Genomic DNA, 108,181 nt, shown 5'->3' with positions numbered 1-108,181 from the left:
ACAGGTGCAAGTTGTCTCACGAGAGGGGTATTTGGAGGGCATCACCCCACGACCCTGGAGATGGAGATCTACATTCCCCACTTTGTTTTACCGTTACAACCTTCATTGCACAGGACTCAAAGTCACTCTCATACGGTTGTTAAGTTTCATAAATAATGCGAAAACTATACGCAACAGATACATCGTATTTCCAAAAAAATTATAAGAAAAGTTACATCAAATTAAAAAGTAGCTTCATGAATGAAGATACTGCTCTAAGTGCACTTTCCCTGCAAGTGCAGCCAGTGCCTCAGCGCTGGATATGAAGGAAAAAAATCCAGAAAAAAAAAAAAAAAAAAACAACAAAAAAATCAGATTTAAAAACTTAAGTCCGGTTTCAACCAGTCAAAACCGGGCCAAGCAGAAACCAAGTGTGCTCTCGGCACTGTCCCATGAGGGAGTCCCTATGATGCTTCGTTATCCAGATAAGGTTTGTATGTCCTTGTTGAGACTGTAAACAATCCTTCTTTCCTGAACTGTCCTCTTTATTGGCAAAACAAAGTAAAATATTTTATTTTTTTGTTTGTTTGTTTGTTTAAAATAGAACATTAAAATTAACCCAGAAGAAAAGAAACGAAACACAGTGAGCTTGTTGGAGTCCATAGGATCTGGTCTGGAAGAGCTCGGAAAACGTGTTCAGTGTTTTCTCCTGTTTTCAGCCGGAACTGTACCAGAGATTCGGGTTACTTGGGGAAGAGGGGAACAGAACGAGAAAACAAAGGATGTGGAATAAGAGAACGTGGCCATCTCATGTGTTGACTTCGTTTGCTAGGTCCTCTATCAATACCTTCGTGTCAGAAGCCTTGGACCTGGAAAAAACAAATGGAAAACTCTCACTGGGGAGAAGAAATCCCCTGTTACGACACACAGACAGTAAACTTGCAGTGCACTTGGGGGAAAAATGGGAAAAAAAAAAAAGTCTTTCTTACGCAGAGAGGGAATAAACAAGCTACTGGAACTGTTTCACACCCTCCCACTCCCACTGGGAATAGCGGAGCCTTATAAAGACACCCCAGCTGTCCCTCAGCATTCTCCTCCTGTGGCACTGCCCACGCCTCACCACGCCGGCCACCCTGTGCCCATGGCCAGTGTCACCTGCCAGGCTGTGACATCCAATGGCCAGGGACACCGTGGCACTGCTGGGTGTGGAACATCCATCCAGCCCTCCCCCCAAAACTCCACCAAACCCCTGCAGCAGAGATCCTGCTTGATCTGCCACTGGGCTGCACAAAGGAGCAGCAAGTTCTTTTGGGATACGTCACTCACATCTCCATTTGCTGTGTGTCAGAGGGGTAAACGGGAATGGTTGTAGGGAATCTGACCAGGCTTTGGCCCACATCCCTTCTGCATAAAGCTTTTCAATCTCTAGCAAGCTGTTGGTGTTGGTCCCATCTGTGTACTTTAAGCCAACACAGACATGAGCCAAGCACAGCCCGAGGGTTGTGGCTCAGGCCAGAGCACACCCTTCTCCTGACAGCCACAGCCTCCTCCTCCCACCCCTCCCATGCAGAGCTGCAGGGATTGCACAACACTCCTGACCCGCTGTGCTTCAGCATTCCCAGGAGTCCCAGCTTGTTCCCTGGCCAAAGGGCAGGGCTCTGCAGCTGTGCAGCTGGGGCAGGAGGGACACCAGGACTCGGAGCACCCTCTGATGCTCAGAGCACAGACACTGCAGGGAAGACAGGCAGCCAAGACAGTTCAGGGGCTGCGGTGGGGAAGCATTTGGGGCGTAGGAATGACGGGTGGGAAGAAAAAAATGCAGAGGTTTAGGTTTGAGAGAGGAAGGAGCCTGAAATCTCACATGTGAATGTTAACCGAAGGATAACTGGAATCTTATAGGATTGTAGAACGGTTTGGGTGGAAACAGACCTTCAAGATCATCTCCCTCCAACCCCCCTGCCACGGGCAGAGATGTCACTCACTAGATCCAGTTGCTCAGGCTCCATCCAACCTGGCCTTGGACACTTCCAGGGATGGGGCAGCCACAGCTTCTCTGGGCAACCTGTGGCAGGACCTCACCACCCTCACAGGGAAGAATTTCTTCTTAATATCTAATCTAAATCTGCTCTCAGTCTGTTTAAAACCATTGCCCCTTGTCCTGTCACTATCTGCCTGTATAAAAATTCCCTCTCCCTCCTTTTTTATAAGCCCCTAAAACGGTCAGCCAAGAAGAAGAGAGAACCTCTCTTCCAGCTTTGCATTTGTAATCTCTGGCAACTCCTACAGGCTATTTTTGCCGGAGGGGAATCTTGGAAAAAGGGAACTCCTTTTCCAAGTGCTTTACCAGAACCCCAAGATATGTAAAGGACGGATCAATTCCCTGGCAGAGGCACATCTGTTTACTCATTGGACCTTTTTTGTTTTGGCTGAGATCTCTGCCTGATTCCCAGTCCGTAAGTGGCCCCCAGGCATTAAGAGCAACGCCTGGAGGTGATTTTGCTGCACTAGAGAGGCAGGACGTACTGTGAAGCCAGACGAGGCCTGCGCAAGGACACGCTCAGGCTGCGCTTCCACTGCTTGTTCTTGCGGCGGTTCCGAACTCCGTCCTCCTGGTCCATCATCTGATCCAAGAGCGTCAGGTCGTCGGCGTTGAGCGGCGCCACGGAGATGTCCCTCACGGCACGGAACTCACCACAGTTGTTCAGGTGCTCGTTTTCCAGACGGAAGAAGTTCCACACAAACCGCCTGGATGGAGAAGAAGAGGAAATTGTCGAACGAGTTCCACTTTTACAGGCATTTCCTGTGTTTGGCAAAGCACTTGGATACCACTGACTCTTCTCATGGATCAAAGTGCCTCTGGGAATAGGCTGGGAGCAGGGAGAAACAGCCAGTGACTAACAGCAGCACCTGCAAGACATCTTCCCATCATTCATTGTCCTAACGATGACAGCCCTAATCTGGACAGCATGGAAAGCTAAAGACAACCTCCAGCATCTACCTGAGTCAGGGCCAGCTTCAAGTTCTTCTCAGGAAGATGTGGGGTTGGGTTTCCAGCTAGAGCACAAGTGTGTAAAGAGCCCTGGGGACCCTGCAGGATCCAAATCAATGACACAGAACCCAAATTAGCGTTTGGAAAAGCAGCAGAGATCAGAAAATTGGAAACTTGGGAATCGAGTCAAATTCCAACTGGAAATTTCAACTGGAAATTTTGAGGAGAAATTTGGTAAAAACTAACCTCTCAAGATTATGTCAAGGTTCAGAACAAACTGCAAGCACAGCGTGAAGGACACAGCCCCACACTGTGGCAGAGCCCTCTACACCTTTCTTCACTCAGCACCCTGCGTGGATTAAATATTCCTGTTAGACCCAGTTTTCCATTTCAAGGACTGTGCAGTCCACACCCAAGGATCAAGGCACTTTTTCCCCTCATGCTCATGTTACACAGTAAAAATGCAAAGGAGAAAGGAAGAGTTGAGTCCAGCAGCCTTACCGGAACACCTCAAGTGGGGCAAATACAGTAGAAATGATGTCCCCAGCGTAGGGAAAGATTTGCATGGAAGTGAGGGAGATCTGGATGGTCCACGCAAAACGCAGGATGACATCTTCTACAATGGCACAATAGTAGTATGCCTGAGGAAAACACAGGAACAGGACAGCTCATCAGACACGTCCTGCACAGAAGAGACCTCTTTGGGAAGCTACAGAATGTGCTGCTCGACCTTTAGCAAAGTGAACAGAAATGACCCGTTTGAAACAAATCAACTCTACTGCTGGAAAATCCCAGCCTGTAGCATGCAGTGGCCAACTGCAACATTCTCTAAACTCAGCAAGTTTGGCTAAAATATTAAAAGCCTTTCCTAGTGTCAGAGCAGGCTGCATACGCACTTTCTGTGGGTAGACAATCCCTTCTCGGAGAAAGGTGTTTTCACCAGCATTTTTGTCAAAGAGACCCCAGTCCATCTTCAGGTCCCAAATGAGTGTATAGCACGAGCTGATGAAACAGAAGATAATCCACAGGTAGAAGAACACTTGGGTGTCACTGTGGTTTTTAGCTGGAAAAGAGAAGAACAACACACTTCTGTAGAACTGAAAGCAGATTGCTTCTTATACCAGCTACTAACTGAGCAGTGGAAATCACACCCCTTTTATCCAAGTTCTGGGAAAACCCAACTAGCTAATCTGAACCAAAGTAAAAGCCTTACCAGGACCTGCTTTATATTGTTATTTAAATTCCACTTTCATCTCGTTCAGCATTTTGCACTTGGGATTGAAATTTACAGTAATGTTTGGAACGGGCTCCCCAGGGCAGTGGTCACAGCCCCAAGGTTCCCAGAGCTCAGGGAGTGTCTGGACAACGCTCTCAGGCACATGGTGGGATTTCTGGGGTGTCCTGTGCAGGGCCAGGAGTTGGACGCGATGATCCTTGAGGGTCTCTTCCACCTCAGGATATTCCATGATTTTGGACTTGTGGCAGAGCTGCCATTCTGGCTCTGAACAGCAGGTGGAAGCTGAGGGCCACATTTCACAAAGGACACGGGCTTGTACAAGGGATACAGCAATGAGGCAATGCTCAGTCAGGAGGGTTTGGTAAAAAAATATTTGAGTTTGTATAAACATGAACAACTGTGAATTAGTGCATTAAATGCCTAGAAGAGCATGGGCAGTACAGGAATTACCATTAGCCATTTCGGAGGTTGTGGTGGTGAGGGAAAATAAGCAAGGAGGCAGAAACACATTAACAAGTATGTATAAATCCTGAGGCGGCTCTGACTTTTAAATACCCATATAGGGTTCCTCTTTGGAAACGAGGGGACCGTGAGCCCACCATCTGCTCATCTCGGATATGTTTTTCCAACCAAGTTGTTTCCCATTCCCCTCTTAAAAGGTTACACTGCTCTCAATTCAGCTGCATTTCCCTACATCAGTTGGCTGGGGGAAAACAAAACAGATCTGATAATTCTGTTTGCTTTTGAAAAGATGGCTCATAAAATTCATACAAATAAAACACATTATGATGCTTTGGAAGGCTGAGGCACTTTGCATCTCACTGCTAGCAGGAATCTCCTCCTTTGGCAATTGCCCATTCACTGATTCCCTCTAACAAAGCAAATAACACTTACAGCACATAAAAGGCATAATGTTTTCAGTCCAAACCCGATGCCACACAGCACTGTTTTCCATACATGTGTCTTTAAAACAACAGAATCCCCGACGCTGATCACCGAGGGAGCAACAGGGCAATCTGCCCTCCCCTTCCCTTTGTGTTTCTAACAATTACAATCCAAATGTAACGCAGCAATCCGATAAAATTAATGGAGGTGAAAATGAGAGGCATCGTGTGAGAGCACGTTCCTCCCATTACGCCTTTCAGGCTTCCTGGACATGATGTGCAGGATATAGGTCAAATACACACACTCCTCCACTCAAAACACACCCCCTAAAGCAAACCTATTAACGGCGCTTATGCAGCAAAGCCTGTTCTGCACCGAAGCTTCTCCATCGGCGGAGGGAAAGGACATGGGATCGCTGCAGGTCTCAGGTTTGACCAGCTACCCTGCTTCTGGGCAAGGCTGGGAGCCTTTGGGCAGTGCCCCACATCCTCGCCTGTGCCCAGGGACTGGTCCAGCGCCGCATCTCTCCCGCTGCAGAGCCATGACGTCACCGGGAGCAGCGCACAAGTCCTGCGGAACACGGGCTCGGATGCCCAGGTACGTTAACGCTGCTGCCTGGAAAACATCTCCCCCAGCTATTTTTAAAGTGCAGCTGCCCACAGAAGGGGACACAGGTGAGGTTTTTGGAGCTTAGCAATGAGGGCTCTGCTGCGAGGTTTCGTTCTCGCCCATCAGCTCCTCCAAAGCCTCCACTACATTATTTCAGGAAGAAAAGGCAGATGCTGACATTCGGTGACTCAGAGACACTAAGCCTGTTCTTTCCAGCATTATTTTTAGCTCATTAGATCTCCATGTTTAGTTCCCACTACCAGATCCTAAAGGATAATTCAGAGGCAGTTGATGGCTTGTATGTGCTTTCTTAACACCTAAAATTCCCAAAAGCATCTTGAGAGGCTGCAATGCTTCCTATTATCTGAGTCTTGAAGGTTAGTTACATGATGCTGTTTTGCATTTGGTTTGTTTTTTTTTTTCCTTAATTCAAATAAACTGAGTCTTACTCCACACCCACGGAGCAGCCATGGAGAAGGCAGTGCAGCCAGTCCCATCCATCACCACGCCTTCAGCCACATCCCTGGCACGAGCCATGCCCTGCAGGTGCAGGGAGAAGAGCAGGGAAGTGGCACTGCTGGGTGCTCCTTTGGAGTTCTGCAGTCTGGCCCCTGACTATCATCTCAAACTACGTAAGGGGCTAACAAAACTGTATCCTAAGCTGGCAATTACATAGCAAGAGGGGATTTCAAAGGATCTTGCTGCTTAAACCTAAATCATGGAATGGGTCAGGTTGGAAGGGACCACACTGGGTCACCTGGTCCAAACTCCCTCCTCAAGCAGGTTCGTCCCAGGGCATGTGGCACAGGTTCTTGCATGCAATTACAGGAAGGTGAACTGGGAAGCAAAAGGCCCAATTGAGAAATTTTACGGCATTAACCTCGCCAATCTCAAAAGGATGTGCATGCTTTCAGTTAGGTTACCCCAGTCTCAGCTCCCTCTCCCTGCTTCTATCTCTGCACCAGCCTTTTCAGTGGCACCTGCTGTCACGCTGCTGGCCCCTTGCTCCTGCTTGCTCTCTCACCAACCCACTCTGCAATGCATTCAGCTCCTGAAAAAAAATTCATTAAAACCCCAAATCACTCCCTGGTAAAATGCTCTAATCAGAACCAGCCTATTGTCTTCAGCCCTGGACTCCAAGTCCCTTACTTTAATCACTTATTCTTTTCCTCCTGCCTGCAGTTCTGTTTGATACCTTCCTTCCTTCTGTCCTCATTGGTATTCAGCTGGTGTACAGAAATATGTTACTGCTCCAGGCAAGCAATTATAGCTCGGTCTCTGCTGGCTGGTCCTAGCAGCCCTCTTCACTGCTGCTCAGGGGAGAGAAAATCAAGGCATTCATATTCTGCCCAGAGGCTCCATCAACTCCTGGCCTGCCAGTTTTCCAGAAGCAATACAGAGCTCTGCATATGTATGATGATGTCAGGGTCTGTTTAAGCAGGAACTGTTTCATCCTGTGTTTCTTCTTTGTTTAATGATGTGCTAGAAAACACCAAAAACCACGAGAGAGGGAAACTCTCAGGATGAGAGAAGCGCTCTGGACACCTGGCAGATCTCTACCTTTCCAAGAAGGAAAAAAGAATAAGTTTTCAACATCCTATGGACTGCAGCAACCTTTTGGCAGCACCACTGCCAGTCCACCCAAGAGGGGCACAAAGGACCTTCCTACTTGATGCTCCAAAGGGCATCACCACGGAGCAACTTCCTGAGCTACAGTTACTCAAAGCAGCACGTGCAGGACAAAACACCACCAGCACAAAACCTCAGTGCATGAGGCTGCAGGTGCAGCTCTAACCCTGAGGATGGGCTGATCTCAGTGTTCACACTACCACGCTTGCAACTGGTGTTCAGTTATGTCAGAGGCTGTTTGAGTCCACAGTGCCCTGCTGTCTCCACTTGCCACAAAGCCGTTGGGAAGCAGAGAACCACGGGAGCTGTTTGCAGCCTTCACCACAAAATTTCCATTAGCATCCTCAGTTTACCCTATAAAAGGCTATTCCAGCAGACACTCTGCACAAATACACCTGCAAATTGCTCCAGAAGGTCAACTAGATAAATAATGGATGGCTTCCACCTTTGAACTGAAGCTGTGAATGGCCACAGTCCCAGAAAACAGCCAAAGGCACTTGCAGCAGCAGAATTTACTGCCTGCAAAAACTGCTGACAGACAGTATCTTGGATTCCCAAACCAGCCCCAGGGGCCACAGTATCTGACTGGCATTCTGAGGTAATACTGCTCTGTAGGAGTTATGGCCCCTTCGAAACACAGGCAAGAGAAAAGGTTGCTTTCCATCAAAGGGAGACTGCAAATGTTATCCCGAACGCTCTTAATATTGACTTTACTTCCAAAGAATACTATCTGTTTACCCTGCTGAATTATTCCTGAGAATGTAAACACTATATAATATTCAACACAGCAAAAATCAATGCCATGTATTATTGAAGGGCTGGATAAGAGCACAATGGCCCTCGATAAGCATTCCTGGTGTGTCAGCTGTCGTGGCTGGCTGTGGTCTGTGCTGATGGGGAAGGCTGGGATAAAAGCTGTAGGAAGCAGGAGGTTATCAGGGAACACAGCCAGGTAAGCCCTGATACATATCAGCCAACACCGACCCAGCCACGGCAGCTCTGCCAGCTAAAAACCTCTTGGTCCAGGCAAGCCAAATTCAGCCTCAACTGCAGATTTAAGCAGGAGCAAAGCACAAACAGATACATTTACAGTGTGCGAGGCAAGACACCGGAGCACTGAGCAGGCCTGGGGATGATGTGTGCCCATTAACTCCATCCCAGCACACCACAGGAGCGAGGTGACAGCCCGAAGTGACTTATCTACATAAGACCTGCCATCAGAGTGACACCCCAAAGCATTTGTCTAACACCTCACTGCTCCCAGTGCAGCATTACAGCTCCCTCAGTAATTAGATGTCTTAATGAGGGGTGAGCAGCAGCGCTGCCTTCCTGCCCAGCCAGCGTGTCCCACCGTTTAACACTGATCAATGGCAGAGCCAGGACATGACAGTGGACTTAATGCAGTAAAAAGGCAAATTATCCATAGGAGCACGTGGAGGACTTGCCACCTTGTGCTGACGGGCTTTGCCAAGTCCTATTTCGCAGGAAGAACCTCCTGTTGGATTGTGCAAACCTCTGCGATTGCCTCCAGGCACAATTTAAAGCAAAGCAGCAAAACACAGCACAGTGAAGAACTGTCAGGAGGCAACATCTCATTTCTTCTTGATTTGTAGAGCAGGGAAATCCCCAAATCGTGTTTGGACAAAAATCCTCTGCAGGTTTGCACTGGGTTTGTAGGACAATACAACCGTGTCTAATTTCAAGGCATGGCAGCAAACTCATGGCTTTTACCTCACAGACAAGTGTGACTTAATTGCAAACAGGAGGAAGCATTATCAGTCATGGCTGAGATTTGAGCTGATTCTTCTCCTGGAGGCTTGTCTAGCATTTGAGAGGTGTTCGTAGGGGATGTTTAATCACTACCTTGAGAAGGATGTGGTTTCCAATATAAGCGTTTGCCAGCAGTCTCACTAATAAGATGTTTGGATTCACAACCAGAAATAAATAGCTTCGTAATCAGGACCTTCAGTGGACAATTTAGGGATTGGGACACAATGTCATCTGCTACCTCTATAGTGCTTTGAGGTCCAACAGCAGATTCTTTCAAAATATAATAGCAACCAAAAAACCACTAAAACAAAATAAATTGTTGAAAGATTGCATATCATGCATTTCTGCAACACCACAGAACTCCAAATCCTGTCCAGATCTGACAGGAAGATCGCTTGTAATGCAGTCAGTTGCTTTTCTTAAAATGTTCCATTAAAAAAAAAGGTCAGGCTTCCCCTCTTAAGTGCCTGTGAAATGAAGTATCAGTAGGTCACTCTTTTTACTTACACCTCATTCATTAGCGTTCCCATTTCCCCAGCCACCTTTAACACCAAAGTGTAATAAGTGATACAATGATATGCTTAGTGCACTTTCCAAATCCCAGCTCTTAAAGCCCAACTCCTCTCAGCTGCAATCCTAAGAAGCAAACCCAGGGATCACGCAGCCATGGGGTGCCCAGGTCACCTCTCCCCCATGGAGTGTCCCCCAGTGTCCTGCTTGACATCTGCAGACCTACAAAGCACAGCAAGATTTCCCAGTGGGGTTTTATGCCTCATTTGTGCAGGGTGTGGTGGCAGTTCCCGAAATCACTCTAACCCCCCCTTCCCAGGCTGCCCATGGAGCAGAGGTTGCTGTCTCCTCTCTCCTTCCCCGCTCACTTACCGCAGGCTCACCGGCACCTCCGCCCCGGCCAGGGTGGTCCTGCCACAGACTTCCTGGAGTGCTCCTCACTCTTACCAGCTCCAACCCAAAGCAACATCACTGGGATGGGTGTTTAAGCAACCAGAGGAGCTAACAAGCTGGCCTGGAGAAACCAGGGTGCCACAGAGCCCCACGTCAAATCCGGGAGGAGGTCAGAGGCCGGGATGGAAATGTTTGCCCACGGCAATGCCTCCCAAATCCTCACTAATGACACCGCTGCTGCTCTGATGGAAAGGATCAGAAAGACTGGCTAATGAACACAACTCATTACCGAAGGCCTCCTGGGCACAGGATGACAGGGTTTCAGACACAAATTCATCCTAGCTCACAGCAATGTGACAGACGTTGCATGTTTTGGCTCCAAATAATCATCCTGACGGAGTTGCCAGTGTGCTGTGCTAAGGGAAGCCGTGCGAAAGCGGGGAGCATTAAGAAAGAAGCCAGTTAATCCCATTACAAAGTTTGTTTTACTTGAAGAGGTCAATCCAAGCACTCTGTAAGGCTCTCATGACACCTAAATCAAACTCTGACAGCTCTTTCAGCACTGAGAAGGAGGGGGAGAGATGGGAGGTCTTGTACTGACGCAGAACTGAGGGAACAGGATCTCACAAATGCTACTTGCTTCATTCCTTTGTGATTTCTTTTTTTAGAATTTTTGTACTTCTTTAAAAAGGAAATTCTGCTTGTCCACTTATTTTGCCTTGCCCCACTCCCTAGAAATGAAATTATCTCAGTTGAGGCACTATACACTGTTGCACCAATGTCTGATTCCTGTAAAAGCAATTTTAGCCCCAGTTCTCACATCACCTCGTTCCCTCCTGCTGTAACCATGTAGGATCACAGTGAATTATTGTCCCACCTACCAGCAAACTCACTCCACGGGGTCGCAACCTGCAGGTTCTAACAGGGTATTGACAAGGGCTGAGTGACACAACCACCACCCAGAGCTCCAGCAGCAGAGCCGAGGTGCAGCCAGGTACCTCCTGCAGCTCCCAGCGCCACAGCTGGATGTCACCCCAGCCTCTCCCTGTTCCTGCTGTGCACCACCATCCTTCCCCTGAAGTCCCAGCCTTCCCCAGGGCTCTGCATGGGGACAGACCGTGGGAGAACCAGCGATGCATCCCAGCGTGACATCGGCTATGCCAGCCGGTGTCACCGCTGGTAACGGCTGAAGCCACCGTGATTAATGAGGACTGGGAGCAGTTACCAGAACTAGGCATCTTCCACTGCATTTTCCAAAAAAGCAGCACATTTCCCGTTCTTCCTCTGGTCAGACCTGGTCGAACCTCTCTGTTAGTAAGGGACGGTCCAACACCTTCCTGCAAAAGCCCATTAATCACAGGGTGGCTCTTGCCTTGACACTTCGTGTCTCTATTCCTTGGAAAAGCAAGGAATTCCACCATTTTCTCTTAGGCTGGCTTTAAAAAAAAAAAATTAGATATTACTCCAGAGAAACCTGTTTCTGAAGTGATGGTGAGAGCACAGACAGAACCACTACTCTTCAGAGACAGCCCTATTTAGTTAACTTCAGTATTTTTAATTACTGCCAATTTCCTGGGCTGTTTAATGAGAAAGTGCGTGGCAGTTCCATTATCTTAGACCGACCTAAGGCTCTCCAGGGCACCCCCAAGCCAATGACAGCTAGTGTTCAGCAGGCTCATTTGGAGTGCCTGGAAAAGGCGTGGGAGCAGGATGGAAGAAGAGACACTTACTCAAGTTTCCAGGTCACACAGATTAACTTTGGAATAATTTGGAGGTTAATAAATAGCAGGATACTGCTCAGATCACAAGGATTTCATCGAATAAGCTGTGTAAATCAAACTGACAATGTCCATAAACCATTCTACCTTCCAGCTGGAGGATAAAATCCCACATAGCCAATTTTAACCCAATACCATGGTAAAGAACAAATGGTCAGGTTGAACCAGCAAATCCCACAAAACAAGAAAATGATGGAAGAGAACAAAGCACTAAAGAAGTTCAGTTCTTCAAGTACAGAAGTCAAATCTATATTCTATGTGAGCCAGGTATTTCCAATGACATCATGGGAGCAAAAGCCATCAAGGTAAGAGAAAACTGACAGCAGAAAAAACATGATGTGTCTCATTTTACAAAGAATAAAGCTGGAGCATAAAAACATGCCTAAAGCTTAAGAAATGACCAGCACTCCTAGAAGTAGTACAACACAACTCCAGCTGCACTGTTTCTCAGAAGAGCTGCCACCTAAACAAAACAATTTTGTCTTATACAGCCTGAGCCAGGTCCAAGTGAGCAGTGAAAACAAGGCTTGTTATTCCAGGTATGTCAGTGTACCTTATTTAATGCAAGCACACTTTATACAAGAGGGATCCCTATTGATTTCCATCTCTGGAGCCCTCAAGATATAAGAAGGACATGGACCTGTTGGAGCAAGTCCAGATGAGGCCACTAAGATGCTGTAAGAGCTGGAGCACCTCTGCTATGGAGACAGGCTGAGAGAATAGGGATTGTTCAGCCCGGAGAGGAGAAGGCTCCAGGGAGACCTCAGAGTCCCTTCCAGTGCCTAAATAGGCTCCAAGAGAGCTGGAGAGGGACTATGGACAAGGACCCGGAGTGATAGAAAAAGGGGGAATGGTTTCCCACTGACAGAGGGCAGGGTTAGATGGGATATTGGGAAGAAATTCTTCCCTGTGAGGGTGGTGAGGCCCTGGTACAGGTTGCCCAGAGAAGCTGTGGCTGCCCCATCCCTGGAAGTGTTCAAGGTCAGGTTGGATGGGGCTCTGAACAACCTGATCTAGTGGAAGGGTCCCTGCCCATGGCAGGAGGTTGGAACAAGATGTTCTTTAAGGTCCCCTCCAACCCATAACACTCTATGACTCTAGGAATGCTGTGATAAGCTGGACTCCAGTGGGAGTTGCTTTACTGGTGCATTTGTCATGCAAAGCACATCTGCTTTTGGCAGAGTGAAAACACTGCAAAAAGTAGTTGTGTGTCAAAACAACACTGCACTCGGGGTAAATATTCTGCTGCAGGCTTGGGCTTAATCATTTCTTTCCCCAGCACCACGTAGGTTTCTGTAGACATTAAGTAAGGCAATATAATACCCTGTTAGCTGGCTCTGGGGAAAGATACTCAGCACTGCCAGGGAACTTAATGCCAGCACCGAACTCCTTAGTGCAAAGAAAGGGTGGGAAAGAGGTGGGGACAGACAGAGGCTTCTGGAGCGGCCAGGGACTGGGTCCCCCAGTTGCCAGGTAGCTTAGAGTTACAGCTATGCCTCATTTGCCTGAGCAAACATACCCCGCAGGACTATATTTACAGAGCACGGCCTTTGCTTCCCATTCCTTTGGGTGGTATAAAAATACTGAGAATTCTTCCTTTGGGAGAGCTCAGCAACAGTTGTCCTTGTGTTGTTGCTGTCGTCCCTGAAATGTGGTTGTGTTTGTGAGCCGTGACAAAATCAGCACTTGTCTACGCAACCACCGCCTGCTCCAGGCTTATGTTCTGGGGTAGCTACTTCCACTTCACTAATCCCAGTGATATCTGAATATCAAAATGATAGCTTGGAGTTACCCCTGTAAAACTAGCCTAGTCCCAGGACAACAGGATTGCAATTTTTGAGAGGGAAAACCTAACGGAATTTGCTTTGGTATCTTAGCGGTCTGACATCCCAGCTGCAATTAGAAGAGAAAATTGCATCCTGCATCTAAATCCAAGGGAAGAAAAGTAAAGAAAGGGCTTCTCTGAGGGAAGAAAGAATCGGAATTATGCACTGCCTGAGCAACATGAATTATTAAACAGGGATATTCTGGGGAAACAGATACTTGTCAAGAGCCCACAGTACATGGTGTTACTGGGGGGGAATCCTTCTCCACAGGAGGTTTGGAGAAGGGAGTACCACGTGTGATTAGAAGCTGCATAAACATTACTTAAACACAATAAAGTGGCATTTGTACATTTGTTTAGCTCAAGTTGTTTTCCAGCAGCAAGCACAGGAAAACACAGCACAAGCATGCTGTCAGTGCACTCTGTATGAATTAGGTGGCTTTCCATGCCAACAAACCCTCCCAGCCACACAGTCCATCTTCTCCACCGCTGGCAGGCACAAGCTACAGCAGCTACAAATTATCCAGTGCTCAAATGAAGGGGGGAAGATGAGACTTCTCAGAGGGCTGTGAGGTCCCCAGGCCTCCCAAGTGGAGAACAGGCACTGGTGTACATTACCTGACCTCCCAAGGAAAGGCCACTGATTACCCTCTTGTCCTGGCAGCCAAAAGCTGTCATGCCAGAGGTATAAGTCATACGCTTGCAAGCACAGGCATGGAAGACCGTTTCAAAATAAAACTCTTGATAGCACAGCAATGAACAGGTTCATTACATACTGCTCTTTAGAGCAGGTCTAAGGAGCAAGAATCTTTACCAATCTGTCACGCTTGTTTTGGGCAGTGCTTTCTTAACAGCACATAGCTCCCCCCAGCAGATGTTTTGTAGGTAAGAGATGGGTGTTTGCTATCTTTGGGCAGACACAGAGAAGGTGTGGGCAAGCAGCAAATCTATTTTCAACAGTAGCATCATAACAACTTGATGATAGACCATCTGATTCCAAGTTCAAGAAGAACTGGGAATCTATGTAAAGCACATAGATAAAATTGGATTCTTAACAGGTACAGCATATTAGAAAGTGCATTTATGGCAGGATGGGAAGGGGCCTACAGGGCTGAGAGGACGTGGCGAGGTCTTTAGGCAGCCCTCTGAAAGCCCAGGCACAGTGGCATTTATAAATCAGTGCTAACATGCAATTTCCAAAGGCCACAAAGCTTGCAAATTTTTTTTGTATGATACCAGCAACTACATGCTATTGACTCCCACTAACAAACTGGACAGACAAAGGCTGGGAGTCATGGACATCTCACAGCAATTGGAACAAGTCCCGTGCCTGGCTCGTAAACACCTCATTACAGCCCACTCCCTGCCAGGCTGGGAGAGGGGACACCAGTTGTGTATAGCAACCAGAACAGCAGCACTGGCACAGATGCAAACCTCGAGGGCAGTAGAAAGAGGTAAAACTCTTCAACAGGATATTTTGACAGATGCTGGTTTTCCTCTTGGTTCCAAACCTACCCCAACGTTCCCACTGAAGGCTCTGCCAGAGAGTGTGCCCCCGGGAAGGAGAAGCATTAGTCAGCCTCCCCAAAGCTGCACTGTATATAAAAAATACAAGCAGTGACTACACAGCCAGGCAATCTGTACGTGTCTCATCCCAGGGTTTGGCAGTGGTGACTAACTGGACTGCAGGGCTGCAGAATGTCAGTGAGCAAACAAGTTAAAGCAGGAATAAGCTCCAGGGACATGGCAGCGGTGAGGGGATGCACAGAAGATGCTCCCACACCAGATACAGAGCACCCAACTCCCAGCCTTCAGCCAGCCTGAGCCACTGCACTTCTCTGCCATTAAAATGCAATGCCTGACAAACATCATCAGTGTGACTTCAGGCCCGGCTACGTCAAAACAGACACTTCTTGGCCACGGGAAGGTTTCTCATAACCCTGCCACCCCTCCAAAAAACCAGCATGTTAACTAGAATTATGCCTTGAACACTTCTGCCTGCCTCACCACAATAATATTCCAGGGGAGGTAATTGCTCACGACTGTGTGTGGTTGCTAATTTCTGGAGATACAGAAGGCATATAATCTCAAGTGAAAGAATACAGCTTTTAGGACTTCAGAACAATGAAAGGCAGGGCGACTGCCTGAAGTGCAGAAACTAAAAGCTTTTTCCTTCAGAACAAGAAGAGAGTCGAGTAATTGTCGTTTCCAGGGAGATGAGGAACTTCAGGGATCAGAGCTCAATCTGCAGTTAAATGGATTGGAAACAACTCCTTACCAGCTGCAGAAAAAACATGGACAGAGTCACACAGGAAAATCCAGGGAGAGCATTTTCCTGGCACTGTGCACATGCCTCCACATTTAGGAATGGATGGATCGATTATTTAGATGGTCCAGGTTGTTCATGAATACTAAGGGAGAAGTATTTCCCGTGTTATCCCTTTCCTCATATATATCCCTCCCATTCACCTCCCTTCACAGCAAAACCTGACAGGTATTTCAGTTTTCCCCTTTACGGAGAGAGAAACCTGAAAATTCTCTCCCACGCTCCATAAGCGCAATTCTAAGCAGACCAGGGATGTGAAAAACACCTAAAATAAGATCTTAAAACACTCTTTACAAGCAAGGCAGGTCTCTGCCTCTCCACAGAGATGTTTCACAGGTGCGAAAACACACACACAAAAAACTGCCAGATTCTGAGCTTCTCTCAGGTAAAAAAGCAAATCCCACGAGTCGCGAAGGATTTTCAGACATCCCTGATACCTTTGTGAGTGCTGTAGAGGGCTGCAAATGTCACCACGAAGAAGGTGGTGGAATATTTTCCAGCGTTAACCAGATGAAAGGCCCGTTTGTTATCACGGTAACGGCGCAGGCACTGGATGAATCGCAACCAAGCAGGGATGCACTGGACGACTGCTCTCACTCCGTAGGAGTAGCTGTTACAAATCTGATTATCTGCAAGAAAAGAAAAAGAGTTAAAACTCTTAAAACGGAAAGTTAATAAAAAGTTTAAGAACTACTGTTTTCTTCCTTTCTGCAATACCCCTTGATGTGACAGCAATCCTCTATCGACGCTTTGTACTCAGGCACACGCACACCCCAAACAGCAAGAAGCCCATCCCCAGAAAGTATCCCAGAGCTCTATATTCTATCTCTGAGGTATTCAGGTGACACAACATCAATAACACATCCAGACAGATCATCACCTAACTCTCTCACTGCTGCTAATTATAACTAACATGCAAGAATTTTAGGAATAATCTATTTTTAAACGTTGTTTCATGCTGTTGGCAGTACTGTGAATAATCAAATTAAGGATGGAATTACAAAAGGCCTTCGACACTGGATTTTTGTGCATAAATGGGAGAGCACTTAGAAACTCTGCAGGACAGCTCTAAAAGGCTACTTTGCCCAAGATGTCCTTGACCCATTTTCCTTGTACACTGTAATAGGAAACAACATATTTCAGTATGGGATTGAGTTTGGGGTTTTGTGCTTTGCTTTTTAAAAAGCAAACCCAGACCTGGCCTCAAAACAGGGATGGGAAGCAACTACACACCATGTCATTTTGTCATCCCCGTGATGTTTGAAAGCCTTTTTTTGGTTGAGGAGGTGACCAGGAAACTCCCAGCTCTGCCTGGAACCCCCCAAGGAGTCCATATTCTTCTGCTGTCTCACTCAGCACATAAACCAAACACCCCCCCAAACTAGCAATCATTTGTTTCTTATTCACACAAACAGAGACAAGTTATCAGTTGATATTTATCTCCAAGCATTGTGCCATCACTCCACTGCTTGGATTGGAAGAGGACAAACTGCTAGGCACTCAGTTGCTTCATGTATTTCATTTTTATTTTTAATAAGTAAATATTTAGCTACTTGCAACGCTGTCTTATAGGGAAGGGAAAGATGAGACAGATTGGAAGAACAAAGTGAACACTGATGCTTATTGAAGCACACAGCAAATTTTCAGCAAGTGTCAAAACCATCAGACAACACAAATTGCCAGCAGTCACTGCTGAAAATGGAAAGACAACAGCCCAATCCCCAAGAAGACAGGTAGTGTTTTGCCGCTGGGAAAGCCAAAGTCAAAATTCATATTCCAGCTCTGTGGCCCTTCTGGCTAGAAAGAAGGGAAGGCAGAGCATGGACAACACTGACATCACAACATCAACTCAAATTGGATAAGGGGTGGCACTAAAGAGATTTTTTCCATCCTCTCTTGCTTCAGGGAAGTGCAATGGAGCCTGTAAGGCTACAGCACAGAAAATTGTGGTTAACAGGCTCAGGCAACTTGTTTTCACACTGAGCAATAGGAACAGGCTAAAGGTAAACACATGGTCAAACTACAATGAAATAAAACAACAATGCCAGGAAAATGATTTCTCTTTCCAATCAGTAGTGCTGTGTCTAAATTCTTTGATGAATATACACGTCGGGCCAAATGACTGGATTAGGAAATGAACACTCATGTGAAATTCCATTTCTCCGGATGGAAGTAAGAAAGGGGAGAATGCCTCTAATGCCGTGTTTACAAGAAACGCCTATTAATTTAATTTCCTATATCATTTGTAGCCCTCTTCAAAACAGATAATTATGAAGCTGCCTTGCTCAGTGTTTTTCGGGTCATTTTGACCGTGTTCACATGGGCCATCAGCATTACTCTACCTGTATCTGCCAGAAGTCCAGCATTGTCCTCCCACTGAACCTCAAAGCTGTAGAAGCAGATCATGTATTCCAAGTCCATGAGAATCACAACCAGGCTGTTGAGCTGATCAGCCAGCCAGAAATCTGCGAAGCCTACCTTGTGGAAGGGAGCGGTGAACACTCGAAACTGTCAGGAAAAAAAAAAAGCAGGAATAATTCATGGCTGTGTCAAAGGCATCTAAATGCAGTGGCAGGACATCACAGCACTGAACAAATATGGAAATAACAGAAATGCTTGAAGATTTATTGCTGACCTTTTGCTTCAGCTGACAAAAAAGGATAACTACCTCCTCACTTTTAGCACAAAGAACATTCCTGCTTTCGTCCTCCTGAATGCAGATATTCTGTGTCCCTCACCCTTTTGTTTTTTACTGGCAGAACAGCCCAGTCTCCTCCAACCAAGCCCTTTCCCAGAAACTCCCAGTCTCCATGTAAGAGCTCTATACAGCTCCGTTTCTCCCGTCACTCCTCATTTTGACCAGCTCTTTCTTTCAGGCACTTACACCGTGTCTATTGACATCTTCTACACTTACCTTCTCCCTCACACTTAATGTCAGTTGGATTTAGACCCTCAGCATGGCCACTAGTCTGATCATGCCTCGGTTTAGTAAACTCACCAGTTGCTCTTTCGTGTTAGAAGCTGTAATAGTGAGGATTGTTACTGGATCTGCCAATGCCTCCAGCAGGGAAAGAGTTAAAGAAAGGGCAGAGGAAAACCTATTAACTGGCAGTTGGACTCCCCCTCAATACCAGGCCACTTTCCCTCTAAGCCTTAACAGCAGTTTTGCTCCTTCCAAACCAGACAGTTTTCATGCTCCATTACCTTTGATTACAACTCTCCCTACCCGGTTAGTTATAGTTACTAATGGCCAATTTCTCACAGAGACGGCACCAGCACCATCCGGTCATTCCGAGATTTATGAACCTTTAAATTAATGAAAGCACAGGCTAACACTGATCTTTTATGTTGCTCGCCTTATTAATCTAAAGGGTGCACAGCTCTAGAAACCCAGGAAAGGACTGACACGTTCCCATCAGCCTGTAATGCAAATTTAAGGCTCTGCTCCTAAATTTCAAAAGCCAAATGGGAGACTAAGAGGTAGTGGCATAAAGCAGATATGGATCTTGACCCAGAAAGCACAGTGCTCGTGTTGGACAGCACCTATTCCCAAGGCTCAAACAGGGCCAGCCATCAGGGAGGACTGTCTTCAGAGGTGCCCAGCTGCAGAACAGCTTCTGCAGAGGTCAGAGACCTCACCAGCCTTCCTTTGCAAAAGGCCCTTCCTCCCTTTTCCCATCACTCCCTGATACTCTCTTTATCTGCTTCATCATAGACCTTTTTTTACCCATGAATAAAGACAAGCTAAAAAAAAGGAAATGTGAAAACAGCTTTACAGACAGATCTCTGTGGGGGGAAAAAAAAAAAGGAGAAGAAATAATAAAATCCTTATTGCTATTTAATTTAGAGAGAGGCACTTCAGCACTGCCAGAAAACAGTGTAAAACTTTTAAGAGAGTAGAAGCCTTCCACCTAAAGGTTATGGCAGAGCAGGAGTCAACAGATATGTCCATGACACATCTGGCACTGGCATCTTGGGTTAACTATCCTTCTGAGCTGCCATTTGAACCCTCCTAATGCCATGTACCAGGCACTGTGGCTTCTGGCTGCTGTCCAGGCACAGTTGGAGCTGCAGCCTGACTTCCAGAGGGTGCTGGCAGTGCAGGTACCACAGGCACCTCCACACTTCCCAGCTCAGAAACCTCTGCAACATCCTCCAGAGAAGAATCATGTTATGAAACACCAAAACAGAGCTGAACCTTGGTTTCAACAATCAACTGCAATTCTATATCAACAGTTCCACAACCTGAGCACAGACTTCCCGGTGCTGATCACTGCACTTTTAATCAGTGCTGAGATGGCAGATATTTGAGCTGGAGCTGAACACTTCCTAGATTTTCACCTCTCTCAGAGAGGCCCCTGCACTTGTGTCACCATTGAGCTCCCTGCAGAGAGCGTGGGCATGTGGACACTGGGCCATTCCCTGTGCTCGGATCCGATTCCTCCTGGCGAGCTGCTCTCCTCAGCCCACACAACTGCGCTCATGGGCTTCTCACCCAGCAGCAAAGAGACAAAGAGCGCTCACCTAAGCGTGCAGAGCCTGGGATGGGAGTTAGACTCACTATGGGCTAAATAACTTTTTTCACTCAGAGGAGGATCAATTCCAACGTAACTCACCATCCCTCAGGGACTAACACAAGAGCTCCCACCTGGGAGCAACAGCAGCCTCCTAGATCCACCAGGAAATGCTACAACACACTTAAGTATGTCCCTGACTCGGCTCTAGAAAAATTGAAGGTGTCAGTAATGCTCTGCCACACCTGATATATCAGACTTCATTTTGGCTGGAAATGAAACATACGAAGCATGTGAAGAAAAACGCTCACTAAACGAAAATTTGCGTGAGCAGCACAGTTCTAACACTTGCACTATTTAAACCTCCTTTCACCCAGAGAGCTGCTGGCAACTGGGTGGAGAAATAAAATACACTCAGCAGCCAAGTACATACAATAAGAGCTGCTCTTTATGTGCTTTGTCTGGCCTCTTTTTTCCCCCCTTCCTCCTTCCATATAACACACAGAAGTACTGTGTCATTTCCCACCATTAAGGTGATCTTGCATTTTGATGAAGCTTTTTTTCCCCCAGGAGACCTTGGGATGAATTGGCCTCTGCATGCTCAAAGGTACTCAATGAACCTTACAGGTTCCCTTCCAACTCGAGATATTCTATGATTCTGAGAGAATCTATTTACAGATATATCTGTATCAATCTGAGACGCCAGTTACAATGATATGAACTGACAGAACAAGGGAGAACGGCTTCAAATGGAAACAGAGTAGGTTTTAGGTTAGCTATTAGGAAGAAATTCTTCCCTGTGAGGGTGGGGAGGCCCTGGCACAGGTTGCCCAGAAGGGTTGTGGATGCCCCATCCCTGCAGCTGCTTAACACCAGGTTGGACAGGGCTTAGAGCAACCTGGTCTAGTGGAAGGTGTCCCTGCCCATGGCAGGGGGGTTGAAACAAGATGATCTTTAAGGTTCCTTCCAGCCCAGGCCGTTGTATGATTCTACATCTCTATCACAGACTGCTTCATTGTCTGGAGATCGCTGGGACAGAGCAGGTGCTGCAAACTGCCTACACAGCTCTGTGAACACTGAGAATCTCACCCTGGTAAGGTATTAAGGTAAATTAGCACAGATATTAGTCATGTGGTTAAAGCACTTCCAGTGCTTCCCCTCACACCAGGGGACAGCAGTCAGACTAATGAGGCTTGGGACTACAGGTACATCCATGAGGGATGACTGAATGCTGGAAGGCAAAAAAAGGAAAAGCTAAAACAGTAGTAAGCCAGCAAATCAAATAACAGAGGTTAATTCACTGCGTGTGTACCTGCACGCACAGCCTCAAAGCACGATTCTACATTTCATCTTTGCCGTGTTCCAGATGAAGTTAATTGTTTTAACTGGCATTAAAACAATTCTATGAAGAACAGCAGCCAGCCAAACCCTCTTCCGCCCAAAGCTCTCAGAGCAGCTCCAGCAAGAATAAGGTATCAGGGGAACCAACTTGATTAAAATCAATTCAAAAGGACGTACAGGGTGGGGATGAACATCTGAAACTGCCATCTGGGAAGAAACTGATGAGTCATCCAACAAGTTTGAAAACTGTTCTTTCAGAGCTCCCACTTGTAACTGGAACACTGAAGCAGCACATGTATTTACACTCAATTTACCAGACTTATCTTACCTGGAAAATAAGACCTGGGTCTAAAATAAAGATCTGCTGAAAAAAACCCCACCCATGAACATAATTTTACAAGCAGTAGCCTTGAGGTTCCCTCTCCATCAGTGAACCCTCTCTGCCAGTTGGGGCTGAGGAGCACCCATGCAGCCTTGCCTTAGAGCACTGGAGCCCTAATCAAACTGTTTCACTGCATTAGGGAACAAACAAGTAAAGAATGTCTCTAAATGTGCAGAAGTCTGTATACAGCTCTTTATAGGAAGATTAACACATGGAGACTGGTACAGAAAGCAGAAGATGCTTCTGTAAATCCATCCTCAAAAACTATTTGCAGTCAATACTTGACCAGGTCTGCTCTATAAAAACACAGTGGTATAAGCATCCCAGCATCCCTCTTCACTGAAGATTAGTGACACTTGTATATACTTCACAGCTACTGCTCAGCCACAGCAATTTTTTTAAAAAATATTTATTTAAAGAAGGTTTAGAGACTTACCAAAAGTTTGAGCAGCCAAAATCGAGACTTGTAATATAAGGTTTTGGTGGGGTTGATGAGGAAAAGCAACATGAAGCCGTACAAGATGAGTGGATTCACCTGCATAGGGATGTAGGTGAATTTACCATATATACATGCCAGCAGGCTCAGGCACCACAAAACGCCCAGGAAACCAGCAATCTACAGGGGAAAAAAAACAACCACACAGATACCTTATGAAAATACAGTTCTGAAACCCACAATGAAGTCTCATTATAAGAAAAGGGAGAGCAGTGCTCAATCCTGTAATCTAATCAGACTTCAGCAACTTCCTCTTCTAATTGTATTAGAGCTCCTTGCCAGGAAACGGCGCAGGGTTTATCCTCCTGATATGCTGCACAGCTCAGCCACTCCTACGATCCCTCTGTTTACCTCAAAGAGATGTTGATGGGACAAGTTGCTGCGGGGATTGAGTTCGAAGATGAGGACATGATTGACTCCAGCCTGTCTCCAGCCATACGTGTTGATACCCAGGAGAAAGAGGAATTCTATCAGGAGAAAGCCACCTCGATAGATTCTCACCAGTGGCCACACATTTGGTCCATCTATAAAAGCCACACCTGGCAAAACACAAAGAAAGGAAGGACCTTAGGGGACAGCTGAAGTCACGTCACATTGTGCTCCATGGCTTTGTACTGGTTCTCAGATGAGAGAAAACAGGGTACACTCATACAAAACTGCATATTCCAGCAAGTGGAGGACTTTTTGCCCAGCCTGTCAGAGAATTTAGGAGCATCCTGGGGAAAGTTCCCTCTCCAGCTGGTGTAATCGAGTCATTAGCAGCATCCCTGCCTCCCACTACAGCCACAAGCGACAGCACCAGCATAAATCTGACTTTATGCACTTAAATATTCTGGTTTAATAGAGATGAAATCCCAACAGACAGATACACAAAACACTTCAGCTCCCCACAAAACCAAGAAGCACCATTTACAGCATTTAAAACAATGCTAATCTGTGCCTAATCACCGAACTCAGTACAACTGCAATGCAATATATATTCATAGCCAGCCATACAACACCCAGCCGCACCCAAACAGCAATCCCAGCCTCAGGCAGCGCTGCTGGAAAGCCTGTTGCTTCCTTTGTTCAGTCTTCAGGGGTTTGGAAGTGAATTTGCTTAGATTCAAACAACAAACTGCCTTATACAGCAGCAACTTTCTCCAGCACAAGCCTCTTTGCAAAGTACTGTCCCCAAGTTGCCTGACACAGGTTTTATGAGAAAAGCACAACTAAATACAGTTATTCGAATCCTCAGTCTTTGTTTCAGTGAGTTTCTCAGCCACGTGTTTTTTTAAGAGGGCCAAAAAGAAGAACATGCACTTTTACAGAATTGAGGCTGAGAATTTTTTCCCCACAAATCTGCCTGTCTAAATTATAGCCCTGAGTTCTACAAACTGTTTTTCAGAGACAGCAAGCATATCCATAAGGGATTTCACATGTTCAGCATTGATACTTTATACTACATAAATTATGGAGAAAAAATTGTGAAAGGAACAAAGACTCAAGAACTGTTGCTTTAAATTTGAAACTTATAGAGACTATTGGATTCAGACAAAACAGAATCAAATTTTGGACAGAAATGACATGCCCCCAAAGAAGTTGAAAGAAGTGAGTCTTAAATGCGGAATTGTAAAAGCAGCTTTCCAAATCTGAATCTGGAAACCAAGGGAGATCACAGAATCATAGAATGGGTAAGGTTGGAAAGGACCAGAGTGGGCCATCTGGTCAAAACTCCAAAGAGGACAGAGGTGCTCAAAAAATCCTGACTAAGAAGTGACCAGACAGAACAGGATAGACATGCTGTGTGCTATTCCAGACAGAACACCCAGACAAAGGTTTATCCTGAGGTGAACAGGGGTATGACACTACAGCATATGACTTCCATAGCTAATGCCCACTAATCTTATTTCTGGCCTCCCAGGGTGGTAGAGGACCATAACTACAGTGTGGAACAGCAGCTGGAGCTGGAGAAAAAGCAGACACTGAGGAGTACAAGCTGCTGAAGTTTAGAGTAGTTCTGTATATTCTCTCCTGTGATACTAAGACATTGTCTGGTTCAGTTTCCAGAGAGTAAAGGCTCGATTTGATTCCCTTTTCACTTTTCCAAACTGAACCCTTTTCTTCCCAACAGCTGAGCAGTTTGGCTGGAGACCCTCAAGGACCCCACTTGCAGGGAAGTGCCCAAAGGTGTCCAAGGTCTCCAACTGTGGTGATCCAGCCCAGGGCTCTGCACTGTAGCCCCAAGGCAAAGAGATTGTCCATTCCTATACTCTTTCCACTTAAATGCAACACAAGCGAAGTCACCTCCTACAGTTGGCAGGGATGTGACACTCAACCAGCTCATCCCTTCAGCCAGCACAGGCTCTGCACAAGGTGCTCAGAGAGGAAAATATCCCTGGCGACAAGTTCAACAGCACCACAGCCTAATTCTCTAGCAAGAGCAGGGCACTGCTGCAGCAAGGACTTGAGAGTTTGCGTGAAACCTTACAGGTTTCTGTTTAATAAAACAAATGCTCATTTCCATGAACCTAAATTACACACTAGTTTGGCAGCTAGGAGAGCCCATACAGAAAGAGCGAGGCCTCAAAATTTGTGCTCTTTAGGGTGACTCCCTCCTGGGATCCACCTGCAGCATTTGCAGCCTTTAACAGACCCCAAGTTATGAATTCATCACTGTAAAATACTGCAGCTTGAGTTTTCAAACCAGGCAATACAGCAGTGGGTCACTAACAGAAGCCATGTTCTGATGCTGTTTCACAGAATCTACACATAGAACACTAAAATCCTATCTTAGCTGATCAAATCATAAAAATAATTTGGCAAAAGTGGCTGAGAGGTTAACAAAGTGTTAGCCAATTAAAAGCAAACACTTTGCAGTCAGAATCCAGGTTTTGCCCTGTATCTGCAGTAACGCAGAGCTATCAGATCATGCCTGCTGATACAACACACCTATTATCCACACTAGGTTAGTAACACCTGCTTTACAGATATAATCATTTTTACGAATTCCTTCTCACAACTGTGCACCTTTTCATTCTTAACACCGAGAGAGAAAGCAAACACAACTGGCTTCAATCATATTTGCATCTCACACAGAGATCAAACATTTAAGTAACAGAAACGATGAATAAAGAACAGCTTCTACACATTAAACAGCCCCTTCGTGTAGATGGGTCAACTTTCTGCCTCTACCATTGGAAGACCAAATGGGAAGCACTGCAAACAGCTCCTCAAACAGAGGCATCTTATCCCAAGAGATGGCTGGATCCAATTACAGAAACATCCGATTAAAAATTCTTTTAAGTCAAAAACACAGACATGGGCTTTCCCTAATGCAAGAGCTCGTAAGTTGATTTGTTAAGCCTTTTCCTTTGTACTGCTTAAGCAAGTTACAACACTACAGAAATCACACACACAATTAGTAAAGCCGCTTGTGATTAAGCACTGTGTCTGGATCTACAGTACTAACGTGGCTCCTACTCTAATCAGAGGCCAAGCTCAGAAGGCACAAAGCAGAATAAAGCCAAGACCTGAGATACGCAACAATTTATTGTAGCTTTTAAACAATCTTGCCAGCATCTGCCAACAAGGAAAATTCAATTAATTCCATTAACAGGCACGAGGCATTGAAATCCTAGGAATTTCCAGATGAAAATGTCCCGAGTGCCATGTGCTCACATGGCTCTGTGTCTGGTCTTGTTCTCTGCAGGGAGTCAGTGCCATGCAAAATTAAAGTTCTACAAGCACCTGTCTCAAGGTGGGTGAGGGCCGTGTGTTCACGGTAGGGAACAGAAATCTGTCTTCACACACAGATGTTGCACCCTCAGAATATCCCTCAAAGAATAAGGAGAACACACATAATGTGTTCAAAATCCACACGTATAACATGAGATAAGCCACGACCCACTACTGAGCAGAACTAATGAATTCACACCAGTGTGATCCAGCTCTGATTTAACCCAGAACATCCTGAACTGCCCAGTTCAGGTCCAGGCCCTCACTGAGTGATGAGAATACATCCAAACCAAGGTATGGCAGGATACCCACCTGAAAGTATGACGGTGACGTTCAGTGCAATGAACAACCCACAGAACAATCCAACCCTGAATGTAGTCCAGGCTGGTACAGGCTGTGAACAAAGCAGTGGCAGAATTAACACGGGGTAAGCAGGTTATCAGCAAACTCAGATTAGTTTGCAGAGTAAGTTTAAAATCAGAAATACAATGCCCTGATCCCTGATTGCCCCGTTGCTCTTGAAGTGAGGTTTTTTTAAACTGAAAACGCCATATAATATTCTTGTGTGTAGAAACGGAGCTTGGGCATCTCAATGCCCTTTGAAAAATATTCCAGACCACACAAACACTAAGCATATGTTATTATTAGCACAAATTTCCTTTCACTGTTTCTCATCCCTTCATTACCTTGTCTGCATGCATTAGGAATAGTAACCTATTTCCAAACCTTCCGGAGCTAAAGCAGATTACGTGACCATGCCGCCCTCACTGGGTGCATGAGCACGCTCACATCAATTACTTTCACTACTTTGTTGAGATGTTGAATCTAATTTGGCACCTTGACAAGTTGGAGAAGCAGCTCTGCTCCACAGCCCGATCTCTCACCTGAGCTGCTCCTAAGGGTGGAACACGCAAACGTTTCATTGCCTTCTGTCTGTCTCCATCTTCCAACTCATTGGTCACCACTTCCTAAGGAGATAAAGACACACACCACTGAAGTTCATTTGAATGATGAGCACGTGGTAATGCACTAAAACAAAAAATAATGGTTGGTTTCCATGTTACATGTGAGCCCTGGCCCTGTACTCCTTTAATACAGGGTACCAAAGACATGAAAAGCTCAGTCTGCTGCACCAAGCTTCTACACAACAGAAGCTAACACTGCACTAACTTTTTCAAGGGAAGAGTTACCAACTGAAGAGAAAATACCCAAATTTATCTAAGGAGTGCCTGAAATCTGTGGCACTTCAAAATCAATTACCAGTTATCTTGGTGGCGAATACAAGCTATACTGAGGGCAAAACATTATAGAAATTATAGAATCATAGAATGGTTTGGGTTGGAAAGGACCTTAGAGGTCATCCAGTTCTGCCATGGGCAGGGACATCTTCCACTAGACCTGGTTGCTCAGAGCCCTGTCCAACCTTGAACACTTCCAGAAACCAGCAGTGAACAAAACCCCGTGGTTTTCCAGTTACCAAAGGAGCAGTGCCCTGAGCAGCAGCTTTACCTCCGTTTCAGAGATGAGCTGGTTGATTTTCTTGCAGGTGTAGAAAGGTGCCACCTCCACCTCGGCCACCCTCCACTCCGCCCCCCGGGCCGTCTCCAGGTTCTTGTCATGTTTCTTCAGGATCTTGCGGAAGCCGGTGAAGTTCAGGTTCTGCAGGCGAGGGAAAAGACACGCTGCTTTTAACCCCAGTCAGCTCCCAACAAAGCTAAGTGGTTCTCTCTCCAGTGCTAGCAAATAAAGGAATAGTTAATACGGAAAATCAAAACGATTGATCCATTGTCAGCAAGTGTCTGAGTTATTACTTTGTTATAAGTAATACATATTCCTTGCAAGTAAAATAAAACACGGGGGGCTCAAGGGCATAAAAAGAGGCAACTTATTTCCACGGGGCTCCCTGAACCCTTTTATTCCCTGAAAAGCCAAATCACTGCCATTTTCCTGCTTTACGCAGGACGCAACAACATTCCTGATGACACACTGAAGACAAATAACCTTCAAGGGGTTTTCCCTTCTGAAAAGGCTGAGGCTACTGACTCCTAGTTTCTTTAAACTTTACACTGGTTTCCAATCAAGTCCTCTAGATTATGGAAGGGACATCTTTGTACAAAAAAATGTCAATGCTGCACGTTAAATCCAGACAAGTGCATCCCCAAAGCAGCATCTTTTTTCATGGAGTATGTTGCACTATGACTAAAAAACTAGTTTAGGCTTGCAGATGTGGGAGATGTAACTCTCCAGTCTGCAGAGATAAGCACGCAAGGCTTAGAAAAGGAATTAACTGTTGATTTACAAGTTATACACAAGCCCTGACCCCACAGTTTTCTAACCCACAGTACCCAAGACAGGCAAAGCTCATCACACTGCAGGCAGCTGCTGCCACATGATGTATCTGCAATCCTCCATTTCATTATGCAGGAAACTCCATTCAGAGACCCAACATTTCACTCCAGCAACAGCAGAAATGCAGAGGGATCATGGCAAGATTCACTTCCAAAAAAAGTTTAGAGTAGCTTGGGAAGAAAAATGGAGAAAACAACAAAATCCAATGCCCTGGGGAGAGGCACCAACTACTCACCGAAATTATTTTCAATCTAATTATGCTTAGGGTGATTTAATTCCAGACCCCTCCCATCTAGGTGGGGAAATGAGGCTGGGGAAACAGGCTCAGGAAGCCGAAGCATTAACGATCTGCCTTTATTGCAGGCAAGAGACTTTAATTACTTTCTATTGGAAAAGCCAGCATTCCATCCCAGGGAGAGCAGAAATTTCAAATGAAAAACTACAACAAAATGATGATTTTGGTCAGAGATTTTTCTGTGGCCTGAACTAACATCCCTTCACCTACCATGGGTGCAAACCCAGACTTAACTCTGGGGTGCCTTGGCTGGTCAGGATATGGTTACACCAGACACCCTAAAACCTCTCTGGCAGAATTTCATGCTCTGGTTGCAAAAATTCTGCAACCCCAAAGTGCATATTAAAAGAGTACTGTTGGCCACAGTGGTACTTCAGACAGGGAACATGCAGTGATGGAACTATGAAACAGAACAAACATCATTTATACAGTCAGACATTTTGCTATTCTTGCTATTTGTGCTGCTTTTACTTGGCAAGGGACTTTCCCCAAGTCTGACCTCCATTTCTGTTGGGTAACAATCAAATCCGTTTAAGTGAATCAACCAATGGTACGTTTTGTGGAAAAAAAAAACCCACCCAAAACCCACAAAACAAATACTACAATTTAGGCAATAATATAATGCAAGATCAAGTAGAATCAATCAGTGGACTCAAAACTCCTTTCTTATATACAAGTGTATCAGGAAATGCACCAAGGCAGTTTAATAAGAATGGTTCAGCCTCTATTATTTGCCTGACAAATGCACTATATTATATACAGAATATGTAACTAAATATTATATGCTTAATTTCTCAATTTGTTTCCCCTAAACCACAGTATTTTGAATAAATAGATTTATTTATCCATGTACATACATCTAGAATGTTATAATACTGTCAACAATAAATTAATTTTATCAGAAGTTTAATCACTGATAAGTTAAATATGCAAGAGCTGCCCTGGAGACTAGTTATAGTTTCACCTGACATTTGGTTTGTGTAGCTCAGGAACGAATGCACGAAACTTGTGCTCTTGTTCAGTCCTGACAGACAGAGGAATTTGCTTCAGGTGCATCTTCCTTCCTTGGTAACCCAACTCAAGGCATCAGCATTTCATCAAAGCCATAGTTTGACATTTATAATGCTGCTGTTGACTTCACTTTACCTCCTACACGAAGATCTCAGCTACATCATCTTCCCACCAGGTTGTTGTTTTTTCTTCTTTCCAAAACTGTAAGATCTGGAATATTTCTAGTTCTTATATTCTAAGCTCAAGAGTGATTAAGAGTGGTATTCTGGGACTTGGTTTTATGTCTGTTTTAGTACTTGTATTCCTTGTCCTTAACTTCTAGACCAATTTGAAGGAATTTTTCTCATTCTCTCTTTGAAGGTATGTTGTAGAAAGCAGATGCAAACTGTGAAAGCTATCAAATCCACATGGGGCTTAAATCAATATTTAGTATACCTACAGTAGATCTGGACTTACAATAGCAAAAAAACCAAAAATATAAGTGTGCAAGATGCCTTTCTTCACTGATGAATAGTAGGAAAATATTTCTCAAAGGAATGACCTATGTCATCCCTTATTTAAACTCTTCATCACACCTCAGAAGCAATTTTTGTAATCAAAAGTACAAGCTGTCTTCTTTTTAAAAAGAAAATAAATGTAAGTGAAAAAAATCACTGCAGGTGATAGTGCTTCAGTCCATCTCTGGAAAACTACAGATACTCCACCTGTCAAAGGATTTTGAACTAGGAACTATCACTAATAGTTAAAGAGCTTTATTAAGAAACCCATCAATAGTTTACAGACACGTGCTCAAGGACGTAACATCACCTCAGGAGAGGTACAAACACTCAGAATTTTGGAAGAATAAGTTTTGTCCATACTGCAGAGTGGTATTCAATTAATTCTTTCTGTTTAATGAAATTCTTTAGTACAATGCTGGTAAAGATCTAAATACAGATATAGTGAATTTAAGTTCCAGCATTCTTATTTAACAAGCTAAAATGCCTCAAAGAAAACACTTAAAAGCATTTCAGAGTATTTAATTCCAGAAGAGCTAGCCCAGAAGAAAAGATATTAACAGTTTCAGATTTTTATTTCAAGATTTTTGGAACTAAATCAGTGTCTGCAATATTTACCATGCCAGAAATCCAAGTAAAACTAAAGATTTGCTTATTTTTTTCATACCTCAAGGCAAATGAGCCTGTATCCTGCAGGAATCAAAATATTTTTTTTTAAAATGGATGTTTTAACAAGAAATTCTGATACAGCAAGGTCACAGCCACTACCATGGTAACACCAAGAGGAAACAGTGCATGAGGATTTCAAGTTTCATTACAAATATTAGATAAAAGAACTTCTTCCCCAACCTGCCTGCTCCAGCCTTGCACAGAACAACGCACTAGAGAAGGAGGTCCCACTGTGACCTCGTGCTCTGGCCACGAGTGCTGGGGTCAGACAGCCCAGAAAAGGAAGAAAGAAGGTCCTTCTGCAGGTCAGCTTAGCACTTCTAGCTCAATAAAAAGCAACCTGACTTGGGCTGCTAGGTATCTGCCTTTGCTTTGAAAGTGTTCAGGGGCCAACCAAAAAAGGAAGGAAGAAATAAAAAACCTGGCTTGAAACGAGACAACTCGAGGACACACAAAGCACAGGGACGTTTTACAGACAGGGCTTTGTAAAAACCACCTCTTTTGGCAGGTACCTGATAGTTCTGCAGGAGGATGAGGCTGAGGTAGAGCTCGCTGAAGGCCAATTTCAGGTCTCTGATGTTCCTGTGCTGGACACGCTCCTCGTGGGACAGGTGGAAGACGGGCTTTCTGCGCCGCTGCAGCGTGGAAGCCCCGCTGGCTTCTTTCTGTGCATCCAAAGTGGATTGTAGCTCAGTCCGGAGGGTGGTGAACCTGCGCTGAGCCTCAGCAAGCTTTTCTGTTGGCAAGGGGAGGGAAAAGTCAACTGGGAGGGAGGGTCACAACTTGCCTACCAAGCCCTAAAAAGGACTATACTTATTCTCCAAATGACGTGCCTGTGCATGGCCTTCCCCCATCACACATTAAGTCTGAGAGCTCTGCATATTTCTCTTCGTATGGAATAGAATCATGGAATTGCTTGGGTTGGAAGGGACCCTAAAGATTATCCAGTTCCAATCCCCTGCCATGGGCAGGGACACCTTCCACTGGACCAGGTTGCTCTAAGCCCTGTCCAACCTGGCCTTGAACACTTCCAGGGATGGGGCAGCCACAGCTTCTCTGGGCAACCTGTGCCAGGGCCTCCTCACCCTCATAGGGAAGAATTTCTCCCTAATATCCCATCCAACCCTGTCCTCTGTCAGGGGAAAGCCATTCCCCCTTTTCCTGTCACTCCATGCCCCTTTCAAAGTCTCTCTCCAGCTCTCTTGGAGCCCCTTTAGGCACTGGAAGGGACTCTGAGGTCTCCCTGGAGCCTTCTCTTCTCCAGGCTGAACGCCTCCAACTCTCTCAGCAGAGGTTCTCCAATCCTCAGAGCATCTCTGTGGCCTCCTCTGGACCCGCTCTAATGGGTCCATGTCCTTCTTGTGCTGAGAGCCCCAGACCCAGATGCTGTAGTCCAGGTGTGGTTTCACAAGGGCAGCGGAGGAAGCTTCCTCTCATTAAACCAATGTAAAACATACATGTTCTCAAAAGAAAAGCCCTTAATTAAATACGGTCAAAATCAAGGGTCTGTCCCTTCAGCACAGACTAAAGCAGCACTAGACATGAATTCAGATCTCTCAACCTCCATCACAGCTTTGATTTCTAGAGGTTGCTCAGTCCAGGACCACGTAAATACCTGTTATAGGTGGAAGAAGCCCAAGCTGTACCTGGGAGCTGCAAACTAGTGCAGGGACACTGGGACAGGCATTCCCAAACTGGCAGAGCCGTGGCTGGAGGCAGCCAGGAGATAAGGTCTCATCCAAATACCAAAGCAGTGACCAAACATCTACTCTGAGAGCAAAGGAAAGCTGCTCGTCTTTCCCAAATAAATCAAGTGCACAAGAAGCATCAGAAAAAAAAACCCACTAGACAATATTATGGAACTTGACAGTAAGCAAAGCACTTTTCATATCTGTGCACCCACTACTGACTACGTGTTTACCATCTTTTTATGTGACAGTAAGGAAATCAAAGAAGAAAAACTCCACACTTCAAATGTGACACTGAATTTTGTTGCTCAGAGAGCAACCCAACCCCTGTGCCAAGCTCCCGGTGACAGACAAACACACAGCTCTGCTTTGATCAGGAGTTACAACACTAGTAGCTGCTGTACATGATCTGCTGTAATAATTCATCTCTCTTTTCCTCACTTTAGAAGCACTGCCTCATTATTTACTGGTTAAAGAGACAGTCAGTCTGCATTTAAATATCATTTTGATGTGTTTTCAGGACAAGTCTGTCTCTGATCCTCACGCCTCAAGTACAAAAGAGGTGTTCCTTTAAATATGCTGCTTTATGTACCTTCAGAAAATAATATTTTTGGCTGAATAACAATCTTTTAAAGCTAAAAACAGCATAACTAACATCGCTATCGTTCTCTTTGTTCTGTACAACTGGTTCCTTCCAGGGTTTTTTCCCCCTGCTATGGCTTCAGTCACAGCTTTGGCATCTGTGTTGATAAGCACTGTCCCAGGCCACGGGTGTTGGTGGTGGCCAGGAAGATCCTGAGCAGGTTCACAGTGTTGGAGCTGGAGTCACCCCCACCCAGCAGGACACACACCACAAACCAAGGAGCCACGAAGTCCCTCTGCCTCCCAGAGCTCTGCTGGACAGTCTCCTGGCTGTCAATTTAATTCTCTTCATTAGTATCTTAAATAACAACTTAATGATAATTCTCTATTGCTCCCCCCTCAGATGTAAGATTTACTCTTCCTTTTCCTTTCTCTTATTCAATTCTGGTTAATTTTAAGGGCAAAACTACTCTGTAAATAATTTTACAGTGCTCTGCACTCCAGAAGAATGCCCTTCCAAACAGAAAAAGGGGATCAATGTAGAAAACTTGAGTACAGAAGAGCCCGAGACTCTCTACAACTTTCTTGCTTATATTAAAGCAAGAAGATTCAAAATGCAAGAAAGGACAACTCCTCTCTGACAACTTCCACAGCTGCAAGGACTCCACTGAACAGAGGAAATGGAGCCCACAGTGAGAACTGTCTGCCCACAGCCCAGAACCACCTAATATTCAACACATACAAGATCAGACTGCAAAAACAATAATCTCTCCCCACTTTGGGAAGTCTCTTGGGAAGAAGTAACAGATATCTGTTCATATCAGAAGCCTTCATTATAAATAAAACTCACAAGTTCACTCTCTATGTTCAAAATGTCTATTAAACCATCTGTGATACACAGATTTCTTTTGGATCAAATTAGTAAATATGGAGGAGTTTAAATTTTCATCTTACAACTGAAAGCACTGTGCCGTTGTCCTTATGTCCAGAAAAATCATGAAATGCATCAGCCTAATAACACAATATTTAAAGAACAGGCAATGTTTTGAAATAGTTATAAAACTGCTGCTGCAATTTTTCTTATCTGTTTGCAAAGCAACATCCCTAAGAAAGCATTATCTACAAATACCAACATTCTTCTTAATTAAGCACTGTTGAGTAGAGTCACTGCTGTCTGTTATATAGCTCCCTTCATCCATAGGGGAGGACCACAATTCTCTGAGGATGAGGCTTTAAAAGCAACTGTCCCAGTTCCATAATGACCTGCCACTCCTGAGAAACAGCCATCCTGTCACCACCTTCTCCCTCTTGCACTGACTCCAGTTATCCAGTCCACAAATCATTTCATCTTATGAAGGTATGATTTTTATTATGAAGATTCAGTGCAGAAGCAAAACAAGACAAAATGTGTGCTGCTTAAAACCTCCAAGGGAATTGCCTTGAGAAACAGCAAAGCAAAACAAATTAATTTCTCAGGTTGCAACATGCTCTGAAATAATCGAAAAGACATTCACCACCATCACTAATTTATCACTGTCCACTACTATCTATCGTTAATTTAGCACTCCAAAAAGTAAATGTAAAGGAAATGTCACTCAAGAGAGTCAGAAAAAAGCTTAGAAACTGGTACCACTCTTGTTGTGTTGCAGCATTTTGCATGACCTGATTCCCACCAAGCCCTCAGCTCAAGTGTAATTTCATGGCAAAGACCATGGAGAAATTCAAAACCAATAGAGGCAGCAAGAAAGAAGCAGCTTTACCCAAAAAATATTCCTAGATCCTCACTAAAAGAGTCTTTGGAGTTATTGAGTTATCACCTCAACTACGCAATTCCAAGTTGGTTTTTGACTCCATTTTCCAAGTTTAAACAAAAGTTCACACATAAGTGTGATGGGCAAAAACTATTACACCAAGGAACCAATAAAACCTCCCCCCCCCCATTCCAGTTTAGATGGTCATGGTTGTGATCAAAACCTGTTTCACCAGACAGGAGGTGATCAAACAGCCTGTACGTCCTCACAGGTCCCCAGCTCGGGGCATTTTAGGCAGGCACTTTTAGGACTCCTTCCCTTCCCTACTTGTGCATATTGTGTTCAATATTTTGCTTACCAAGTTAAAGCCATGGTTTCCTACAAATAGTAAAACCATTCCTAAATTAACCACAAAAATTTTACTGGCTACCGTTTAGCCAGATCCTGAGGATGCTAATTTAAAATATAGCAAACCTGCCATCTAGAAAATCCCAAACCCAAACCAAAATTGGCCACAAATAAAACTTCAGCACTTGAACAGGCATTCCTCTGCTGGAACTATCTGAAAATTGTACTGCCAGCCTTTTTTCTTTCAGCTAAGGACAGCTCTTCCTGAGCATAGTTCAAATAATAACAAATTGTTTATCAAATCTGAATTAGTTAATGGCAGTTTTCCTTTCTACTGAGCTGGGATGATGCACTGGGGAATTGAGGTGATGTTTGATGGGAGCTGACAAGCTGAGCACACAGGGAATGGCAAAGGAATTTTGCAGCTGGCATTCCAGCCCCAAGTGCTCCATGGAGGAGCTGGAGTTCAAGAGCACCCCATTCCAAGAAGATGAGATCGTTCATGCTGTGGCAATCCCAGGTGATGCTCACTAGGGATCCCTCAGCACAGGGAATGATGACGAGGAAATGAAGCAGAAATCAACAAACATTTTGGCTTTCTTGAAAATGAACAATATTTACAGTTGTAAAGACAGGCATATAACAAGCCACATAATAAACCTATAATACATAGGATGTACCAGGTCATAATCCAAGCCAACACATGCCTGGAGTTACAATAGGGTCCAACATGACGTTTCTGACATGATCAGGGAGAAGAACCACTGATGGAACATTTCTTGCTGTAGCTTAACGTTAATAACCCTAATAACGGGTTTCCATTCTATGAAAGTCACGTCACTCTTCTGCAAATAAAAGACTTACTTTAATCTCATCACAAGAGATTTTCAAATTACATGTATTCTCTCCTAGAACTTTTTGAAATGACAGCTAGTTGGAGGGAAAAAAACCCTACCCTATATTATTAATGTCATTTTAAACAACGCTGGAATGGGTGTGTACATGTGGGTGCACGTGTGCCAGCGGGTCCTCATTAGGGAAAATTATAATCTGTATTGTGCATCTAAATTGACAGAACTTCCTCCACAGAGTCTATCTAGCAGTACACAGGATCTGATATGACTCAAAAAGGAAGACAAGTTTCTGAGCATAAAAACCTCAGACCTGGGATAGAAACAGTGGCTCTCCCAGGGAAACAAAGCACTGCTCTGAGTTAGGTATGTGTGAACTGCATGCAGAAAAATGCCTGTAAAGTGTAAAACCCAGCTGCCCTAATAAAACATATCGATTCTACCTACAAACTGCCTCTTGTCCTGACACTCACTCTGTTCCAGGGAGCCAGGAGAGCAGGCACAGCTATCCCCAAAGAGATTCACTTCCCTAGATGGAAGCTGAACGGAGGCAAGCTCAGCCACTGCATCCATCATGCTTTCAGCTATTCTCATGTCCACAGCTCAGAGTCTGCTGGCAATAAAATAACCAGCACTAAAGTCATCACCCTGTGGTTATGAAAATATTTTGCACAATTCAACTTTGTTATCAGATTAAAATCAGAACTAGAAAAGGCTGCCATATTGTGCTGCAAATCCTGTTTACAGCACTAAGTTAATAAATCAACATGTTAAGAGAAAGTATAGAAGCCAATGCACCGTTGTATCCATATTTAAATGCTTTTCTAGATGAAAACCCATTTTAAACCTCACCAAAAAAGGCTGAAAACCAGCTGAAGTGCAATGGTGGGTGGAACTGGAGCATATGAAGCCTCTTCTAGCAATATTACAGGGTGAATTTCCAACTGTCCCCTTCTAAAGTTTTATTTTCAAAACACAGGGCGAGAAAGCAAACTTTCTCAGGGAAAACAACAAACAACAGCACTTGATATATGACACCTACTCTCACCATCACAGCATTGTTAGTCAAACAGGATTTTATACACAGCCAATGACAAATTGCCACTAGCTGATGTACTGCAGAAAGCTGCAAGAGTTTAGGCAAAGGTTAAGTGTTTAAAAACTTGTTGGACGCTTCAAGATGGTCAAGCTGCCATACACAGGCAATCCCACAAGAGCAATTCCTGCAGAAGCTCAGGAAACACCAGCTGGGGAGCTTAGTACACCTAAAACATGCACAAGAGACTGTCAACACGGATAAGCTGAGAGACTGTGCCCTATATGTAACATACCACTTTAAGAGCAGGATGCTGTTGCAAAGCAATGAAGTCACCTGCCCTTCATTCTCCCTCCATCCAAATACCATATTTTAGCTGCAGATATGTGATTAAACCAGAGAGTTTCCCATATAAACCAGCCCTCTAATTACCCGATGGTTAACCTGCATCACCACTGTGATTATTCTGAAAGCTTGGGAGCTTCAGACTCTTTTTCTGCTGTTGGATTTTCCACAAATACACACAAATAAGCACCTTACCTGAATAGAAAATGTTGATTTTGGCAAGTTCTTTCTCACAGGTTTGGAAGAATTTCTCTTCAAACGTGGCAAAACACCTTTTCACCGTGTCCTCATCTGTGTCTGTAAAACAGAATAGAAAAACAAAGAAGTTGTAACAGAAGAATACAGGAGCAACTTTAGAAGTGGCTGATGTGGAAATAGTTCTTCAGAGTAAATCCACCATCTTTGTCATACAGAGAAAGAAGAACAAGCAAGTCCAAGGGGCTCGGAGGAACACATATTTGGCTGTAAAAGGAATTGCACCAAGACAGAGAGGGAAATACTCATATAAGCAGTAACAGCACCTCAACCAAAGTTCCCATCATCTTTTTTGATCCTTCAAGTGCTAGTGCAGATCTCAGAAGCTCCATTTGCACTTCCTAACCCAGCTTGTGTTTGAAGACCAAAGCTGGCCATACCTTGGCAAACAAACATATTTAGAAGGAAAGCACCAAGTTTTTAACTGAAGGCTTCATCTGACCTTTCAGGAGGACTCACTGGCTTCAGCCACCATTCCCACCTTCTCACCACTGTAATCCTTCAAATACAAACCTAGCAACATAGGAAACTAAAATCTGCCGGATGCTATCCAGAAAACTGTGTGGAAGCTTCTCTCCTGGAAAATAAAACTTTCTCTCATAAGCAAAGCTGAAAGGAAGAGGTCTACGTTATGGTGAACATGATCAGATCCACAACTGTTCTCCACCCCATTGCTCTGGGATGGTTTTAATTCTTTTGGAAGAACCACATGCAGTTCCATAATTAAAGTCAAAACTTGAAATTAAAGCACCAATTCGGTCAATTAGTTGTTGTAAAAAAATACAGTGCAGAGTCTCAAAGACAGAATGCATTTTCTGATAATTAAGAAATTAGTTTAATGAGTAAAAAAATTAAAGAAGACACACTGTAATTACCAATTTCAGTACTGTCAAAAACCAAATGTTCCTAATGCTGAAGTGAAGCAGACTCTTTGTTACCCCCCAGAGTTACATTCCCTGAATCTTCAGACTGAAAATATAACACAAACAAGAAAATTAAATTTTTATTATGGTTTTGGTAGTGTTGAGAAACAGATCACAGAACCACAGAATCAGGTTGGAAAGGACCTCTAAGAGCATCAAGTCCAACCATTAACCCAGCACTGCTGTGTTTACCACTAAACCATGTCCCCAGGTGACACATTCACACATTTTTTGAACATTTCCAGGGATGGTGATTCCACCACTTCCCTGGGATGAAAAGATTCAAACAGATGTTGAAATACATGTCATTAAACTGAGAAGACAAGTGACTACAGAAAAGCTTCACTCACTAGGAGATACACATACTGGACTGTCATAGCCAAGAAATCTTTTTCATTTAGCCTTCATTTTTAGGTAAAACCAACCCAAAAGTAGCATTAATCAAGAGAATACTTAAATAGAATTTACAGTTTTCTGGAGTTTATGTTTGTACCCCTGATATTGAGCACCACGAACCTACATCCACTTCAGTAACGCTTTTAAGGGGTGGTATAGAAAGAGCAAAGAACAGAACACAAAAGTGCAGTGCAGGGGCAACCCTGTCTTCTTTTGGAGTTAGATGATGCTTTTAAAGAGTAAACAGAGAGAAAATAACCAGTTCTGCAGAGATGCCTGGTGTTTACAACTCCACCACCCAAGGGTTTGTAGAGGAGAATTCTCAAGGGCTCCAAAGGCTGTTCCAAGCTCCAAGTTTTGGCTCCCAGGGTTCCTTTATTATCCGATCATTATAGTTGCAGATCTGTGGCTACTCCCAAGGATGAGGGCTCCCTCCCTTGTGCAAACAAACCCTGGAATGACAGGGCTCGGGCTCCTCTGGGCTGAGGAAAAGCCGCAGCAGCCCCAAGGTGTCATTACAGCCCTGCTTGAGGTCCTTGGCTCTGCAGAAACAAAGATGCACATACCCCAGGCAATCCCACTCCACATAGTGCCTCCACATGGATCCCTCCTTGAGGGCAGCCTAAAACACCAGAAGGACAGAAAATAACTCTGCTTCAGGCCTGGGAACTTGAAGGGCAGAGTCACAGCAGTTGTGACATCCTGCCCTGGGGCCCTCCCAGTAAGGCCAATCTGAACTTGCCTTCAAGAGCTCTAAATCCTTGACCCAACAGCAGACAAAGCACAAACAGGAGGGTGAAGCAACAGAAATTACTGTGCAATACTTAAAATGCAGAGATTTTTATTCACTAGCTGCCTGAAACTTTAAAAATGACAGTAATCATTATCAAACCACAGCTGACTCTTAAGGATGGACCTGAGAGGCAAAGTCTTCAGCCCAAAGAGTTTACACATGTCAAGAAGAAAAGCTTATGGAGAGGTGCTTTCTGACATGGGGGAACCATTCTTTCCTGCCTTTAAAAATAAGTCACATAGCATTAAAAGCACACAGGCTCACTGCTTTCCTGCTTCGGAAACACCAAACCTCTTTTGCCATCGCTTGTTTCAGTATATCCAAAAAATAAGAGTAAGACCAAGCAAGTTTTTAAACTTCAGTCACTGAAGCTATCAAAGAATAATAAAAAAAAAAAAATCTCATCAGGAGTGGAATATACTGTTTGTCCAGAAAGTCAAGCATGAATATTTCTACGCAACCAAAATATCATCTCCTAAGATAGCAAAAAGCTCAGTAAAGCAACAGTGTTAAACTAACATAATCAATGCCAAATAAATCAATAAATATCTTGTTTTGTACATTACTGGTCACTTCAGGAAATGGTAAATAAGTGTGTTGAACAGTCTGACTATCATCTGAAGTTAAGAAGAGGAAAATGGGCTTTAAAACACAAACCAACTGCTACTGGAAGCCCTTCCAAAAACCTTGAGATTAGGAATTCAGGTCTCTATTTCGACCTCAAAACATTGCTGACTCAGAGGAAAGAAAGTTCTAGATCAACTATTCAAAATCCTTCTCCGAATGTCAAACGCTGACTTAGAAAAGATATTTTGCAGAGCAGGATGGATGTCAGCCTTACCAAAAAAAAAAAATCAAAAAAAAATTTCAGGATTCTCTGTGAAGAAAAGGTTTTCCTTTGGTGCCATTTCCACTGCAGTTCAGTCATTTAGCTGAAATAATAGACCAGTGCTGCCAAGGCTACTGCCTTTATTTATTTATTTTCCCCCCAAGGCTGGGACAGGACAACGTGTTTTGCCATGAGAAAATCACGGTGCCAGAAACCCGGCCTTGGATTCGGAAGCTCCATGACAACAGGGCCTGTTTTTAAAAGGCATCCAGCTATTGCTGCCAAGAAGGTCCAGCAGTAACCTCCCTTTTGTTCTGTTTCTATAGCCCTAATACTCCATTTACCCTCAGCTCCCTGAAGCTGCCACGGACAAGGCTGCCAAGCAGAGAGTCTGATCAATATTGCAGCTTCCCGACCTCATCTTCCTATGGATTGCCTGTGCTGAATAAAAAACACAGGAAGCCTGAAAGGCTCTTGCTTTTACTTGCAAAGCCCAAACCAGCAGCAACCTGGATGAACTCCCCCTACCCCATGTTTTTTGGTTTGCAGAGAGCTGAGATGTTGGCACACCTAAAATAGAACCCGAAGTTGAAAAATTAACATCCAAAGTCCATTCCTGCACTGTCCCAAGCACTCATTTCTCAGTGCTTCTCTCAACTGGTGATTTAATTTCTCATTTTCTGCAGCTGTAGTATATAAACAAATGATCAGCATCCCACAGCAGCTCTGCTTACTCACTCCCTTGCAAAACACACACAATAAAAGTTTTCTTTGTTAGAACAGTGTCCTCTAAAAGTAATCATTTTAAAAAAATCCTTTTGTCTTTATCACGCTGAATTTTAAAGGGCATTTAATTTAAAAAGATTAATTAGCTTTGTTATAAGATCAGCACAGGTGTAGTTCTCTGAATCACCTTCTGTTTGCCACAAAACAGTGGCAATAACATCTGAGTAATGTTATTGCAACACTTTAGTTAGAGAGGAGGCAATTTCATTTATGAGGAGGGCTCTGCCACCTAGTCAATAAAATAAAAATCAAAATCAAACTTGACATTGGCATCAAACACATCAAATCAAACTGAACAGGTGACTGCAAATTTAACATCAGCATCATTTTGAATACATTAAAATTTTAAAGATTTCCACACTCTGTACCCAGAGCTCAAGTAGGTTTAAAACAACAGGACTGTGCTCTGAAAAATTAACAAGATTTAAAGGACAGTTTTCTTGTTCCCAGGTCAATAAAGACAGTAACTGCGTGTACTTCTAGGCCCAGTGGCACATCGGGGGAGGGGAAAGAAAAAAAAGAAAAAGAAAAAAAGGGAAGAAAAAGAAAAAGCCACTTCTATTACCACTCAAAAAATCTTTAAAAGTGGGTCACTGTAATGAAAACATGTATCTGCCTCCAAAATCCCATCAGCTTTGTCTGTCTACTCAACCATCACAATTTTCTAATACCCTTGACAGTTCTGCAGCACCAAGACTGTAGTTTCCCAACCTTTTACACAGTGAGATTTTACAGCTAAAAATCAAACTCTGTAGTTCATAAATGCAAGGGCAAAGATTACCTTTACACTCCTAATGCGTCACCCTCGTGTTTATTGGGGTATTTTTCCAGAAGAAAGGTTCTTCCACAAGGCAGCTCCCTTCCTCATGACAGAAAGCCACACTTGGGTCAACTGCAAATTGGATCAGTCGCTGAAACTTCCAAGAAATTAATTACTCACTGTGCATTTTCATGTCCAACCTTGTGGCAAATTAAAGTTTCCTCGTACAGAACTTTATGTGCTTTACGTACAGATACAGAAATTTCTTCCTAGGATATATTCTTGCTATAGGAAGAGAAAAGAAGCCAACTCTGCTTGCAAGTAATGAATATTTGCATTCATGCTATTACATCTTGACATCTGAGCTACAAATTGTACATCTAATGGTTGTATCTCTCTCAGAATTTATTCCATCAGATGAAAGTGGACCTTGGCTCAAAATACTATAAAATCAACAGAAAAGAAGCTCCATGCATTGGTTAATCTTAAAAAAAATGTTAAGAAAATTCATAGCAGGCTATACCTGCTTTTCTGAACCCCCACAGATGAGCTGGTCAGGTCTCTACTTAATGAATGCTTTAGCCCAAATTAGATTTGGTTATTAAATTATTCCCCTAAATCTGGCAATAAAAAATGACCACTCAGGTAGCAAATAAGGTTGGTACTGCCTGCACACACAGGGCTTATATGTGGGCAGGGGGAGGAGGCAAGAACTGCTGCATGACACCAGCACAAGTTTTCTCAGGTTTTGGTTCACCATTTTGCTATTTTTACCAATTAACCCAGAATGTATTTCAAAACACCTTTAGAAATTGTGATTTCTCAGGTCAGTAAAAATTCTGCTTCCCCATTTTTAGATTGTATCACTGAAATCTTACGAGGAAACCAGCCAGATTCTTGTAGATGGTTCATTTAGCTGGAAAGAAAAAGCAACCTCCCCAACATGCCTACAAACCAGACATCCAACCAAGCGTCTACTATAAATTATTTACATTTGTGACTCCATAAACATAGATTCTAAAGCAACCACAGCACCCTGGTACAAACTTCAGGTGCAGAAAAACCAGGCAATGCAGTAGCCAGAGGTGAGGAGACAGCTGTTGTCCAGCTGGCTGCTATGAGCTTTGTAGCTCCTGATGTCAGGTTTTGTGGTCTACAGGGCAGCTACACAGCTGTTCTACAGGTTCACTTCTTTAAATCAGCATCCAGCACTCATAAGAAGTCCTTCTGCAAGTAAGGAAGGTGGCCCTAGTCTTTGTCAGCTGTATGTGACCACGGTGCTTAAATACCTTTACAGTGCTTCACTTCTGTACCATTAGGAGAATCAATATTCCCAGCAGAATTACAAGACCTGCGTGGTAACTCAGGTTTGAAGGACAGCTAGGCAGAAACTTGTGACAGAAAAATAAATAAATTAAAGAGAAGCAGCACAAGTGCCTAATAATATTTCAAAACCTACCACAAAAATATTGGTAATACAGGGTGACAGAGCTGGAGCCAGGTCCTGACAGCCAGAAGATGTCATACAGGGACAGCACTCTCAATACCTGCTTTCCCTGGTTAACAACAAGCTTCAAATTCTTCTGTTTTCAAGAAGGGAAGTAAAGAATCAATATGTGTTTTTTGCAAATACTTCCAAATAGGCTTGACCAGAAATACTGTCACACACTTCAGGGTGAAGGAAAGACAATCATCAGGAACTAAGAGTCCAGATGACAATTTTCAGTGACCATTACCAGACTCCAAGACGAAGAATGGAGAGCACCAGGGTTAAGTTACACAGCTGGTGCATACCAGAACCTGTCCAGGCCGTGAATGCTCAGTTTAGACAAGTAACCAACGATGCAAACAGAGATCCCACAGCTTTGTGGAATCACCAGGATCACACAGGACATTCCCTGCTTACACAACGCACCTGCATGTTCCTCAAGCTGCTGTCTCCAGTTCTGGCTTTCATTAAAACAAGACAAGACAGCAGCAATTATGGTTGCACAAAAAAACCATATCAGAGTTGACACACTGGGGGTTAAGCAAAGCAAAGATACTCCAGCCTCTCACAGACATGGAATCTGAACTGGCCCGTGCACCTCTGGCAGATGCTACAGGAGACAAGTTCAGCACTGCCATCCATTCCCTCTACCAAGAGAGATCTTCATCAGCCTTTAAGCTGATTGTTATTCCTCCTCTTCAATGGTGGGGCCACCAAACTAAAAACTCAGCAGCATCTGTTCATGTTTTTGAGATTCACTGAACGGACCTCAAGTAAATTAGCACAGCTTTGTTTTATACAGCTACAAAACAATCTGAAAAACCTTCCTTCTGCTAAATCACATGGATGGAAATAAGGACACTTCCCTAAGTTGCCCAATTTGGTCCTTAAACCAAGAAGATAAATAGAAAACAAATCCCAGAGCAACATGGAAAACCAAGACCAGAATTGTTGATAGAAAATTAGGGGCTCAGAGTTCAAATTGAAGTTTTTCCTTATATTCACCTTCCCCACCTTTCTCTTCAGCCTGGCAAAACTCAATGAATTCAGCAAACCCTCTGCTGATTATCGGGACAAGTGCTAGAGTTAGACTTTTTAGCTAAATGACATTTAAACAAATAAATATGTGAGTTCCAGAAAAAGAAAGGGAAGATCACCCCAGTCGTCCAGATCTGTGCCAGCCCCCAAAGCAGTGATGGAACACTGGGGACTTCCACAGGGAGAAGATCTTGGAACCCCGTGGGAGACCATGGGGACTGGAAAAACAGCAGCAAGGGGCAATCAAAGGAAACTCAAATACTCCAGTGCTGAATATAGCAGAGATCCCTCACCCTAAAACCCACAAGTGCTGTTTCCCTGCCCCATGTCCTGAATGAAGGTCGTATTTCATGGCACGGAAAGAGAAATAAGAGGAAACTTTCTAATCTTTTTTAATGTGCATTCGTATTTATCAGGAAAGATGTAAATTTGATTTGTGAATATTTTAATCAAGCAAAAAAGGTTTCTGTCAGAAGATGAAGCTTCGTAATAAAGTGACTGTTTATGCTTCTTTTATTGAGCCTCCAGTTTTAGTAGTTTTATTTCCAGAATTTTACTGAGCAATAACAATTACCTTCTCATTAAAACTGCACAAAACCCGTCAGAACATCTGACATAAAAAAAAACAAGACAGGAATTAAAATAAACTGAGATTACAGCCAGTTAAAGGAATGTTGATAAAGCACACTTTTAAGTCTTGTACTGTTAGATAAAGTTCTTCCTTCCTAAGAAAATTGCATGGAGATGGAGTGATGGGGAATTTCAGCAGCAGTTTTGGCTGTCCTTTATATCCTTTCTCAGACATACACATGATGTCCTTTTCTTGCTCTGGAACTGCTGTTCATCCGAGCCCAGTGAACCAGTTCAGGAAGTTAATCCGGTATTTAGAGAACGACTGAGCATTAGTACTAAAAAGCTTTAAAAACCTAATTGATCAATAAACTAGTTTCCTGTGGTTTAGTCCTCTGAAAGAGCTCCTGGCACACAGGGAGGAGGCAGCGAGAGGGAGATTCCCCCTCTGGCAGCAGTCACCTGTTAGACTGATTTAGCTGGAATATCAAATCACCCGCTTGGACTCGCGTCCATCCTGCGCTGAGAGATGACTAAAGGCATTACCCCACAGCTCAGCTGACAGGGAGACATTGGGGAAGCCAACACAGCTCACTGGAGTTGGAATCACATGCCTGTACCCTTGATATGAACACACTAAATGTCTCAATTATTTGTTAAACAGATTGAACACGTTCGAGCTTTGGTCTTTTTCTCAGCAGCCCCTCACCTCCTGCCAACGCTCCAGCAGCTCGTGTGCCTCCAGTCTTCCCTCCTCAAACTCTCTTATCGGGAAAAGCCATCCCTGTCTTGGATGCAAACTGCCTGTGTACTCCAGCACAACTGATCCTAAAACACTTTTGAGACATTTTAGTATGCTTTTAGCTATTTTAAATAGAAATAAAAATCATAGAATTGCAGAATAGTTTGGGGTTGGAAGGGACATTTAAAGTCCACCTAGTCCAGTCCCTCAGCAACGAGCAGGGGCATCTTCAACTAAAAGAGGTTGCTCCACCAAATAAATATTTTAGTGCAAAAACATAAAGCGCTTAAAAGAAGAAATAAGTTGGGAAACAAAGTAAACTAAGAATCCACTGTGATGTGGTGTTACACAAGTGATTGCAGCAATATTTGTCTTATCTATACCACACGTGCTCTGCAGGTGATTCACTATGCAGCAGGTCCAAGCTTCCATTCCCTTAGGGACATTTCCCTTTGTCCACAGCCCCCATGGTGAAGGTGATATTTGGTATGACAGTGATGTACAAAGTAAAAAGAAAATCTCCTCCCCGGAAAAGGACTAATAAGGTTGAACAAAAGTTCATATATGCATGCCATGACAGACTTAACCTGTCACTCACATATCTGACAAACAAGATAGAGGCAGGGCAGAATCATCTTGAAATGGAATTTAAGTCTTGTTTTTTTCGGTGCTTTCTCCCCCACTCTTTTCCTCCCTCCACCAAATATCACTTTTTTCACCGTATATACACATTTTTTATTTTTCCTTTTAAATTGCTGGCAAAAATCAGGTCCTGCATAAAGCAAGTCCTACAAGAAAAGTGCTAATTTATGCTGAAACAAGAGACCTAGATACTATCAACATCTTCCCAGGGATAAAGCCATCCCTGCAAATGCAGCCTGACAAGCAGACCATCTATGCTGCTCCGCCACCCCCTGCACCCTGACCACACTCACCCAAACTGAGACTCATAAAGCCTAAGCAGTTCTGTTCTTCATCAGGATTTGCAGGTGGCCACCAGCAGGGTACACACTCCGAGAGCTTTAGGAAATGCCATCTTTCAGCATTAAAACCATACCCTGTTCAAGTGCTGTGGGATCAAGCCCAGCAGACCAACACCCCACTTTTACCTGGAGAGGCCTTAAATAGTTGCAGAAATGTGACCCACATCAGCCTTTCTGGATTGATAAGTAACACAGAAGCAGAGGCATCAAGTTAGTTTTTACAAAACTTCACTCTGAATTCAAGCACTTCTGTGAGTCCTTGCACCCCTCAATCTCAGCTGCTCTGGTACAACTGCCCAAACATATGTGCTGGAAAAGGTCAGTCTCAACCTCCTCGCTTCCCTGATGGATTCTGCCAGGCAGGGAACATGAATTAGAGGCCAAGAATAGGCCTGAAACAAGCATCAGGGTCAACTTCAGGCAGAACAGGGAGAAAACATACTCCAACTACAGAGGTGGTGTTTAGAGGGCTTCGAAATATTTCTTTTGAGGGTTGAAGCTATTTAAACCCAGAGCTGTTTTATCCTGCTGCAGGTAATTCAGTAATTCATTGGCAAATCAGAGTCAGCACTGTTCTGAACAATGGAATTTTCTCCATACTAGGCAAAAGTCATGAGCCTCTTCTCTGTGCTACATAAGCAATCTCCACCCATATGTCTTCAAACTTGTTCAATAAAGCCACCATACAACAACTATTTCTGTCAGGAAACTCCTCTGCTTTCTCCTTGTTGTCATCTGTCACTGTACATCATCATGGAACAGTTTGGGTTGGAAGGGGACCTTAAAGACCATCTCATTCCAACCTCTCTGCCACGGGCAGGGACACCTTCCACTAGACATGGAGGTGGAAACCTCAGACCCAGAACCACCTCAGGGCTTACAAGAACATTTTGGTCAGTTCCTGGCAACTGTTCTCTGCAAAGGCACCACAGAAATTGCCATTTCTCATTTAGCCATCACATCAGTCCCTCTAAAAAAGCATCTTGCTTTGGTAGGTACCAGTATTGTAAAAAGCACTTTACTGCCTACTATGGTTTTGCAAAATAAGGGATAAGCTCAAGGGAAAGCTTTGCAGTCCAGGATGGTCATTTATTTCCATCGCCACAGGCAAAACTGTGAGAATCTCAAGATGGAGCAAGTGCCTCCTTGAAGTTGCCAGCAGTGATACTGAAAACCTTTAGGGAAGTGGTGTGATGAAGGGTATTTTAACTTTTTAAAAACACAAGTAGCACAGTGTGCTTCCCGATCTTAACGCTCCCGGGACAGGATGAGATGTACAAGGAAAAAGGCTGCTCCTGCACAGCACATCGGTGTCCCCAGAGAAACCCTGCTCAGCTCTGCTTGTCTGGGGGGAGGCAGAGAAGGGAATTACAGCTAATTCAAAACATTTTGCATAATTCGAGCTGATAAGAGACCTATACCCATCACTCCAGGAAACTATTTGCATCCTTATAACAATTACAGCACATACAAAATTCAGAAGTTAAGCAAACAAATGAAAACACAAATACTGGTGGTAAAAAAACCCAGGTGAATAAACGGGCCATCATCATTAAAAAAAACAACAACAATGGTATTTTAAAGCTTTTTTCAGACACAGGAGAGAATATTCATTGGGGATACCGGGGGCGGGGAAGGAGGAAATGACAAAAGGAAGATTAACAGAACTGTGTCTTGGGAAAGACTCCAATTAATATTAAGAGCAACTAGAAAGACAAAACAAATGATGCAGAACCAACAACAGGTTCCCCATATGGAGTACAGCGAATGCAGGATACAAAGACAAACCTACTTCAAACGTGCTATCAATGGCTTAATTTCCCCCCAGGGAGCCACCACTACTCAAATTCATTTTTCCCTTTTTATTTTACTAGCTAATAAGAGCAAACAGCAAGAAAATAATAAGCAAGCAATTATCAGATGAAGAAAAATATGATTTTCAGGTATCTCAGAGAAATGAACAAGGCTCGGGAGTGGCTCTGTGTAAGATTTTACCAGGGCTTCCTTACAGTCAGACCACAGTCAGGAGCAGAACAGATTGTTAATTCTCATAAATGTTTATAGCAGCACCTTCCTAAATGTTTGGCACAATTTAAAACAAGATTTTTCTTTTTAAATGATATAAGTCTAGCTAAAACACCAGCAAATGAACATTAAGGTAGCTGCTTCTCCACTCAAGGCAGTAATTCTTCTGCTTTAATTCTTACATTATTACAGCAACAGATGTTGTAGGATCCTCACCACAACATTACAAAGCCTAGCCAAGGTTATATTCCTCCTTGCTCACACAGTGCACAGCCACCCAGCTGAGCCCTACCCTGCTATATTAATTAAAAAACATGGATTGAAGCATGCCCGGAGACACTGTGGTAAATTGCAGATAACCAGAACTACTCCAGTGCAGGTCCCCACAAGTTTGGAGTTGTTTTCTTCTAAATACACTTTCAGGGAGCATCCCTTGCCCTCCCTTCCTTTCAATCCTGCGCTTAAAGGGCTTGTTTAAAACCAATTTAAGTAAAAGCAGCATTCCTCAGACACAGCTTTGCTACCAAACGTCCTTCCTTCAAGGGGAGAGAAGATGGTCTTTCAAAGGGGTTGATTTGAAAGTCTATGCCCTCTTCAACTCCTCAACAGAGCTGCTGTGTTCCAGGGGTAATTTTAGTTTAAGATTAAAATGCAGCAGAGACCAGGACTGCACTTGTTTGCTTGTCTGTCTTCCAAGCTAATCGCTTTCATTTCTCACAGCACAAGCCCCTAGCCAGAAACCACACGGGTATCTCCTCTTGGAGCATCCCTGCCAGACTGGAACGGGAATGAATCCTTCTGAAAAGGATTTTTACACCCCAAATAGGAAGAAAGATTGAGAGGCATGTGATTTCCCCTTCCCCCCTCCCCATTTCCCTCAGGCTCAATGCACAGCACTGCTGGCACTCGGTAAATAAATAGGCAAAAGGAACCATTCAGTAATTTCTATTGCTTCCCGAACAAAACCTTGTGGGAAGGGAATACACAAACTGCAGAAGTAACTGGCAACAGAAAGGTTTTGCATTCAAACACAAACTCGAAGTATGCTGAGGGTAAAAACCTCAATGGCCCCATTTCCTAAGTCACCTCTTTATTTACATTTCAAAGAACATGTTACAGAGCCACCACATTTAATTCTATTTTACCCCTTTTTGTGATAGTGGCAGAAAGTCTGAATTTAAGTCCCAGTTGCAGAATCAGCTGTGCAAATGGACAGAACAATAGTATTTTCAATAAACTTGAATAAATCGTCTACAGATATCCTCCCAAAGGAACCTGTGTGCTGTACACAGCAACTTTGCCAAGCAGCAGTTAACAAGATACTGCCTGCTTTGAAGCTATGGTTGACTTGAAACCTTCTTCTTCGCAAAACCTGTTAAATTAAAGGCTGATCCTTGTTTAAAGTACAGGTGATTCAACCGGAATGGAGAGAAAACACTCCAAACAGCAGCAGCAAGCAGGGAGGAGCTCGGAGCTTTGTCCGCCAAGCGTTTGAAAGCTTTTGCTCTGCTCCAGGAAATCTGGACTCAACAAATGCACGAACTCCCCGTGAGAGCAACCCCCAAAATGGTTATACTGCTCCCCTAACCACGCTCTCAGCTTTGTGGTTGTGTCCTCGCAGAAGAATTCTATTGCAACAGATGACCGCAGCATCCAGAAGCACTGCTCATGTAGCCGGCGTGCTGCTAATCAACAGCCGGAGCAGATGGAATGCAAATCTCCCAGCGAGGGGGGACCGGGAGGCTGTCACCATCCTGCTCCGAGAAAGTAAATGAGCTATTATCAATTAGGAGCTAAATTCAGACAGAATATTGGTGAAAGGCAACACTTCAAGGTGTTTTGGGGGAAATCCATCTGCACTGTCTAAAAAAAAAATCCGCCGTGAACCGCAAGGTTATTCTGTGCTGTTTCATTCGTGCATCGGCACAAGTGGTTGTTGTCCTTATTTTATGTCCTTTAATTTTTAATTTAAGCTTTAGATAAATTAAACCACTAACTAGAAGTAGGGTGAGGATGGCCTTAAAGGCAACATTGTTTGTTTTTTTTTTTCTCACCAGAAGTTTTTTATTTTTGGCAAATATTTCAGAGGCTGGAATCAGCTCCTCTTCAACAGCAGAAGACAGGGCAGTGGAAAAAGCATCACCTAAAAGTCAGAAAGAAATGAAGTTTCGTTACAGCCATACTGGTCTATACCAGCAAGCCACAAAGAACCAACCTCAACAGATTTAGGGGTTAAGCACAAAGGGTTTGGGGGTTGGTCCTTCAGCATATTCAACACAAGAAGCACTGAAGCTGCCCCAGTTCATTCACCCAATTGATTCACCAACTGTTCTGAAAGATGAATAAATATGTAAGTGGCTACTTTGCTCTAATTAGTGACATTCAGTGAATCTAACCAGAGAGCCCAAACCTCCAGCCCTTGCATTTAGCTCCCCGTGTCTCTCCCTTGGGAACTGAATAGCAATCAGGTATGTAATGCAGGGATGGTTGCTTTTTTTTTCTTCACATTTAGAGTGGAAAATAAGGGGGGGTAGGGCACAGAGTTAGGATGGATAAAATAATTAAATCCTGAAACCCAGGCAAAAGGTCTAAACATACTTAAAGACCTGTTTTGAAGGAGGAAAATTAGAGAAGAGGGAGTAGGAATAAAGGAAAAATAAAACTGAGTGCAATTGCAGAAAACATGAAGCAGATGATGCATTTCCTATGTGATAGCTTAAACAAGTCCCAAGGCACACCTCCTCAGTCCATCAAACACCACATTTACATAAAATCATTAATTCATTACAGTAGTGAAAGAAAAGAGGGATGGGTTAGGAGGGACAGGATGGAGTGAATGAAGTGGAAATTTAAGCCAGAGGCATAAGAAAAAGGTCCATATCTGTGCACATTGAGCTTCCTGAGGGAGAGAGAGACACAACTAACCTCAAAGCAATTTCTCAAACTGAAAAAACTTCGTGTTTGCCAACACTAAACCACTCTGGCTTTGAATATACAGACAAATGTACACAGGATAGTAATATCACTTGTGTGCCTGCCCTCTGTGGCGATAAAGAAGGAAGCTGCTGATGCTGCACTTGGTCCTGCCACCAACAAGAGTTATTTGCTTCTGGTTTGGTCTCCATCACCCTCAATTAGAAACACAGCCTCTATTCCTGCTAAATGTGTCCAAGGTCTCAGCCACCTCTTTTAGCTCACTGGAGTCAACTCAGCTTTTCATGAAGCTTCTTGCCCTTCTCTGAAATAATGGTACCTTTTAACCAATCCAAAAGATTAAAGCCCTCCCCCCTCCTGCAAACTCACATTGAACATATGAATTAATTTTCAGGTTTCTTGGCTGTTTTATCACTCAATTCACACACACAGAGCCCGAAACTGCAGTTCTGTAGCTATCAATCTGCCTCCAGAGACAGTGTTAGCACGGCAATCCCCCCACACAACACAAGTGGTCTTACAGACGGCGGCACTATTTTTAAAGCAGAACATGGATGTATTTTCCTCTCCTTTGCCAAACAAGTATATGAAATGTGCCACATGGCAGGTAGCATGCAGATGACAAAACAGTCAGAATTCAGCAGAAATACAAGATGGGGCTGCCAGAAGGATTCCAACAACTCTTTGTAAAAAAAAAAAAACCAAACCATACTGATAGGTGCTCCACCAAAAGCTTTGGTGCATCTTTGCTCTCCACAGGTGAGAACTTCCTCTATTGTTGTCATCCCAAATTAAGCTGGATAAAGGATAGCTGCGTTTAAGACCAAAGGAGTGTCCTGGGTCTTGGATGTAAATTTACCCAAGTATCTGTTGATGGGTCTGTCTTAACCTCTGAGATGCAGAAAGAAGTGACCGCCAATTTTGAGACTATTACAAGAGGAACTGCTGACACAATGGAAATAGCCAAGCCAGCATGTTTTCTGTAAGTGACAAACTCAGCACACACAGATCGTTTTGAGGAAAGAGTTTCCAGCTTTGGAGAAGAATCTCCGGCTTTGGGGCTTGCCACTTCCAGGCTGTCACATACACATAACACTGGACAGAGCAGAAGCGAGCCTGAAAAAATTCTTTGGGAAGAAATTCAAGTCTTCAAACAGACCAGGGGTCTAAAAAACGTTTGAAATTTGTAGCCAGGATCAAGCTGAGCATTCGCTGCCATCACCCTGACATCTCATAGGTCCATTTGGTGTTAATACACTCAACAACCATAAAGCAAAGACACTGATGAGACCTGCGGGCTTCGTATGGCACAAGAGAACACATCAACACGAGATATCAAACAGCACACAACGAAATGTAGATTAATGGGAACTGTAATCATTTCTTGGAGAAAAAAAAAAAATAGCTTTCTCTTTTTTAGGGATGTCACACCCATCCCAGAATCCGAGTCCTCTGTCGGCAGCGCTGGAGCAGCCGCGGTGCACCAGCCACGGATCACCCGGCTCAACTGACACTATCAGTTACACGGGATTGTTTGCAGGGACAGGAGAACACCCACAAGGCACAAAACACAACCACACACGGGCAGCCTCTACACAAAAAGTCACTGAACATTAAATCAATCTTGCTTTTTAAGAATGAGCTTGAAAAGACCAAGCCGAGTGGCTGCTGCTGAACTAATGGATATCATTCGCTTTTGTGTTTATTGTAGAAGAGCAAATTTAGGAAATTTATAGCAAGTGACATTTTATGCAGAAGTATTTTTGCAGCTAGCTGTAAAGAATTTTATCATTTAGGGTTTGCTTCTGCTATTTGAAATTAAAGATTCACTAACACATCCACCTAGCATGCCTTATTAGCATGTTGTTTAACACTACTTAAGAAATGACCTGTGAAATGTTCTTTGCATACCCACAAACTATGTATCTCTCCTCATTAGCAGCTTCATTAGCACTGAAAGATGAAAAATAAACTCTTTCCCTGCAAATGCAGTATAAATACACACCACCTCTACAACTAGCAGCAAAGATTCAACAGCAACAGCCCATGTTTAAAATATTCATAACAAAGTTTCAAGTAGGCAAATCTGACAAGAACTAAATTATGTTCCATAGAGGTGATGGTTATTCAGACAAGTTATACACATCTAGGAATGCTGCCAGTACTTAAAAAAAAGGTTTGCAACATTGTGCAAAAGAGATTTTATAATTTCAAATAATTGCTTTTTATTTTGAGCTGTAAAATGTTTGCCAAAAGCAAGTGTTTTTATGAGCCATAGCCTACTGCCCCAGATTCCTCTCTGAAAATTGTAATTATTTTATTATAGTAAAATAGTTACATCATTTTCAGAGCCTGAAATGGTAACACTGTCAAAAGGCATATGCTGATAGATATTCCAGTGCCATTAGTTACGAAACCCGACTTTCTCTAACAAGTCTTTAACAAAGTCTCAATGAACCAACTTCTGCATCACTTCAGTGTTCATTAATGAGATGGGGTGAGCTGCTTCTAAAGCTGCTGAAACACAGAACAGCACTGAGCAGCTGTGGTGAGAGCATTTGCTCAGTTTTCTTTGCTGCTGCCCACAAACCTCCGGGTAACCACGGAGCTCACACAATTCCCATCCCCTGTTTCACCAGAGGTCAGGAAAACAGCCAGCGGAGCGAAGGCAAGCACTGAAACGATGGAGGAACTGGAAAACTGAAGCCACCCCAGGCTTTACCTGACAGACAGCTGCCAGATGCCAGCAGCAGATGGATTCAGATGCACTTGGATCTCTCTACTAGTTGGGAACCCCTCACTGCTGCTATCCATGGACACAAAATCTATGTGAGAAGTAAACAGCAGAAAAGTCATAAATGAGAACCGAGAAACATGTTATACATCAGACTAAGCACTACAGCCTTATGATTCTGTGCTCTAATCTGAGAGAAACACCAAATCAGAGACACACAAACACATCCCCAAATATTTATCGTTACACACTACTGTGCAGAGGGATGAGGCAAACCTCTCCACTTCTGCATTAAGCGTGGGATGGAGGAAAAGACCTTTCCCAAGCAGTGGGAAGGGGAAATCATGGAGGTGGATCTTCTATTTACATGAGTTTAAAGTGATTTTCACAGAGAAATTAGCTTCTAAATAACCAGAAACAGTCTCACTTTCCAACAGCCAGAAATAAGGTTCTCGCAAACTCCTCTGCTTCTTTTTTTTTTTTCTTTTTTGCATATGCAGCATCATTAGTGGATTCTCCATCTGCACTCACAATTGCTCTTAACATTTGCACAGCCCAAGACAAAGATGTTCTGGGCGAGCCACAGCCTCTTCTGACAACTGTCACAGACGAAACGCCAAATCAGTCTGGTGACATCTTTGACCCATGACAACACTGCAGTTTCTTGGAAGGAAATTCCTGGAAGAAATCGATACAGTGCTATAAAACCCTGTCAGTTTTGCTATTGCTCAACAGAAGGACTGCATCAGCAAGACAAAGGCGACAGAAAATGCAGTCCCAGGATATGGGGCAGTATGGAAAAGGCTGGGCTGTTATGGCTGCGTGAGCAGTGATGGCTTCAGGAATACAACCCCAGTGGCACCAGCAGGAAACATGTACTGTAAGGGGAGGCTGCAAGGCAAGTACTGCTCCTATATCTCCTGAATTCCCACAGCTGGGAAACTGGAAAAGCCTTAGTTTGGAAAAGAAAATGCTGTAATAAATAAAACCATGTCAAGAGTCACCCTCCTCTCTTATCTCCTCTCGCTGCCCAGCTCTCGCACATCCTGCCACCGATGATGGATAATTCCCTTTGAAACTCAGGACACACAAATAGGCGTCGTAAATGGAGAAGACTTTCTAACAAAGAACGCTCTCCCATCCGTGTGGGATGGGGATATTTTACTATCATTTCCATCAAAACAATACACTCACTACAGCACGTCCCCGTGGGCTGTACTCCACTCACGCGAAGATGCTCGGCGTGCACGGCGAACACGTGAGGAGCAGCACGCAGCCCCAGAGCCCTGATAGAGCGCTTTCCCCTCTTTTCCCCTTCCAGTGTTAATCCACATTGGCACGTCCTGACTTCTGTCAGTTTGGGAAGACTGCTCATAGTTTTTATGAGACATTGTTAGGAGGGCTGCAGGCATCCTCCCCACGCTACCAGCGGCACGATGCGTTCGCAGTCCTCTAATGCTCGCTATTGTCTCTGCTCCCACTTGTTTAAAATTCCTACGGGATACTGACATATCTCAATAGGGCTTTAATAATAGCCTAATAATTGCTCCAGACAATAACTTACATTGTATTGAGAGCTCGCCTGTTGGGGGGTGGGTAGAAGGGTTGCCTTGGTAACAATGAAAAAAATCATATGGCAAATAGAGACATGAAAGGACACAAGCTGATCCATTTGCTCCCTGCTCAGAAATCCGTGGGAAACAGTGACATTGGCACGAAAGTAAGGCTATTCTGGTCAGAATGTGTAAATAGCACTAAAACCCAACTTATCTGGAGGTTTAATTAAGGCTTAGGTACAGAAGACATTATGAATTATGCAGTAAGGGCCAGAGGTAGCAGATACTACAATTTCAGTGTGCTATCAAAACCAATTCTCAGTCTCAGGAAGATGCAATTTTGTCATCTAAACATCTTAATTTAAAGTGCTGGAGACAAGGTAATGAGGTCAGTAAACTCAAATGCTCCAAGCTTGTGTTTTCTCTCTGCTCTGCTTTGATCAGCTTTCTCTGGCAGCTTTCTTTGAAAGACATCAATATTGTAGTACATAGCAACTCAGAGTCAGTTTTTAAAACATGGCAAGGATTGCTGATGTACTGCTGAAAATAAACATGTACAGACTACACATTCCTGCATTTGTCCTACAGAGCAGGAAAAAATACCTCCTGCAAGTGCAAGCCACCTCGTTCATCCCTCCCTTCCATCCTCCAAGCCTGCAGAAACAGTGGCTGCTCACCAGGAAAGAGCATTCAAAGAGGCCTATGGTTATTAGTGACATAATGGCTCACAGGTTCATGTTCTACATCGGGAAGTGACAGCAGCAGACAGAGCAGATTGGCAGCCAGGAGCTCGCTCCGACCAAGAGGAGTCACGTTAATGGATGTATTAAGACCAACCCACCCAGCAAATGGCAGAGGCAGAGCCGCAGCAAAGCCGCCATGGGAAAGGCTCCCCTACCACTTTCTCATTAGTTATCTCAAATTAAATTAATTTTCCAAAGCATAAGAACAACGATAACTAATAAAATTCCGGTCCCATGATGCCATTTTAGGCCCATCTGTTTCTGAGAAACCAGCGATGTCTGGACATGCTTCTATGTACCATCGACATCTACGGGGGGGAAGCTGAGAACTCACGCAGCTCTTAATCATGGAATCATAAAACCATTCAGGATGGAAAAGACCTCCAAGATCGAGTCCAATTGTTAACCCAGCACTGCCAAGCCCACCACTAAAGTGCCACATCCAATGTCTTTTAAATCCCTCCAGAGTTGGTGACTCCACCACTTCCCTGGGCAGCCTGTTCCAGTGTTCAACAACACTTTCCATGAGGAGTTTTTTCCTAATATCCAATATAAACCTCCCCTGGTACAAGTTGAGGCTGTTCCCTCTTGTCCTGTCACTTGTTCCCTGGGAGCAGAGCCCAACCCTCACCTGGCTACAACCTCCTCTCAGGGAGTTGTAGAAAGCAAAAAGGTCCCCCCCACGAGCCTCCTTTGCTCCGGGCTGAGCCCCCCCAGCTCCCTCAGCTGCTCCTCATCAGACTTGTGCTCCAGACCCTTCCCCAGCTCCACTGCCCTTCTCTGGACTCACTCCAGCACCACAATGTCCTTCTTGTCACAAGGGACCCAATCTGATGATCACACACAAGATCGTTGGTGAGAATCAGGGCTGACAAAGGAAAACCAGGGACATGGTGATGATGCTTGTGCACCATTAGGCAAAGATGATCCATCCCTGTGGATGAAGAGGCTCTGAACACTGAATAAGGGGGGATGGAGAGCAGGCAGGAACAGGGAGCGTTCCCGTGTGCCAGAGGGAGGAGGGAGCTATTGATGGCAGCTCACCCCTGCGGAATGGCCAAATCAGCCCCACACTAACGAGGCAGCTCGGGCGGGACACAGTAGGCAAGAAACCTCGCTGGTAGGAGGGAGGCAGAAGGCTCTCAGAAAGGCAAAGGACAAAGAGCTCCTCTTCAAAGGAAAAGGGCACAAGCTGATAAGATGGATTCCTTCCAGCACGATGCTTTCTCCCCAGCAGCCAAGTAAAGGGGCTGGGCTTTCTTGGTATTGCCTTTGGAAACAGGATCAGAATACAGATATTTAAAAGCATGTTCTGGCACAGGCCCAGTTTCCTTGCCAGCAAGATTTTCAACCTTTAACACCGAGCAAAATCCTACTAATTGCAGAATTGTTCTTTCTTCAAAGAGTCATTCCTGCAAAGCTTTACAAAAGCAGATGAGGCCTGTACTACTTGTTTTTTTCTGTAAAACACTTAATGGCAGAAATCTAAACCTTCAGGGAGGAGAAAAGAAGCAACATTCTGAACTAACTCCAGAGACCTCATTTCATTTCGAATTTCACATTTCAAGCTGCCTGCAACAAGCTGAAAGAGAAGCTGTTAGCTTCCATCATGAGCTGGAAATATAGCACCTACAGAGGAGAAAAGGAAAATGGGGGATTGGAGAAGGGCTGGAAAGATGAAAATCCTCTGTGACATTCTAATTATGTTTTGCTGTGTATCACAAGATACCAGACCACCTAAAAAATGGAAGTGACAGCCTCCTCTGCTATCAGGAGCATTTATCCAATGCATTCTCAAACCTGGGAAGAAAGCAGATCGATAATATTGCAGTTCAGTTCAGTTACCCAAACTGACCAACCAAATCTACAGATATGACTCAAAAGCCTAGTTTATCTACAGCAACTATGTGCAGATTTTTTTTCCTGCTAGAATACATAGAGAAAACCCCTACAACAGTCAACTAGACTGTTCCAAGGTAAGTACTTAAGCCAGTCATCTCTATCTTTGACACCTGTACTCTTAAATTACGGATGCAAGAGTGAGGGTCCCAGGGAAAACAGGCATTTCTTCAGTTAAACAGGTTTTATTTCAAAATAAGCCAAATAATCTCTTAATACCATTCAATATCCTTTTGGCATCCAAATCAAGAAGACTTATGAGGAGCAAAAGACCACTTAGAATAAATCCCTAAAGACAGACAGATACACACACAGACTTAAAACATTGGTTTGGGTTTTTTTTTAACTAAAAACTCTGAGAATGGTTTAGACCAATTCTCAAAGGAAGAGAAAAGATGAGAGATATCAGGGCTATGAGACAGTATCATGGATACTGAGCATAGACTAACATCACAGTGAGAAGAAAAAAGGTTAAAAACAAAGCAACACAACCTTTTAATAGGTTCAAGGCTAAGCTGACATTACTAAGCACATTAAACAATAAAAACCCAAAACATTAGACTATAGGGATATAAGGGTAGGATTAGCCAATTATGATACTTTTGCAACAAGAACAAAGCATGCTTCGAGGCAGTCTGAAGCAAAACCAGGACCCCCTAGGAAGCAACAGCACTTTCTTGAATATTAAGCAATGGAGGAAAATGGACACAGGGACAGAAAGGCTTGTTTAAGAAACAATGTATGCTAGAGCATGGCAGTGCTGTAAATGGAAAAATGATGAAGAACTGGCATCCAGTTGATTCAGTTATGAAATTTAATGTGATTTGCCTTGAGGGGTTGTTTTTGTTTTCTTAAAACAGTATTATTTAAGGTCAGGTGCTCAAAGAAATTAAGATCCATCTTAAAAAAACTAAAAAAGAACCTGAAAAAAAGATCACAATGCTCTGAGCTCTTAAACATACCATGAGCAAATGCTGGAATTCCCACACCTAGTTGCAAATAAACCTGTGTTATAAAAACTTGAGGCAAATATAATTAACAACAGAATTGGCAAGGAGCTCTAGGCAGGCAGATCTCTGATCTGGTTAGCTCTGAGAACACAATCATTACAAAGAAACTAGTAAAACTACCTTTTTGACCTTCCTGCCTCTACACCCCATGACTTTGCCCCAGTCCTTTCCCCTCTCAGTCCAGCATCTGCCCATGTTATTTCAGCCCAAATATCTGCAGGGCTGAGCTTTCAATGAGAGAAAGCAAGCAAATACTACCCTTCTGTTCCTCCTTCCCCTTCTCCCCTGCTCCTGCAGAGAAAAATCCAGGACCAGAACTACTGCATTTTTTTTTTAAAAGGTTTTAAGCCAGATCCAATCCACTTGCCCCCAACACAGTAGTGGGAACAGCCAGACTTGGGTAGAGAGGGAAAAGCTTTCCTGAAGTCAGTGTTGCTGTTGCTTTGTACTGTGAAACTGTGGCCCCATTTTCCAGTGCTTACAGTGAAGATGGGCTCTCTGAGTGCAAACAGATCAGACCAGACAAGGCATCTTTAAATACTTGTGTTTTCTTAAGCTCACGTTTACAGGGACCCACACACTGGCAATGGGAGTCACCTGAGGTGCTGTCAAGTTCCCACACAAATAAATATTACTGCTGCAGTTTGCGAACAATATGTTGATGTTTTCAAAGCTAAATTGCCTTTGCTTGACTTCAAATTGCTTCATCCAAATACGGGAATACCACGGGGGAAGGAAAAATTGGTTCATTTAGGATCAAAACTTGTAGCTCAGAAATCTAAGCTGAAGGTTTTAAGGCATAATCACTCTAATGACTGAGAATGTTTATCTACACTGTAAAGAAAAAAGCCAGCGTTAGCCAGAGCTGAGGGCAGAGCACTTGACCACGCTCCTGCTGAATTCCCACTGCCTACAAATCTCCAGGACAGAAAAGCTTTGCCATGCCATTGAAATAACACAGGTGGTGTTGGGATTAGTGTGCGTGGAACTGGACAGGCTTCACCAGCCTACTTGCAAGGCTGTGCAGAGAGCCACAATCTAATTGCTTTAAAATATATGGGGGATTTATTTCTGTGAATTAAAAGTAATTATCTAGAGGAATGATCATGAAATACATTATTCTCCTTAAGCCTACATTTATAGTAGTCTTAAAACAGTACCAGTGGCAGTCCTGGCTAAGTCCATCTCTCAAAACCCAAAATTACAGCCCTGCCTCTGTCCTGGGCTGCAGCACAGCTGAGAGGGAATCCCTGGATGCACATGAACCCACTGCTGCAGAGAAGAGCTCTGATCCAGCTCAGCACATGGCACACATCTCCACCCGAAACCTCCTTTTCCAAGTTATTTTTCTGTTACAAAACAAGGTTGGTTAGGACTAATCTGTCTTATTAATTGAAATTCTGGCTCAAGTCCCACCAAGAGGAACAAGGAACACGTCTCTCTCTCTCTCCCTTTAGCCTGGGGCTACTCAACGGTGTGGGGTGTCTCCCAAAAAAACCCTCAATTTCCATCTAGAATTGAGAACAGCAGGTCAATCCACATTTCAGAAGTAGGCAAAGCCACCTCCTGGCAGGATTACAAAGCTATGCTTGGAAGGTGGGTGTCAGCACTGTTTCAGCAGTATGAGTGGCACAGGCTTATTGCTCACTGCCGACTCATCAGGGGCCACTCAACTATCGTTGAGGGCAACAAAGATTTTCTTTCCAAGCTACAAAGTCATTGGTGGAAGCCAGCAAAGAGAGGAAATCCAGTCCCTGATCTCTCATTTTGTCAAAAAGCAAGTTTGAGTAGCAACATGTTTGATGAAAAACCTATAAATCAATTCCACGCTTATTTGTCCCAAACCTGATCAGTCTTCCACAAGTTGCCTGACATTTGCCAAACCCAAAATAATCCTTATGTTGGGCATTTCAGTGCATTTGTTACTCCCTCGTGATGAACTGTTCTCTGCTGGTGCAGACACCAACAAGGAACTGAGAGCTGGAGGCTTTGGGGGCAGAATAAAATGCACATTTTAATGTGTGAGAGGAGCAGCAGTAAAGGTCTGGACTGCAAGCAGAGGAAACCCTGCCAAGAATTCATGTGCCATATGAAGGCTGTAGCATCAAGACCCCTAAAAACCACAAAGGAAGATGGGAAGGAGAAGGCTCAGCCAAAGCAGTACATTTTAAAGCTGTCATCTTATTATCACAATGTCACGAGTTGGAACAATATATGTGTTTGAGGCATACTGGAAACTATGGGTTTAATTAAATATATTTATGGAGGATGCTTCTGAGGTTTCCAGAGTACTTTCTATAATCCTAATGCTGTTGGCAGCACAAGAATTGATATTCCCATCAAAGACTGCACCCTATACACAAACACCAAACTCAGTGTTTGTGTTTGAACAGTAGGATGACCCAGGTTAGGAGTCAAAATAGAAGAAAGAATTAGAACTCATCTGGAGTGAAGCAAGGAGGAAGTGCAAAAGAGAAAAAGAACCCCTACTTAGAAGGAGCAAGGTAAGGGCTAGGTCCTCCTGGGAATGTAAAGGTCACCACCACCATTGGTTTGGCCTTTAACACGCTGATTCAAACCTGCAACAGTTTTAATAAGCATTGGTGCTCTTTTAATCATAGAATCACGTAAAGGTTTGCGTTGGGATGGACCTTAAAGCTCATCTTGTTTCACCCCCTACCATGGGCAGGGACACATTGCACCAGACCAGGTTGCTTCAAGCCCCATACAATACAGCCTTGAACACTTCCAGGGATGAGGCAGCCACAGCTTCTCTGGGCAACCTGGGCCAGAGCCTCCCCACCCTCAAAGGGAAGAATTTCTCTCTAATGTCTAATCTAACCTGCTCTCTATCAGTGGGAAGCCATTCCCCCTTGTTCTGACACTCTGTATCCCTGTTCAAACTCCCTCTCCAGCTCTCTTGGAGCCCCTTTAGGCACTGGAAGGGGCTCTAAAGTCTCCCCAGAGCCTTCTCTTCTCCAGGCTGAACAACCCCTATTCTCTCAGCCTGTCACCATAGCAGAGGTGCTCTATCCCTCTGAGCACCTTTGTGGCCTCCTCTGGACTCGCTCCAGCAGGTCCACATCCTTCTGATGTTGGGGGCCCCACACCTGGAGGCAGCACTGCAGGTGGGGTCTCACCAGAGCAGAGGGGGAGAATCAGCTCCTTGACCTGCTGGTCACACTCCTTTTGATGCAGCCCAGGACACAGCTGGCTACTTTCCAAATCGAGGCTGGCATGCAAGAATTCCCAAAAGTGAGAAGGAGGGAGCAGGAGGCATGTGTTTGCATGCACAGAGTCCTGTCCTCCAGAATCCAGCATCACTCTGGAATGAATCACGGGGCAACACGAGCAGGGGATTTTCCTGGCCAACCTGTCAGCTGCTCCACGTTCAGTACCTGCAGACTTGAAGAGAAGAAGACAAGACTGGAGGGTGCCTTGAAAATTTAAGTTACGCAAGCCACCTACCTAAGCCATCGCCTAAGCGATCAAAGTTCACCAGTTAAAATGTCTGCTCTCACTTCAAAAAGATGCAACCCAAAAAAAGAGCATCACATGACTAAGTACAGAGGTTGTTCCAGAACTAGTTCTACACTGAGATCGAGCGGAAACACCTTACTTCACATTTTGTCACAAAATATGTAACGTAAAACAGGGTCTAATTATCAAGGTAGAAAGGATTAAAACCTGGATGTCCACAAACTCACATAACAAACACATTTAATAGTTCAGCAAACTAACTAACAGAGCACCAAAATGGTACAGGTATGAACTGGGAATATACCAAACTAGTTTGGTATTTTTCTAAAACAAACAAAAATAATCTAAGAAGGGTGTTGGTGCAAGATGTTCCCACATCCTTAAATATGCAGTATGTGGGGACTTCTACCAATCCCAGAAATAGGTAAGAGCTTTAATAATTAATAATCTTCAAGGAAAAATTCAGATTAGCCTAAAAGATGTGCTTACTTGTGATACTCAGGAGAGGAAACTGTTTGAATACATAACAACATTGCTGTTTAGGTGCTGTACAATTGCATCCTAAAGACTAAAATGCTAAAGCTTTGATTTCTTCAATCCTATTTTCCAGGGCAAGCATCCAGTTCCCAGGGTGAGCTGTGTTTATTTGGATTAGAACTGCCACATGGAGTCAATACTACTAAACCACCACATCAGTTGAGATTCTCAATTGGCAAGCCACAGCTTTCTGTTGAGTTTCCACTTCTTCAGAACCAAGGTCAATGCTGAACTTTGGCAAAGAAAGAGGAAATCAGTCAGAAAAGGACACTGAATGCTTCTTCTGTAGGAAAAAGACAAATATTTTCCAAAAAGAGGTAAGCTGTTGTGCTGTAGCTGTGTTAAGTAAGACATACATAACAGCCACGGCTTTAAGTTTTCCACCACCTCTTAACCAAATATTTACATGGCTTTCTTTTTTATTGAACTTGTTTCAAGGTAAGGAAGTTTGTGTATATATATATATATATATATATATATATGTAAAACCAAGAAACAGCTCTAACAACCTGGCTCCTTTAAAAGCCTGTAGCAGCTTAGAGTTTGGCTTATTTCCGAGTACACAAAGTCTTTACTCGGGCCATTCATCTTTTAGATGAATTAAATGTCACTTGCCATGCATCTTTTGTGTAAAGTGCATACCATTCAGAGGGGAAAACACAAGCATGACTTTAACAGCTGCTGGAAATATCACCAGTTTGATGCTGAGTTAGAAATTTAAAGCTAAACAAACGTCTTGAGGTGTACTATGTTACCTAAATAAGAGTTCTCAGTAGACTGTTAAAGGGAAGAAGAGCAAATGCATGAAAGCACAAATCACTGGCAGTAGGGAAGAGCTATCTAATAGCAAGGAAAAAAATATATACATTAACATTTCAAAATCTCCCCTGGGCTTAGCTAATTGCTATGATCAATTCTGGTTTGTTCACAAAAGCTTGGACAGCTAGCCAGAGGGGGGCAAGGAGGGAACTAAGAACAGGAGATGCAACTTTAATGAGCTTTTAAACAGTAGGACAACATCCCAATGGACATGCAGGTGCAGTGCAGCCCTGGGAATCATCTCACCAAGCACAGCTTCCCACCTGACAACAGCTGCGAAGGGCCGGGCAGGAGATGTGAGCACGCATTAATCTCTCTGTGCCAGCACTGCTGAATTAGAACTGCCTCATTCATATCACTCAGCATCAAGAAAGATGTTCCCCAAAGCCAGCCCTGCTGCCCTGATTGCAGTCAGCTCCTGAACAAGGGGCTGATTAGACCAGCCAGAAGCACCCAGGCTCACAGCATTAAAACAGAGTCATCACAGCGGTTCAGGACAAACTTGAATATTTAAAGCCAGGCATCCCTTCTCACCTACATTATGGCCAGTACATTAAGAGAGAGCTTTTGTATCATCAGATGCACATAATCAGAGCAGACAAAGAGTATCAGTAGCTGTTGGATGTTCAGCATCTCACAAGATGACACGTGGAACGACTGGCTTGTGAGACCTGCTTTGGGGATGGAAAGGAGCTGGAGAGCCTGTTGGGATAACAGTGCTATGCCAGGTGATGGACAATGTTTCACTTACCAGATGCAATATAGTAATATAATAATTCACCTTTCTCCAGAAGGAAAGAACTTCAATAGCACTTAGTAAACAACTCCTAAAATACTGGGATTTATTTGAGGGAACAGGTACATTTTAATTCCAGACAGTATTTACACAGATCAGAAAACAACATCCCACATGGTCATATTCTTTCCAGCACAGATAACACAGAGATACAGTCCTCTTAAGAAATAGCTTTTGAAAAGCACAGGGAAGGGTTCATGGCTTTACAAGTGTCCTTGTTGTTTTCTTCACACACAGTCTGGGTCAACCCAAAAACAAGAGAGCAAGGTGCTACTGTTCACTGCCACTTCTCACTGCTGATCAGCATGCTTGTCCCAGGATCACATTTCCCACATTTCCAGCACAGCCCAGCCCCAGTCATTTGCACCTGCTAGTTCTCAACTGGATTTTGAAGTACATCTTCAGAGGTGAAACACAAATGGATTGTTAACAACACAGGAGCATCCTGTTTTCCTCTGTTAGTTGCCAGTACAAAGATCACTTGGTAAAATAAAGTTTTATCAAAATGATTTCATCTAGAAGAAGGCAAAAAAGCCCAACCCAACAGGTTGGGCAATCACAATGACTGCCAAATTTCATGTGTCCATAAGCAGGAAAACTTGCCATGTCAAGTGACCTTTATCAGAGAGTTTCTACAGTATGTAACATACCTTTTTAAAGATGTGATTTCTTGCTTCTGATTGCAGAAGGCACATTAAATGCAGACCACAAACCATCCCAGAGTAAACCTCACTGTGTCTGCAGTCAGATCCTATGCCTCTATGATACTTGGCTGCTTTGCCAAAAGACAGAGTAAAATTAATGCACCATTCACAGACAGAGGGACTGGCATCTGCCCCACCATACCCCTCTTTAATTTAAATCAAGCAGAGGGGATGTAACAGTCCCACCCTTTTCATTAATAACTTCCAGTAGCTCTAACAGAGATATGCCTACACATCTTTTTTTTTTTGTTTTGAACAAACAGATGCAGTTAAACCCCTCTTTGAGATGTGAAAGGAAGACTGTATATAAATTAAAATGTGCAAAAAGGGATATCTTCAGAGGTTTGCCTTGCCAAGACACAAGCCAATTTTACAGCTCCCATATGCTCTCATACAGTGACAGGAGCTCTAATAAGGTAACCAAAACATTGGACTAAATGCTCAAAGAGTGCTACAAGTCATTTTATAATAATTAATGTAAATTGCTTGCAACTATTATGCTTTTACTTGAGAAAGCCAGAAAAATGCTGGCTTCAGAGAGAAATTCAAAGGATAACCAAATCCTGCTCTTAAAATCCTAGAATGGCTTGTGTTGGAAGGGACCTTAAAGATCATCCAGTTCCAAATCCCTGCCATGGGCAGGGACACCTTCCACTATCCCAGGTTGCTCCAAGCCCCGTCCAACCTGGCCTCAGACACTTCCAAGGATGGGGCAGCCACAGCTTCTGTGGACAACCTCTTCCACTGCAACAAGGCAATTCTATTCAACAGTGTTTCTAAATAAGAAATCCAGAGTGGATATGTTTAAAGGCCTAAGAAAAGAACTTCACTGAAGCCCTTTTGCTCACAGCACTTCTGCCCATCTTGCCAGCTGTGGTACAGGAACTGCCACACCAACTTGGGCAAAAAGGTGTGTTAGCCCAGCAGCTCATCCCCAGCACCTTCCAAAAGTGGTTATGCAGGGATGAATGCAATGACAAGGCAACTGTGTAAGTGAAGCTTCCTCTAAATAACCTTTCCAGAAGCAGTTATTTGTGGTCGGGGGTTTTCAGACTTTGTGTTTGGAGTTTAAATATATTTGTCTCCTGTGGAATTTGTGGAATCCCTTTTTGATCCCACAGTCTCCTCCTAGCATCCTCTACACCTATAACTTAGTTACTCCTCTTTTTGCTTTGCATCTGGCATCTGCTCTTCCATTTAATGTCCCCTAGTTCTCGTTTTGGAAGAAAGACTAAACCTTTCATGTTTTTAATCACACAGACCTCTATCAGATCTTTTATTCAAGGCTGAATAGTGCTAATGAACAAAATCACACCGAAGCCATTCTGTACCTCGATGCATTCTTACAGCCCTACTTTGCACCTTTTCCAGCTTTCTACAAGCCTTTTGAAGCAGGATACACAGGTGGGGAAGAAGAACACCACCACCAGAACTACACACAACTGGTCTGATAAAAAAATTATCATCTTTTCCTAGCAGCCTTGCTTTCACATTTTCACTTTTCCAACCCCTCAACCAGCTGTGTCTCCCTCAGGTACAAACTAAAGAATTGTGTATCAAGGCCAGCTCCTACTCAGAGCTCAGGTACACACCCACCATGGTGCATTTATACCCTTCACTACAACCCTACGTGCAACACGATGCCCAAGAAGAAACACACAGATATTCAACACAAAATGCTGTCAGCCAAAAAAAATATAAGATCAGCTGTAGATAAAACCAGGAGGGACTTATTTGATACCCATATTCCTCATGTTGTGAGTTTCTAGGGGTCTCATTCAATCATTTGAGTGTGTTGTCCTTGATAAAACATCAGCCAAAACTGTGAAAATAATATGCAAGAAAGTTGATGTAGTTTCTTGATCTTAATTTCCACAGTTGGGTAGCTATTATAGCAACATTTTGTTCCTTCACGGGGATGCGAGAGACGACTTGCATAAAATTCAGCTCAGTAAGATTAATAATCACAGTGATAAATCAACATAAAGCAGGCAGGCAGAATGCTGAACCCACTCTGAATCCCCATGTTCAGCCAATCAAAAGAAAACGAAACACACAGATTTTGTTAATTATTCACAGACTCCCTGTACACACACCTTGAACATTCAGCACGTCAATACAAAGCACTTCGGCATTACAAAGCTGTAGCATCCTCCCAAGTCTACCATTACACTTCCAAATGGAGTTCTTGTCTTTCCTGAAACAGTTTAGTCTGGCATATAAAAAGAACAACACTCAGAAGTACTGACGAAAACAGGTATTCAGATAACCGGCACAGCACAACATTATATGACTCCAAACACGCATCTCCGTGTCTCAAGTGCAATAAACCTGGATCCTTCCATAAAATGCTATTGGTGAAGTCAGACAGCAAGGAGAATTCAAGGACATGGCAGACAGAGGCAGGTTCAGGGGTGGGAGGCAGTGCAGAACTCTGTAGTCGGCTCACTATATAGAAAGTATAGAATATATATATATGTTTTTTACCATGATGACCTCGGAGATGAAATATGCAGCATCGAGTGCTGCACTTCATGCATGGTTAGTGTAAACAAAGCATATTCCTTTTCAGGTGTTTACTAGCTCTACAATCAGGTAACTCTCCCGGTCCCTAAAAAGCTTTTCAGTTTCCTAAAACCTGCTCCTCTGTTACTGCTGTTCCAATTCCTTAGTTTCCAGGGAGATGAGAGCAGATCTATAACAAAAGACACATCAAAAAGAAAAATAAACTTCAATTTCAGCCCACACAAACGTCATCCTTACAATCTACCTGTGCCTGGAATTCAGCTGCCATTAGAAGATTTCCTACCTCCTCTTCCTTAAGGATTGATAGCAAGAGGAGTGCAGTGAATGCTTTCACATTTTGCTTGCAAAAGCAAAGGGAGAAAGCCAAGACACACACACGATTCTTTGCTGAGAATCAGGAAATCCAAACATTTAGCACACTTCTTAATGGGAAGGGGATTTCTGCTCCAATGTCAACTCCCACAAGACTGCTGTCCTAACAGATTGCTTTCCTGCAAGCATTCAGGTGGAAAGACAACCTCTCTGAAAGGCATTTGTGGTTGCAAAGGACAGGAATACTCACACCTCTGTCTAACTCCCTTCACAAAATTATCTCCAGTATCCTGAGCAGTTCTTGGCATTTTTATTAGAATCACAGAACCACAGAACCCTAGAATGGTTTAAGTTAGAAGGGACCTTAAAGGTCATCCTGTTCCAACTCCCTGCCACGGGCAGGGACAAATTCCACTAGCCCAGGTTGCTCCAAGCCCCGTCCAACCTGGCCTTGGACACTTCCAGGGATGGGGCAGCCACAGCTTCTCTGGGCAACCTGTGCCAGGGCCTCACCACCCTCAGAGTGAATAATTTCTCCCTAAAATCTAATCTAACCCTGCTCTCTGTCAGCGGGAAGCCATTCCCCCTTGTCCTATCACTCCATGCCCTTGTCAAAAATCCCGCTCCATCTCTTTTTAAGCCCCTTTAGGCACTGGAAGGGGCTCTTAAGTCTCACTGGAGCCTTCTCTTCTCCAGGCTGAACACCCCCAGCTCTCAGACTGTCCCCTTAGCAGAGGGGCTCAAGCACTTACATGCTCTTTCCCACTAACATAGAATTCACATCCCAGTCTGTAACACAATAGGAGTTATTTCCCTTGTTCCCTCTCTTGGGTTATTAGCTGCCAAATTTTACAACATCTGAAGTCAGAGTATAAATCTCTTCACTTTACAGCATTAATTGTTTCCAGTTGCTGGAGCAGTTATATATAGTCACCTTCTTCTACAACCAGTAATAAAATAAAATGAAGCTTTGTGGCCCTGAGGAGTCATCAAATGCTATCTGGCTTCCTACCACCTTGTTGAAAGAAAAATTCAGGAAAAGGCTTTCGGAGTTCATATATTCAAAATTGAAAAACACTAAAATTATGAAGTGACAGAGGAAAAAAAACCCCCACATTATTAGGTCCATTTTAGTTCTTTCAAACACCTCCTACTCCAGCTGTTCTGCAACTTTCAGCCAGTTCCCAGCGAGCACACCCACAAAGCACTGAAGAATGCAAGTTTAAGGCTTTTAAATTCCCATGGCAGGTGTCATGCATTTGCAGTCTTACTTAAAGACAGTTTACTGACAAATCCAAGTTTTCATGTTATTTGGGTTTATCCTCAACTACACTTCTGCCCTCTGACAGCACCACAGGGTTCATACACCAAGTACATATATCACATTAGTACATATATACACACACACACACACACACTTTCTTCCAAAGAATGCAATGAGTTAAATCTTCAAACATATTTAAACCCACTGCTAAGGTCACCCCTGCTATGTCTTTACCAACAAAGCCTGCATTTTCTAGGAACACAGCCAAACACAAGTATATATTCTTGCATTGCTTTCCAACAGTTCTTTGAAAGGCACTTTCCTGTTCCTGAAGCTGGATTCCACAAGGTCTCTTCCATTCTGACTTTTTTTTTTTGCCAATATTTGGAAAACATGATCACACTGAAATAACAAATTAATAGTGATGAGCAGACTGGTTTCTTAAGGCATTTCTTTTGTTTCTTTTCCCAGTGAAACTTACTTCATTGGGAATTCCCCATTCCCAGCTTCTCCAGCTATTTTGGAGCCAATCCAAAAGACTGGGATCCAGAAATAAGCTTTGTTTGTGTATGAGTTGGGGCATCATAAAGGTATCGATTTCACATCTGCTTTTACAGGAGGTTTTGGTGACAGCTGCATCAACAGAAATGGGACATCCTGGCCATGGACACAGTTTTAATTCCATAGAACGCATTTTTTTGAGAACTTCACTTTTCCAGGTCAGAAGGAGAGCTGATGTAACAGTTTTAACTAATCATTCCTTGTGTCAAGTTCAGGGTGTTTGAAAAGAAGCAGCTCCAAAGATGATTATCAGTAGGATTTTCAGGAAGTCCCCAAAACAGACTATTTTGAGGCTTGAACAGCACCACAAACACATGCCATGTTTCCCAGAGCATTCCCCACTCCACTCTACAAAACCTGTCCAAGTAGAATGAAGATTCATTTGTCCAGCAGCTGCAGCCAACATGTAGGATGCTTCCCACAAACACTGTACTCACCACTCGTTTTACTGCCCACGTGCTCTGATGATACACAGCAGATCTGATGCATCCTGAACAGGCAGAGCCTGAAGTTCTGGACACGAGTGTGGATACAAATTTCTAGCTTCAATTACATCAGCCAGAGCAGAGGCAGGAGGAACTAGAAAGGTGCTCTTATCTAAATTAAAGAATAAGCCTTAAAGCAAGTGGGAAAACTCCACACAGTTTTTCTCAGGACAAAACAGACATTAGATCCCATCTCCAACATCACTCCATCTTGGGTTTCTGGAGACATATTTGAATGATGGAAGTCCACCATAATACTCCCAAAGGTAGTTTCAGAGGGAAAAAGACTAGAAAATTCTTCCATGTCCTGTGGAAGCCCTCAGGAGCTTGGTACCATGAGCTGGATCTGAGCCCCTTCACCTTACAGTTTACTGAAAAATATTTACAAGGAATGCCTGGTGAAGGTCTGCTTCCAAAGGTCACAGTCTAACATTGTTTCTGGATATCCCCTTCCCTTTCTTCCCCAATTTTGAGGTCTACAGAGAGTAAAAAGTCCGTTTATGTCAAGATTAGTATCTCAGCCTTGAAACAATCACTTCAAGATCCTCAGAATCATCTCTTCATTGCCTGCCCATGAGCCCTGGACATCAGGCAAAGGGAACTGTGCCTGATCTTAAGCTGAAGCAATGAACACAAAGTTTTGAAACACTGCACACTCTAAAGGGTCTCCCTGCCCCCATGTCCTCCCAGTCCTCACACCACCACACGGTTTCACGTAAGCCACAGACACCGAGATAACATAAATAACAGCAGCATGTTGTAGTTGTTGGCCTCAGTAAATTCCACTGTGAGTAAGGCTCAGTGACTCAAGGCTGAACAGCACTTGATTCAATAGTCATGGGAAAATAGTTTAAAACAAGAAGTGAGGCATCACTTTTCCATCCATACCCCTCATCTGTTCAAAGGACAGCTGAAGGATAGCAAAAGCTGCTGCCAGGGTCTTATTATAACCAAATCCCTTGGATATTCTTTTGGTCTGCCTCTCCATCTCTCCAGTCTTACAGATTTAATAAACTCAAACTTAAGGAGTTCCTTTTAGCAGCTATATTCTCCTGCTGATAAATCAAAGATCTAAAAGCCTTAGGAAGATCTTTTTCCACAGACATACAGAGTCAGAATGTGCTTCAAGGACACAGCTATTCCTAGCTTACCATGGAGGGGGGAAAAAAAAAAAAATTAAAAAAATTGCTGCCTCCCCAAGGAGCTGTACCCATGACCACTGCAGTGATGTACAAAAGAACCAACAGAGCTCCCACTAGAGCCACAACTCACCTTCACTCCAATAGCTAATCACAGAATCACAGAATGGTTTGGGTTGAAGGGACATTAGTTCCAACACCCCTGCATGGGTAGGGACACCTTCCACCAGACCAGGTTTCTCCAAGCTCCATCCAACCTGGCTTTGAAACACTTCCAGGGATGGGGCAGCCACAGCTGCTCTGGGCAACCTGTGCCAGGGCCTCCCCACCCTCACAGGGAAGAATTCCTTCCTATTAGCTAATACCTAAATATTATCCATTTTCAAAGCTTTCTGCCTTACTTTTCTTCTAGCACAGTACTGAAGGCTGGTATTCCCGTATCCCTAGATCACAGATAGGCACAAACGAGCTAGAACAATAAGACACACCATTACCAGGACATCTCAAATATAAATTTCCAACTGCATTATAAACACAAGCACTGTTAAGTTCTGATCCATTTCTGTGCCGAATGCTGTAGTTTACCTTCATTTTGGTTATGGAGGTGAGCCAGGCAGCCACAACAGCATTACAAAATTATACAACCAGCCAAAGCCAGTCGCAGTAATAGCTGTGTCAAAGCTGAGGGCTGTAAGATGAGCAGCCTGCCTGAAGCTTTTCACATTTAGTGGATCATAAGAGGCATGTTTATACCTGCTACATGCTCCTATTTTGCAGGTGGAACTCATGAATATTATCCCTCCAGTTACTACATGAAAGAGTAACTCAGGGTCATGGTATTCTGGAGAGGCAGTGCCTACCTGGCCGGCTGTGTTAGAACTTCTGGAGATGACCTGGCGCACTGACCCCAGGCACAAAGATCATAAAAACCACCCCAAAACAATGATGCAAATGGCATTCATTACTGAATCAGCCATTAAAAGTACAAGTAGAGCAACAAAATTATTGTAGCTGTGAGCAAAGAAACCTTAAGGAACAGAAATTAGGACAGCAACCCCTGTCCTTTACAAGGGCGATCAAACCCATGACAGTGTCTCTGCAACACTGCTGACTTCAGGCTAAGGACTCCCTAGAGAAATTCCTGTCTTGTGAACACAAAGGGCTCAAGACACAAAGAAGATAAAGACAGAGAAGGAAAACTAGAAGAACAGCACTGTTTGGTTAAAGTATATAGAGCTGGGCTCAAAGTGATCATGGTTCATAACCAGATCTCACTAACAGCTTTCACACTTGCTGGAAGCAAGTTTTCACGGATGAAAACCATGTTGTGCTGCCAATTCTCAAGGCAACATCTTGGTTCCTGGTTCCAGCACTAACACATGTGCAGACTCCATTCAGCTTCACAGCTAATATGGAGCAGAACGACTTCCATCCATGGAAGAACATGAAGCTCATCAGAGCGAGCTTCACAGCACATGAAGCACAGCAGTATTTTATGTCTGACAAAATTTACTATAATTAAATAGTAGTCAAATATAGAGAACTTTTACTCTGTTCTATCAATTAAGAGAAGCTAAATTACTAGGTGGGAGGCTTAGGTGGACAAACTGGGCAGTTACAGTTTTGAAGCTGGCGCCAGAGACAAGACGACAACATTACAGGGCCAGAGATGTTCAGAAGTTAAAGACCACATCAGTCGGGAGAGACAGCTTTGCAATAAATACATGATGTCTGCTCTCTATTCTCTCACTCAGCCTGGACTTTTACCAGCTGCTTCTCAGAAAGATGCACACAGATTTTCTGAAGTAGCTCAGGTCACACATCACTGCAACTTAAAGGAAAATGACCTTCTTTTCCACTTCTATTTCACAATTACTTAAGAAAATCCCCTAAATTAGTTTTATAAGGAGAATATAAAGAAAAGATAGTTAAATAATGACCAACAGGGTTGGAATATTACATTTATTATTATATTCATGATAACCCAGTCCCAGTCTTAAAAAAAAAAGAGAAGTGCATGTGTATCTTGACCTGGGTCTAGAAGGTCACCAACATCTAAGGGGTAACAATTATACCATAAAGAGTTTTGCAGCCCAGTCAGACATCCTCAGGCAGTAAGAAGAAAAACTTCACTAAGCCAGGAGAGGCTGCTCCACATCAGCAACTTTCTGACAGCATCTGGATTTAGAAGTGCTGTGTCAGAAACCTCAGCAAAATTGGGGGGGAATAAAAAAAACTTTAAATTGTCTTAATATGCTGCATGTCATTGTTCATTTTACACTGTGCTGTACTACACACAAAGCCACAATTTAATAAAAAAATCCTGACTTTTCATCAAGGACATCCATAATAGTGACCCTCAATTTTTGTTGTTTAGTGAGTGTTGCACTCCCTGGACTTTCAACACAACAGTCAGGGCCATTACCTTGAAAATTAATGTCTAAATAAGTGGGAATGTGTCCTCACCATCATCTGAGGCAGATTCACAACTAGTCTCAGATACAGGTCTGGATTAAGGGGGTTACTGCATAAAGGACACACATCAGAATTAACAGCCAGTGCTTGAAAAGGGGAAAATGTCTACAAAATGTTTGACTAATCTGCTTAAGAAAAGTCTCTACAAGTTTTTTGTTCTTTACTTTTCTCCTAAGTGAATTGTTCTTTAATCCTAACTGCTAGTACTATTTTATGCCTACATGTGGTGTTTAAAGAAAGCCACAACCTTGTACCCAAATCCTATTTCATCCTCCATGTCATACCAGTTCCCTGGAGAATGTGCTACTGCCTCAGATTCCTCTGTTTAGTGTTTTTAAAGGCACGAGTGGCCAGAATAAGTGAGGTCAGGCTCCAGTGACCCATCAGGGAAGTACAAGAAAGCAGGAGACAAATCTGGGTGATGCTCACTCATCTGTGTCAGCTCTTTAAAGAAAGAATTCCCCTTGTAAAACACAGGTACTTTTATTCTGTGAGAGCATTTGTAAGTTGGAACAAGAAAAAAAAATAAATCAAGAATAAAGAAAACCCTGAAGAGGAAATAAATGGGGAAGACAGAAAACTTGCAATGACACTAACAGGCCTCCCACAAAATGTCTTGATCCTCTAGTTCAGAGACCTCTTCTTAACTATTAGAGGAAAATCAACTTTGCAGAGTAGTGCAAGCTCTACTTCAAGAAGTTTAAAGCTGTTTAAAATGTTATCTGTGTTAGACCTGAAAAAGAAACACTTGCAGAAACACGTTACAGAGTCATCTGTTATGTAAAAAAATAAAATAGGATCTTTCTGAAAAAATCCTCATTGTGCAGATCCCTCCAAACGAGGTATCATTTTGGCAAAGCCAAGCCTGAGTGATTGTCAAAAGCACATAACACACCTTGTATCACCAGTGATATCTCCTTAGGGAAATGTGGGCATCTGTAGGTGGTGAAGACATACCAATGCTTAGTGCTTCATGTCTCAAATTCAACAACCCATTTCTTTGCTAATCAAGTTGCTTCAGCTATCTGTGCTGTTAGAAATCAATCAGTGCAGCAATTAGTAAGCCAGGTGCACCATAACATGCAGGCAGGCACATCTGAAGATAAGGCTGTATGTGGATACTGAACGATCAGCTTTCCGAGGGTCTAAATGAGACAGGTTTTATCCCCAGGATACTGAGACAGCAACAGCTGAAGCACAAACACATCACACAATTTGGTATCATCAGCCAAAACAGTTCGTAGTTTATGCTAATAAAACATCCAGGGTGACTCGAGTTCAGGAAAGGCAGCACAAGCCACCACATCCAAAGGCACAGGCGAGTAGAAATAATCATTCATGACAAGCCAGCATAGCTGGAAGCCAAGAGGCAGGTAGGTTTCCCTGATGGATTAAGGCTATCGGATAGCAGGGGCAGTGGCCAAGCCAGTACACTAAAATAAGATACCAAGGCTCCAAAACAGATTTCAGCCCTTTACCCCTTTGCACCTGAGAAATGTGAAGTGCTGAACCTCCAGCAAAAGAATCCAAAGCTTTTTTTCAAAGTCTGAACCAAGGAGTGCCAAGAGTCTGGAGGAATTCTTGACTATTCTTTTTCAGGTACATGAGATCTAACTGCTATCAAAGAATCTCGAAAATGGGAAAAGAGAAAAGACTTGGGGTACATTTTCAGACCACAGCACAGGTTTTCCCCTCTTCCTTTGACTCCAGTTGACATCAGTATTTCCTACCTGGAGTAGCAATTAACTCTCCAAGCAGGACAGCTGCAGCAAAGACACTTTTTGTACTTTTAACAGTATTTGGCACAACTGTTTCTTGGATTTCTAGAAGTTACTGAAGAAGCTACTTTTCTGATCACCAAAGAAGATACCTCAAAAGCATCAGAACTGTTCAGACACTGTAGGCTAGAAAAGACAAATTTTCAAATAATCCTTTTTGACAGAAAGAGAAATACATTTCAAGCCATCTTGTGTTATCCATCCAATCCAAGGGATCAACCAAGCAGAGAGGTTTCATTTAAAAAGAGTTACAAGATTTTAGTATCCTGTGCAATACTGGATGTATGCTAAAAACCCATCACTACAAATGCTGTAACAAAGAGGATATGTTCTCATTATTTCAGCAGCTACCCAGTCTCAAATGAGCACGGTGATTAATTGGAGATAATGTCAGCAGCTTTCCTTAGAAAGATAGCTAGAATCAGCTGATTGCTTACATACATGGACATGAAACTAATCACCAGCTATAAAAAATGCGATAAATATTGGTTCAATTCCTTCTGTTTTTCAGTGAAAAGCAACTTGTTTTTCTCTTACCATTCTAATTTAAGCTATTCCAGTTTCTGATGTCTCAAAAAAGCCCATCAAACAATACATGTTAAAGTTAGAAAAAGCATCCCATTTAATTATGATGTTGGGGCAGTATGAGCTTCAAAACAGAAAGAGGAGTGACCTCAGGAGATGTTCATCTAAAATAAGATGAAAGTTGTCGTAAGAATACATTCCAACTTCTAAAGACGTCTAATTTCTATGTAGGAATCAAATTTAGATTTAAAGTTCCTTGTGTTTAAATGACACTAAATAATCAGTCCCAAATTCTTGGGCTATGAAAAGCCTGTGGATCTGCCTGCACCAGAGCTATGTCCAAATATTCCTCTTTGAGCAAGTTTTTTGTTATTTTAAACTCATCTTTCAGTGAGACATGACCCAATTGCTAGCAGAAAATTAACTGTTTTACTGTTTTATCACAGAGAATTCTCACATGGTCCAAACTTTCAGAAAGTTACTGAGACTTCTATGCTCTGTTCTAATACAACTCAGGTTTTTGAAGTATGAACAAAGTCCCTTCAGTTGCAATTGTGCAAAGTGGAGAAAAATCCCACATTTTTCTGGGCTGGGAAAGAGTCTGTGCATTCCTCAAATAACACTTCTATAGAAGCCAAATAATTTTTTTAACTTCACACAAAACCTTTCAGGCTGCCATCTACTCCACTTTTCTCCTTCCTCCCAAGCTACATGACAAGCAAGGAGTTCAAGTTGTTTGCAAATGTACAACAGAAGCTTAGCACCAGCCAAGTATTTTGGAGGGCTTTTGCCAAAAACTGCCCACAAAACTAATGGAAACCTCAATCACTTTATGCGGGTCTGAAAATACCTCATGTTAAAAGACCTGACATCCTCTTCTTGGTGGTAACATGAGCTCCAAAGAACTCACTTTGGTTGCAAGAGTGGTCCTAACACAAAAAACTCTTCATTCGCTGCCCCACACTCACCAATACGAAGCAGGTGGAACCCTGGAGAGATCACCTTGCTTTCCCCACCAGACCCAATTCATACTCAACTTGCCTAAAAGCCAAGGGAAACCAGTGATTTGAGGAAAGGGAACCCTGGGATTAGCCATATTTGCAGTATTAAATATATATCATGAATATGTAGAACCCTCCTACAACTGAGTAACATGTTCTGGGGTGCCCCAGCAGGAATTTATTCCCCTAAGGGCATTCTTTGCTGTGGGCACACATGCTGGGAATTGAGAAATACCAGCACAGGGTAAAACTGGGTCTGAATAAGCCAAGTCACAGTTGCAGAGGCCAAAGAATTTAACTGTTAGACCTGCTTATAACCTACATCACCATCCCAAGAACCCGCTCCTCCAACTAGATTCAGGAATGCCAGCACTTGTGACAGCACAAAAACCAATTTCCACAATTCAGTCTGTTAAAATGAATGTAGTTTTAAGCAGTTTCATAGTGAGAACAAAGATTAATGTAAGAAGTGCAAAAGTAACTAATAATTGAGAAAACACTGCTTCCAACCCTCAAACCTCTCCCCCTTCCACACCCCAAAATATTAGGTTTGCAAGAGAATCCTCAAGCCTGGATTGCAGAGATAAGAAACTTGGGCAAATGGATGAACATCACAAAATTAACTTGTTTGAAGATGGTAAAGCAAAAAAACCACAGGACTGAGGGAAGCATTTTTTTTTTCTTTGAATGCTACTATCTGAAAGCTGCCAAAACAGATAACACATGGCTTGCATTGGACAAATGATATTCAACATCCCTTGAAGCTGGAGCTGTATAAAGAAGTTTAAAAAGTTTCCTGAAAGTTACAGAGACCAAAAGCACCCAAGGAACATCAGAGAGTTTCAGAGTATTGTATAGCAGTGTTAAGTTTCCTGCCATGGCAAGAGCTCACCTCTGTCCTCATGGGTGTCCAGCAACGTGCCCCAAACACTGACAGTACTGACAGCACCAGCAGGACTTTTCAAGGAGAGACTTATCGAGCCCTGAAGTAACTCAGAGCTTTGCCACTACTCTTAACAAGAATTCACCACTACTGCACACCCTAAGTAGCATCTGCTATAAAACATAAGATCTCCCCTTAGTAAAGGATTTTCAAAAAATAATCTACAAATCATATGCTTTTGTCTAAATCAGACATGTTATAACTGTGAGGGTTTGGATTTGGTGGTTTTGTTTTGGGTTTTTTGTTTTTTTGGTTGGTTGGTTTTGTTTGTTTGGGTTTGGTTGGTTGGTTTGTTGATTTTTTTACCTGAATCCTGAGTTCACACGGATTTCTTACAAGAGGAGGTCAACATCTTTCTCTCCACTGACTGAAATGAAAACATACCGAGACTGTGAGTAAATGTAGCCATAAGTCTTTCTCTCCTGATTAGTTTCTACAATCAACTGAACAGCATCAGGAATCCCCTGCAGATTTAAACAAGAAACATCAATTTACAAGGTGTAAACAATCAGTTTTGGTACAACTGGGACCACGAAGATAATCACATACTTCTCTAAACTGAGCTGCATGGGATCTTATCCGTCACTCTGGAGATAAGCATTGCCTTCCATGGATGTTTTAGTCACTGCAACCATCTTAACCTTCCATATTATTCTTCATGAAGTTCAGGCACTGCCTATCTTTTTAGACACATTATATTTTTGCTTCAAGTAGGTATTCACATTACTTCTGTGGAACAGTGGGGGGAAAGAGGTTCTGCAAAATTTCTTTGTCTGTAGCTCTCACCATTTTGGCTAGGTTTTTAAATACTGCCTAAAATTAGCAAGTCCAGCCAGGCACTTATTTCCATTGTACTGGAGTCACTCAAATCACAGTCATATGAAACCCATGGTTCATCTGAAACCTTGACTGTGCTCAATTTTCCCTCATCTTCATTTTGGAAACCCAGTGAACTGTATGATAAATAGTTTAAATACACAAATTTTAAATGAGTTCTCTTACGGATCAACCTGACATGGGGCCAAGGTTATACATCATGATGATGATCCACCAATATTCTTCCTGTCCATATAATTTCTTCCTCCCTCTGATTTAATAACTTTAATAGCATTAATGACATACTCTAGTTAAGTCAGTCAACAACAGAAAAGCAATAGAGCCAGGATTATTATGTGTCTTATCAATAATTAAATATTTTCATTTGTGAGGGAGCCACCCTTACCCCACTGTCATCCATTTGCATCTGCCTCAGCACTGAGCTGCTCACAGAGCAAGAGTTTAACAATTAGCACAGGGTCACAGCATGGTAATGGATTTTACTGAGTTCTACATATATTGGTCTTCGGAAAGATTAATGGCTGAAAACTGCATTAATTCATCATCTTAACAATCCTGATTGTTTCTCTAAAGGAAATGCAAGAAAGCCAGTCCTTGCCTACAGCTGGAGAATGTATGCTGTCTTCCACATACCTCTCTGTATTGTTCATGTATCCCTGGTTACTGAATGGCCACAACACATGGCTCGCTCCAGAATCCCGCAGACTTCAACAGCGGCGTTTTTCCTGGGAACACTCTGCCTCTGTGAGAAATGTCACTGGGGACTTCCCTATTCCAGGGTGGCAAGAGGAAAAAAAGCAGCAGCAATATAACCCACTAGAGGTAGTGGTGCAGTGTTCAGTTCTCAGATCTGATTTGCTTGTAAAGCTCATACCAATTCCAATGGGACCAGTTCTGTTTCTCCCTGAAGAGCATTCAAGACTCCAAATGATCGCTTCCAGACACAGTAACAGAAAATTACTGTTGGGTTCAATTTTAGGTTTATTTTCAGTTTACAGCTGTATCAACAAGATAACTTCTCCCTCCTCACTCAGAACCGAAAGGAAGCCTCCCAACAAGCACTTCCAAAAGACATGCTTGATACTACAACTAATTTATAACAGACACTAAAACTCCATTTGGGCAAATCCAAACAAACTCTGTGGTGCCATGTGCTTTTCTTTCAGCACTCTGTGACAAAGCACAGGTGAAGCCACTTACCACCCAAGCCTAACAGAAGTTTACTCCACTGCTCTGTGGAAATCCATCAGATACAACTTCTCCCAAGAAGATGGTTTCTCTGCTCCTGACTTTATAGCTTTCATTAGACTAAAAGCTTCTCTTCTACTGGGAAGAAATCCAGATTCTTTTATTCTTCCTTTCTGCTAAAGACATTTCACCCCTTCTGAATGGAATCTGATGTTAAAATGGGAAGAGACTCAGGTTGACTGCTCTTTAAAATACGCTTTAACAAATTATGGCCTCCTTTTATTATTGCTTCAACTTACCTATATTAATAAAATTAACTCAGCTCACCTTTCCAACATTAAATGTTGCAAAAGGCCTACACAGCAGCCTTATCTACTTGTCCACCTCAGAGAAGCCACCTGCAAAAGAGATGTCAGAAGCTGCCTGCAGTTTGAATTTCAAATGCCACCCATATCAGCTTACATCAATCACAGGAAAATATAGATCTGTTTGCTTCACAGGGAAAAAATTTTTGCCTTTATAGCTGTAAAAGATGTTTCTTAAAAACTGACTGTATTGATTTTAACAAAAGAACACCAACAAACCGAATCCTACATTAACCCTTGGGAGAAACTCCTGTGCCAAGTATTTTAGCCCTTCAAATATCTATCTGCCAAATAAAAAGACCCACGTACACTGCCTGTGCATCATCATCTGACCTATCGCTCCATTTAATTCCTTTTTTGTTGTTGTTGTTTTCTAAGATTTTTAACAGTCACACCATCTGCCTAAAAGCATTTAAGGAGAAGCCTTCATTTCTCTTCTCAGTCATCTCTTCTCCCAGGGAACAAGTGACAGGATGGGAGAAAATGGCCTCGAGTTGTTCCAGGGGAGGTTTAGATTAGTTATTAGGAAAAATTTCTTCACGGAAAGGGTGGTCAGGCATTGGAACAGGCTGCCCAGGGAAGTGGTGGAATCACCATCACTGGAAAGGTTCAAAGAAACATGTGGATGTTGCACTTGGGGACACTGTTTAGTGGTGACCACGGCAGTGCTGGGTTCACAGTTGGACTGTATGACCTTAGAAGTCTTTTCCAACCTTAATGATTCTGTAATTTAAGCCAGGTATTGTGTATTTGTCGTTATACCTACTTGCCCTGGAGCACACAGGAATGCCTTGGAAATCCCATAATTAGAACAGTTAATGAATCATTTTAACATTGCAAGTCCTTAAGGGTCCTGAAAACTACCAGGTTTCATGAATTTCCAACTAGGTATGAGGAAGTAATGGAAAAAAAAAAAAGTCTAGATGATTAAAGTTTCTTCCACGGGATAAATTTACTCGTTATAAGAAATCACACTTCCAAGATATTCAAATGAAGTGCCAGCATCACCAGGGAACGCTCCAACACACTGACATACACAAACCACAAGAACAGAGAGAAGCCAGAAAGATTTTTTTTAAATCCTCAAGCTTCTACTCAGATAAAGTTCTTAATGCCACGTTGATGATTAAAGCTAAATACAGAGTTCAAATCAAACGAACATCACCTCTCCCCCAACAGGAAATGCTTTGCTTGAAAGATGTAAAGTGGAACCTTAAACAGATTAAATATAAAAAATTAAAATGCTAATACACAGTGAAATGTCTGAAACTCCATCAGACCCATGGCAGGGAAGGAGATACAAAACCTAGAGGTCTCACACCACTGGCAACAGGCAATACAGAGCATGATGCAACAGAGGACAAAACTCCCTCCTGATATCTCTAATCACCAGACTATCAGATCCTCGCTCTCTGCCAGCACCAACTGCTAGGGAAAATTAAAATGAAGTCCATGATAAGTAAATTTTGATGCCAGAACCAGCCACAGCAGTGGGTCGTGAGATGAGGTGCAATCTGGCTGTTATTGAGAGATCCTCTTCACAGCTGGAACAGGAATTCTATTCTAATGACCAGCTCACAAAACAAAATTAGTCCAATTGCTACACTGAAAGGATAATTTCAAGGGAAAAAACACAAAGGAGAGTGGAGCTCAAGCTAAACATAAAATACTGGTGGCTTAACTGAACGAGTGCCACAGAAAATGACTGTGAAGCAAAAAAGAAAAAAAAAATTAAAGAAGAGAACAAGTTCCAAGTTGCTCAGAACCCACCAGCAAGCCTCTTTGTGCTTCCCAATCATGACAAAAATCACAATCCATTTTCTACAGCCTTGGTCTACACCGCTCATGGTTTCCAAGAGAATATACGTGTACCCTTTCAGCAGCTACTGCTCACAGGCAATGGGCTGAGGACAGCGACTGTCTAAGGAGGCAAAGGCCAAAGCCTGCCTTGGTCAATACTACAGTCATGTCCAGACTTTCAACACTTCCATAAAATTCCACAAAAAAAAGACACAAGAAACAGCCCTTCCACCAAACTGGCTGATTAACCCTCAGTGGCAAGGCAGGACAGCCCTTGTTCCCAGACCTGAGAGGGCTTTTTTAGGAGATAAGAAAGTCAAGATACCTTTAAGTTAGTCTGTTTGAACAATATCAAGGAAACAATGTCTTATATCAACAATACAGTGGAGAGCAGTAAAGGCTCTGAGCTTACTCTTGTTATCTTACTTTCCTCTGTAAGAAAGTGAGTCACAGTTCCAACAACCTTACAAGATTTAATGAGCACAAGGAGTGGAACAGCTCAGGACCATCAGTCTTGGTTTACCCCTTTCCAAGCATCATGCCTTCTGCAGGAATTCATTCCTTGCCCAGAAAGCAAACCACAGTTTTCTGCTTCTTCCTCTTCCTCCTCCACTCCATGGCAGTTGCACATAATCCAAGTTAAATGCTTGCACTGAAGTTTTACAGAATAGACAAGTCTCTTCAGTTACCAGACACTAAATTAGCTCCCCGAAAAAATATAAAAGAAATACTGTAATCTATAAAAATAAGACAGCCAGACTCAAAATCAGCTTGTCAAAGAATCAGATACCAAATCCTATTCCAGATATAAACCTCCTCTCTATGCAGGAAGGAGAAAGCTGTAATAAAAATACAACTACAAGAAAAAGCTATTACACAAAATCTGCCTTTAAAAATAATCCGATATCACAACTGCTACTTGTACTTTGTGAATGTAACCAATCTGACAGGAGCAGTAACTGGAAACAGATTGTAGTAGACACGTTGACGTATTTCTACTCTTGATTTAACAGGGAAGCCTGACTTTTTACTGGTTTTCTAACTTGAAATAAAACAACAATGAAAGAGGAGAGACAAGAACCTCACTGTGCACAAAAAGGAGGCCACAGCTAATAGCAACTGTTTTAGTTCTTCCACTGGCTCTTCCTGGACAAGGACAGCAGCATTTCCACAGACTGAATTCCAAAACCACTAGATGAAAGTTTGTGCTATTCGCTTATTTATTTTATTATTTAACAGGGCAATGAAACTTTAAGACTTGCATGAACTTCAATTCAACCTGGCAAAATTAGGTTTTTCAAAATAATTTTAAATGCTTAAGTGCAGAACATGTGAAAAAAACCCCAGTTGTTCTAAATGCTATCTCTTTTTATATTAAGAAGATTATATTGGCTGATATCAAGTACTTAATATGCATAGAGATATACTTTGGATGAATAAAAAGCAGTATTACAGAGAAAGCTAAAAGACTGCCTTTGAAATAGAGCTACCTAAATAAATGCCATGTAGGTGAGAGTATCTGGTGAATTAAAAAGGCACAAATACGTGGGGAGAGAAGACACAACCTGACTGCTTACCTAGAGCACAAAAGGCAACTGGAATACCTAAACATGTTGCTAGTTTCCTATATATATATATATCCACTTCTGGGATAAATATGCTGCTTAATAAGACAGACATCACAGTCTTCATGCAGGTTTTACATTCAGACTGTTCATACATGTGTGCAAACCAAAATACCTCTTTTCTTGATAAGAAAAGTGTTCTGAAAACCCACATCCACAGAGGATGCTCTGTATTTCTTACAGCTTGGTGAAGACAAACTTTGCCCTGCTTATGGAACTGTGTGCAATACAGCTTTCCATCAGAAGTAACCCAGTTCCTCGGGCTTTGAAACACAAGAGTAAATATTCCAAGAGAAGGAACAACACCTCTGCTGAAAAAAACCAAACCAAAAAAAAAAAAAACCAACACCCAAAACGAAATAACAAATTATTCCCATTATCCTGTTGACAACAAAGCCTGTCGGTTCAGGTAGGCCTGCTTCAGAGCTGCCATTCATCCCCTCCTCACCAGTTTAATTCCACAGCAGCAGCATAATCCTCCTGCTTTGATCAGCTGCAAAACTGCTTGTTTTAAACAGACGGATGCACGGAGCCGTCACAGCCTCAGTCAGTCACATCCCTGCAGCCTCCCCAGCCTGGAAGTGAGCACCAAGCAGCACTTCCTTAATTACAGATCAAGAATATTTGTAAATAAATAGATGTACAGCACGCTTATTAAATAGGCCACTTTTTATTAGGATCTGAGCAGATAATTTTTCTCCCACGCACTGAAGGAAAGCCCAGAAGATGAATTTAAGGTCTCTCCTGCCTCTTCTCAGAAACAGCCACAGGCTTTGCAACCCAACTGGGAACCAGCACCGAATAGAACACAATGAACTGGCTCTCGGGTGGCACACTCCCTGCTTTGTTTAGATTTCAAATAGACACACTTGAGCCTTTGTTTTCAGTTCAAATAACCTCTTGTCACCCTCCAACACAGGAAACTGAATCTGTAGATAAATCAACTTTCAAATGGAGATCACAGCAACGTTATGCAAAACAGAAAGAATTAGTGCTGCATAATCCAAGTGCAAAGGAGCTGCACTCGCTTTCGACACAGCAGAGCTGGGGTCTAACTAAGAAAACAGAAGCAGGAACAAGTATTAAAAAATACCATCAATGTAAGGTTAAATACAGAACAATGACCCAAACCAAGTCTCGTATCCAGCACTTTAAATAGAGAAGTTGTCCACTCTGACCACACACAACACTCAAGCAACTAAGCATTGCACATGAAGCACTTCCTTGTTTCTGTTAATTGCTGTAAACAAACTTAAAACTGAAAACCAGAGAATGAGACAACACCAGTTCTCAAGCAGTACAAGATGCATTGCCTTAGCCTAGCCAAAGGGCTGGAAAAAGTAAACACAAGAATGGGAAGAGAACACACAGAGGCAGTTTTCTCCCATGCATGGGAGCTAAATATTTTCATCTGAAAAAAAACCAATTAATTAAAATAATACCACCTCTTTACGTTACAGTTACAAGCTACTCCTCTACTCCTAGAAGATAAAAACCCGCACTAAAATCTGATAGTATTCTGAGAGGTTTGGGCTTTACTTCCCCTGTTTAAAAACCTCACAACAGCAGAACCACGTGAGGAATGCAAGGTCTGATGGATATTTGCAAGAGAACTTAAGGAAGTTGTGGTATTTAACACTATGTTTAAACTTCTTCCCCTCTCTCTCTCCTTTTGTTTTAAATTTAGATTATTTTAAGTGTATATCCTGTAGCTGGTATAAAGGGATGATACAGCAACATTACAGCACCAGAAACTGAACAATTCCATTCTCCAGACTACACTTTGCCAAAAACTATTTTCAAACTCCAACATGATCTTGCTGAAGTAATTGCAAAATATTTAGAGAAAAGAGTGCAAATATAAAAAGTTTCACGTAAATCCCCTCTTCTTGCAATCTACAGAATAAATCCCCCTGCAATATTCTAATTTTGCACTTCCAGCACAATTCAGTATAGGAGTTAATAAAAATCAAGCCCTTTGGGTACTAGAAAGTTAAGGCAAACTGGAAGCCAGAATTTGGAAGGTTTTTGCATTGTTACTCTGTATTTAAAGAAAAAAAAATTCAAAAGTCCACAGTATCGACCATAGTCTTGAAGTTCTTGTGCCACTTCCCCTTGCTACAGCAGAGAATCACTCAATTATCTGCTACTGCACATGGTGTTTGTCCAGCAAAGGTAACAGAAAAATTGAGAGTTTGGCTAAGAGCCATAACAGCAACACTCCAAAGGATCAGTATAGGTGGAAGTTATGCTGGGGAAATTCATAAATCAGGAAAAGAATAACAACACAAGCCTTTGTTATCCACTCTGAAAGAGTAAAACGGTGCACGCAAGTGAAAATCTCAAACAGACGTTGAACTAATTATGTACAGAAGAGCACACAATGCTGTGATTTCTCTTCCTTACTTGATAGATAAAGCTTCCAAACTTCTCAGAAAATAATTGTCACACATGAGACCAGCCACCATGAGCCACATGCTACTGTTGAATGCTAACAAGAGAGGAAAAATACCAAAACGAAATGAGAATTGCAGCCAAGGTCGTAAGGTGGTGATGGAGCAGAAACATCTCTTCCCAAACTCACCCCACTGTGACCCATATACCTCAATAACCACAAAATCACTCCCAAAACTGATGGAGAGGGCAAAACCCTCTGGCATACCCTGCTGAGCATGTAAAAAGGATTCAGTAAAATTGCCTCACAACACTGCAAAGTTGCAGCAATTATGGTCTGTGGCCTTTAGATTCAAAATATCCAGCTAACACATTTATGTAGGTTAGGTAAAGAGACCAAAGCCTTTAAGCACACACCCTATGAAGGATTCGTGTTACTACTGAAATACCAAACTAAAGGATTTGGCATCCAAGCCTGAATAATCAGCAAGAGTGGGGGGAACCTTCTCAGCTGGCCAGAGTTCCTGCATCAGCAATTCCTGACTGACAGCTGGGCTGTACCAGCCTCCCTCTCCATGTCCCCGGGGAAATGAATTCCCTGCCTGATGACTAATTCATTACTCGGATTTGTGCTTAGGCAAGTCCAAGCCCAGATCAGGCACCTTCCAGGGCTGGATTCCTCCTCGCCGGAAAGCGAGCGGGTGCACATCTGCTCCATCTAGAACACTGCATTAGCATCCAGCCACATCAACCCCACTCCATCCACTGGGAACAAAAGCCAGAATTGAATCTGTAGGAGCTGCCTGTAAGCAGAAGAAACCGAAAGGGAAATTGGTACAGACCGATTCTAGCTGAGCTGCATTTGGATCTCTAAAACAGGAGGGGAAGATTTGAAAGCTCTTTTGTAAGTACTTTTGGAGCCTTTAGCTCAAAGTCCTATTAAGCACTGACAGTAGCAAACTAATCTTCCCGCCTAAGAAGACATGGGTGCAGCTAACACCAGAGCCAAAGGCACCAGGAGGGGGGAGAACAGTGTCCACATGTACAAGGAAACGTGAGCCGGGCGCCAGGAGCAGCCTGGCAAGCTCTGCTCTGGGCACCGGGGCCAAGCCCTGACCAGCTCTAGCAGGTTAGCTGCACACAGATGAACCCTCCACCTCTCCCTTCACTGTCCTTCCTGGTCCTTCCCTTTCCGAGGCCTCACCACAGACACGACATCTGCTGAAGAGAACAGCAGTAAAGCCGTGGCAGGCTCCCCGTTGCTGACATATTGCTGAAGCTCACACCCGATACACGGGGTATTTCTGCAGGATCTGAAGTGCTGACCAGAACCAGCAGTCACCTTACAGCAGGATCAACACAGCAGATGGGGCTGATCAGGTGTGGCAAGCCTTACAAGCTCAGCATCCTGTCTCTACCCTCTCTGCCTTCAACTGCTCCAAATTTCATTCACAGTGCACATTTTACTGACTTATCCTCTGAAATCTGAAGTTTCAATAAACAAATATTGATGCCCTATTAATTAATTCCACACCATAAATGAATGCTGTTTGTCAACAGCATCACCTACAGCACCCCAAACCCACAAATGCAGCCTCTATATACACAATCATCACCTGTGAGCATTGATTTAATCCAGTTTCATCAGACAAGCAAAAGGTACTCTGATTTTTTCCCTTTCCTTCACCCTCTCTGGGAAGTTTTTGTGTCTCTACTAGGAAGATTTCTTGTCTCTACTGCAATCTCTTGAAGGCTTCACAAGCTCATGAAACTTCCAAGAGATGTGTTCATCAGGGTCCAAGCAGAATCAAGCCTTGACCCAGACTTCTAATGGAGAAGTGTGTTCTCCTGGGGCTGGGCAGGGAAGATATTGAACTCTTGCCTTGGACTGCTGCAGAGCTCAAGGACCATTTGACATATACAAAAAACTATGAACTACATGGAATGCTATATCAGGCTTTCAGATTATTTATCTCTGCTTTCTAACTGCTACCTCTCATTAGGGAAGACAAAATTATAGGAAAATAGTGAAGTACAAGCCAAATTCCATTCAGCTATTTATAGATTTCACCTTATAGGTCCATCAGCCAATTCTGGTCATTATTACCTCATTTTACTGCCTTGCCTCTGACTCACTCCTACAGCTGTGCCCATAAGGGACTTGCCTTTAAAAAGCATACCTGGGTTCACTGTTAGCAACAACATGGTCTATGCTGCTGGTGCTCTGACATATAGACCATGCAGAAATTAAGAACCAAAAACATACAGAAATTAATAACAAACTCATATAAATGATCAGCTACAATAGGAGAGGATGAAAAAAAAAATGGGGTTTAGACCAACAATGCCCATTTTCCCCCTATAACTGACCCATTACAGGGCTGACAACCAGACAGGCTAGCACTGAAGTCTGTCTCAGCAGAGCTGCGTGGGGATGGGATCCTAGCAAGGCAATTTCAGAATATCAGCCTTGGCCACATGTCAGAACAAGTCTGCAGCTGTGGGACAAGATAGATCCTGAGTTAACCGCTCACCCCAGCCGATCTCCTCAGCCTCTCTGCACTTTGCCCCACAAAGACATTAGGAGCATTTATAAAAGCATGCAAAGCAATTACAGTAAAAATAAAACCAGGGTTATAAACACAGTCTGGATGCCAAATTTGCCTCTTTTTTCTGTTTAGAGCTCATATTCCAGCATGCAAGGAATTCTCACCCCCCCTAAAACGTGTGCCCGGGGCTATACAGCACATGCAAAATAAATTGCATTTATATCGGTATGTTATGGCATGCAATTCCCCTCTTCCCAATCACTGCATTGCCTCTCTTGTTAAGTCAAATAGCCTGTCAGCTTCTCATCAAGAAGAAGAAATTGGTTTTCCATCTCCTAGGAGATAAATAAGGCTTTCCCCTTGCAGAGGGAAAGTTGAGCTGCTGAGTACACAATGCAAGAAGAGTCAGCGCCCACAAACCAGCTTTGCACCATCCCAGTGGTGTCTGGGCCCACTGTAATGCCAGTCACCATCTTGGACAGAGCAGAAACTACTTTAAAAAGTAAATTTGTGTATTTTCATGCAGTTTTCTTTGTTATTTTTAGCTGGACATACACAACTCTGACTCACAGTGCTACTGCCCTACAGCTAAGGAGCTTTAGGTACTGCTGTCATACCACTTATTAGTAAAATATCCTTTATACCTCTCCATGGTTTTCCCCTTCTCAGTCCACAGAGGAACTGAACCATAGGATCAGACTTTTACATTTAGGCTGTAGTAATCAGGGTAAAAAGGTTCCCACATTGTACCAAAGCAGCATAAAACAATCTAAAGTACATTAACTACGTGGCCACATAATAAATGAAATAATATATATATTTTAAATTCATTTAAGTGTGGCTTTGTAAAACTAAGACACTGTAATTTTGCAGTTTTACACTGTAACTAAAATCAAATGTTATGTATCTACAAAAAACACAATTACATTTTAAAATTAAGTCATTAGCTACTTTTACTTAAAGGGGGTCAAGCTGCAAGGCTATAGATACACTGTAAAAAAAAAAAAAACCACCGGTGAGATAGGCAACTAGCTTTCATTTTTGCTTCAGGAATCAGGAAAAAGGCACATTTCACCACATTGTTGCTAATTGTAAAATTACTTCAAAAGAGGGACCTTCTCGTGTTGAGAGACCATTACTGCAGTAGCCACTGCACGGTGAGGCCCTGCAGCACATTAAGAGAACACAGCTTGAAGGACCACTCTAGGAGGAAGGACAGCCTTTGCTCCTCCACCACCACGTCACACAGAGATGCCACCACTCCTTGGGCATTGGCAGCTTGGCTGTTTTCTTCAGGCAATTTACGATGTAGAAGAATGAGATTCCCTTCCAGAGACACTCTGCTCACTCCCTTGCCCACGGCATGCATTTTTAAAGAGAGAAACCAATCAAACTTAATTCATATTGCATTATTCACCAAGTAGCTCCAGTCTCATCCAAAAATCTTAATTGTCTAATAATTCACATCCCCTATATCAAACACAGCACCAGAGGAATGACTATAAAGCCAGAGGCTGCCTCTGACACACACACACTAAATCTTGCTGTTAAGATGTCTAGTGCGGGGGTTTTTTTGAAACAAAGCAATAAATACTGGCCTCTTGTATATACATGTGCAGTGCTCTTCATGTCTACAGCCACTGTGCTGTTTGATGTATCACTGCTGTCTCAGGAGTGCTTTGATGAAGGCACAGCTGGCTGTCAGTCTTCCAGCTTTGCCAACCTTCTCCTTTCCAATCCTTAAGTTTTGACCACTAACATGAGACCTGGCACACTCCAGTTAAATTACGAGCACTGTTAATTCCTCTAACCACTAAAAAGGCAACAGACCGGCATTTTAATGTATGGGAAAGCAAAGGCAGGAAGGAAAAGAGAAAACAGAAAGGCACAGCTGAGCATTTCTGATGTCGCTGTTACCCTACAGAAGCCATTAAAGAATCATCTGCAGCCCTTCCACAGTAGATTTTCAGACTTGCCAAAAACCTGCCTCTAGGTGCAAACCTTTCATATGTGCCAGCCTTGACCACCAGGTCCAGCTTCCACTGTTACCTCTTGGATCATCCGGGGTTTAACAGCTCTTAGTACTCCATACCAAAGAATGCTTAAGTGAAGAAAAAAAGGACAACACTACAAAGCAACAGCGGAGGGCCTGGAGGGGAAGCCACGTGAGGAGTGGCTGAGGTCACTTGGTTTATTCAGCCTGGAGAAGAGGTGACTCATCACAGTCCACAACTTCCTCACGAGGGGAATCAGAGGGGCAGGCACTGATCTCTACTCTCTGACGACCAGCAATAGAACCCAAGGGAATGGCCTGAAGTTGTGTCAGGAGAGGGTTGGGTTGGATATTAGGAAAAGGTTCTTCACCCACAGGGCGGTTGGGCACTGGAACAGGCTCCTCAGGGCAGCGTTCACAGCACCAAATCTGGCAGAGTTCATGAAGCATTTGGGCAATGCCCTCAGGCACATGGTGGGATTCTCGGGGCTGTTCTGTGCAGGGCCAGGAATTGGACTTTGATGATCCTTGTGGATCCCTTCCAACTCAGGAGATTCTGATCCAATTAACTGCCCACTCCTAAGCCTTGAGTCTGTACTCTCTGGTACCCTTAGGACTCGAGTTCTTCACACAATATGAATGCCTTAAAGCAATTTGAGCTGCTGAGGAAGTTACCCAGAACACTCCAGCAAACAGAGGAAAAGGCAAAAGTCTTGCTCAGCAGCAACTGGGGCTTCCCAGCATGTGCACACAGATGAAGTGGTGGGTGTATCAGCCACGAGCTGGCCACGGGGCAAATGGAAAGGGTGAGGAAGTGCAGCATTCCCACCGACTGCAATCACAAGCTTCCTTCAGAAAGAAACAGTGATCTACCCAATCAACCTGCTAAACCACCTACCCCCACAACCTTCTTGGTTACCCTGCATGGCCCCACACCACCCCCAGAGCCCCAGGAAAGCTTCCATTGGCTCCAGGGGTATTCTCCCACAGACCTTCTGGAGCAAGTGGCTTTTAAGAACTGAAAGGGTTCACAGCCACAAAAAATAAACCAAAAATAAATGAAAGTGCAGCCCACATGAACCAGCACCCACAGGCAAGCCAGGACTCTGAGCACACCAGTTTCTGAACGTACTCTTAGGCCACAACCTGAGAACCTATGGTCTATGGGACAGTAATAACATCAAAACTTGTATTGGCCAGTTGTCTCCACCATCAACAAGTAACTTCCAATCAGTACTCATCACTCTAGCTCTCCATGCAGGGCCTGTTGCATTAGAACAAGGGATAATGGATTTAAACTGATAGAGAGGAGGTTTGGATTAGATATTAGGAAAAAATTCTTTACTATGAGGGTGGTGAGGCCCTGGAACAGGTTGCACAGAGAAGCTGTGGCTGCCCCATCCCTGGGAATGTCCAAGGCCAGGTTGGACAGGGCTTGGAGCAACCTGGTCTGGTGGAAGGTGTCCCTGCCCAGGGCAGAGGGGTTGCACTAGACGACCTTTAAAGGCCCCTTCCAACCCAAACCATGCTGTGATTCTATTCTGTGACTCCAGCTCTGTACCTAATCTGACCTTCATTCCACATCCACGTTACACTAATTACTGATTAAGCAGAATTCAGTCACTTAGTGCTCAGCGCCTTCGAGGAAGGTCCTGTACCAACAGCGTAGCTGGGTCTGCACTACCCTGAGGGCACAGAAAGTGGCCTGGGGTGGTACAAAGCACACCCCAGTCAGTCTCTGGGCTGACTTGCTGAGAGCACTGAACTGCTTTTGACAGCAAAATGACTTTTACATGAACACACGGTACACCACATTTTCATACAGGCATCTGTGCTCCAAATATTTTAGTGAACATCCAGCTGTTCTCTAACACTACTCTGCACCCTACTCCAACCATATGCACTGTTTACCTTGCAAATTGTATTGCCCCAGGAGAAGAGGAAACCAGACATCATCTCCTTCTCTAAATGCTGGTACTCAGCCAAGTTCTCCTCCTGTCCACTGCACTCTCTGGAAGCTAACGTTTTCCACAAGCCCAATAACCTATTTTTCTACAGATAATCCAATACCTGGCATCAGGTCTCTGACTGAGAAGAGGATTGTCATGGGATTATATTTTTTTTTTTTTTTTGAGTTTACAAACTAGTTACAGAGGCCTCCGGACTGAATTACAGCCTGCAGAGCATCTGGGGTGTAGGACACCAATCCACATGCCCTTTATGGGTGTGAAACAACATTGTGAAATAAAGACAAAGCATTAATCTGCTTGTGGCTGCTCCTGATGTGCAGCAGTTCTGTTGAAGGCTCCTTTAAGCCTTAAGCATTCCCATGTAAACAAAACCTCAACCCCCTACACAGTAAGATTGTGCAATTGGAAATAAATGTTTATTTTGAAATAAAAAGAAGACGTGCATATACACAGACAAACCATAAGCCTTTGATCAACCCCACAAAGTATGTCTGTGTATAACAAAAACTGTCAGGCTTATGATTTCCTCTGGGAAAAAAAAAAAAGTGATTTCCCACACCCTGCTTATTCACCAAGATTATTTATCATCCTAAAGAATCCTATTTTATTTATTCAGTAACACAAATAAATCCGAACTGGAGATTTGTAGCTGCCAGTTAACATGGCAAGTGCATTACAAATGAAAGCAGAAACTAGGGTGGAATCACACAAGACATGCTGCCAGTGCTGGCACTCTCTGGATGTCCCAAACTTGCACCTCTTGCTTTTCTAATCCATCACAAGTAAATAGGTGACCACACAGATTGCACGTACCAGCAGAGGATCTCTGTTACCACTAAAGCTTTTCCCTCACCAATCAAATATTATTTTAACATCACCTCTTACGTTTGGGTTTGAATTCTACCCTAAAGCACCTGTACTCCCCACCCCTACAACTGTTACACCATTCCATCCCCCACACAATCAGTGTGATCCTCATTTAAAAGGTGCCACTGGAATTCAGGATTGGGGTTAAGTGGAATAAGTAATCTCTATAATAAGAGGATACAACAGAATGCTCTTGTACCACCTGATATTACAACAACATTTGTTTATGCAACTATTAACGGGAGGTTAAATTTCAATATCTGAAAGGCAAATATTCTATGAAATAATATTTAGAGTGGACCCTGTCCATTCAAGCAGATAATCAGAATGAATAATTTAGAGTTGCACTTTCATCTCCGCTGCAGCTGAGAAGAGCTGCATCGTAAGGAGCTTGGGGAGATGCCGACACATCTGCTCACCAAGTGGAATAATCGGGAGGACTCTGAGCAAGAGTGGTCCAGTAACCTCTTTTACTTAGGTGACAAGTGGGACAGGAAGCAGTGGGAGGACAAGGAATGCTAAAAAAAGCAACAACAACAACAACAAAAAATCAACATGCTCCCAGTGAGGTCAGTATTTCACGCTTTTGCAATACTGCATATTTTGCCTCGGAGGAAAACAGAGCCACACTGGGTTTTTGCCTCTACATCATCACAGATTCCTCCTAAAGGTATCTCAGGGTCAAGGAAAGGCTGCCTGGCACACTTGCATGCAGGCCCTTCCTGCCGTGCCATGAGGACTCAGGAGGCGTGAATAACACGGTGGAAGCAGCATCAAATCATCCTGATTGATCCCGTAACAGTAAACGGCGCATAACAAACAGCTAACCAAGCAAACACGCTTCAAAGAACTCTCCAGAAATCCAAGCAAGTACAGCTGGGAATCGAGCTGCATTTGATGCTTTTTGCAGTGATGTGTACAGGATTGAATTAACAGACTAAACACTAATTCGGTACAGATGTTGCGCAGGTGTGCGGGTGCAGGTTTCATCGGGGGAATGCCTTGTAAAAAGATGATGAGCATCTGGAGGAGTAACACTGGCATATAAACACTGTCATTACAAAGTAGACAGATGGGGGGAAAAAAATGTATCTTTGAACAGAGTAAAGAAATCTACGTGTACAGGTAGGAACTGCCAATAAAGGCACGCTACAGTCTGGAATAATTCTCGTGAAACACGGAGGGGGACACAGCACCTTGCAATAGTGTCAGGGGGCAGCTATAAACAACCTCCTCCTATCATACAGCCTTGGTAGGTTTTGCTTATCCACATCTGCAAGGCTTTTGTTAACATTACAGTCTGTTTATTAGCTGAATGCAGGGAAAAGCAGACGGACATAGGTATGATTCAATGTAGCACAATGAGAAGGGTCACCATATAAGCGCATAATAAATTGCACAATTTAGAGCCAAGATCCTCTTCCCAGCAGCACTTTGCCCACTAAGCTAGCAAAAGGACCATCCCTTGTAGAGCTTAAGAGCCATTCTAAAGTCAGGTTTGTGTTTGTTTCCCCAACCACAAGCAGGAGATTCCTAAATACAAACTAAATGAAAGCTATTCATGATGGATGGTTCACCTATTACCTGCCTTGCCTACTGCTTACAACATACCTTGGTTGGGTAGCACTTCTTTTGTTGCTGTTTTAAAGAGTTTCCAAAATAGTTTCAGCATACTTCTAAGCCATACAAAGCATTTATGCAGGTACACAAATTTTACTGGCTGACATAGTAAGTAGCCTGCAGCAGAAATCTAAGAAATTCATCCACAAATCCCAGATTACACATCCAGCTGAGCAGAATAAGAACCAGGAATAGCCTCAGCTTTGCTATACAAAACTCCCTCTTCTTCACAGCCCATTATATTAAGATTAGCTTTACAATTCATGCAAGGTAAATCAAAGCCAACTATGCAGGTCCACGGCGTGCCTGTGATCAACTAGATCAATTAGAAAATGGATTTTAGTTAGACCAGTCTAAAATGAGATTACATTAGGCTCACACTGGGTAGCTGGGTTTCAGTAGCACAGCCCTCTACTTTCTGTGCTAAGCTCAAAATAACACAGAAGTATCCATTGCAAAATCCATATTAAACTGATAACATGCAGGCCAACAGCCAGCCCCTGACAATAGCTGCTACATTCCCTCCCAAAGTTCAAGGAACTTGCTCCATCTCCTCTGACAGGGACTTAAGCTCTGTTTTGGGCACAATCTGTGCACAGTCACACACTAAACGTGGTCTTCTATGAACAAAAGCAGATGGGCTTAAAGGAGAAGGATGTAAGCAACAGGGGTGGAGAAATGGTCTTGATCCATTTCCAACACAAAAGGTGAAGGAATTAGTATAACAGCTCTCCACTTAAGGGCAGGTCAGGCAGACAGAGTTAAATATGAGTGGTTCAAAAAAGTTTGGATTACTTTGTTCTCTACAGTACAGAGGAAAAGACCCAATTCCCCCCAAAATGAACAGAACACTGTTCTACTGATGAAAACTGTCTTAAGTCATTGCTTTCCTTTTTTAAAGGTTTTTAAAGCATCAAAAGAGGAAGAAGCACAAGTTAAAATTCTTACAGCACTTAAAAGAGCATAAATATAATATTCTACCATCTTACAAAGAGCATAAATATAATATTCTACCATCTTACTCTTCAGTCTCTTGCTTTGCCAAATATGTTTACACCCAAACATAACAGCACATTAGAGGACATCACTATATCACAAGTATTGAAAATAATAAAATCAAAATGCTGAATTATAACCCTTTATCAATTTGGGCCTACCTTGAAATCCTAGGTATACCCAAGCAAAACCCAGTAAATCACAGTCCAGCATTTGACTACAAAACTTTATTAGCACAGACACCATTTGCTCACATTGTCAATAATAAACCAACGGACAGAAGAGAGGAGAAAAAAATCTTGTAATTGCTCCAATCTTCCACACAAATAATGCTGGATTTTCAATAAAATTAGGAAGTTGTCTTTAAAAGTTAATATAGTCAGTTTGGTCTACACAAAACACTTCAGCGTTCCTCTTAGATAAAAAACTGGTTTTATGTTGTTGGAAAGATTTGTGGGTGATTTTTAGGCAATTTTGCCCCTCAAAAGAATAAAGTGAGATTTCCTCTATTGCCAGTGTATTGCTGACGAGTTTTCCTAAGATAACACATATATTTTGGATTCTAGGACCATAACCTTTAAAAAAGTAGTTCTAGGACCTGCACTTTAGAGAAAAGTGTGAGTGATTTAACAAAATTATCAGGGTGAGTTGAGTGAGCAACTAAGTGTCAGGTTAAAACTAAAGATTATACCTGTCTTAGCATTGCTTCTATGAAGTTTTCAGCTTGGATTGCACCTCTGAAGAGTACAAAGACAGACTGTTCCATCCCACACAAACCCTCTTAGTCTATTAACTATTGCAGCTTTTGTTTTAAAATTCTAATCAAAGAGCAGGTAGAGTTTAATTTAAAAAAATATTCCACGTTATTTTAACTGTCACACCTCATTTCCCAGTTCTAATCAACACAAGGAAAGTAGTTAACATGCAAACTGAAGAGTGACCAGCATTACTGATGGTAGACAACTGACTATATCACGAGCAGCAGTTGTTCTTCTGCTCTATAAATATGCAATAAGCCCAGAGCCACATTTAGAGATTAGTGAAATTACCACTGCACTGCACTCAAAGTGAAAATAATAAAGGTTATAAAACAGTTGGAAATCCACAGGAAGGGCAAGAAACTAAGGAGAGAAGCAACAGAGGCAAAAAACTCTTCAGTGCTTGAAAGACAACAAAAGGAAGAAAGATAAAGTAAAGGGTTATAATTTTGCACAGATCATCCCTTAATTCAACACAGTACTCAAAATGCAATGAGCTTAAAACCAATCACTGTACTAAAATAATCTAGATAAGTCAGTGGCAATAAAGACATGCAAACAAGAAGATATACTCATGTCCACATACGAGAGGCAGCACAGCATTCAGGGAGGATACACAATGAAAGGAGGAGACCCTTCCAGCTCAAATCACCAGCAACAAACCAGGAACCAGTGTGTCTCTAGCACTCTCCCAGAGTGGCTGGCTGTCACAGGAAAACAAAGGTCTATTCTCAAGCCATGGAGAAAGTACTTCCACCACTGAATGCCCTTATAAGCAAGAGGAATCAAGCTGTTGAAGCCTCAAACTATACAAAGACATTTATTGTCCCAATGACAGAGGACAAAGAGTTCTAACAATCAAAAATAGCATGCAGGCTGTGAAAGGCCAGGCATTTGCCCATCAGTATATGAAGTTTACCAATTTAGGAGGACTGAGGACAGAAAAGTAGCAGGGCTACGTGTCCAGCACCCAATGCCAAGAAAAACACAACTCTGGGTTACAATTTGCTTACCTTCTATAGAAGGGGCCTGGTCCACAGCTGCATATAGCATCTCTTTCAAAGCCTGCAAGGGAGAGGGAGAGAACAAGGAATACAGTTAGTATTTAAAAGGAAAGAAAAATTACATTGTTTTGATAAGACTGTTGGAAAAAAAAAAATCAATTAAAGCCCTTTTATCATCCAGACTGGCACAGAAAGCTTTGGTACGTGATGTCAACCCTCTCACACGTATTTCTGTTCACAAAAGAAACAGGTTCATGTTTACTGACTGCTTTGTCTAAAGCCTGTTATCTTACTAATCTATAAAATTTATTCCAACTGTACCTTTCAACGACTTCCTTTGGAAAAATGTTTCCCAGCTGGTAGGATGTTAAAGGCCTTATGTTAAAAAAACCCAAAGAAATAACAACAAAACCTGAAGTGTTGCGTGACACAAAGGAGTTTGTCAAGGCAAATGGAGGAAAAGCAGCCTCGGGGACTTCTTACCACTGTTATATAGGAGCAGAGAAACACATATACATTCTAAAAGCTGAAGACAACATGACGAAGGAGATTAGGGAACCAAGGGTGACGGCCTTCTCTCGAGGTGGGATCTGAAGGACAATGTTAACACCAGCCAGAATTATTAACCAGGTTCTGGAGACACCACGAGCTGCCTCCCAGGGACCATAGAAGAACCACTCAGCCACACTCAGACTGATGGTGCAAGAGATGAGCAGTGTAGCAGGAGACAAGGGGGTCCTACAGCTATACACAGAGCATCCCTGGCAGTAACTCCTTCTGTTACCAGAGCCAGGAGAGAGGAAGGAACCACATCAGAAACCTCAACACTTGCAGCTCCTTTTCAGAATTCCTCTTTTCAGACAGCTGTTAAGGTGCTGGTATGATTCCAGACATAGACTAAAGATTTGCTCACTCACATCAAATAAACTGAATTCAGATCAATGGGTGAAGGAATGAAGCAATGCCAAGAGAGGGTCACGATGATGATCAGAGGGCTGGAGTACCTCTGCTCTGGAGACAGGCTGGGAGGGCTGAGGGTGTTCAGTCTGGAGAAGAGAAGGCTCCAGGGAGATCTTAGACCTCCTTCCAGTGCCTAAGGGGGCTTGAAAAGAGCTGGAGAGGGACTTTGGACAAGGGCATGGAGCGATAGGATAAGGGGGGGAATGGATTCAAACTGACAGAGGGCAGATATTAGGAAAAAATTCTTTACTGTGAGGGTGGGGAGGCCCTGGCACAGATTGCCCAGAGAAGCTGTGGATGCCCCATCCCTGGAGGTGTTCAAGGCCAGTTCGGACAGGGCTTGGAGCAACCTGGTCCGGTGGAAGGTGTCCCTGCCCATGGCAGGGGGTTGGAATGAGATGGTCTTTAAGGTCTAGGACCCTATGAATAACTTGAGCCATAATTTTGGAACTAGAAGCCGCCAGAAAGGACCCATTCCTATCGAAAAGTGATTTGTTTACACACACCTCATATCTTGATGCACACAGTGCATTTGAGTACTCTCCACCATTGTAAAAACTAGATCTTATTCCCTCACTTCTGAGCCCACGGAAATCTAACACACAGAATTCACTCAGGTCATCTTAGTTCCTGTGTCTTCTGCCTGGTTCCCAACACATCCTATACTTCTATAATCCTGCACCTCCGCATTTACCATCTTGCCTGTCACAGTCCCCCAGGTCACAACCTCCCAGCCCAAATGACAAATACTCCAATACCCTCAAGGCAGAAACCACAAGCTCAGCAGCTGGAAACTGAGCACTGTTGTAACACGGTGGTTACAATCCTGTTAAGCAAATACAAGGTCTAAAGGACATGTCTGTTTATCACAAGATACCCAAGGTGGCTGGTTACACCGGCAGTTCTGGCATCTCTCAAAGGTCTGGCTCCTGAGTCCACAGAGGTCTCAACAAAGGTCACTTGCATAATTGTTTTCCCAACCCAGCCACTGCTGAATGATCCTCATTCCAGTGGCACAGCTCTCCTCTACCCTCTGTGCTTTCCTAAAATTCCTCAGGAACACTGGGTGCTTCAGCTCCTTTCCCCTGTGACTCACTGGTCAGCAGCACATGATCTGCCTCTGCACATCAAATGGTCAAAAAAATCTTCCTCCTTTTCCACCCCACTCGTCATCCTCACCCACCTGTAACTTTTTCCATTAACTACAACCACACGGCATAGGATAAACAAACCAGGAGAGACAGCAAATTGAAAGTCACTGTAGTAACAACTCCACCTCTTAACCCACCCAGAGGAAAACTCAATGTAATTCCTATCTCTGGTTTTATCAGTCATTTAAAAAAAAAATAAATTAAAAAGGACAACACTGATGGTCCTGCACTAAGCAATCTTGAAAGCTGAAGGTGTCAGTCGTCCCACAGACCTCTCCCCATGCAGACTGACATATTACAGTCTGGCAGCTGCAGAGCAGCAGATTTTGTTACTGCTTTCCTGACCTATATAAGTGAACCAATAACCTGAAAGTGAAAGGCTCAGTGCTCCCTCACACCTAAAGTATTTAGTCCTCTAGATTACAGAATTTTAGAACTGATTGTTTATAAAAGTTATTCATCACTGTTGGCTTCAAACATTTAGGAATTACTCTTTCTGCCCTCAAACTAAACAAAATAGGTTATTATTTCCGTGCTTTAAATTGTGCCAGTGATACACGTTGCACCCGCAGTGAACTTGTGTAAATAGATATGAGAGAACAAAATACAAAAAAAAAAAAAGGCAGAAAGAAAACACTTAAAAATGCAACTATCAAACCTTAAGATTGAACAAATTCAAGGATAAAAACCTTAAAACACTCAAAAAACCTGCTGTTTTAGAGGAGTCTTTCAAAACTCTTCTAATCTCATCCACTAACAGCCCGAAGGACAAATAGTGAAATAGCACAACAGATTTGTGTCAGGAGGTGGCAAGCCTGGGTGTGAACTGCCTATCATGAAGCTGGGTTTGACAGCAGAATTGGCCACTTCCCAAAAACTGAAAGCCTGTTTCTGGAAGAGAGACTCTGAAGGCAAGCAAGCAACCTCAGCTATCAGCTTCCTTTTCCCCACCTACTTCCTGCTGCAGGTTGTGTCTCAGAGACGTGTCTAAAGCTCAGCAACCTGTTTCTCTTCTCCAACAGCAAAAGGACTTAAAAACATGGGGTCTCCCTAAAAGGGAAGGGAGGTCACCTGCTTACACCTTTACCCATCTATCCAATGAACTTTGCACCTGTAATAACTCTTCTGATTCTCCTCCTTCCCCATTTGCTGTGATTTCAAAGGTGCTATGCACTTTTTCTATAAAAATATCACCAGACTTCTGCAGATAAACAAATTCAGGCCAGATTAACTGCAACAAAACAGCCATCTGGCAACTGTACAACTCCAGTGAGTTCCATCAGCTGGACGTGCAGACGTACACTTATGTTTAGAAGTCTGAATGGATGGAGCAAGGTTCTCCTTCTAAAAGCACTCCAAGGATGGACAAGAGAGCAAAGGAGATCTGCAGGGTTTGTGGATAAACAGAGGACTAGCAACCCAATACATTCACTGCATCAAAAAATGAACATTAAGTGCAGCAAAGCACATCCACACCAAAAAAGCATCAGCTGAAATTCATCTAAGAGTCACCTGAGTCTGTTCAGTACTGACTACAGGGAACTGAGAATCCCGTTGTCTGACACAAAAAGATGGGATTTTGTTTGTTTGCATGTTTTTTCTTTACACCAAAGGAACCGAAGGGTAAATGAATAGTCCAAAACTTTAGGTTTCACGGCAAGAGGAGCACTGAAGCAGTGCATGCCACAGCGATAACTTAACTCACTAAGAAAAGGCTACTCACTTCACAGGAGAAAAAACTCTGCCAGATCCCCTAAAACAAGGTGAGTAGACCTCTTCCCTGCTGCTGCCAGGGTGAGGGCACATCCAGGGGTCACTGCCCTGTTGCACAGTGAGAATCTGCCTGCTCCACACTGCCAGGTGCCCCAGCTCATGTGCAAAACCACTGCCCCCCTCTGCTGCGCTCTCTGCCCAGAGAAAGCAGCAGGTACAGAAACACAAAACATTGCTTTTAACAACTAGAAAGTTTTTGGATGCCAGCCATTGAAATCAAGACCAAAGTTGTTTGAAACTTTCGCATTTCAACAAGTTAAGCATTTGTCAATATGTGTTTTTAAACTCAACTGCCTCCAGGGTTATGACACTCAGTATTCCAACAGGAAAAATTCCCCTTTACATTGGGATTGTGTATTATGTTATTGACACTGGTCCTCACATAAAGCCCTCCTCATCATTTGCACTGACTTAGGCTTCCAGAACCATCAGCTACGGATAGATTTTTCACAGTAAATGTGACACATCCAATCTGCATGTTTTCATGCATTTTTAGAATGGAAATTTGAATGCAAAGTCAAATCAAGTCAATCAAGGTTTGGGTAAATCTCCATGCTAACATTGACTCAGTCATGGTAAATGTCTTTGGGAAATGCTGAATGAAACAGAACAGCATTCATTGTCATTTTTCTTCTTTTCTGTGAGCCAAGTGCTCTCTCCCAAAAAGCAGATGTACAGTAATGGTCACTAGATAAGAATCTAAGCCACACCTAGCAAAATGTATCTTCTTTTCACCTGTTTAATGAAAATTAATGGATTTTTCTCTCTCTAAAGCTCTTCCCCTGACCAAGTACCTGCCCTAAGCCTGGGCAACTTCCATACTTCCTACAGGTACACCTACAATACTTAAAAAGATTTTTGGAGGGGAAGATCATGTTAATGGTAAGAACTCTGAGGACTGTCAACTCTGAAAGACATCTGAAAGTGAAGCTACAGCTTTAGGTATTGAAAGCACAAGTCTCATTCTTCTTCCTGACACTATCAGCCACAGATCACACCCCTCTCCTGGTCTGACTGGCAAAGCTCCCTGCAGGCACGCTCACTGTGCATCCCATCAGAGGATCTCACAGCTTACCTGGGTCCTGCCATGCTCTGGGGCTCTCTGACTGCACAAGTCACCTGCTCTCCAATGGAAATAACTACAAATACCAGAGTAGAAAAAACAAGATGAGGTCATGTAAGCTTTATGATACAGAATGACACGAAGAAAGCAGTTTCTAGATCACCTTTTAGTCCTTTCAAGGGGGAATGGCTTCAAACTGAAAGGAGATTTAGATTAGATATTAGGAAAAAATTCTTTACTGTGAGGGTGGTGAGGCCCTGGCACAGGTTGCCCAGAGAAGTTGTGGATGCCCCATCCCTGGAAGTGTTCAAGGCCAGGCTGGATGGGGCTTGGAGCAACCTGGGCTAGTGGAAGGTGTCCCTGCCCTTGGCAGGGGGGTTGGAATGAGATGATCTTTAAGGTCCCCTCCAACCCAAACCACTCTGTGATTCTATGAATGCTGTGATAAGCTGGACTCAAGCAGGAGTTGCTTTACTGGTTCATTTGTCATGCAAAGCACATCTGCTTTTGGCAAAGTGAAAACACTGCAAAAAGTAGTTGTGTGTCAAAACAACACTGCACTCGGGGTAAATATTCTGCTGCAGGCTTGGGCTTAATCATTTCTTTCCCCAGCACCACGTAGGTTTCTGTAGACATTAAGTAAGGCAATAGAATAATATAAGGCATATAATTCTATGATTCTGTGACATGGGAAGTCCCTGGAAACAGGAACAATCTTTTCAGAGTTAAAAGCCTACCCAAGAGAATCTCTCACTGAAATAGTGATTACTGTTTTAATTAAGAAGGAAAATATATAAATTGTCAGATGAAGGAACATTATAATGCTACTAAATAGACAAATAATTTCTTACTGTGTTACTATGATGCATTCTGTAAGCAATATTGCACACATGGAACACAAGCAGAGTTTAACCTCATCAACAGACTTGGAATTTGTCCGGACAAAGGAGGGCTGGATGCTTTTTGCCTCAGGTATAATCAGCAAGTAAACTGAGGTAGCACTGGGCTTTTACACACTGCACCCACACGACCACCAGTCACTGAATAATAAATAATTCCATCACTGTAATATGCATGAGCAGGAGGCTGACTCACATCCAGCCAGCTCCAACAAGGCAAACAAAGAGTTTGAAAGTTATTACTAAAAAGGAGGGTGAGGTTTTTGTTTTCGTTCACTCTACATTAAGCTGTCTGCCCAAGGAGGAGATTACTTAAGATTAGGAAGAGTAACAACTTGAAGGAAGTTTTTACTGAAATCTACATTTTAAACTGGGATGAGGGAAGGGAGAATGACATAATAATACTGCCCTAGTTAAAACAGCTGAAAATTAACCTCCTATAATGAAAAGAGTGGCTCCTGAGCAGTAGAGCTGTTCACACATTAATCAAGGTGTCGTAGTTCACTGGGTCTCCTTACCCTCTCTCCACATCTGTCTGCTCAGCGTGCAGCCAGATCTTCTGCCCTTCTATTTCCCCCTTGCCTTCCCCTAGTAAGATATCCAAGTTTTCTGTTTCCAGGAACAGAAGACAACTCTCACAGGGATAACCCATCGGAGACACAACGCAGAGCTAAGCTGGTTCTTCATTTTATCAAGACAATGGCTTTCCTCCTCGTCAAAGACTGATGCATTATTTGGCCATCTAGTTCTCCACAGAATTCAAGGAGATCAGAATATTGCTGTAAAGTCAATTTCAACTGCAGTTGTTATTTAAACATCCGTTCCTCTGCAGTCAGGTAGAGGAAAACAAAGGAAGAGAGAAAAGGGCAAATATAAACTTTTCAAGCTCAACATTATAACAAAGCAAGCTAAGAGAAATGTGGCTTTCCTGGCAAACGCAGACAGATTAAAAGGGATGGTATAAACAAATTGCTATTACAGTCCTAGGGAGAAAATGCAGGCCTTCAAACAATAACAAATGTTGTGTGGTTTTAACCGAGTCAATCAGTCAAGAAGTTTTGCTGATCACGGCTGTCCTATAATCAGCTTTCCGTTGTCTAGATTTAATTATTACTCCTGAAAGAGACCGGCATCACTGGCACCTGCCACTTCTACTGCTAACACTGAAATAGGAAATGGTTTTACTACAAATAAGCACCTCCAGCTTCGTCTAGTTAAACCCAAGCCAAGCACCGGTGTGATAAATCTGAAACGAAGCAATCAGCGTGACCTTTAGCAGTCTGGTGTGATAAAGCCTGAAACGCTGTATTCTGGAGATAATTCACGATTAATGCAGCAGAACTTGGTGTAAACAGTGCCCATAAACGCCTCGAGTCGAGTGTGAAACAGCAAGATGCAAAGCCTTATTTAAAAATGATAACACAGGACTTGACGGGGCTTTGGTGCCTCGCCTTGGGTGGCTCAGGGGAGCTGACGGGCGTTGGTGCCCTGTTTTGGGTGGCTCAGGGGAGCTGACGGGGGTACCTGTGGCCCCCGGCAGGGCTGGGAGAGCGCTGGGATCTGCCCATCCCGGCGGGATCGCCCTTGGGAGGCCGAGAGCCTCTCAAAGTCACCGCTCCTGCGCCGCCGGGGCCGAGAACCGCGGGTGGTGCTGAAGCACCGCCGGGGCTGCGGGGGGTGCGCGGGGCCGGGCACCGCACCACGCGTGTGCTCCGACCTCTGTCCCCCGCCGAAAGGTTACCGCCGGCGACTAATTAATTAATTAATTAATTAATTAACCGGACACCCGAGGGCTGCCGAGAGCAGGAGCCGCCGCGATGGACACGCGCGCTGCCTTTTCCCCGTCCCTGCGGGGGCAGGACCGCCCCGCACCGCCGCGGCACGGGGGGTACCGGGGAGACACGGGGGGCACCGGGGAGACACGAGAGACCAGCGGCTGTCCCTGCACAGCCCCCCAGGACAGGGTACCCCCGGCCGGGGTAGGACCGCCCCGCACCGCCGCGGCACCGGGGAGCCCCGCGGAGAGCCGCGGAGTCCCCGCACACGTCCCCAGGAGCGGGGCCGTACCTCATACTGGATGTACTGCTTCCGCCACTCGGGGGTGATGTGCGCCGCGAGGTGCTCGGCGAACTTCATCCTGCCGCCGCCGGCGGGCCGGGGCCGCGCTCGCTCCGCGCCCGCAGAGCCGCCTCGGCGGCGCCTGGCTGCGAACGGGCGTCGGTAGTGGGGGGCGGGGGGGGTCCGCCGCCACCGCACATGGGCCCCCGCCCGCCCGCCCCGCCACTCCTCGGCCCGCCTCGGGCCTCCTCAGCGCCGCCCCGCCGCCGCTGCCGCCGCCGCCTCCGCCGCCGCCATGTTCGCCACCGCCTCCCGCCGTCACCGCCCGCAGCCAACCGGCACCGGCACCGCGCGGCCGCCGCGCGCCGCCCGCCCACCGCCACGGGGCGGGGCCTCCGCGCCAGGACGCGCCCCTTTAGCCGTCGGCCACGCCCCCCGCGCACGCCCCCTCCCGCCGGCTCCGCGCGGCACCGCGGCCACCACCGCCCCCGGGGGCGGGGCCTCCGCGCTGGTCACGCCCCTTCAGCCGTCGGCCACGCCCCTCCATGGAGGGGGCGGTTCCCGCGCGCGCCGCCCGCGGGCGCCCCCAAGTGGTTGTCGCGCTCCGAGCGTTTTTTTGGGGGGTTTTTGGGGCGCGGAGGTGTCACCCCAGACCCTCGGGATCGCGGGGATGAGCCCGCCGTGGCCGTGGCGGCGCTG

General features: G+C 43.5%; 1 protein-coding gene across 1 annotated transcript; it reads right to left on the bottom strand.

The window, feature by feature from the left end:
• Positions 1-503: 503 nt before the first annotated feature.
• Positions 504-107,700, bottom strand: XPR1 (xenotropic and polytropic retrovirus receptor 1). Its single transcript, XM_027740615.2, has 15 exons — positions 107,492-107,700; positions 99,588-99,639; positions 37,998-38,099; positions 31,714-31,937; positions 27,890-28,039; positions 27,265-27,348; positions 26,693-26,774; positions 23,015-23,202; positions 22,604-22,783; positions 18,273-18,438; positions 16,368-16,559; positions 3,865-4,031; positions 3,470-3,609; positions 2,503-2,724; positions 504-848 (listed from the first exon to the last, which is right to left on the bottom strand). Exons 1-15 carry the CDS (start codon positions 107,558-107,560, stop codon positions 788-790), a joined length of 2,079 nt encoding a protein of 692 aa, XP_027596416.1. The 5' UTR covers positions 107,561-107,700; the 3' UTR covers positions 504-787.
• Positions 107,701-108,181: the final 481 nt, after the last annotated feature.

Source organism: Pipra filicauda, unplaced genomic scaffold (genome assembly GCF_003945595.2).
Source record: "Pipra filicauda isolate LSUMZ 115617 unplaced genomic scaffold, ASM394559v2 scaffold114_size2234877_pilon, whole genome shotgun sequence".
In the NCBI taxonomy this organism is placed as follows: domain Eukaryota; kingdom Metazoa; phylum Chordata; class Aves; order Passeriformes; family Pipridae; genus Pipra; species Pipra filicauda.
This window is presented reverse-complemented; position numbering and strand designations above follow the sequence as displayed.

What these genes read in the sequence shown, in the direction of transcription:
- XPR1 (XM_027740615.2), bottom strand. Translation starts at nt 107,560, where the DNA reads ATGAAGTTCGCCGAGCACCTCGCGGCGCACATCACCCCCGAGTGGCGG. An exon ending in AGCTCATCTCTGAAACGGAG is followed by an intron (nt 27,349 to 27,889) that starts GTAAAGCTGCTG and finishes TTATCTCCTTAG; the next exon opens with GAAGTGGTGACCAATGAGTT. An exon ending in TTTGGCTGCTCAAACTTTTG is followed by an intron (nt 18,439 to 22,603) that starts GTAAGTCTCTAA and finishes TTTTCCTGACAG; the next exon opens with TTTCGAGTGTTCACCGCTCC.